This window comes from Corvus moneduloides, chromosome 5 (assembly GCF_009650955.1).
Source record: "Corvus moneduloides isolate bCorMon1 chromosome 5, bCorMon1.pri, whole genome shotgun sequence".
Taxonomy (NCBI): domain Eukaryota; kingdom Metazoa; phylum Chordata; class Aves; order Passeriformes; family Corvidae; genus Corvus; species Corvus moneduloides.
Window position 1 is genome coordinate 35,959,028 of NC_045480.1, and position 144,179 is coordinate 36,103,206.

Below are 144,179 nucleotides of genomic sequence, written 5' to 3' on the forward strand. Positions count from 1 at the left end.
CAATTACTCCCACTGCTGCGCAAACATGAAGCTGACTGATGAAATGAGTCTTCTTAATTATGAACTTTGATATTGTATATTTAGAGTAAGCTTTTGAAAACTCACTGAGTTGGATCCCAGCTCTTTTTGACCTTGACTGAGAGTAAATTGAACTCAAAATTGTTTTATTCCTACTGGCACTCAGCATTATTATTTAACAAGGGATATGCTACACAGTTTAACTAAACAATAGCTCACACAATGTGCAGAAAATCCTTTGAAACTACTGTATATCTAGACTTTGAAGTTCTGTTTAAAAAAAAAGGGAATACACTTTTCTCACATCGTTTTAAAAAACAAATGACTTTTCAAGATCTCCTAAGAATATTAACAGCCTTGCTGTGAATATCACTACACGAATACATCTCTTTCTCATTTGAGTCTTACACCTTTTGGTATAGATGATCAACATATGTGGATAAGGTCAAGAAAAAGAATAGGGACTTAGAAAATCAGATGTGATTTGAAAGAAAGCTATTACAATGTAAAAGGATATTATTACAATTAATTATGGCTCCTAATTCCCTCTGGTTGCCTTAAAGATTTCAGTGCAAAACTGGGCTATAAACATTAGCCTGTCAGGTGAATAGCTTCAGAATTGTGTGGAGACAAACATTCCTTTGGACTGTTTTGATTTTGATACAGTTTTACCAACTAGAATGCTAGAACTCTAGAGATCCACTAATAAACACCTATTTCATTATAAAGTATTAGAAGCTTGCTAGGAGTAGCCCAAGAACAAAAAGGGTGTGGTGAAGCCATCTACCATCTGCAATGCTTTGGAAGCAGAAAAATGCTTTTAAAACTATAGCATGACTTGTCTCATCTCTTTTGTGTCTGTCTTCGTAGTCTCAGCAGCAGCACCATGTAGTTAGGGCTCTCTGAGCTTCACCAGGTTACTTACCTGACATGGCCAGTTCTCAGAAAAAAAATCCTGTCTCTCTTGTTTCTTCTCTTTTCTGTATCTGAGCTTATGGGCTTGGAGAGGTTGTCCTTGACTAGTCCATAAAAGAGATTAAAGTTAACATCAGGTTGTCTGACAGTCCGACCTCCTCTGCAGCTCCTCAGCTGGGGCAACCCAGAACCCGGTACCACACTGGCATGTTCCCTCATCCCACAGCCCTTCCACAGTAGCAGGGCTGCCCCTGACTGGTCACATCTCAAGGGAGCCGAAAAATAAGATGGAAGGATGACCACCTCTACCCTGCTTAAGTGAGATATCTGATGGCCATACAGTTACATAAAAGGTAATTTTTAACCACTCAGAATTATAAGGCAGAAAAAGTAAGCAAAGGTAATGTCTGTGCATCTCTAAAAATTATTTTAATGTAATAATCCATGGTTGGGAACATATCTTTTTTTTTTTTTTTTTAATAAAATATTTGCAATTTTTAGCTTTTTTAAATTTACATGCTTGGCTCTCTACCTCCTCCTTCTCTCTCCAGATCAGCTGGTTACCCTGGGAAGATGCCATCACTGCAGGGAGTCTTACTAAGAAGCTGGGGTTAGTTTTAGTTTTGAATACACTCGGGCTTATATTCATTATCAATAGAGAAGATTAGGTTGAGTTCCACAGTTGGAACCTGCTCCTGAAAGTGGTCTGTTGATCCACCCTTTGCACTTAAGAATTTTATGCTGGGACAGATTAGTTGAAGAGTCCCTGTGGAGTATAGCTGTAGGTTCATGATGGGATAGGAATTCAAAAAATAGATTAGGCCCAGCATGCTACCTGCTTTTTAGGTCAGTAGTAGCTGCTTAAATTCAAGTTAGAAAGAGACAAGCTACCAGAAGCACTATGGCTGTGCTCTACTGCAGCCTGCTTTGCCCAGTGTACCATGTTGCATGCATCAGTTGCCTAGTTTAGCCTGAGGTGTTGAACACCAAGACACTGCAGAGACAGATTAACAGGTTGTACTGAAAATAAGAAGCAGTCAAGAGATGGTCTAAGCGTGTCTCTTATTACATAAATTCATTAATGATAATGGGGGGAATTAGCATGGCATACACTCTATCACAGGGAACTAGGACCTCTGCCACCCAGTGTTGAGTGTATAGGAAAATGAAATTTTCTGGCAAGACAGTGAAGGAAGGAATTATTTGTGGCCTCTGATGCAATCTCCATATCAGTGTATCTTTGTTCTTTAATTTGTTTTCATTGCTTTTTTTTGTTTGTTTGTTTCTTATCAGCTTTTGAAAAGTGAAAAGTCAGGGATTGAACTTTGAATTCTTAGAGGTGGTGTTTCCTCATCCTTCTAGGTCTGTGTCCAGGATGTATCCTGAGGTCTGATAGCAACAATAACACTCTTGATTCAGCACAAAACATACAACTTTTTGAAGGGAACATGTTAATGGGTTTTATTAACCATTTGTTTAACAGAGAACAAAACCTTTTTAGTAACCAAGTTAAGCATGCTGCAAATTCAAAATGTTAGTAATGGTAACTTCCTGACTGGAAGTTGGTATGCAAGTTTCTTGTTTTGCTTTGTCTTATTTATTGTTTAAAAAAACCCCAAACAACCCAAAAGAGATAAAATATCTGAAACTGCTGCATTATTGTTTTTCTGTGAGATGTAGCCAAAAAGCTGATACATGGGGTTTGGTTCAGGTTTTTTGCACTCTTTATTCATTTCATTGAAAATTATAAAGACTATTTTACACATTTGATTTCCTGTGTACTTCCTTTCAGCCATATCTGTTGGACTGACTTTTGGTGAAATAATGATGTGCAAAAAAAGTATTTTTGTTATGACTAAGTATAGTGGTCTGAACATGAGACTATAAGACAAGAATAAACTTACTCTGTGGTTTGGACCTGAATCAGTGAGAAATTGATTCAGTTTCCCTCAAAAAATAAGATATGTCCTATTGGCTCAGACAAACCATCTGTCTAGACTGTTTATCTATTTTTTTTGTCTCCACCAGTTGCAACTGAATATGCTATTTACGGAGAGCACACAGAGTGTCTGCTACTGCAGTCCATTTTCTTCACACTTTTCCAGCATCTGTATTCATTGAATAAAGTATCTGACATTGGACTACTCCTATATTTCACCCCTCCAACTCTCTTTTATTTAAAAAATCATTTTATGGTCCTGCTCCCCAGAACTATGTCTGATCCATTTTTAGACCTCACAGTTTAAACCTCTTGTAACAACAAATTCCAGAGGTTCACTACCTGGTGTATCAAGGAAAAAAACAAAACCCCAACAAACCCAAACCAGGACTCAACCCAAACCACAAATCTCTTTCATAATTTTTAAATTTATCTCCCAACTATTTTCAGCTATGTGAAAAATGAAGTTTGACCTAAGCAAGAACCTCAGACCTAAAGTTTCCCCCATTTTTGAATTCTGAATCAGTATGATGGGCTGAAGCAAACCCTGCAGTCTGGATCAGCAAGTCAGGAGGGAATTTTCAATCTTTAACTAAACTTTGTAATAGATCAATAATACCATTCTGACCACAAGTAAGCAAGGGCAGCACAGGTGCAATACAACTCTACTTTGTTATATGTACAGATGAGACCTAGGGAACAAGGACAGCAAAGACAGATAGACTTAAAATTGGAAATAACTTTCATAAAGTGAAAAAATTACTAGAAAAAAATAAATAATGGACACCTTTCTCTTGGGAAATGCGAGTATTCCACTTAAGTTGGAAGAGTCAGATCTACAGGAAAGGGAACGTCTGGCTGGATAGAGAATCCTCAAAAATATACAGGAATTACACCCTATTGCAAACTTAAAATTAATCTGCCTAAAAGGCAAATACCACATGGGGATGTACATGCAGAAGAATGGGTTGGGGTATTTTCCTCTGCACAACACAGGTCAGTTTTGAGGTACCCTTTTTCAGTGTTGAGCATCATCTTTCAATGAACCCCTGAATAAATGTTATTCAAATTATAGTTGCACTTATAACTTTGCAAAACAAAAATTTATAAAGACTTTGAAAACACTGATCTTATTTAGCTTAAAACAAGAAGATTAAGTAAGGAAGGGTAAGTGTTTAAATACGTAAAAGGCCATTTGAAGTAGGAGAAAAGAATTTACTTTGGCAAAGAAAACTTATTAAGAAAAAATGAAGATCATTGCAATAATGCATTTACACTAATCTGGGTTTGGAAGTGAATTTGTCTCAATACTGTTTGACCATTTTTTTAAGGTTTTAATACTTCATCATTTTATATTTGTAGGGTTAACATACTCCTAATTTCTAAAATAGGCAAAATATTGAACAGAAAGTTTGAAGCACTGAAGAGAAGGAATGCAGCAGACAGAGAGAGGAGGTATGCAGGAGCAAAGTTAGGGAAAAACTGCATTTCTTTAAAGAAATAATTATTTCTGCCATGGTTTTAGCAATTACATAGAAATGTCTCTTGGATTGATTTGGAACTATTTCGCCCTGTTATATTACCAAATTTTGTAAGTATAACTGGGGAAAAAAAGACTTTTAATATGCTATCTCATAGCTTGTCACTTGGAAAACTACTGCAGGAAGATGGTAAGTGTTTGTATATTTTGTGGTCATGTGCTGTTAGCTCCTAATATTTTTTTGTTGAATCTAAGATTGTTTATTTAGTGACATGGCTTCAGCTAAACACAGTTTAGATTGTGCACAGCTTTCAGTTAAGAGGCAGCATAAATTTGCAATCAGTCATTTTATTGTTTATAGTCAGAGGTTATAACGATGAACAACACCAGTTTACAGGATGTTAAATTAACATGATAACTATGCATACCTGTTGTTTTGTGAGACCTTACATCACAAGAGGGAAGAAAAACTACAGTAAAGAGAAGAATCCTCATGTAAGTCAGCTGAATAAAATGTGTGCTAGGGTTTTCTCCATCCTAAGTTTAGGACAACTTTAGAGATATGTAATTTACTTTGGGTAATACAAACACTTTTCTTGAGATGCAGCCTGGTGCTGTCCATTTTTACATCATACTAACTCCTTATTTTAGCAAATTGGAAGGATTTTACATTATTGCAGTCATTTAGTCTGTAGCACAGAGAAATTCTAATGTTAGACGCCAATGGTTTTGATTTTAACAGTTTAAAAAGGGAATCCCTGAGAACAAAGAAATCCCAATAATCCTGTAATCCTTGAATATCAAGTGGTGTCAAAAAGCTGAATTCTAAGGATTCTTGTCCTGTTAATTAATTTTCAAAAGGGACCAACTTTTATACTAAACAAAAGAGAAATTTCTAGATAGAAAAGTGCAGGCTGCTAGGTCAAGCATTGCAGAAAATGATTTTGCAGCAATGATGTCTTTCTCATTGAACTGAAGTTATTTGTCCTGGCAATAATGCAAATGAATGGATAAAACTACATTTCAGGAGTCCTAGCTGGAAGTTTGGTGCAGAACACTTTCCCATGGGGTAAGTTTTACCTGATCAAAGTCAAGGAAAATATTTCAGTGGCTATTGATGATCTCCAAGCCACCATGCTTAGATCTTTTTCTAGGATTATAAAAGGAAATACTAAATGAGGGCCCGTACCAAGAAAAAGATAGGTTTTTAAATGTGCTTTCAATGAGTGAGGAAGGACATTACTCTCATAATCAGTAAAACTTGCAGTACTCCTAATTATTGCCGTGAAATTATGTTTCATAAAAATAAGAAATTTAGAGAAGTGGACTACAGCCTCAAACCCACTGTACCCCCCTTTTTCAGTAGCTAAATATTTTGTAAATAAGCAATATGATAAGAAATGTGTAATAAAACTTTAGATTGAATGATTCAATGGCAGAAAATGCATCAGCGAGCTGTTCTGTTTGACACTGAATCTGAATTACCTTTTCTTTTTATTTTCGTTTTTTCCCTAAACATTTACAGTTAATTTGTGATATCTACACCAGACATTGATATTTTAGACATTGATCAATACCCAATTTATATTTTTTAAGCCTGAGAGGAAGTATGATAGAGTCCTATCTGTAAAGGAACTAAGGAAACTTGCTTAGTGCCTTCATCTTTTGGGATGACTCCAGAATGGCACTTCCACAGTCTTTTGAGTTGCTGCACAGAAGGAGCAGAGTTTTCTACCTTTGAGATTTACATTAAACATAAGTTCCACTGAAATTTACCAGTAAGACTATGCATTTTAAAACAAAACCAAACTATGGTATCCGATTTTAACTCTTGGGTATGCCTCTGTCTGTTTAATAGGAGAATGAAAAGGACATTGCTTTGAACCAAGCACAATAATTTAAATATAAAGAGAATGGAAATTACATTCTGTGAAAAGAAAACATTTGTTAGCATTTAATTCTTCATTAAGCAAGTAGACCTCATTACAAAAGAATGTTGCAGATTTTTCTTGCTGCTTTTAACTCTCTTCTATTTCCAAGTCTCAGCTCACATTTCTTGTAGTGAGTTTTCATACTGCTAACAAATGGATAGGAAAGAGGCACTGAAATGCATCAGTGTTTCAGAAGCAGAATGTATCTGAAAGAAAGACTTCAGGTATGTCTACATACAGGAGAGGAGTGTGCTTGGCAGATGTATGTTACACCAACTTGAACAAGGAATTGGGGCCTGTATTTTTAAAACTCATTCCTAAAACAATATCAAAAGAATTCATTTGGAGGAATCTTCTGGCATAAAAAAAAATTCTTCATTTTTCAACAGTAGCTATTGTTGTCATGGAAGCACATAGCACAGTAAGACCCAGACCTGTGTCTTTACACTATTAGGATATCTCTTTAGTCATTTGTGTAAGGTCAGCTCACTGTTAGTGTACTCAGTGTCACTTAGAATTTTAAATTAATTGTCCTGTAGGCTGATTTCTACTTAATTTGAAGAAAAGAGGAGAAATATTAGCCATTAAGTGGTGTAGAAAGGACAAAAATATATTTCAATTTGTAAACCTTTAAATTAGCCATCTTTTATGGGATAGAGAGAAGTACAGTCTAGATTGAGGAAAACTTTGGTGTCCCAGAGCCAATGGAATATTTATATGTTTGTGCTCAGAACATATAAAGTATCATAGATTTCAACCACTTTCTTTTTAGAACTTTCTGGTTAGACTGAGGCTTGAGCCACCATGGCTATGATTACTAGCTTTCAATTATGATGCTTTAAACTTGCTATACAGGGCAGTTGGTGGAAATGCTCTATTCCATAAAAGCCTTTGATCCCATGATGGATGTTCTATGAATTGTGGGGGAAAGAATGAAAGTGCAGGAGAACTGGGAAAATAAATAATGAAGCCAGCTGATATTATGATGGCACAGCGGGAGTCGTATGTTTCATCCTGTTTTGTGATTTAGTTACGCAGCTTCTCCTTGCATGGCACTCGGTTATTGAAATAATATTATCTGTGCATGATTAGACTGGGAGGTTTTAATAAAGGGCTGCAAAAGATCTTTCTTTCTATACCAGTCTCTGGTACTTTTGAGAGATTTTAATATGTTTAAACTGAAACTGGTAATGCTGTATTTCTATTTAGATGGATTTTGCATCCTGGACTATGCTCTCTTTAGGCTTTAATCCTATGCTTTGATCTGGAGCGCTGTAAGGGTCCAGTGAAGAACAATGGGCTTTTTAATTTATGAATGCTATTTTGTATCTTCATAGCTGTTCTACTTAACTTCTACCCCATCTTAATTTCATTGCTTTACTCCATTGTGAAGGTATTTAAAAAATTAGTTCTTCAGTAATTTTCTAATTACTATACAACCTCTTAAAATACAGCTCTATTTAAACTTTAGATTTCATTCTGATTGCAAATTAAGTGATTACTTTTTAGAATCAAAATATTTGTGTGCATGCTGAAATACCATCTTGGAAATAATAAAAAATAAATTAAAAATAAAACCCCAAACCAAAACAAACGAAAAAACCCCGACAGAGTTACCTGAGAGCCTGCTAGAGACACCTTTATGTATGACTCCCAGAATAGTAACATAATGGGATTCCCAAAGAATAAGAGCAGGGTAAAATGAGCAGACTACCAGCATCCAGTCAAGGCAGTCAGGGATCTGCCCCCACAGTTGGTTCTTATACAGTCTGATTACCAAAAGATGTACACAAGTGATGCAGAAGGCAAATTAAAAGCTTTTAAAATATTTACATAAGATTCAATAATCAAGAAAAAAATAAGAGTATAGAGAATATAACATTTTCCTTTTGCATAGCTGAGATTTGAGCAGGCTGTAATGTGTTACTTTGATAGCAATGTACATTTTTAAAAAACTTTTAATCACAGTGTAGCTGCAACACAGGATCTGTGCTCAGTTTTATTTAGGACTCTGAATGGGGTGTTACTTCTCTTCGAAGACAGCTCCAAGATGTGCTTGATAGGAAGGCTACAAATAATTATGGTGCTCTTTGGATTACTGTTTCTAACATGGCAAAATCTTTTTTTCTCCTGCCAAAAATAACTGCATACTGTCTTAAGTGAAGCTGCCAACGCTGCTCAACAAGTAACTGATTAGGATTCACAAACATTTTCTTGCATGATTTCTCTGTGTGAGTTTTACAGAACTTCACCCCTTGGCTTCCGAGCCAAATGAAACGAGCCGGACACTTTGCTTTGTCCCCGGGGCTGGAACCTACCGCGGGCTTCATCTTCCCGGAGCCGAAGCTCGGGGCCGGACGCGGCCAGCTCTGCGGGACCGGGAGCGCTAGCCGCCCCTTCCCGGCAGAGCCGTGCCGCGCCCCGGGCGGCCTCTTGCCCGCGGTGCGGGGCGCTCGCTGCCCGGGGCGCCAGCGGCCGGCGGCGCCGCCGGGGTGCAGAAGCGGCTGGAGGAGGAGGCAGCGCCGGTGGAGGAGGAGGAGGAAGGCGGCCGCCGGCCCCTCTCGGCGCGCAGAGGCGCAGGCAGAGGGCGCTTTCGCCATGCGCGGCCGCCGCCGCCGCGCAGCCCCAGGCGCCGCGCACCCCCCGGCCGCGCCGCCGCTGACAGGCGTCCGCACAGCGCGGCGGGCGGAGCGCAGCGCAGCGCAGCGGAGAGGGGCCCCTCGGCACCGAGCCCCCGGCCCGGCCCGGCCCGGCCCGCGTGAAAGGATCTCCCCGGGAGCGACCGGCCGCTCGGTCCCGCTCTGCTGCTCCCTGGCTCTCTCCCTCCTTCCCTTCCCTTCCCTTCCCTCCTCCTCCTCTCTGAGCTTTCCACCTCCCCTGATCCTGAGTGAGCGCAGCCTCGGATGTCCGGTTTCCTGGTGGGTTTTTTACCTGGCAAACTCTGGATAACTTTGGTGAGAATTTGCAAAGCGCCTGGGAAAGTCGGGAACTCCCCTGCAGGCGCATAGGAGCTGCTGCTACCGCATCTTTTCCATCCCACGGATTTTACTGCCTTGGATATTGTGAGGGGAGGGAGGGGGGGAGAGGACAGCGAAAGAAGGGAGGGAGAGGAAAAGAAGGAGCCTCATAATTTCGGCTGCATTCCTCCGACTGCCCAGCCGTCCCGCTCCGCGCCCGCTCTGCCATCCCTGCGCCATGCACTTGCTGGAGGTGCTCTCCCTGAGCTGCTGCCTGGCTGCCGGTGCCGTGCTCCTGGGACCCCGGCAGCCGGCAGCTGCCGCCGCCTACGAGTCCGGCCAGGGCTACTACGAGGAGGAGCCCGACGCGGGGGAGGCAAAGGTAAGCCCATGCCCCCGCTGTAGATGCCAGTTCGCTCCTCTGGGCATGTGGCTGCGAGTCCTTTTGAACGGACAGCTTGGGGATTCCACCAAGGAAGAGATGTGGGAGAAGCCTTTTGAAAAGGGGGGTTCCTTAAAAGTGGGGGAAGGAATTTTTTTAAGTGTCTTAAGAGTTTTCAGGGTTGCTGGAGGGCGGGTTGCACGGGGGACAACTGCATTTACAGAGAGACGCGAAACACCTGATGAGCAGAGGCAGCCCACGGGCTGCGCTCCTGCCGTGGAGCGGGGACCGCCCGGCGGGAAGCGGTCCCGGCTCCGGCTCAGCCGCTGGAGCGGCGCTGGGACGGGGCAGCGGCCCTTGGGCCGCGGCTGATGCCGGCTCTGGCGGCGGGGGCGCGCCCCGCAGGAGCCTCCGAACGGGGTCCTGCTCTGGGGAGCGCGGACGGGGGGCGGGCTGAGAAACGCTCAGGGAAGCAGCTGGGCACAGGAACGAAGCGGCGAGGGAGGCGTGGGGGGACGATGACAAAAAAACCCTAGACTTTGCATTTGTTGAAAAGTCTCTCGGAGTTACGCTTTGGGTGAGCTGCTGCTGCGTGACAGAGTTGACGGGAGATGTAAGGTGACACTCCAGTCTGAAAATCTTAGTTCTGCCCAGACGCATGGTGAAGGTTGGGCTTAAACTCTCGAGTTCCAGACACAAATACTTACAGTTCTCGGTTAATTTTTGTTTGCATATGAAGTTTCGTAACATAAAACTCAAGTACCTTTGGTACTTTGGTACTTGTGGTTATGCAGTTCCTGGTAAGCTGATGCATAAAAAAGATGCATAGTATGTGGTTGTATAAGCATGTGGCATTGTTAGAAAGACCTTTGATGTCTGCCTTACCCTCATCTCATTGTTTTGAAGATTTCTGACATACTTATTGAAAGCAATCATGACCTAGCTCATTCATTATTCATTTCAGTATGGGGCAGGGAGGGAATCGTGTGGATTAAAATTTAAACTAATATTCTGATTTTTTTTTTTTCCCCTATGCTGTTTACTTTACTGATTAAAAGTTGGGGAGATTTTACTGTAACTACATGGGAAGTTAAGTTTTGATAGTATACATTAGCTGCACTTCAGGTATTCAAACTCTTGTAGACCATACATTGTACACAGAAGTCATACTTTTCAAATAATAATCTGCATGGAAAAGTTTACTGATTATACTGTAGTCTCTCTTAAAATATGTTGACTACAGCTGAATGCCTACATTGCAATATTCTGAGTGCTAGTATGCTATCAGTGATCATAAAGAGTTTTTCACGCTTAAGTATGTAAAAGTAGGAACGTAAAATCAATTCAGCGAGCCACTCTTGCCACTTAGACTATTTATAAAAATTAAAAAAAAATCAAAACTTAGTGGAGGGTAAAAATACCTCAACTCCTTCCAACCCATGACTGTAAGTCAGTTATTTACTGGGTGAAACTGGCATTTGAGTTGTAAAGTCTCCGAATAGCTTATGCTGGAAAGGTAGAAAGAATCCAAACTGGAGCGCAGCACGTATTTAGTATACTTAAACTGCTGAGGTAGAACAGCTGATAGTGAAGGTACTCTCCTCAGTGATACTTTGTGTTCCCATTAATATGGTGTGGAAAGTTACTCTGTTTCTTGAAGAAACCTCCATGTCTTTGGGAGCTGCCGCTGTAGCGCACAGTGTGTAAGCGCAAGTGCTCCCTGGAAAAAGAGGAACTGTCAGTAAACCAAAGGAAGGAAAGGTCAAGAGACCGGGAAGTGAGCGGGATAGCATGTGTTCAGCGATTACGTTAATAGGAAAACATTTTTGTGCCTGACTACTGCTGAGTAGTAAGTAGGGAAAGATTCTGGATCCAAGCAGACTTAGTCATGCTGGAAGGCTTTAGCTGTGAGTTGCTTTTGCTGGAACTGTTTGAGTGAGTACAGCACGTGTTTGTTTCTGTGAATGTTGAGATGAATATCTGAAGTAATTATGAAAGGATTAAATAAGTAAACTGCAAATAATTGTTTCAAGGAAAATATGATTGTGTTGTCAGTATAAAGTCATCTGCCTGAACTTTGTTAACTTCAAAGAAGTTCATAGATGTTATGTTTTTACTTCCCATCAAGATGCCATGCTGCTGCATGTTAAACTGATGTCTAAGTACAGGTCATACAGGCCTTTGGGTCAACTCTTTACGCAATATATTTCTTTCTCTCCACTCCAATTTTAAGAGCTTTAGCTTTAGAAAACACTTTAAAAAGTGTGAATGAAGTTGAAATTCCTCCAACATAAGAGGAAGAACTGGCCAGAAAATAAGGGTATTGTGTTTCTAAGCAGGTAATTTTCACGTATTAAACTTATCTAGTGATTTGCAGCAACTTGAAAGTGTTACAGATATAAATAGTATTAGTTCTTCATACACAGCTCTTGCAAGGGCATGCTCTGCAGCAAGTGGGCACTGATAAGCTTGTGCAACACTGCCTCATCCCCCTCCTAGCCCCCACCCCTGCCTTTTTTTCTGGTTGTTTTTGGTTGTTTTTGGTTTTTTTTGGGTTTTTTTTGTTTTTTTGGTTTTGTTTTTTTTTTTTTTTTTTTTTTTTTTTTTTTTTTTTTTTTTTTTTTTTTTTTTGGTTTTTTTGGTTTTGTTTAGTTTAGGGTTTTTTTTTTTTTCGGCCTAAGGGTAAAGTTCGTTATTTAACTAGCTTTCAGGGCTCAGAATAATACTTTTCAAGCTGAACTGTCAGCTCAGTGGGATGGGAATGAACCCTGCCCGTAAATCACCTCTTGCGGATTTCCTGCAGCACAGGGGGTTGTCCCGACGAGCTGACCCCCTCGCAGCCACACCCCGCCCCTCCCGGCGGGGCAGGAGGGCGGCCCTGGCCCCCTCTCTCCTGGGGTGGCTTGCTGCGAAAGGCAACCTGGTGCTTCAGTTCCCTCTCTGCTCAGGGCGGGCCCGGGGGAATCAGCCCTCCTGCCCCAAATTTCACGCCGTATGACAGGGACCCGCCGCCCCGCAGGGATGCTCGGAGCAGCTGCAGCAAGGGGAGGGTGAGCTGTTTAGCCACGCCGGTGGCTTGAAACTTTAGCTCCTTGTACTGTCTTTGAGTGTTTTATTAACTCTTATAACGTGTTTAGTCTCTGGATTTTGTTCTTTAGGTAATTTTGAATAGGAAAATGGAGTGAGTATACACTGTCTATCTGGGAGAGTGCTATGTATAGAAATAAATAGCTCTTTATTGTTTGTTTGCTGAAAGTTTAAAAATGAACTGAAGGAACTACATGGGCATTCTGTGCAGGAATGAAACTTCTTAGATTATTGAAATGAAGGTGCAGCATGTACCTGGACTTCATTAATGGCAATGAGGTAACGATAGCAGGAATAGTTTATTACGGTAACAGTAACTGGAACGAAACCACACAGCTGTGAGGGTTTGCCATAGCTGCACCATCATTTTGTTGTGTAGTTTAACCTTTAGAGTTATGTGTCTATGCAAAAGCAATATCGGTCAATTGTCCCATGTAGTTTGAAAAGGTTTGAAACTATATCTATGCAAAGGTTCTTAGTTTTGTGTTAAAACGGGAATAGCAAATGAAAATGTATTTGCCTGTTCTAAAGCTTATCCCTGAAAATTTTATTGGGGCCTCTTTACACAGACAGCAATAAAGTACAGAACAGTTTGTGCTGTGATTCTGTGATTTGTGTTTTTTGCAATGAAAATACATGTGCATACTTGAGCTGCATTTTTCTTGGATGCTACCTGAGATACACCTATTTAGTTTTATTATTATAAAATTATTTAAAATCTGACCTAATTGTACAGTGCCACCCATTGACGGCTAACAGAGTTTAAATACTGTTAGCTAGTGGGAGGTAAAGCAGTGTGTCAGTTTCCAGGGTTTCCTGCTGTCACTGTATCTCCATGGGCTAACCTCAAACCCATCAGTTTCATGGTCACCCATAAGTTTATGAAGTGCCTTACTCTATGTTACATGCACAGGTGAGAGGTGAGGCTGCATTGTCTGTTCTGAAAACAAGCTTACACCTCACTCCCAATACTTAAGCAGTGCTAAATCGAGCATGTAGGGAGAATGTTATTTTTTCCTGCTGCTGTTTAGTCTGCTGCAAATTTTCTTTTATGTGTGTGTGTGCGTAGCCACTCTCTTTCCAGACACATGCACACAAAAAGATGCTGGCTTTTTTTAGAAGCATGATTTGTAGCAGAGGGAATGGGATGAACACTGCTGGTAGGACCTGTTTTAAAGACTAAGCAATGCTTCTGCAAACGTAGATATTAAACCTTGGTCTAGCCTTTTGCGTGAGTACAGTACTAGCTCGAAGAGCCCACTGCGCTTTCTAGTGCTTGAAGTGCATTCCTGGGTGTCTAGTGTAAGCATGCTGGTGGGCCTGGGAGGGACTTCAGCTGTTTGTCAGCAGCAATCCCATGCATTTATGAAGGCCATAAAAAAAGCTTTGGAGGTCATTTTAACTGCAGTGTTTAGAGGCATACAGAAGCATTCCATCAAAAACATTATTTTTATGCTCACATAGGTTCTGTGTGTATTCAAACTCTTGCCTGTTTTTCAAGGGTGTGTGTCCACTTATTTTAGTAGAAATAAACCAGGGCTTATACTTCAGACCATTGTAGCTGAGGGTGATGGCAATAATACCCTCCCATTGGTACCCTGCATCCAGGATAGAAAGTCTGTCGAGAACCTTGTGTTCAGCTGCTGCTTTTTTGAATGTGGCCAGTGATTCATTAAAAGAAAATCCTTGGAACAAAGGGAATCCAACTAAAGTCACACTGGTTTCCTATCAAATGTAATATCCTGTTTAATGTAAAAAAAAAATACGTTACAGCTGTTTGTAGAATGAGTTATAAGAAATTCCAAGCAAGATTGTCACTTGAAAGTTGCAAGGTCCTCCAAAATCTAAGTCATGTCTTAAGAGTTTTGTTTGGTAAAGTACTGAATTTTGCTTAGTGAGTAGGATAGGTATGATTGCTTTCCTTATATATTATAAATATTCATTACATTTAAATTTCACCTTGCTTCTATTCAGAATGATAATGTAATACCAAATTCCCCTCCATGTAAATGTGTATCCACTTTAAAGACACTAATGGCTGCATGAAGTGCACCAGAATTTTAATTTAAAACATTGATAACTTACGAGAGCACGGACAATTGTTTTTTGAATTCCTATTATGTATCAATTTGTCAACTTGTTTGTCTTGTTTTGTGTTTATCTATCTCCAGAAGTTCTTTTGGTGACAGTTTTTGTGTTGCTCTCCCTCTTTGTTGCATTTCTAACTTTGTTGCATTTTCCTAACTTTAGTTAGGAAATAGCTACACTGTAAGTCATGTATTCTTCTCTTCTTCCACTCTAATCATCATAAATCAATCCCTTTAGCTCTGTAGTACTTTGTGGGTGGTTTTTTTTTGACATTTCTTGACTTGTCTAAGACAGCTATAACTCTTAACAAGTATTTAGAGACAGCAGTTGCCAGTGGAAGGAGTCAATACTATGGTAAGAAGCTCCTTTTTAGCAAAGTAACCAAGAGAATGGTGTTTTTTGGGGGAGGAGGAGAAAACACAGGGTAAAACTTGTGATAAGGAGAAGGAAAAAAATAGCAGTTGGTGTATTTTGACTATATTGTAGTCTTTACTGAGTATAGACGAGCATGTAATCCTCTTACATGTAGTTACTAAGGCCATATATCTGCAGCAAACCTTTGGGATCATAATTACGGTTAACTTCAATGAAAAATGATTGGTTGCTTGGGGAAGTTAATAGCATTAGTTACCTGATACTGCTGTCACCCTGAACTCTGTAGTACTCCATACTGTTCGCATAATGACTTCACCTACTCAGTGATAGTTTTCCGATAGCTTGACCTTGAGAATGCATCTTAAAAACTGTGGAAGGCATTTTATATCCTGCTCATTACTGAATTAAGCAGGAGTTTTTATATTGGACAAGGGAAAATTCTGGCAAAGAAATGGACAGTTCTTGGAAGAAGATGCCAGAAGGCTGCTGGGGAACAAATGGCACATGAATTTCTGTCTAGTGTCAAGTGTGACATCACCTGTGTTGCTCCTCCTACCTTCTTGTGGCAGCACTGAGAAATAAGTCATTTCAGGAATCATATAGAACAAAATCCTTTACACCATTATATGGTTTAATTCTTTGACTTTCCTTACTTAATAATTGTATTCTCTTGAGAAAGAGAGGAGAGGAATTCAGCAGAAGGGTTAACTTCTCACAGAACAGATGCAACAATTGGCTGTTTCCTAATATTTTTCCCCAAAGGTGACCCACAGTAACTCCTCCAACACCCCACATAGATGTGTGAAAATTTCTAGTATTTCTAAAGATTTTTAGAAACAGTAGGTACCGTGCTCTCCTGCTGTATTTAGCGTTGTGGTGGCCTCACCCTGAGTTCTGTGTGCAGTTCTGAACCCCAGAATTCAAGAAGGATGTGAAGGTCCCTGGATGCAGCCAGAGGAGGGCAACAAAGCTGGTGACAGGGCTGAAAGGAATGCCCTATGAAGAGCAGCTCAGGACTCTGTCCATCTAGCTTGCAGAGAAGAAGTCTTGAGGGGTAACTTCACTCCTCGCTCCTGCTTTCTGGGGAGAGGAAGTGGAGAGAGACGTGCTGATCTCTTCTCCCTCAGGTCCAGTGGTTGGATGCATGGGAGCAGTTAAAACTGCACAAGTGGAACTTTAGACTGGACATTAAGGAGCATTTCTTTACTGAGAGGATGATCAAACACTGGAACAATCTTCTTAGAGGGGTGGTTGATGCCCCAAGCCTGTCAATATTTTGGAGGCATTTGGACAATGCCTGTTAACAACGTGCTCTAGGTTTTGGTCAGCCCTGAAGTGGTCAGGCAGCTGGACGAGATGATTGGTGGAGGTCTCTTCAAACCAAAATATTATGTTCTATTTGAGATTGTTTAAAAGAAGCAAAACTACTATTGTTGTCCTTCAACTTACTTCAACTGCCAAATTCAGCTGGCCAAATGTATTTGTGGTGAACTGCTCCAGCTGTCCAGAATGTACTTGTGGCATCCGTTACAATATTTAGAGCCAAGAGAAAAACTGGCCAAGCAAAGCTTTGCACCTTATCTGCTCTTGACTTATTCATGTTTGTGTAGACAAAGAAATGTTTGGAGGGCTAGTAAGTTTGTTTCATGGGTGTATTTTTTTCAGAGGGGGAAAGAGAAGGTTACAGCTGGTGAATAAACTCTCCAGTCTGCTTAAGGAAAAGTCCCTTTGGTTTTGTTTGTTCCCTAAGAAGAAAGAGAAGGGAAAGCATTTCTTGCCTCAAGTGTTGGAATTCATCCTGAGAGGGTTTTCATTTTATTGTTTTGGTTTTTTTTTTTGTTTGTTTTTGTTTTTTGGGTTTTTTTAAATAATCTATTTTCTTTGAAAGTGTTGCCTTTGGAGCCCTGTGAATTTACCAGTCTTGACCTGTCATTCTTCTTGACTAACAGCTGCTAGGTGTTGCAGATTATGTGACAGCTTTGCGACTGCTGTGAATTGGAGACTATGGGAATACCGTAATAGTAGGTTTCACTGGAGGTCAAAGACAGTGCTTGTATTTTTTACCTCTAAAAGGATCACTCTTCATTTGGTGTGCTGCTGAGGAGAGAATCTCTGCTTAGTTGCACACTCACTATTACTTAGAATACACCCCTCCTATTTCTTCTTAGAAATAAGGAACTTCAGTCATTCCAGTTCTATGTATTTGTAACTGCCCACAGATACTCTTGATAGAAACATAATTTGCATGTAAAAGTAATAGTATCGAGAGTCTTGGTGGAGATAATTGTATAATGTTTATAGAATTGCTACTTATGGTTGGATCAGCAGTGCAATTAACCATGAAAAGGAAATACAAAATAAGCTTGAGATGATGCCTTATTGATGTTTTTCCCTTCCCTAGGGAGACAGATGTTTCCAAATTAAAACAGAGCCTAGGACTTCCTCTTCACCCCACCCCACGCTCCAGCACATCTTGCATAATGGGGAGAGTGCTGCTGCAGTACAAATATGAGCATTTACTTTGTTTCATTTGATTTATAAATGTCAAAATATTCATGTTAAGTGTTCAGTATCTCTTTGCCAAAAGTATATTTTTTTAATTTTACTTCCTTTAAATCATTAGTACTGAAATATTCTGTGATTTGGAGGAAATGAGATGATCTTGATAATAAGCAGGCTTGCACAGTAGGTTCAGTAAATATGGAGAATTGTTTTTTCCAGGAAGGACAATTACTTTGAGTTTCCAGTTGGATGTTTTTCTGGCTGGTTAGAGAAGGGCAAAATATTGGTTCGTTTAAAAATACCAAGAATCCTGTTGTGCAGCCCACAGGGCACAGTTTCAGGAGAACATTAACAGCCGCTAGAAGTCTCACTGATGTGAGGCTCAATATAGTGGGTATTGGCCTGTCTCCTTTGTAAAGCTGCATGGCAGCTTCATCTGAAGTGCCAGACAACAGAAGCAAGAGCCCAGACTCAAAATCAAATTCTCCGAGGGTTTCCTTGCTTGCTGGAGTGTCAGTGATGCTGAGTTTGTGCCTTCTGCCTTGTGTTTCCAGGCACACCCTGAGGAATGAGAACCTACTTTTTTGAACACATGGTTTGGAGTGGTCTGGGCTGCTTTTGTGGCTCAGCAGAGCCCAGCAGGTGGGCAGCTCCTGGTTACCTCCGTGCAATTTGTTTCAGTTGCCAGGAATGCCACGTTAATAGTACTGGATACGTGAGAATGTCCCCTCTTAGGAGGGGTTCAATGTGTGTGTGCTGAGAGAGGTAGTTTAAATGAACAGCTGGACTCAGACTGAGATCAGACCACCTTAGAGTGGCAAATGAGTTGATAAAGGGCTGTCTATGGTTACAGTTCCCTCTAAGATTGTGGTGCTCAAGTCAGATGAAAGGCAGCCTGTACAGCTAAAAGTTGTAAAGTGTTTTGTGATAAAAAGTTTTATTTTTCTTATCCAAGAAGAGCTGCTGAATTCTCTCTGATTATCATCTATGAAAATGATGAAGATCTTTAATGATTTTTTTTTTTTTCCTCCATGTGGCTGGGCCAGCAGGTGATCAAATCACTAAAAAAAAAATAAAGGAGTAAAAATCTGTAGGGGAGCTCTGAAGTACTTTCCTTTTTGAAATGTCTGTGGATGGGCTGTAAAGCAGTAAAAGCACAATGAACCATGAGTTTGGAACAGGAAGTAGGGTAAGGAGCAGAGGAGAATTTTCAGAGCGCAGGCCATGCTTCAAAGGAAGGAAAAATTAGGCTGCTCTATTGCATCAGGTAGAACTAAAGATTTAGGCAAACTCTGAATTGAACAGTCACTACTAATCTGGATTAACAGCATAAAAAGGCTCTTTGTAGTAATGAAACTCTTTGAATATCTTAGCTAGCAGTTTCAGAAAATTAATGAAATTTTCAAATCCTCATCTCATATGACAGATGGATGATCTCTATTTTTCCTTTGAGCCTGTAAGTTGTTGCTTTACTCCATGATTGGTTGGCTTATGCTATATATATATGGAGTGTTGAGGTCATGTAAGAGTAGAAGAATATCTGTAGTTGGTCAGATAAAATGTTTGATTAGCCCTATATGCCATTCTCAACAATCTCATTGGAGAGCCCCTGCTGCATAGCCACTGAACCTGCACCCTGTGCTCCACTGATGCAGCAGAGGATGATTGGAGAGTGATGTTGGAAACCTCATGCACAGTACACGACGAGAAATGATCTATCACATCTTCCCCCTGATACCCCTTTTTCTCCAGTTCCTTCCAGGTGAAATCTGCCCTTTGGCCATGGCCATGCCTATTCCTGCAAGAAGACAGTACCCAAAAAGTTTCTCTTTTTATCCTTGATCATGTGAGCTGCCCTGATTGATTCACCTGTAGGGAGCTTGTTGCACAACATCCAGCTGATTTGTCCTCAAAACACCTAATGGAGATGGCTTGGGAGATTTCTATTCTGCTTTGTTCTTTCACCTTTGCATTCCACAGACCATACTCAGGAGAAATCCTGATAATCTGGTATGTCAACATGCTGCTTGCCCCTTGGCCAGCTGGGGACTTCAGTTAGAAAACCCAGCAGTAGGCACTTGCAGGATCCCCAGACTCATCATGTTTGTGCAAGGGCAACCATGGCAACATGCACCTGGCTACAGGCACTCTTCTGGTCTTCCAGTACCTCTTAGTTTTTTGTGGCTGGCCTTCTTTTCTTTTTATTTATGCCCTCACCATCCAAGGCTCTGCCAAATTACAGGACCTATTTGACAACCTCCTTCTGAGCAAAGAAATGGAAAGTGTCACTACAAGCTGACAGGCTGTTGGCAGCAGCTTGTGAACTTCCTTGCCTTAAATGATGGTGTGTGTGTGTTATTTCGTTTCCTTTAATAGCTTTCAGTAGACTTTTCTCCAGGTGCTTATTGAGCCCAATAATTGAGAAGCTTGCCACATCAACACTTCTCTGTATCAACAAGTATGCCTTAAAGTGGATGTTCTGTTTACTATACATAATAGTAAATTAAAAAAAAAAAACAAACAACAAAGGCTCGAGACAAGTAAAAGGAATTGTTCTGACACCTGCTGACTAACTATGAAACTTCCAGAGTTCCTGCTCTGGACAAGGCAGGGAGCAATTCTGTCCATGCCACTTGTGATTTTATTGAGCTCCCCTCTCCACTGTTCTTTTTCAGGCTAAAAATCTTTCACTTGTGTAACCTGCTTTTTGAAATGAAACTGTTCTTTACCTTTGATCAGCTGACCTCATACCTTTCTTAATCCTCTTTAAGAGTGCAGAACAAGGAGAGGGGAGAGCCGTGAGTGCACACAAGATTCCATATGTGGAACACGACAGATGTGTGTAGGGACACAATGATGTTTTGTTCTCTTTCCTAAGAATTCCACTTGTGTATGTGTTTTAAAAGTGTGTCTTGATATGCCAGTGTTTTGTAACATGTCAGACATGAGTATGATTAAAATGCCTCCTTTAAAGAACTACCCATATTTATACTGAAGAACAGGATGGGGAAGGCATTTCATAGTTATTACTACTTCCTCAAAATTCACATAAAAGCTGTTCTTAGGCGTCTGTTTCAAGATGATGGATGATTATTTAAACTTTTGTGTTCATTATGCTTTTAATGTGTTTTTCTGCCTGCCACATGTGCACAGTGAGAGATTTAAAGTAACTAGCTATCTTTTGAGTTATAAACCATGAGCCATATATATAATGTCCTTAATGATTTTTATTTAAAAATGAGTTGTGGTCTCAGTGTGAGAGAGACATATTCTGTGAAATATGTCAGCAGTCTTGCAAAGGCTGTTTCTGCCTGCTAACCACAAGATGTTACTGTCAGGCAAGACTTGCAAGGGCTTGGTTATGTGCACTAACTAGGTGCATATGACCAAGCAATTTTAAAACCTCCCCATGCTTGCAAATTTTTAGATACGTGTCAAGCCTAGCCTAAAGCATAAAAATATAGAAAACACCCCACTGGAGCAAACTAATGGTTTGCCTAGGTAAGTGGCCTCTGTCATGTCAGCAGCTTGTGCTCTTCTGCTTAAGGAGAATATTTAGACTTAATCAGTTTCTGCAGTTCCCTCCCCTCATACCCACCTAACATCCTCAGTTGTTGGACTGAGGATATTAGAGGATATGGCTCTGCCTCTTTAGTATCTCTTTAAAGATGTCTTGTCCATGGGTTTGGTCTGTTTTCATACTGAAGATGCTATGAGCAGGTAGTAGATTCTGAGCTACTTCATACCAGAAGGTTTGGGGGCAGTGGAGTTTCTTTGATTTTGTTGACTTGCAATATGTGTAAAGACTTATTCTAAAGTTAATGTTAATGTTATTAACATTTATAATTTGAACCTTTTGTGTTACATAGGTACAAAGGTTATTTTCAGCACTTGGGGAAAAAAAAAAGTCATTTAATTCAAGGATCTGGGACATTTGTCCTTAAATTTTTGAAGACCAACCTAAAGAAAAAAAATAAATGTGTCATTTAATTATATTATTCTGTATTTCAATCAAATACAAATTTGATTGGTTTTTATATTTTGGCCAGTCAGAGTGACTGGGTGCATTGTCAGATTTCCCCCACCCTCTTGGTTAAGAAGCTGATTTTATTTTCATCTTTAGACCTTTATTACATTCATGGTGTCTCTTTAGTTGCTGTCTGCCTCTGACTTTGCCAGCTTGGAGAAATATTTTCCCTCTAGGTCAGAATTAAAATCTGTAGCTCTTTTGAGGTGTTTATGGTGCCTGAGACCCTTATTATGGATGTATTCGTAGGAAATTCCATCTTCCAAATGCCATTTGATGAACAGTAGTGCAGTGCTGAGTACAGGGGCAGTCCAGGCGATCCTTTCTTGCACTTGATGCCCTACTCTGTAGAAAAGCACAGGAACAGTTGCAAGGATATTTAGAGAAAGGTGGTGGGGTTGGGTCACAAATTTCCCTTAATTCCCTATTCTCCTCTTCTAGGAGGAGGGAGAAGATAAGGGAATTAAGGAAAGCCCTTCAGATAAGGATTATGTAATGTGAGCTTTAGCAGACATGGAGTGTTAGCCCCTTAGAAACATCTGTAGTCTTCTGAAGAAGACTATGACATCTAGGGTTACGATTTTTTTTTTTTAATCCTTGCATTGGCTGTTCCTTCTGCTTTGTGGTATTTGGACATTTTTTCTTCTCCCTCACTAGGAAAGTACCATGTGCTGCTGTATTTGAGGAATTTATGCATCTTGCCAATATGCCATTGAGGTATATTTGTTTAAATACTTTTTGTTATAATAGAGATATTATCTAACAAGTATATATTGAATAAAATTGAAGTTCTTTTGGATAATCATAACATTTCTAAATTCTAAAAATTTTTTTTATATTTGTGCCAACCTATTGATTTATTGTATTGTTCTGCATATTTTTTATTACAATTGTGGAAACAATTACATTTGTATTTAACTTCAATTTTGTTCTTTCCTTCCTCAAAATCCTTGGTACATGCATTATCATAAAGCCCCTAACTTAGACTATTTAACATGTGTTCTTGTGAAGACTTAAATTTTTGTCATCACTATACACATATTTTTTGACCTTCAAACTGCCTATTCTGAGTCAGAGAGGGTTGTGTTCATTAGCTAATTAGTTTAATCAGAATGGGAATTTCCTTTTCACTTTGAGTTAGTGCAGTATTGAAGAATTTAAAGTAAATGCAAAGTCTTACTAAGATGTGAAATTAATTCCTTATCTTAGAAAACTTGCACTGATACCTCAGTAGCAATCTTAAAAGAAAAATTGAATTAATAAATGAAAGAGAAATTGAATTAGTGATTTTGGTAATCATTAAAGTAGCTGAATTTCATGCAGAACTGCTCGAATCCACTGCTTACCAATTTTCCCATCTCCTTTCTTAAAATCAGAATTAGCTTGCAACTAGCATCCTGATGCTGTGGTATGTAAGCGCTTTAGCTGGGCTGCAGTATTGGCATCAAAGTCTTCTAGGAAATTGAAAGAAAACAAAGAAGAAAGCCTCCCAACCTCTCTGACTCTACTTAGTGAAGAACACAACAGTTTGAAAAGTTTCTACCACCCTCTTCAAGATCACTATATTCCATTCCAAGCTCTGACAGAGCTGTACCTGGGAAGGACAATTTTTTTAATTTAAAATGGTTTTATTTAATTTTTTTTTTTCTGAGTTTCCAGTGTTTTTACTTGATTTATCTGAAATACATTAATTTTCTAGTATAATTACGCTCTGTAAGCAAAACTGATAGAAAGTTGTAATACTTGTCTGGATCCAGCCCTAGTAGTTGAAGAAGGGTAACAAGTAACTGTTGCACCTGGGTTATGGTAAATAAGACTGTACTTAATTTGATAGTAAAATTCTTTTGGTAGCAGCATAAATTTATGCTGGATTTACAGTAACTGGGCAACAGTTTACTTAAGAGTACTTCATGTAAATAACTTCTAGTGGCTGACCTTGTTTTACTGTGTAGCAAAATTGAGTAAGAGTAGTCATGTACTTGGATTCAGTGGTTCATAAGCACAACCTCATGAACAGATTGAACAGATGTGTGTGAACAGATTATTCTAATAAAATTATCTTTTTAATTTAATCTTTACCGGTAATAAGGTTCTTATTAACCAAACCAATTTTGCTTTTTTGGCTTTTTTTTTTTTTTTTCCCTTACATACACATAAGATTCAGCAATGTTAAAGTGGAGGGCTACTAATACTGGACCACATTGCCAATTTAACAAGTCAGCTATGCTTCCTGCCGAACATAGCTCAGGATCAACTATTAAGCTCCAACTCATTTTTCTTTGTGATTAGATATTACTGTGGGTGTGTTCTGTGTAGTGAGAAAGTGATCTGGTTAATGCCATATTTGTAAACAGGTTAATTTTGCAACAAATTCCATGTAGTTCATGAGCAACTAAACTTGCACTGACCAGTTGCAAGACTGTCCATTGGTGAACGTAGTTGTCCAAAATTATTTCTGTAGAAATAACTAAACTACTAGAAGGACGTATAAATATTGTTTATCTTCTGCTTTGTACTTGGACTTTCAGTGACACAAGTTTGGTGTCTGGAAATCTTGCTCTTGCCATTTAATTGAAGATTTATTATCAATGCCTTGCTGTCATTCCACATAAGTAATATGTTAGCTTAGAGCCAAGATAAATCTAGTAGCGCTGACAAGCATTGCAACCACGGATGTATAAAGTATATGAGTATATACACTAGTGCTTGTTACTTCAGCAAAATTAAAACATTCAGAAGTTGCACAATGTTAGTGTTAAAAACTTACTTTTTTTCAGATGTTCTTCTGATATTCTGCAGAGTTACCTGATGTTTAGGGACTTCAAAAAGATAAACAAAAATGCCTACAGCTGTATTGTCCAAATCTAGAGAACAGCCTACAGTACTTTACAGAATGGGGCTGGGTATGGGGAGCTGGGAAGCAGCCCCAGCCTAAGTGCTTCCACTTGCCTTGTGTACTGCAGCCTGTGAATTACATGCTGAACCTAATTCGAGGACTGTAGATTGATACATAAACTCATGCAGCTGAGGAGATAGAAGCCTGCATGTCTTAAGACCTTTCCGTGTTTTTTGCTCGTTCAAGGCTGCTCTGTGTGAATAGTAAAATAGCCGAGGGGGCAGCAGGCTTCTGTCCTTTAGGCTTCTGCTTCACCCGGATTCTTGAGCAGTTCCTGTGTTTTAAATCTGTCTCTAGTTTCTCACTGTGTTTTCTCTAGACCTTGTTTCTCTTCTTCATCAAACTGATCTCTCCCGTCCCGTCTTTGTGTCCACTATCATAATTTTTTGTTGCCCTTTCTCATGTGAATAAATGGCAACGAGGTTGCACCAGGCTGTCACAGATCTTTGATTCCTTTTCCACTTTTTCTCTGCACAGGAAATTACTGCCAAACCAGGTCCCTCTTCAGTGTGTGTCTCTTCCCCATCTCCCTCACTAGCTTCAGATCACAGCTTTCTTTCTTTTCCTGTTACCGCCATTCTCTTCTCTGAGATCCAGGTTTCATCTGCAGACTCCAGATCTCTTCCCTCTCTGTGTCCTTTCTTTTCCCATTTTATTCTCAGGGCAGACTGAGCCCTTTTCTGCTTTGTGTTTCTTTACACTGAAGTTTATTCTTCTCACTGCTGTTGCTTCATGACCTGCTGCAGACCAAAGCTGTACCTGCACAGCAGGTCTTGTTCAGCAGCTGCAGGGAACATATACTGATTGTTCCTTAAACGTTTTAGTGTTTTAGCAGAGCAATCTGCCAAAGTCTACTGGAAATTCATAAGTTGTGGTGCTTATTTGTTAGCTAAGTTTTGCTGGAGATGTTAAAAATATGCCCCTGAGGCACCCTCTGTTTTTTCTTTCTCTTCTCATGACTCGAAATCGTATGTCCCTGCCAGTTCTGCAAATCTTTGGTGAGGAGGCTGCATTATATTAATGTGGACAAGAAACAGACATTAAGACAGTTCCTCAGTGGAAAATCAAGCTTCAGGTTAGTCTGTCAAAACCTTTGAATAAACACCTAGAAACAAGGTCTTACAAGTGGAAAAACTGAAGAAGTTCCAGCTGAAGTTAACTGCCAGAGCCTGCACAGTTTGGTGCTGCTAGCCCAAATGGTATTCCCATTGCCCACTTGCTTGTTTGTCACCTGCATTGTCTCTTCATGAGTGTCAGCAGGGGTACATGGGGAACTGAATAGAGAACATGATTGGAGTGACAGCTTGCCTGGGGGGAAGGTGCGAGGGTTGAGAAGTACTCGGTTGAACTGATTTTTTTGGTCCGGTTTGGTTCTTCGCTTCACATGTGCCTGTTTTTACACAGGAGGCAAGAATTTGTGGGAGGGCATGAATAAGCAGTTGGGAATAGAAAGAGTGGATGTGGGGATTTTTTGTGACAGTCTAGGACATTTGTTGATCAGTAACTTCGATCACAGTGGTACTGTTAACCCAGCTGTGGGGACCTGTTTTCTTTTCACTTTGCAATGTCCTATGAAAAAGTAGCCTTAGAGTAGAATATGCCTTGAAGGAGGCAGGAATTCTTTGAAAAACATCTGTGATTGTTGCACCTTAACTGCTCAAAGTTTAAGCAGCTGAGTCACGCTGTCTGGTCTCTTGTTGTAGCTACGAGACAGAGACTGGCAGCTATGAGGAATGCATGGTGTGGCCTCATTAACCACAGTTTTAAGGTATATTCACAAATTTCAGTTTTCAAAAGTTACCTCATTTAAATAGCCAGGCTGCTTGAGGGGGAGTTAAGTGAAATAAGTGTGCACTTGCACATTTATCCTGTGTAACTAGAGCAACTCTATTCAGTTGCATTTGGTGTTTTCCATAGTCTCTGGTGAAATTGCTGAGGGATTTTTCCAAAGTATATGAAACTTTTGACCTCAGATCAAACTCAGGTTTCTGCAGTACTGAACCTTTGCTCAATGTTTTAATCCCATTGAGTGATGCTGTTTTAAGTAGGAAGTAGCTGAAGGTGAAAGGGATAAAGAAAAGCAGCAATGAAGAGATGGGAACCACTCTCCAATTTATTCCTACTGCTCCAGTAACATGTGTGCAGAAACTAAGGTTAGTAGGAACACTATATAACATACTTTATGCTGAGAGAGTCTAAAGCATATTTGAATTTTTTAAAAAATAAAACTGTGTACAGATCAATGCATCTGATACCTAGCACCAGCTGTTGTCTTGATTCCCATTCAGTGCTAGTACAGTGGAATTAAAGGAGAGATAATTTTAGTATGGAATTTCCTGAGATCATATAGTTTTATTTTAAGGTATTGTTCTGTATCCGGATGCTGTTGCTTAATTTAGGTCTAGCTATAGAATATAATCATGCTGTTTCCACCCTTTTATGTATAAACATACAAACACACACATGCACATTTGCAGTATGTGTCTATATCTATATATACACATAGGTTATTTAAATTACTTGAAATTAAGAATACGTATTTAAATGTGTATTTAAAACTGTCAGCTAACAATTCTGCTATAGCTGAAGTAAAATTACTCTAAGTTTTTCCATGAATTAATCTCTTCTAGTTTTATGGTTTTGTTTCCAGTAGGACAGTTGAAATTTGAAAATACAGAACCCAAGGGAAAACAAATTTAAAATGAAAATATTCTGAAAAAAAGGTAATTTTTTTCCAATTAAATTTAACTTCCAATTAAGAAAATTTTTAACTGCCTATTTTTACACAGTGCCTAACACTTTCATACTGATTTTCATGACTTAACCCCAGCTGCCAACTAATTACCACACAGCTACTTGCTCCCCACTGCCCCCAACTCCTGGTGGCATGGGGAGGAGAATCTGGAAAAAGAAAGGTAAAATTCATGGGTTGAGAAAAGAATAGTTTAATAGCTGAACCATAGTAAAAGATAATAATTATAATACCAACAATAATTTTAACGGAAAGGAGAAAGAAAGAGAGGACTAAAACCGAAGAGAAGCAAGTGATGCACAACACAGTTGCTTCCTGTCTGCTGCCTGATGCCCAGCCCATCCCCGAGCAGCGACTGGCTCCTCCCAGTTTCTATACTGTTTGTGACGTTTTCTGGTATGGAATATCCCTTTGGCCACTTTGAGTCAGCTCTTGGGGCTGTGCTCCCTCCCAGCCTCTTGTGCACCTGTTCCTGGCAGAGCAAGGGAAACTAGAAAGTCCTTGGCTTAGGCTAAGCATGGCCCAGCAACACAGTGTGTTTTCCATGTCGATCTCATACCAAATCTGAAACACAACCTTGTACCAGCTACTAAGGTGAAATGAACTCTGTCTCAGCTGAAAGTAGCATGCTGACTCTTAAATGAGAGGAGAGACTCAAATTGCAGATCAATAAGCTGGTTTTCAGGACCCGGTGGTTATACTTGTTGCAATCTTGGTGTATCTTACCTAGGTGTATGTTGAGACTCCAGGATATTTACTTCTTATGCTTGTCAATACTTTATTGTCAAAAGATTTGAAGTCTGTGTACTCATTGACAGCTGGAATTTCAGGGTAGTAGAATGCAGCAAATCTGCATTATCAGGAGAACTGTTTTTATTTAGAATTAAACATTTTTTTCAAGCCAAAACCACGTCTTTGTTTAGAAAAGATTTTGTAATTGTTAGCTGCCTGACAGCATACAGTTAAATAACAGTGTGCACACTCTCTGATGTGGATGAATAGAAAGCTGGCTGCTTTCACTTAAAGTATTGTATTGTATTCTGTATCACTTCATATAAAAGGTGATAAAGATATGCACAAGACAGAAGCAACTGATTTAATAACCTTCCTTTTATAAATGAGGTAATTTTAAGTAGTTTTCCAGGTCTTTATTCCCCGATCTGCATGGAGTGAGGCACATGCATGACTATAACTTATTTCATATCTAAATGTGACTGTCCACAAGCGTACCTTTAGATAAACTCAGAGGCCCTTGTGGCAGCGCCAATGAAACTGTTACCTGTGCTGTCAAATGCCAAAGGTGGGGTCTCTTTCACTCCTTCTCCTGCCTTCTTGCTTCATTTTCATCCTTTTTTATTAGTTTTATTCTTAGTGGGGAAGTGAGACTGAGTCACCTCTCTCACACTCATTTCATCTGAGTCAAAAGTGTTTCATAGTTACCTCATCTTTTTGTCATATTTGCCCCAAACTGTGAAGTGTAATATGCATGTAATATGCATCTCTCTGCTTTAAATAGAAAAAAAAAAGTTGCTTTTAGTAGACTGTGATTACAATAAAAAACCCCAGGTGATTTGTAGTTGAAGTGCAGTTCTTTGCCTCAGCACACCAGGTGATAGTTTCATAGAAAATATGACCGATGAGGAACACTGAATGCAGTTCACTGTATTTCCCATTCATGTTTTTACGGCAAAAGGCTGTTTGATTTCATTAGAAAGGAAAGTGAAAATGAATCAGTTAAAACCTTTACCTCAAATCCAGTGGAGTACCTTGATTTTTTTCAACTTGATAATCCTGTCCTGACCCTGTCAATCTCATATTTATGATTGCTAATGTGCACTGACAGGAAACAAAGCATTGGAGAAAATGTCTTCTTGAATGCCTGGAAACTGTAATTTGAAGAATGTTTCAACCGTCCTACCATGCTAGTTTAAATGGCCTTACTAATAAATTGCAAGTGTTTTATACGGTCTGTAAAATAACAACCTATAAAGGTAGGGAGTGCGATAAACAAATGCACATTACTGCTGCAGAAGTGCTTCCTATATCATTGTTATCTGCTGCACCACACAGTGAACCCTTTTCTACCTGCTGTAGTAAAGTGCCAGTACTCATTCCCAAATGTGAAAAATTGCAACGCCAGCAGAGCAAAATAATGAAACTTTAAACTTATAATAGTTGAAATAAAACTATCATAGGTTAATAAAACTATGTGATTTGTCTTCTAGTATTTAGGATTGAATATACTTGTAAGTATATTCGGGTACTGAACTACTGTACTGGGTTGGGGGAAAGAGATGTATAATAAAAGAGAGGGAAATAACTTCTATTAAGAGCTTAAAGAGTTTCAGATCAAAAGGCGACTGGGTAAACCATATAGAAGTCCTTGAAAAAGAGAAAATGTAGGATGGCAGAAGGCGTAAAACTGAAGCCAAAGACATTGGTATGGGGTTTTTTCTTCTGAACTGTGAGAATGACTAATCTTTAGAAAAAACTGTCAAGGGAAATGGTGAATTTAACATCCATTCTGGTCCTTAAGTTTATATGCTCTAAGATAGGAGTCTTTATGTTTCAAGACCTTTGATTCAGTGCTGAGGTAACACAGATGAAAATGTCCATTTCAAGCAAGAGGTTGGAGTAGACTTCCTTTGGTGTATCTGGCTCTCCAAGCAGAAGACCTTTGTACTAACATATATGTTATGGGTTATATATGTCAAAATTCTCCCTGGTATGATAAGTACAAAAAAGCCTTGGAAATACCATGATGACCAGTATTTCATCTGATTGTGATGTTAATACTGAAGGACAATATCTGAAGATGAACTTTTTCCAGTTTTATCCTTTGGCTTCCATCAGGCAGCAGATAAGGCCTGAGCCAGGGTAGTTAGCCCACCAAGTTTGTTATCCAGTTATACATACACACCCCCCCCAAGTCTGCTGAATTCCTTTGTTGCAGTTGCTTGTAGCTGTTGCCTCCAGAGCAATGAGTTTGTTGCATCATGTAATTGAGTCTTGGAAGGGAGGTGGAACTCTCCACTCCCTTTACTCTGTTATTTGATTGCTTTTCTAGATTTCAATCAGTTCTGGTTTTGGAATAAATAATATACAGTTATTTGTGTATTGCTATTATGATATTTTTATTTTACAGCTCTCATACAGCAACACCTTGGGGTTGTGCCTTGTTTTTCTTGTCTTTTACTGTCAGATCCTCCTTGCATTTTGAAGTGGGGTGATATGATTAGTGTGATTTGTGAAGGGAGAGTGGGCAGTTAATGAGATACGATCATACAAGACCAAAACATGGCCATTTCTTGTTGAAGCAGCCGGTAATAACATTCCATTTTATTCAAGTGATGCACCCGAATGTGATTTCATCCCTATCACGCTCATCAGTGAGTAACATATGGGTGTCTCTCTTCATTTTAATGATTATATATCTAATAATGTGATTGGAGATTGGGTGCTGCCTCTTACATGTCCTTTGTGTCCTTAGCTGTCCTCTTACAAGCACACATACTGCTTTTATGTGAGTGTACATTCATCCATCACAAATAAGCAAACCAGAGCAGGTATCATCATGGCATTCCTGTTTCTATTTAAGTGAAGAGAGAAGAGCTGTGATCTTTCCATAAATGTTATGACAGGGAGTAATTCATGCAGCCCCAGCTTGCCCTTATTTACATCTTGAAGTATCTGAAAAAGAGCACTGGATGGATGAAGCTGTAGCTACGTGCCGAAGGAATTATTCTAGTGAGCCAAATACAGTCAGTAATTTTGGGCATCTCAGTCCAAATGACCCCTCTGGCTTTGGAAGAAATATTTAATTTTTTAGGGTTTCTTGTCATTGCTGGGTTTTGTATAGAAACATATGTGAAAGTTTGAATTGTGCCTCCAGAAGCTTAAATAAAACAGTAAGAGTTGGGTTTGAAGATGGAAATAAGATTTGGCAATATTGCTAACAGGAAAAGAAACACTTTCAAGCAGTGTATTTAGGGAACAAAGATAATTAATTTTATAATTAAATATAAATGCACTTTTCCTCAGATGAGCATGCTAAAAAACCTGGAATACACTTTGCATATCAATAATATGTGGCTGTTCTGATTTGTTAAGGAGTTTAAAAGTCATAAACTAAAGAAGTTAAATCTATAAATCTAAGAGTTATTTTGGCTTAAGTTCTCTTATTTACTCAGTTTTATATCCCAAGTAAATGTTTTAAGTCAATAGTTACTCTGGGCTTGCACTTATGTGGAAACAGAATGCAATCCATGTTTTTGTCCCAATCTGCAGACTTATGTCAGATCCACACGTAGAAAGAAACAAAATATGGAGCCAACATCTCCAGTACAAACCTCGAGTGTTTACTCTTGGTTATACTTTTGGGTAAAAGATCAAGGATCTGATCTTTGTGGCAACAAAGTGGGGGAAAAGGGCAACAAGCTGCTAAGGGCCAGATCCTGTGATCCAGCGTGCCTGCACTCAGGGTGTCCATGGCTGGCCTCTTGGCACTGAGATGCTGGGTGGCAGCCCAGTGTGAAGCAAGACACCCTGATGAATTGGGTGGCTTTTAAGACTCGCTGGGTGGCTTTGAACTTCTGATATAAACTATACTGAGATAATAGATCCCCATTTCCAAGGAAAGCGTTCAGGATACCAGACCATACGTAGAGAGTGGTCACTGACTCTCTCTACTAAGTGCGTTTTTTAGATGGAAGCACCTGTTACACTTTGCACAAAACTCAAGCTTGTGAAATGCTTTCAGAGTGTGCCAAAGAGATCAGCTTCCTGGGGAGATTCTCAATGGTGACCCTCCTTTGTGAGTCCCAAATAAGTACCTGTGTGCTGTGGTGCTTGGACATGCTTTTGTTTCAAATTGGTAAGCAGGTGTGGGTAAGTGTGGTGAAAAGCCCTAGGGTACTGAGCATGGCTAGACAGAACTTGCAGCTTCAGTTTATTTTGTTGTCCCTGTAAGTGTAGCCAGATGGAATGCTGTTTTGTGTGGCATGTAACAGAATGTGTAAGGTGCATCTTTCATGTACATTGTTTTCTGTCATAGGCCAGAAGAAAACTCTTAGGAGAGATTTTTAGTTTTCATCTTCTGCGAAGCACAGAGATGGTGTAGGTGGGTGCAGGGTAATGGCCAGCTTTAAGACCCTCTACCTCTAATTCACTCTACCACACTGCGCAGCAGCCTGCTGAGTAAATTAGAGCTGCTTCAGAATTTCAGGACACAGTAACTGAGGCATGGAAGTTCTTTTGTGGGCATTTGTCCTCTTCATTTCATTCCCTCACTAAGAGGCTCTACTTAGAAAAACCTGTAGCACTTCATATAAAACACTTCTGCTCAAGAAAATGCTCCTCAGAGCCACTGAGTCCCCTTCCCAGCCTGTGAATGCAGCTGCAGTGTCATGTACAGAGGGCAGACCAGGTCAGACTAATTCCCTCTTTGGGAAACATGGGCACCAGCCAGAGACTTGAAATATGCAAGAAGTTAGTTTTGGAGAAGTCATGGACATGGTAGTGAGAGTTGGTGTAATTCTCTTCTTATTTATGGAAAACAAACAAAAAACCACAAACCCCAGAACTGCTGCATTGCTCAATGTGTATATATAAAGCCATAATAATTGCTACAGAAAGTGGAGACACAAAGAAACTCCTTTTGTTTTGCTTCTGTAATTTCCAGCGTTTTAGTTAAGGATCACAGTGGGAAGGGAAGTTTAGAAAGCAATATCTTGAATTTATCAGAGGACACCTGTTCTTGAACCTCTGTTTAAGATAACTAATGGGTTATTTCTAGGCTTGTAGCTGGAGCAGGATGGATCTCTGGGAGAGCCTGCATGAAGTTTCTTGGAAGGATTTTATCCGTGCTTAGTTCTGTGTTGCAACAGCCACTTTGCTGTTAGTGCTTCACCTGTTGGTGCCTTCACTAAGTAACTAATTTTCTGTTAACTCGTGCACCATCACAAACTACCTTCATTTTCTGTTTGAACTTAAGTTCTGTGATTGAATGTGTGGTAGGTACCATGAAGATAGTGACAGGCTGCCTTAATTCTCACTACTGGTTTGAAGACCTACTTTGGATATTCAGGCATTGAAGAACAGCTGTAGTATATGTTTGGAATTCTAGTTCCAAAAAAAAATTTAGCATAAATGCAGAAGTATACTTCTTATCTCTGTGTATGTAGCCTTGGTTATGAAAACTGCAAACTGGCAATTTCAGTTTTTTTCTGCTATCAGTTGTAATTTTGAGACCTATATCCCCACTTTGAGTTCACTAGCTACATTTCTGTGTTGAATATTTTTTGAACTGATGTCCCTGCACATGAAGATTATGAGCTCTCTGATAGTTATGAGGTTCAGGATTTGATTCAGAGTTTCTAACGTTGGCAAAAGACAATGGATTTAGTAGGCTGTGAGTTAGTCCTAGTGTGCCTAAATAGTTATTTTAGTGAGAATAAAGTGTGTACTTCAAGATCTTATAAAAATTAAAAATTATTGTCAAGAAGTTCTTTTGCCATTACTTACAAGACCCAATTAAAGATTGAAATACATTTATATTATTAGACAACTACACAGGGATATGTGAAAGTATATTAAGTTACTTGTTTTCTTTTTAGTATCTTTTTTTTAGAAGGCACTGTAGAATAATTTCAAGTGAGTGGTGTCAACTTTTTTTCCACAGTCTAAAAAAACTCAGTAATCTTTGGAAAATGAGGGATTTTCAAGTTTGTGAGCAAAGGAGTAGTTATTACCATTTGAGGATTGCAGTGCGCTTGTTAACTGAATTGCATTTTGAGCACAGTCCAGCATCTATGGGCATTTAGCCATGTGCTGTATTAGAAACTTGGTCACCCAAAGCTGTTGTGAGAGATCAGGGAGCTTCAAAGGATAAACCCATGCAAATTCTAAATTAGCCCCTGGAAGTTCTCTCTGCATGAACTAAGGCATTGGGAAATTTGAGATTACTTAGTGACTGAAGTGGAATATATGTATATGTTGGATTTTTTTTTTCTTCTGAAACTCGTTACAAAATGTTCCTTTCTATGATAATAAAGATCAAGTTTATTTCATACATTGTTTCTATTGAGGCAGATTTAAAAATATTGACCTTTTTGGTTCATGACTTGAATCAGTTTTTCATTTGTTTGGGTTTCCAGAGGTTTGGAGGTTTTTTATTTTTTGTTTAAGAATGCCCTACTCATGGATTTGATGCGCCTGGATTTCACTAGGATGAGTCTGCATAGGTTTCTATTAATCAAGGTAGGCTGAAGAAACACTGTATCTTGCCATGGTGTATCTCTCATCTCTTAGAGCAGGACTTTGAGACATTCTGGGCATCCAGTAGCTTAAACATCTGCTTTCACGGGGGTTTCTTCACTTGACCTGAGATCAATGAGTCAATGAACAACTTGGGGCTTTACAGAGGTTTCTAAGACCTTTGGGTTCCAAACAAAAAAAAGATAAGTTGAAGCACTGTTAGAGAGCACTCACCATGTTCTTTTCTGCTTTAGCTCTTCCCTACCACACAAGTTTTAGAGGGCAGCCAAGAGTTCTCTGCTTCCAGGTGGCTGCTGAGATGGAAGTTCCTTCTTCCTCGAGTGGAGCTGTAGTTGTCTAAAAACCGTTCTGCTATGAAACTATGTTCCTTCACTCTTCTCTGTTCCTTGATGACATCCTGAGAAGTGGGTAAACCAGACTGCAATATGGACTTATCACGCTATATCTAATGCAACCATTCATTTAACCTTAGTATTTCACTAAACCAGCTTTAGGTAATGTGTTTTATCAGATTTTTATCCATATATTTGTTTCTGTGATTTTGATCGCTATTCTTTTGAGGTTTTTTTTTTTTTTGTAGATAGCTAGCTGATCCAGCTGCATTTTATGTTCTTTGAAATTCTCATATCTCTACTTTTTTAAAAAAGAAGGCTTTAGAAGATTAAAACTTCTGAGAGCTCATCGCCCCTACAATCTCAGTCATACCATATCGTGAGTTATGTAACAAATTTCAGCTTCTCCAAAATAAAAACAATAATATCAGAGATTAGTTTAAAAATTAGTATGTATGCCAAGTAAATGTCCACAAACAACTGATGTACATCGCACATTTTAATTGACTTAAATTTCTTCTCTTTCTAACAAAGCTTTCTTTTCTGCTAGTCAAAACTTAGGTAGGTTTTTATGAGTGGAATTAATAGAAAGGAAAATAGCTGTTGCTCAGCTGTTGGAGTATGCACCTTTAAAGAATACGAGTTTGATACTTTTTGCAGTGGAATCTTTCACATGAAGAAAATAAGATTAGTCTTTGGAGCTTCATCTTTTAATTTATTTAGAAATTAGCTAGAGTTAAGATTCAATATGGAGCTATTTCAGAGATAATTTAAAATTGTGTCTAAGAGTTCAAGGTGTTAAAAATTTTTGGCAATTGCTTTGAATTAAAATTAGATTGTTTTTAAAGTGGGACCAATAGTAATTTTCTTTTTTATTCTCCCTAAAACTATGTAGTTTAAAACAAAAACATTTGAGCTGAGTTACATAAATAACCTCAACCAGAGATGCAGTCCTAATGCCTTTATTATAGGGGGAAATGCTTTCTGAAAAACCAAATGTTGCAGCTTTTTATGACTTCATGATTATAAAAGGTTCTTACTGTAAATTGTCACGCAATTCAAATAGACTGATTTGATTTCCATAGCCCTGCTTTAGATTAAAGCCATAATATGGTACTGAGTAGGTTTTGGTGGGATTCATTCATGCTCATATAATTTTTAGAACTTTAAAGCCATTTTTCTGATTAGAAAATTATGGTTTAAAAAAAGCGTCTTATTTAAATGCAGTGTTTAGTTTTTTGTCTGATTCACTTTTCAACTCTTGAGATACAAGTGGACTGTTTCTGATATTATGGTTTAAACCACTGATGTAGTTAAATGTTAAGTTGCTTAAAAAATTATTTTGAATGAAAGCTTTACAGTTCCCACTGATGTCTTTCTCATAATTAGCAATCTAAAATTAGCACTCTGTTTTCAAATTACTAAAATAGTTAATTTTTAAGAATTTTTACCAATCTTACAATTGGTGTTTATCTTGGTTTTGGTTACATTTTTTGCTTACAGTGATGACATGTAAGAAAGAAAAATTGTAGCCACAAACATATGCTAAGTGTCAATACCAATTATCACTACATTATGGGCTTCTAAACAACTCAGGTCTATACAAAAGACTCGTTTGAGTGCTCCTGTAAACGGCCTTGAGGAGATGACTAACTCTGGATTTGGCTGCATGAATTATTGCAAATGGCAGCAAGGCTGAAGGAGTTTGGTTAATACTCCTTGTGTTATTTCCTCTTCTTCTATCTTCCACTTCAGATAGTTTTCTGTATAAACAGCAAGATGGACAATATTGGAGGATGGTAAGTCAGGAAGGCAGCAGTCATGTTTACTATGCTTACTCAAATCTAGTTCTGTAGATTTAGGCATCCCTTATATGTGTGGTTATTGTCCACCAAAAATTGGTGGATATTTCGTTATTGATTTCAGGGGGGTTGGACCAAGATTCTGCATTAGCACAGTAATCTCTTTCCTTGAAAATTGGTCTCTTTTTACTTATAAGCTTTACTTGTATAAGTATGGTTTGTGAGCTTCTGCATTGTTTAGAGTGAGATACCAACTTTATGGGTTTTTGGTTTTCAGAGGAGGAGATGCGCTTTCTGTTTTTTTGTGCCTTAAACTACCTTAGTTTGTGTGAAAACAAAATGTAATTTTATATTACATCAGTGAAATACAAAGTAAATTATTATATAAACTAATAAAATCCACATTTTTCGTTGCTTCAGTATAGCTCATTATCATAGAATATTTTATTAAACAAAATGGAAAAATAATTTTTAAAATAATGCCATAAGTTCTTTCTATCTGTTTAGTAAGTTATCGTAATTCTAAATTCAAATCTTCAACTTAAGAATGATCCCCAGGGTTATATATATGAGACTTAGAAAAGTTGATGTTGGGGTGCATATGTTATTTCAAGACTACATTTTTTTCTCCTTCTGAACAAACTTAAAAAACCCAAAAGTCTTAAGATCTTTGCAGTGGATCAATAAATCGACCATGTCAAGTAAATCAAGTGTCTCTTACACAAAGAACTGGCTTCTGGTGAATGTCTGCATGATACAACCTAGAAAGGAGGGTCATTTTGTACCTAAACTATAGATCCATTTTTATGTAGATCCAGTGCAGGGATGGGTGGTTTATATCTGAATTCATGAATGGGAAAGGTAGTGAGCAATGTCAGTGTGTTCTGCTCATTGAAAGATTACATTTCACTGCTGTGGCTCCCCTTTTGTTTTGTCTTCTTAAACCTAATTAGATTTTTGCCTTTTTTATGTTTGCTTTTATATATGTTTATATATGTGGCCTTATAAGATTGAAGTGTATTTTGTCTGAAAGTCATCATAAGTTTTGCACAGCTACTGAGGAAACAAAAGAAAAAAGAAAGACCTCCTAAAATTCAAATTGTTTGGAACTGATCCATTAGTCAGAAAAAGATATGATTTTACTCCCTTCCTCTCCCCCATCCTCTTAAAGTACTGGGTGGCAGTATGCTAGAGAGAGCCCTGATTTTGGAACAGGTGTCCAAACAACATTTGTTAGGCTGTTTTGTAACTGCAACACAAGGTAATAGTTTAGAAGTACTTTATGTATTTCTACAAGCCGATTTTTTTGGCTGGTTAACATCTTTAAGGAAAAATCAGTCTACTGGATTATTTCTTGGGCATTTTTAACCAACTGTGCTTTCCTTCTAATATATATAATTATAAAAAAAGGACATTTTTCTTGGAATCAGATTCACACGTAGAGCTCCACATGTTGTGAAGGAGTTATTTGATCCACTCAATCCAGCAGAAACTTCACAGTAAAAGAAATTTCGAACCAACATGTCCTTATTTTGTTGCATATACTTGGAATATTTACAACAATTTCTAATAAGATATGCTCATCTGCTTCCTTTAGAGAAGTTTGTCTGGATTGCTTTCTCTGACTTCAGCTGTGGCAGTACTGTTTTATGACAAAACTGGCAGAAAGCAAGATGGTAGCTAGATTCAAAGTAAACAAAAAAGCCTCAATAAATGTTTGTGTGGCTCAGCAAAGGGAGACCATTAACAGACAAAAGGGGAAGTTGGTTAATATAGTTTCCCATATAGATCTCTAGAAAAAAGAAGTTGATTCAACAGAATTCTTTTTCCTAATATCCAGTGTAAATAGCATGTCCTGTAAATATAAATCTATTACTCTTTGTCCAAGATAATGTGGATATAGAACATTACTTATTTCCTCCTTCCTTGTATTTAGCTCTTAACTTCCCTTAAGCTCCTCTTCTTTAGACTAAATACTGGTCTCTTCAGTGTATTCTTTTTAGTTTTTAGCTCAAGTTCAACTTGTGACTCATAGATGGCTTTACTGGAGAGCTGCTACAAAGTTAGGACTTCTTCAATTGTGTTTGTCCAGTTGAGTATTCTTGCTTGAAGGACAGAATTTAAAAGATTCTGAAGAGTAGCCGTGTCCTAACAAAATCTCATAATCTTTCTTTTTTACCTGTGAGTATTTCTCATATTGACAAAGTTTCTTTTGAAATCTGTTCCTGTCATCCAAACTTTTTACAGCCTAAAAAGTCTAAACAGCTTTTTACAGCCTAAAAGTCTTTTACAGACTAAGCAGTCAGAAGTGTATTTTGGTAAGCATGTCCCTCTTCAGCCTCCCAAATCCAGAAAGAGTTTCTACTGCGCAGCAACAAGTGTGTTAACTTTGACAGTGAACACAGCTGTGTTCACTTTGACAGTGAAACATTGACAAACAATGTAGGGTACAGTTTTCCGGCAGTTTTGCTTCCCCCTTTGTAGTAACTTCCTCTAGGCCATATTTCCTGCATCTTAGAATATCAAGGAAAAAGCCTTACTAAAGTCAAAATAAATTACAGAGTGGACAAGATGAGGCTTGTAATTCACACTGAGGTCACAAGCTTTCCAAGAAAACTGAGCTGGCAGAAAAAATTACACAGATTTTTTTCTCAAGAATAATTATAAGAGGAAGTGCAGCTCCATGACAACTGTTTGCGTTTCTTGTAGTCCTTAACCAGTCCAACACATTGGAAAAAGGGCCAAGTTTGCTAATCAGTATCTTTTAGTGGGTCCCTTTGACCACAGAATCTCACAAAATCATTCATGGGGCAGGAACATGGGGGCAGGGGTTGGGGAAGCTGTTACACAAATATCACGTGCAGCTGTATCAGGTTTTGGTTTCCGACTTTATTTAGGCTGCAGAAATAGTGAGTTTCAAAGTACGTATGATCTGTCTTGAAGCAGAGGCTATCTGGATCTGACTTGTGGCTGCATTGCACGCAGAGATGGTGCAAGGTTGGGAGAAGGGTGTTGGGAGCAGTGAGGCTGGGTCTCAGGCAAGCAGAGAGAAAGCATGGCTCTACCCCATGTGACAATGCTACAATGCTGCTTATTGCCATGTAGAAGGCTTATCCTAACTCATCTAATCCATATTGCTCCTTCCTTATCAGAAAACCATTTCTCTGCCATAACAGGAAAAGATAATGATACTAATTTGACATGACTGGTGTGTTACACACAGCTGTAACAGATGTTTACAATCTCTTGGGGGGTAAAGGATAAGGATGATTCTTCATTTTCCTCCCTAAGAACTTGCAAATAGGTTGTTTGTTTATCAATTACTCTAGTGTTTGTGCAATTGGAATTGAGCCTGGGGTAGGAACTCTGGTTTTCTTTTCTAGTCTCCCAAAACCACCCGTTGTCCAGACTTGTCCTCAAAGATGGCAAGTAATAGCTCTGTCAATCCTTCTGTCAAAAACTACTTTCTCCTTCACAGGAGGATTAAGTCCTCCTATGTAGTTTGAGTAGACTTTAGAAGTGCTTGCTCTCTAGTGGTTTGCTCTATGCTCTGCACTGAAAATTGTGATAAGCACTTAACAGAAGCTTGCTGGACAATCTGTTCTGCTTCATTCTTTCATCATCAGATCATCAGATGGAAAAGTTAAAGCACGTTCCTTTCTCAGTACTGATGTCCCATACATTGGGTGGTCGGATCATGAGAGGCCAGGTCCTACTCATCTTTCTGTGGTTAATGTTCTTTCCACTGCCTTTATTATTTTTATTCTTGTCACTATCCATTTGCAGTACATTGTCTGTTTAAAAACAGCACATACTGTAGCAGAGATAATGATGCACAAATTGGCATCTATTGCAGATAGAGCTTTGACAAAAACCCCAACAGTACTTGCCGATACTCTGATTTACTGGTACTGTGTCGTATGTAAGAGTGTTCTGTGTGGAAGTCAATCACTTGGTTAAAAAAAAGAAACAAACAAAACCCCCATAAAACAACAACAACAACAAGACCAAAATCCACCCCCATCTGTAAAAGCTAAGCTACAGAAATTTGTGTCTGGTACATTACTTGAACTGATTAGGACATAGAGGGCTGGATTTAAATGCTGTACCATTTTACATAAGCTAACAATCTGGTCTAGGAAAGGAAAAACAGCTTTATATTTATAAGGACATAAGGTAGATTTATTGGAGTTTGTGTTTTTGGTGATTGATGTAGTACATAGACATAATACATGCCAGCTGGTACTCCTCCGTAAATCACAAACAATAATATTTCCTTTTATTTCAGTGTGAACTCTCTGACTTGCTTGAATTCCTTTTTAATTCAAAATACTTTGTATTTGCAGTTACAAATTAGAAATATATCTGCACGAACAAATTAGAAACATTGCACAATGTTACTATAGTGGAACCTGAGAGTATTATCCAAAATGTGTATTGTCAGGGTTTATTATCCTTCATGAGCTAGATCAAAAGCATTTTTCCATTTCTGCCCATGTTTCAGAATACGTATTTCTGTCTTTCTCCATTAAAACTGATGTGTTTTTGGCTGCACATCATTTGGTACTCTAGCTGTATATGGAAGCATCATGTTTTGTTAATGGATCACAAACAGATTTGACTATTCTATTCCTTTTTATCTCCACTTTGAAAGTTCTTCCTTGCTTTGTTAGCAACTGTAAAATAACAGATTTACATATTTGGCATGAAAAAAATCAGAATTTTGATGTACTGTAGGATAAATCTAGTGACCTACATGCTACAAGTAGTCTTAAACTCACGATTTATCTGGTCTCTTTAGCCTTTAAGGAGACTGCATCTCCGTACTCTTTCTTTTCAGTTTTCTGTAACTAATTGACCTGTTGATAAATGTAATGTGTGATGTAACAGGATCTAAATATAAAATGTTGTGTTTTCAGAGTGTAAAGGGTTGTGAACTATGCAAAATGGAAGAAAGTAAAGTTGCAACAAAACAATTGTTCAATATGCATAGTCATGTAATGCAACAAGCACATTCCTGCAGCTTGCTAATAAATTCAATAAATGGGAGTTATCAACGGTTGGTATCTGCCTTTGTTGTTATCCAAATGAACAAATGGTCCATGGTGACCTTTGATAGTTTATTTTAATTATATTTTAGTGGCTGTTTAGGGCTCTCAGACAGGTTTAGTCAATAAAAAAATATATTCTCCCTGGCATTCTTACAGATAATGAGTGTCTTATAGTGTTTCTCAACCTTCAAGTTACATAACTTTAGCCTTTTTAAACGAAACCATGCTGCTGCTTGTAAAAGAAGACACTGCTACTCAGTTCATGTGTATGAAAAGTGGCATCAGTTTCCTTAAACAGCTCGCTCTTGTCCACTGACATTTAATGTTTAGGCCCACTCCTGCTAACTTGTGTGTGCTTCATATGGTGGAAGTTTTACTGAACCTTAAACTCCAGATGAGGAATGGTTACAGATAGTACAAAGTAGACAATACTTACTTTTTGTTTGCATCTGAATTCTTCTTTTTTAGAATATATGAAAAAAAAATCGTACTTTTGTGTTTATTTGTATCTTCATGCTGTTCTGAATTTTAAATAGAAATTAACTAAAGCATTTTTGTTTCTGGAAACACACAAAACTACCATTTGCTTTTAAATATGACATTCTATCATTTCAGATGTATTTTATTTTGTCATTTGCATCTGTTCACTCTTTAAAAAGATTATTAGAAGTCAAAATACAGAGGTGCTACCACTTAGAAATGTGAGCTGAAGATTTGTTATTCCAGGACCTGTGCTTTTCAGAAATATGTTTCCCTAATTTGACCCTCAGTAACCCTTGAAAGACCCAAGCACAAGTTACAAACTAATTACATGAATTGCTTTACTGGAACTTGTTAGGCATTTTCTGTTTATACATTAATGTAATATAAATATATCTCAGGCAACAAAAGCCCTTGGGGCAAATTTATGTCCCGAGTAACCCTGTTCTAGTGACCTCAACAGAATTATTCAAAGTCAAGACAGAATTTAAATTGGAAGACCAGATCTTCAGCTGCTGTTAATAGTCTCAACTCCACTACAGTCAGTGTAGCTCTGTTCACAACAGCCAGAAAGACAGAATGCCTCCTTCAAGTATGTTTTTTTGATTTGCAGGCACTTCTAGCAAAGGGGTTGGGCTGCCTTTTCTTTCCAGGTTTAAAAATGAGCAGAACTTATCTATAGAAACAATTTTGATTATAATCTAGCAATTTTATAATGTATACAACCTTCTTTTGTCTTCATTTTGAAAAAAGGCTTCATGGAATAGTGAGGAGTCCTACATCTTTGGGTTTTCTATGCCATTTTCTGTGCTATGATCTAGCTTCTAAAAAAATTTCTCTAACCAAGCAATATATAGGAAGTTATACTTAACAGTTATATGGTGTTGCCTAAGAGTCTGTATAAATATAGGAATAGTCACCTAGGAATAGACAGTCTTTGTTTGTGTTTTATAACAGCTTTTTTCAAAAATAAATTTAAAATTAAGGCTAATCTGTGTTCCATCCCTACAGACGTGTATATCACTTTATTTTTACCTTGGGGATTATCTCCTTGGTTTAATTCAAAAAAGATGTGCCCAGAAATAAGTCTGGATGAGAGAAGTTTCTCAATTGGAAATGTGGATTGTGAGTATTTTGTTTAGGAGGAGCTGCTAGTGATCTGCAATCTTTTACAATATTATAGCAATAACCCATCAGTGAGAGTTGTTTGATAGAGTTTTCATTCAGTAGTCAACATTAACATTTTTTTTTCCAGCACATTGAAATGTGTGTCTATTCCTCTTCTTAGAGGTTTTTTGAACTAACTATAGGGGTCAATACCATCTTTTTTTTTTTTATGTGACCTCTATTTGCTAAACAAGTATTAAGTTACCATCAGTAACTTAATAAGTAAGTAAGCAGTCAGCTGACATGCTGGAAGAGAAACTGCATAAACTCTTATAAATGGTAGCCTGTAATGAGCCTGTATTATTGTTCTCTAAAGCTCCTCTGCAGGCTTAGCCAAGGAAGTGGAATTGTAGTTCAAGATGCGAGGCCGGCGATCCTCACTGTTGATTAATGTTTCAATGTCTTGCTGGTCAATATCCTCAGCAGAACTGAGGCCCTGCTGATTTTTTCTGGCTTAGGAAATGTTTTCTGTCAAGGCCTCTTGTCCATCAAGAGAGTCAACTGCACCTCCCAGCTAGGGAGCCTGTGTTCTGATCCAGAGTGTATCCTGTGCCAAGTGAAATCAAGTCCGGCTATCTCAGTACTGCAATCTGTAGATATTCCTAGGTTAACTTTTAAAGGAGGTGGCTGGAATACCAGTGCAGGATAGCTATACTTATGTGGCTGTTTGGTAAGTTCCAGATAATATTTTCAGTATTTGGCTCTGGTCTTTAAATCTCATCACTGTGTTAGATGAGATTTTATCCTTGCTTGGCTGGGATAAAACCTTTCCTTCTATTGCCTACATATGTGATACTAATTGAACATGTTATTGCATAGACTTCTACAGGTTTTCATAATTTTAATTTAAAATTTTAATTTTAAGCAGTCCAGCTTCTCCCAAAGTAGCAGTGCTAATTTGAAAGTGTGATAGCTGACAGACAAACTTTGTGAGATTGTCTGTACATGCTTTTTAATTAATGTTTTGTTACTGGAGTCGAGAGGGATGGAAACAGATTTTAAAGAGAAGGAAAAAAAAATTGTTGGAAGAAAAGAATCAATATTTCTATGACAGACAGAAAGGTAGTATCAGCAGATGGTCAAATCTGAGGAAGAACAACTCCAAAGCAAAACATAAATCTTCTGGTTTATAGACTGTCAGGGAAGAATTGCCTGCAGAGAGATGCACACAACCTAGGAATCAATCAGGAGGAGACTGACCTCTGCATCCAGACCCATCAATAAGGCCTTGTTGGAACAACTATGATGGATGGATGTAGGAAGACTGGCAGGGAAGAAAGGGGTGGGAGTTTTCCTTTACAAGAAGAAGCAGTTTGAGTGGGCAGGTTTCTTGTTGATTAGGATCAGAGGAGGGGCTGGCATGGGTGACATAACGGTGAGTGTATTTTAGGGATCACTTGCTTAGTCTGAGAATAGGACATCATCATATTTAAGCAACTCTTGAGACCCTTGTTCTTGGGATAGACTTTATCTTCCCTCCTGCCTGCTGGAAAAGCAATGCATAAAAGCAGCCCAGGATGTTTCTGGAGACTGTCAAAAGGACACTGATGAGGGTGCTATATATCTGAGTAAGAGAGTCCTCACAAATAAAGAGCTGGCCAAGAAGGCAGTAATCAAAGACAGCCTTGGCTGGTAGCAACCATGAATTACTGAAGCTCATGTGAGGAATTCAAGTAGCAGAGTATCATCCTGCCCTTGAAAAGAGCCAACTTTGTGTTTAATTAGAGAACCCATAAATGGGATATTTTTGAAGTCAGATGGTGAATGCCAAGGGTAAATCATGCTCGACTGATCTGATCACAGTCTCTGATGAAATTACTAGGTTTGTGGATGAGAGCCCTCTCCTGGGATTTGTCCTGTTTTGCTACAGTCACAGATTCATCTGTTATTCTGCGTTGGAAGGGACCCACAAGGATTGTTGTGTCCAACTTTTAAGTGAATGACCCATACAGGGATCAAATCCACAACTTTGGTGTTACTGTTCCCTAACCACCTTTTTTATATCTTTGAGAGTTACAGGAGAAGAGGGTACATGGTGGTGAGACAGAGAACACCTTCATGGCTTTTGGATAGCAACAAACTGCACGTGTGGAGGCAGTGAAGCTGATAGACTTCCTTGCGGGTTTACCATTCAAAGGTACACTGGAGAAATGGACTGACTGGAATCTGATGAGTTTCAATAGAGATTAATGCAGTCTTTAACCTGGGATGGAAGAGCTCCTTGCAATGATAGAGGCTGAGGCTCAGTGGCTGGGGAGCAGCTATGTGGAAAAGCACTTAGGGGTCCTGGCAGATGGTTAAGATGAACATGAGCCAGTATTATGCCCTGCCAGCCATGCAGACTGACAGCATCCTGGGCTCTGTCAAGAGGAGCATGGCTGGTAAATTGAGCAATGCGGTTGTCCTCTGCTTGACTGTTAAACCACATGTGGAGTACTGTGCTTGGTTTTCAGGAAAAAGGAAAAAAAATACAAGAAAGATGTTAAACTTGACTGAGTCGAGCTGTGGGCCACCAAGATGGATTGAAACATCTGCCCTATGAGAAGAGTCTGAGAGGACTGGACCAAATAGTGGTCTTCCACTTTGAGGTTACTTCAAATATAGAACCAGGCTTTTCACTGAGGTGCACAGGCTTAGAACAAGACACAAGGATAATGTGCTGAAACAGGAGAGGCCTCCAAAGGATATAACGGGGAAAATATATTTTCTTTGGGGATAACTAAGCATTAGAACTAGTTTTGTGAACATTTTGTCTTTGGAAATTTTATTGGGATGTTGGACTAGATAGCTATTGGGGACCTTTCCAATCTGTTATTCTAGGAGAATTAGAAAGTAATAAGTTCTAGTTGTCCATAAGCAAGCAAACAAAACAAGAAGAAGAGAAAAAAACCCCAAAACCAAAACCCCCACACACTCCCCTCTCCTAACCAGGCTCATAAATCTGCATTTGGGAGATTCTTTTCATGAAAATTATATTTCAAAGTTCTTTAACTCTTCCATTACTTATCAAAAATATTACCATGTGACCAGCTAATATATCTGAAATAATGAAAATGGGACTCACTAGTATATCTGTGATAAATCTGAAGTCATGAAAGAGCACATATATAACTATATATTAATTTATGCCATTTATACCATTGCTGGATTTGACTATACTACGTTTTCTATTTAGATTTTGTTTGAAAAAATCATAAGCAAGCTATTTTTTAGAATAATGTGCCATATTTTCTGATTGACAATGTATTTTCTGACATCTGTTTTTATCTAGAACAGCTCATGCTTTCTGAAAACCAGATAAAGTATAAAACCTGAGGCAATCACTTTGAATATAATGGCAAATCAACATCTTGTTGATATACAAGATCAATTCTGATTCAGGATATGGTACCAAGTGCAACTTCTACCTTTTATTAGCAGATGTCAGGCCTTTTGTCAGGAATATTGGTATAGTCAAAGACCACTTTCTGTTGGTTTTTCTCATAAGTTCTGTGGCTTTAAATTTAGAGCTACCACTAAATAGGTATATTTTTGCCCGCTAGTGATGTCTACCTGACATGACCATCTCAGTCAATTGATATGTGGTTTTAGTGTGTGTGGTCTTTTGTACTGACAGTGGGTAAAGCTGTAGGAACTGAAGACACCGAGTATTGCTCTCTTTCCCATCTATTTCCTGCAGTTACTATGTGATTTTGTACTAATGTGATTACTGTGCGATTTTTTACCACGAGAGAGCATCATGAAATATTGTTGCTCATATAAGGAATGTCTGCGTGCTCTTCAAAAATGCCTTCAAGTGTGTTTAGCCCTAAGACGGGTTACTTAGCTTTACCCCAAAAAGGGTGCTGAGTTTGGCAGCACTGGTCTATCTGTGGGCAGAATCAATAAGCAGAAGAAGCTTTGTTGTATCAACAGTAGGAGCTGGGAGACTTCAATGCACATGTCGTTTAATCTCAAAGACGGTGGTGAGGAGTTTTAGGCAAGTCATGTAAGGTATGCTCTGAGGAAATGTTGGCATTGAGCTCAGGAAGCCAACCACATGTGGTTGCAGGGAACGGGGATCCATCCTTAAATGCCAGGTATTTATTGAAAGTCTGAAAAAGGCTGAGAATGGAAAGTATGTATCTGGACACTTCAGAGAATTATTTTCTGTTCTGAGTGCAGGCTGCAAAGTACCATGGCTTAGTGCAGGCTTTACTGAAAGAAAGTCAAAATAAGACACACAAGAATATCAATTCACAGAAAAAAACAAGGTTTTGAGTTCAGTTTAAAACCATGTGCTTTTTGGCAGAGCTAGTTGCCTTCCAAAATTTGGATTGTCCAGGTCTAATTCATACTCTCCATGTGTGTGCTTCATGTTGCTTACAGAGAGGATAGTGAGATAACAAGCCTTTCATTTAAATTACAGTAGTCTAGAGTTTGAATTTCATCAGACTGCTGGTTCTGTTATCCAACCTCCCTTATTTGATGGGACAGAGTACCACGACACTGAAGGAGACTAAGAGCTCCTTATGCAAAGCCCAGACAAGCATGTACTGATCTGTACCTCATCTGGCAATCAGCTGTGCTCCTTACTGAGACTGTATATGCCGGGGCGAAAAGAGTATGATGGTCAGGCTGGTGCTTGAGCCCCAAAAGTTAACTACTGTTTCTGCATATTGTCTAATAAGTACTGTCTAGAAGCTGTTTACTGTAGCCTTGTAGCAGTGTCCTAAACTTACCGAGTTTGCATCCCTTTTTTATCAGTGGGAGTTAAGTGCTCTTTTGCATTTAAAGTAAATAGCTGATAAAATCTTCTGACTAGCATGTGCCTTTCAAGCATGAAAAATACCAGTTTGTATGTCATGTGGCAGTGACTCTTTCGAACTCTACTGGAACAAAAGGTAACCTTGAAAGTGGACCCCATTAAATAGTATTCTTATCACTCACATAGTGATGTCACAGAAACTGCAAACCTTGAGCAGCAATTATATATTTGCTGCTGCTTGCCACTCACTAGAGAGTTTTTAACTGAATATGCTTTACCCAGTGTGTCACTTCAGTTTATGCTTCTGATCCTCATGTAAGCAATTCTTCATCTTTTATCTGCTGCTCAAGAAATTTTGTTCAAATTGCAGTAAAATGCTATTAAAAACAGTTGACGAGTTGCTCACAAGTCAGAAATTAATAGTTAGAATTGAGGCTAACAGAAACATTTGAAGTTACCCAAAGACCCACATGAGCTAAAGACCACAGGCCTGGGTAGAAACAAAATCTATAAGGTTTAAAAATCTAAATGTTTAACATAATCAAAATGTTGAGTGCTCACCAGCGCATCTTTCTAATCAATAGAAAAAAGAAGTTAAACTTTTCTTGACAATGCCTTAAGGAGGCATGTATTCCTCTAACATAAGATTTTATTTTTCTACATCTCTATCAAAAGTATTGTGCTACAAAAATGGAGAAGATATCACTGAGAACAAAAGTATAGATAGTGTGACCTGAGGTAGGATGACAAGTGTGAGGGAGTTCAGGGGGTGTGGGACACTCAAGTAATGGTTTCCTGTGCTTGGCTTTCTACCTGGACAGCTTTGTTTGGGTTATTTCTGGTATTTTGCTTGAAATGTTTGAAATAGCAGAGGCTACGTTAGTGATGTATAAAGTCTTCCAGCATTAATGCTTTTCTGTTTAATCCAGCAGACAGTTTAGAATACAGGGGTCAGAGAGCTTGAGGCAGTTACATTTTCACAAAGACCTTGCTTGGGGAGTGAGCGTGGAGAAAAGCCCATTTCCTAAAAAAATTATCTGGTAAATATAGAAATACAATGGGGATTTAATATGTGCCAATAAAGTTGATTAGACTAAACTGTAGCACCCTGGAGGTGCTTGGCTTCCTTGTGATACAACTTGCATGGGGAGTTACTGTGTTGTAAATTACATGTGCTGTCCTGTAGTTTCACTGCTCTGTTTTCACTTTCCAGGGAGTCCATGTGCCAGGCTTTACTTTGGGAGGTGTTAGGAGCTAATCAAGATTTTGACAAGAATTGCACCAAATGTGTCTCGTGTTCATGCCATTTCTTAAAGAAAGAAAGACTCCATCCAGGTGGGCTTTGTGCGCTGTAGTAGAGAGCAAACTCAAGCTCTCAGGCCCCTTGGTTATAGGCCCACCGAATGTCAATGCTGCCCAGAGCAGGATGAGAACACGCACTTGACAGAGCATTGTGTCAGTACCCTCAGTTCCCATTTAATGTCTCTGAGGCATAATTACTGGTTTTGTTGCTTTGGAGGGTCCATTAGTTCAGAGGAATTTGGTTTTGTTGGGGTTTTTGAGTACATTTTGGATTTTAAATAGTCAAAGTATGTGTTTTAGCCCCTTGGAAAGGTGTTAGCGTAGTGTGATACTGCAGGTGCCTGTTGCACGCCCTGGGAGGTGACAAAGGGGGTTTTTTGTTGCTAGAGCAGCTGCAATGTGCTGGGGACAAGCTCATGGAGTTTTGTTTTCTGCTGTTAGAATCAGGCGCTTGAGTGAACTGTCTTGTCAGCTGTGTCTGGGTTTCCTCATGTGTTCAGTTTGGATGAGGAAGAGACCAACAGGCCTGAACTGACAACATAGAAACACCCTTGTCTTTGAGTTGTACGGCTGGTCTGATAAAAAATGATGGCGTGCACTCTGTCTAGATTGTAGTGTTTGCATAATGATGAAAAAAATATTTCATGAACATATGTTGTGTGGTAAACTAGGAAGACTGCAGGAAATCTGATGTAAACACGTAAAAAAATGGAATTGAGAATTAATCATACAAACATGCTGTGCCAAGCAAAAATGTTTAGAGAAGTCAACAAAAGCTATTATGGGCATTGGTAAGACCATGTAAAAATCACCAGATTGCTTTAATAAGGACCTGAAATGTAACCAAGAATTTAAGAGAAATACTTTGGAGTAGGAAACTTACTGTCTTTGTGTTTTAATGGCTGATGTAGTAGTTAGGTCAGTAGGTTTAGAAAGCAAATTAACATGCCTGAAATGAGAAGTATAGCAGCAGTAAGAGAAATATGGGCTTCCAGGTAACTATTTTTTAAAGTCTCCATGGAAGAGACAGAGAAAGAAAAGGATAGAAAAAGGAAACTGCATTTTAAGGCTTTGGGATAATACAAGTCTTAAAAAGCTCAACATGATATTTAGGGCTAGTAAAACTACTGATACTGTAACTGTAGGGACTGGAACATATTACACACAGTGATGTATAGATGCAGTAGTTAAGCTAGGAGGCTGAATCCTGTAATCCTCACTAAACAAAAATCCCATTGAAGTCAGTAGAAGATTTGCGTGAACGAGGAATGCATAACCGGGCAATTAGAGACAAAGTTGCAGCCTGACCTTGACTGGGCCTTTGTGCCTGTGATTAGCTGTACCCAGAGCATCTGGGTACATTTGTTTAAAGGCACAGTCAATTTTAATGACATCTCAAAAAAGAAATACAATTATGCCATAGTTTAAGTTCTAATGGATCCAAATGACAAATGCAAATAATTGCAAAGAAACATATTAAGGCAACACTTCTATAAAGTTAGTCTTTTGAAATAGCAAATTCTGTGTTCTTTATTCTTTTCCTTCTCAGGAAAAACAGGAGTTTAATAGATACTGTTCAAGTTTTGCCACTTGTAATTGAGAGTGGCAACTATCTGACTTTTCTTAAATGTAAGAGAGCATGGGAAATTATTGCGAGGTGTCAGAAATAGCCTCTAGTTAAACTAATAAAAATATGTCGTAGCATCTGCTATACACATTTATAAAGCTAAATAAATAATTGCTCTCCAAATTGTTTTAGAACTATTCCAATATGAAACAAAATGTCCTTAAAAATAATTCATTTATGTTTTTCCTTCTTTTGCAATCGTGCAAATAAATTTGAAAATAAACAAAACACTTTCTTTTGAAGCAAAATTTAATTCAGCATACCAGAAATGTCATTCTCACTGCCAGTTACTCTAATGAGACATGCGCTTCTTGTGTCTGAATCTTTGTTTGAAAAGAGCTGCTGTTAAAGCATTGAGGAAATAGCAGTTCTCTGTAAAAGAAATGTTAGAAACATGCAAGAACAAACAGAAGTTGTTTCATGGTCTGGTCCTGTAAATGGTGACCTCAGTGATTATAATGGGCTCTTGCTATTACTGTGTGTGTGTCCAAAATTCCTTTGTCCAGGACTGCAATCTTGTAAAGACATATGTGTGCTTTGTGGTACCTGCAATAATCTACTGGGGAAAATAATAAAAGGAATCCTTCTACTGCATTGTTTCTGTGTGCATATAACTCCATCACGGTTTTATATGAAAACCATTATGAGTAATCTTTCCAGATTGTCTTTAGGAAGAGGTTTCCTATGGCTGGAAAAGCACTTCCTGAGAGGTTGCCAGCTGGAGAATTTGAAATTTCTCTCTGCATAAATTCTCCTGTTTTGACACTTTGTCCTGCTAAAACCCAAGAAAACTTCTAGAACCTTTGATTTTGAAGATGATGATGAAAATAACAGGATCTATTTTTTTTTCAGAAAGTTGAGAGCCTTTTGTTGTTTTTTTTTTTCTTCTTCTTCTTTTTGTATTAGAATCTGTCATCTCAAGATGTGTACCTTTACTGCTGAAGAATAAAATCTCCTGGTTGGAGACTGGGCATTGCATAGTCATAGTACTAACCCACTTTTACTCCCTTATCTCTTCTCCCATTCCTGTTTTCATGTCACAAACCTGACTGGGTTTCTTTACCTAAAGTTCTGTTCAAGACTCTGTGACCAAGTGACTACAAAATGCAATGATACAAACCCATTTTTTACTTCTAAGAGCAGATAAAAAGCTTAACATGAGTAAATATTTCAATGTAACAGTAAGGTTTATGCCTATGCTTAGCTTAATTTTAAGTGTATTCCTTACATCTCTCCACAGACTTGGAATAACTAGACCTCTTTCTCCCTTTCACCTGCTCTCTGTATGTCTCCTTTTAATTTATATAATCCATATAAGTCTGGTTTTTTTTTCATTAGTTTCTGGGCCTGGATAAGAATGGAGGCAGCTCAGCAAGGTGGTATAGGACAAGTTTCAACAACTAATGGTAATTATAATCTATTTCAAGATGTAATGTTGTATCTTCTGTCAGGGGTCATATGGGTTCTTGCCATTCAGTGGAAGCACATACCTCAGGGCTGCTTCTTGCAGTAACTTCATTCTGCAGTCAAACCTTATTCAAAAACTCTTCTGATAGCATACTGTGTTCAGCATTGGATTACTCTGTCCTGTCAGTGTAAATTAGCATCTATTTTAATACTGCTGATGTTCCCTGATCCTTTCTAAGTAACATTGCTGTACAATACGCTATTCAGAATAATTTAAGCCAAAAATAATGGGCAACATACATTTCTCCTGATTTAGTTGCATGAAAGGGAGTTGTGACCAAGTCTCAATTTAGTTCTTGGATTTGCCATTCTTAAGGTTTCATTTGCCTTTCCCTATCTCTCATGGCTTGCTGGCAAATCTCTTAATACCTGTCAGGTTTTACATGGTACAATAAGCTTTCTCCTTTAGTGATACACAAGCATTATTTCTTGTTTTGTGATCAAAGACCCTCATTTTTTTATCATTTTTTGCTCCTCATAGTTCAGAACAAATGTGACAGCTCCACAGAACTACTGATCTTTTATACTGCAGTTTGCAATGAAGTTAGCCAATCATGGAAAGCAAAAATGAAAAAAAAAAAAGTATTACAGGCTGAATGTCTAAACAAATGGATTTTTCTCTGTATAACTTATCTGTAACAGGTGTCGAACTGTGGTCCAGAGGATGTTCCACACAGAATTCAGAGTGGAACAAATTTCCACCATAAATTATCAGGACAGGCACAAGCAGGTTGTGGGTAGCAGGTCCTCTTAATTGTATATCTACTGAGGATAAAAATTCAGATGACCTCTTTCTTTTGCCTGGATTAGCAAAGATCCTTTACATAAAATATTTAAGTAGTAGCTTGATAACAAAAATAAAAGCTTCTTCTGGTACTTTTTTCATTAATGAAATATCACAATTTAATACCTTAGTTTCCAAAACCTGTCTGATCTGTTAGTCTGGTGTTTTACTTTGGCTTATTAAATAGACTTGTGTCAAATAAACTGAAAAAATATGATGCCAAATAACATAAACCAATAATAATGTAATTTTAATGGCATATACTTAGAAACCCTAAAATTTAATAAAATGCACAGGTTTCTGAGGACCTTTAAGTGTTTCCTCTTTCATATATAAAAAACTTGTTTGTAATAATTTAAAACTAAGAGTTTTCAACTAAAATTGCTGTGTTATAACTTACTCATTACTCTTTAGTTTTTGTTGAATTTTAAATAGTGTGTTGTGTTTATGGCTGGAATATTTTTTGAAATAGTGACAAAGTAGGTGGTCTAGTAATTAATATTTCTGTACAGATCTGTAAACTGTGCAAGATTTGTTTAAAAAAACAGAAATCATGTCCTTTTAGATTAAGACATTTGTTTAGGAATAAAGTTCAAGTTTGTCTTTGAAATTCAATGATCTAGTTTCACAGCCTGTGAAATTATTTGTTTTATGAACCATTTTAAAAGTATAATTAATTCAAGAAGTTTCTGTGACCTGTTGCTAAATATTTAGACCATAGATTAACTATATTTGTTCAGTGTTTCAAATAGTGATTTTAAAAACTTGGTGAAAAGGAAAGTTACTTAGTAGTGAGGGAAATTATTCAACAATGATACGATACAACGTGTTCATGTAATCTTTCTCTCTTATAAATGACTTCATTTTCAAAAATTCAAGAATAAGCAAAAGTGTTGAATTGAGAACTGAATACTCTCATCACAGTGAGAACCTATGTGTTCAGTATAACTCAGAAATGTTCTTACAAATGCGAAATTTATTATTCCTACTCTTACTGAAACCTCTTTTTACCAACAATTGACCTGTAAATAGAAAACATGACGTAAAAACTACCTACTGCCTTCTTGAAGCCACTCACTTGATAGGAAGCCAGAACTCCTACTCACTGACTGATTAGGGTCTGGGATACATTCGTGTAGCTCAGGTACTGTGCTCAAGCAGTGTCTCAGAATTGAAATCAAAATGAAGGAGCTGCCCCTTACCTCTCCACTCAGTAACTGCCAACTTGATACTGAGAAAGTTTTTAATTCTCACTGCCTGTGTTACACTTGCTCAAGTGATGACAGTTCATTGCAGTGCTATGTTAATAATTTTCTTCAGAAAAAGACTATATTTGTCTGATTTTTTTCTGACAAAGCTAAGGGTAGTTGTTAATAATGGTAATGCCAATGAAAGCTAAGCAAAGATTGAGAATAAGCAATCTTATTTGAAAGTCCTGATAGTTTATTCTTTTGTGCTGATTTTGATAGGATACATGTGACTGCTGAAAGGAAAACAAGAGGTTGCAGGGTATTTTGAAAAAACAGCCATATTCAGACCATATTAAGTAAAAAGCCTAACTGGCATTTTATCCTTTTCTGAGAGAGTAAAGTCTTATAATGAGGAGGATTTCTAGTAGGACTGCAAGTTTTTCTTTTCAGAATTGTGTGGTTTGCTTTTGTCAGTGTTAATTAAAAGTTGCTTAAAAGTATTCAAAATGAACGTATTGTTTTTATAATGTGTCAAATTCTACAGAACTGCCATGTGGCCTCAACCCAGATGTCTTGTAGATGGAGTGCATGCAGTCAGCACCAGAACCTTGCTGGCTGTGGTGGCTGCATTGCAGAGGGCACTGGCATTCTCATTCCGTTAGCTGTCTCCTTTCTGCCGGGATTCTGTGCCTGTTAATCACCTTGACATCTCAGCAGTTATCACAGTGTTGTCCTTTATTTTCACTTTACAAATGTTTTTTACTTACAAGGGGTTTTCCCTTTCTTCTAGTCATGCATCTGGTCATGCATGGCGATCCACACATTTGTCACCACTGGTAACTGGAGCTGCTGATGACCAACAAAATAATACACAAATCTCATCTGGTACAGATTGCACTGCCTGATGTCTTCAAGATTTAATCAGATGTAAGCTTTTCAGCAGCAATAATCCAAATCCTTATTGATTCCAAGTCTGTCTGTAATGCTAGCTGGAAGCTTCAGTACAAGGCTTTGAACATTAAACAATCCAGATGCAGCTGCACTTAGCAAATGGTTATCCCACATATTTGCAGCCTTTGACCTTTTTGTGGGCTTACCTAGTGAAAGCTCCTGAATAGTGAATTAAGCCTATTGATAATGGGTTTGATTTCTGTATTTTATTTTTCAATTACAATTTGCTGTACTCCTAGAAACACTCTGCATGGGTTTAGGAATACAGGTTGAACATGGCTGCTTTGGAACAACACAGATTTTTAAAGATCAGGCCGAAGTGTGTGAGAACAAAACCTTTCCTGTTACTATAATCTAGTTGTGAAATTGCTTCCCAAAAGAGTCTAGCTAAGGTGCCACAAATCCTCTTTCTCAAAACTGCTCTCTGTTATAGTCAGGAATGGTATTAATTGCCCAAGTTTGTAGAAACCTGTGAGAACTGGCTGTCCAAACTGAGTTTTTAAAGCAATTAGGCAGCAGACTACAGAGTTGCTTTAGAAAGTAACTAAATTTTTTTTTTCTCTCTGTTTCCCAGGGAATTCAAAATCAGATTAAAAAAAAAAAAGTATTTTCATAACTAATTCCCGTTGAATATATGAAAGTACTGGCATTTTTTTAGTGAAGGTTGAGAACCACTGAGGAAGGCAGGTACTTGAAGAATAAGTACCAGCCAAGAGCTATGTTTCAGAACCTCAGCAGGAGCTAAATATTTCACTAAAGGACTTAATGCTAAGTACCTTTGCGCAAATCTATGAACTTAGATATATTTTCCAGCACTGTCTAACAATATCTAAGTAAAATATCACCCTAAAAATGCTGGCATGCAAAAAATTAAATTTCCCTTAACATGGGAATTTTACATTACCTACCTCAGCTCAAATACTTGTACTTATAAACAGGAGGAGCAATATTAAATAGTATAAACCTAGGATGATTTTCTTGCAGTTTATGCATCTTGCTCTCAAAAAATGGCCCAAACAAGAGAAAAAAGATGTGATATGTAATATAGAAGTGAAACTTCTGTATTCTTAAGCTTATCCTTATAGTCAATGTCTTTTTCTTCCTTAGCAAATTCTCTTTTGAATTTCTTCCCAAATAATTTATTTTTCCTTGCCTATCTACTTTGTACATTCTCTCCCCTCACTCCTGCCATTTATTTGTTTTCTTTCCCTGATGTTATCCTTAGTATTTAAAATGCCATGGTGAATAGAAGTCACTTAAAGCATAATATAGTTCAGACTGTTTCATTTATTTATTTTGTACTTTGATTCTTACTTTTTAGGTTTGTCTGATGTGCTTTGTAGGCTCTTTGGATCAGAGACTGATTCTAATCTCTCGGCCGTTCTCATGATGTTTTGATTTGGTTCATATTAACTGCAGTGGTCTTTCTACTTATTTGAAGTGATGTGAAATAAAATTTATGTTCACTGTTTGGCTTCTGTAAAGCACTGTTTTGTTGCTGTATTGAATGGTAACTTTAGTTTGAACTGCAGTCATCCAAGTTTGCTGGTGGCAAATGGGTGCATGGGAGATCGAAATCAGGGCTTTTCTAGTAAGACCATAGAAGTGGGCATAAAAGTTGAATTTAATTCTTAACTATAATTTCAATTTTCAATTAGAATTTTTTTTTACTGGCATCAACTTCCAAAAAACCTAGCACTGAAATACATGAAAATTGCAATAAATTATTATGCAAGTGAAGTGTTTACAAATACTCCTCTCTTGCAATATTTCCATTTGCTTACAAATCATTTCAACATTCAGATTTAAATACTTGATTTTTAATCCATTTCAGTCAATCAATAAATACAGATTATAAGTATCTTAAAATGGAGGGGGTTGTAGACAGCATTTTCCTATTAAGAATTGTCAACAAAATCCTTGAAAATGAAATGAGCTGACAATTGTAGTCAGAGCAGATACATAAAGTACCATTATAGCATATTGCACCATCAATTATGTGTCAAGCACGCTGCCAAATATTAAGTGTTCTGACCTTTGTTATTAATAATAGAGGCAAACACTGGGGACATATGAAAGATAAGTAATGTAATGCATGGAAAATCTACTATATGTTTGACTTTGTCAATGGCTATAGAGCCTATTTGGTATCCTGCCCTTTCCCTTGCAAGCCATAATTTTATGAAAAACTGGACATACCATGTAATGGAAAGCCACATGGTGAAAAAATACTTTGATAGAACAAAATGCTCTGAAGTTAAATAAGTTAATAAGCAAGAGATCGTGTGTCATCAAGCTTTACTCCTTTATTTATATGTATTTGTCATTTCCCCTGCCCTTCATGAAAAATGTGAAATTAATGAAATGGAGAAGTGTATCTTTTTTGTATTCTCCATTCTTTCTCGTATTTTTAGGTTGTTATTTTGCTTAATACCACCTATCATCTTGTAGAGTTTGGCTAGTTGAAGGTTTAATCAGTGTCTTTCATTAGAATATACCTGCTAGTGATTTTAGGTGTTCATGCAGGACAACACTGATAATAGGTAAAAATGACAAAAATAGTAGAATGGTCAACCAAAGGATGGAGATAAACACTTATGAAGGGAGTGGTGGTGATTAAAAAAAAAAAGAAAGTTCAAACCCCAATCTCTTAACTGACTTGAAAACGCAAAGAAAATAGAAAGCACAGGATAGAGAAAACTCCTTCCTGTGCAATCACTCTTGACACTATTTCCTGCTTCCTTCTTAATGTATAAGATAAATTCCAGAATGCATTACCAGTAAAACATTAAGCAGTTGGTCCACGATTCCATCAGGAGCGCTCTGTAATTATATGAAAATCAACTGACTGTTTACATTTATCAAAAAGCTTTCTTCTGTCCTAGAAGTCACAGAATATCTCTTCTTACAACCGATGTTAATGTTCTATTATTTTTTTTTCCTCCCTTTGAACTTAACATTTGGGAATAACTAGCTTGGTGACAGTAATTACAGCTACAAACCATATTTCTTTCTGAACTTCACTAATCTGCACTTGCATAAGACTGAAAAATGAGAGCTTCTCTGATCTCTAGGACATTTTTGTTGATGTTGCTTTGTCTCATTGTATATTCTAAATAGGCATTTAAGTCTCAAAATTGTTTTGCAATGTAAATCCAGTGTCCTACACTACAAGCCAATGCATAATTAAGAAAGAGCAAAGAATAAAAGATTTGGACCAAGACAGTATATTTTTGTGAGCTTACCAAAGTTTTCACAAAATCAAAAATGTTGCCAGACTAATATTATATTTACAGAAGCAGATTCATTCTTCTCTTAAAAATTAGGAAACTCTTTCTAATGATCCTTAATGATCTGATGCTTATCCTATATGCAGGACACACTCTTGTAATCATCCAGAACTTAAGATTTCGTTTGATGTTCATGTCAACAAGATGTTTGGCTGTTCTACAAAATTAAATCACAAGTTCCTTAAACAAATGTTCCTCTAAACAATTTTTCATACATGAGAGTAATTTGCTGCAGTTAAAAAATACATAGATGTACAGGAAGAGATCATTGATCTTTGTGTCAAGGTAACACTGTAAGCATGTTGAAAAATCAACATATATTTTCTATGCTTTTTTTTGTTCCCTACCTCTGGATGCTAGGTGTAGTGTATTTAGTACAGATATATGTATTTCCTTCTCTTTTCTTTCTAAATTGGAAGAGGGAGAGAACAAAAGTTTTCCATGGTGTAAATTTCAATGGAAGCCATCTTTACAAACAAATAACTTTATTAAAATAAGCAGAAAATAATTCAGATGCAATAACGATGATTTTTTAAAAGTAATTTTATATATCTACTCCAGAAATTGTTTTCCTTTTGTTCACATTAAATGAGTACTTCAGAGAATCATAGAATAAGCTGAGTTGGAAAGGATCCTCAAGGATCATCAAGTCCAACTCCTGGCTCTGCACAGGACAGCCCCAAGAGTCACACCACGTGCCTGAGAGTACTGTCCAAACAGTCCTTGGACTCAGAAAGGGTTAGTGCTGTGACCACTTCCCTGGGGAGCCTGTTCCAGTGCCCAACCATCCCCTGGGTGAAGAACCTATTCCTGAGATCCAACCTAAACCTCCCCTGACACAGCTTCACGCCATTTCCTCAAATCCTGTCACTGGTCTCGTGATGAGATCAATGTCTGCCCCTCTGCTTCCCCTTGTGAGGATGTTGAAGACCACAGTGAGGTCTCCCCTCAGTCTCCTTTAGGCTGAACAAACCAAGTATCCTCACTCACTTCAGAACCTTCCCCAACCTCATGGCTCTCCTTCGGACACTCTCTAATAGCTTGATGTATTTTTTATATTGTGGCACCCATAACTTCTCACAGCACTTGAGGTGAGGGTGCCCCACTGCAGAGTGGGACAATCCCTCCCTTGCCCAGCTGGCAATGCTGTGCTGATGCACTTCAGGACAGCACTGCTGGCTCATGTTCAGCTTGCCATTGACCAGGACGCCCAGGTCCCTTTCCTCAGTGCTGCTCTGCAGCCTCTCCTTCCTTAATCTCACAACCCAGGCTGCCATGTCTCAGGTTGTAGGCACATGGCACTATGGCCCATGGAATATGAGTAAAACAATTCTATATTACGTTTGATAAAATGCTTAATTAAAGCCATTAATTTCTTCATATTTTGAGTTTTATTCATGCATATTTAATGTGTATAACAAATTCCATCTCCAGCTGAAAATACATGAGTTGGTTGCCTGACTAAAGAGGAATTCATCGACATACTTTATTTCTAACAATTTTACTCTTTCCTGCTCCATGCCCAGCCTACCAACAAAGTAATATTGAGTTTCATTACTTATTTTCCTGATGCTCTAGGCCTGTACTTTGAATGTCTGCAACAGCAATAGCCAACATTTTGTCTACTGTAGTCTGCACTACAGACTTTTAAGGATTCATCAAAGGTGGCAAAGTTTTGATTGAATTCTCTTTCCATGTTATCCCCATGATCTGCTAGGACTTCCTAGGATCAACTACTGGATGGCTAACCACAGGTTTTTTTCCTGTGCCTTTTGCATAATAGACTGGCTCCCAGCCTTGTGACAGTATATACACGCTGTGCCATGCATATTCCCATCACGTGGCAGACATGCATTTGCAACGCTGGCATTGTGCTGGTGCAGCAACTTGTTTCCCATTACTCAAGGGCCATGTGCTGCAGCACCCTCAGGAAACATTCTGGCAGGAGTGAGGCTGCTCAAACCCTGCACTTCTCACTTCTCAGGAGCTGCAAGCAGTGAGTAGCCAAATTAGTTGTTTGTTAAGCTCGGATTTTGGTCTCTGACCCACTGATTGGGACTCTGAGTGGCATTCTGCAAGGAGAGCAGGGGTGATGGGGAGAGAAATTCTCTGTGTTACCAGTAAATTTGAAGGACAAGCCCCCAGAAACTGATGATGCATGGCTTGGGTCAGGAATGGCCATTCCTGTGGTGGCAAGGAAAGAGATGAAGACCTGCATGGGCACATTTTTGAGACAATAGCTTGGTTGTTGAAACCTCCCAGGACAAAGTCATCTGCGAGGACACTGTGGTTAGCAAGGCTTCAGTGAAAACATTTTTTTTTAATTTCATAACACTTCATCATATAAAATGAATTTAAAATTGGTATTAGAATCCTAGAATCACAGAATGGCCTGAGTTGGGAGGGACCTTAAAGATCATCTAACTCCAGCTCCCCTGCCATGGACAGGTACACCTTTCACTACACCAGGTTGCTCAGAGCTACATCCAGCCTGCCCTTGAACAATTCCAGGGATGGGACATCCATAACTTCTCTGGGTGACCTATTCCAATGCCTCACCACCTTACAGTTCTGTACATAAGTGTGTTTACAGAAATGAGTTCTGTGAATTTCCCTTATCCTGAGGTGTTTCAGCTGTATTTGACACTGGATAAGGAAGTAGATGCAACCATACATGCCATTTTGTACCCTGGTAGTTGTTTGTGAGACAAGGAACAGTTTTGACTCGGGTGAGCTAGTTCTGACTAAGTGTTTTACTCACATAATGTTCAAAATCATTGAACTGAAAGGGGTTTTTTTGTTAGTTGGGGAGTCAGATAAGAATTTGTCAATTTCAGTTTATATAGTTTTGTATTTCTGCATTTAAGCATGTTTTACACTCTTACAGCCTGGTGGTTTTTTGACTAGAGCAACAGTTTTGTACTAAACTAGAGTCTCCAGCCAGTTGATGCATTTTGGACAAAGTGTACCTCTATATTTTGTGTCTCATACTGCCATCTAAGGGCCGTGTAGGCTGAGAAGGTAGCTAAAGGTTCTTCAATACTCTTTTTTCTCCATACTGCCTTTCTCGTTGGGAAGTCAGCAATTCATGAATGAGAAAGGTGGGCAGGGGATAACACCAGTCCTTTGATGCAATATGTTTCATCTGAGAGAAACAGAGGAATCTTCCTGATAAGTGATAAATTGGAATGTAAATTTCAGTCATTTGGAAAACTGTAATTGCAATAACTTTGTGTAAAGGCCAGCAATACAAGAAAGCAAGATTACAGGATTTGAGGCTACTCCTGAAACAGCAAGGGAGTGTGAGGTTTAGATTCTTCAGGGTACCAAAGTCCTCGTGTCCTACTGATTTAAAGAGTAGTGCTTTATAATAGAATTTGCTTATTAAGATTCTAGTACCCTAGAAAGATATTAAATAACAGTAATTAGTTTCTTGGTTTGGTGTTTTTTGGGTTTTTTTTTAACTGGTTTTGCATTTCTGGGTGTTTTGACTTTCCGTGACTAAGGGAACATGGGAAAAACTTGGTGTTACTGTAAGAGTATGTGATATTAAATAACATGAACATCATTTAAATGTTTTGAGGTTTAAGCATTCAAAATTTTATCACAAAAACTTATCTTTCCAGGATAAAAAAATAAAAAAGTTTGTTTTTTTTTTTTTTTATAATCTGCAAGCTGTGTTTGTATAGACTTAATTCTATAGATCCTTTCTCACACAGATGTTTTGAACTACAAGGGTGATAAAGAAGCGGTGGAAGAAGCAAAAGGTTTATTTGTCAATATACTACTGTTGGCACTGACTGACAGAAGCAGTTTTTATAATGAGGACCCCTTTGAGCACAACTTTATTTTACAATGTATGAGTTGCTTTTCAGGCTAGTTTCCAGCAAACCTTGTGTACTAGAGAAAGTAATTAATCTTGCATGTTACTTTGACAGGCTCATGCAAGCAAAGACCTGGAAGAGCAGTTGCGGTCTGTGTCCAGTGTGGATGAACTCATGACAGTACTTTATCCAGAATACTGGAAAATGTTCAAATGTCAGTTAAGGAGAGGAGGTTGGCAACACAACAGGGAACACTCCAGCTTTGACACAAGATCAGATGATTCCCTGAAATTTGCCGCAGCACACTATAATGCAGAGATCCTGAAAAGTAAGTACAGGACACAATCCACGTTCCAACACACAATAAATTAAAATCTGAAGGCTTTTCAGTTGTGTCAAAAATATTTTAAAAGCTAAGCATTGTCAGTAAACCAACCTCAGCAGTTTGATAGGATGTGTTGTCTATAATATAAAATCTTTGATAGTCAGCCTTTCAATGGAACAAATCACTGAGCAGACATATTCTAGGTATGTCCATTGTAAGAAAGTTGCTTTCTCAGCTCAGTAAATAGGGAAAGTGAAGTGCTTGTCTTCAAGTATAAGGAATCCTACTTTGTAGAGGCTGTAACAATTTTGCAGAAAGAAAAGAGGATGCTAATAGTTGGACTCATTGAACTGTTTCTTCTCATTTTCTGCCATTGCATCATGGCTGGTAATGCTTTCTTCTCTTATGAATTATGGCTCTGGAATGCCAAATAATCCACTTGTAACTTTTTCCTGTTACAAGAGGATAGTTGTAATGGTGTTATGATAAAACAAGCAAAACAGCTTTCAAACCAATGTGTTTGAATACCTTTCAGTGTTTCAGATAACTTGGGCAAAAATATATTAGCTTACAATTTAAGCAAATTCTTGTAGGCAGAGAAATGCAGGATTTATAGCAGGAGGTGTATTTTTTGACATGATATTGGAAATTGTGTGCCTTAATGGAGACTTCAAAGTACACATAGGGCAGGATTTCCATTTTTGTTGAATAGCCTACCAAATTCTAGTGCCAAAAGGGAATAAAGGGACCTGTACAGCCACAAGTCCCAGGGCTGTTTAGCTCAATATTATATTTGGTAAGAGGCTGTATAACATGATACAAAGTCTTTGGCCCAATTTATGTGGATAACCTGGGCACAAAAATCATCCATCAGATTAAATAACATGCTGTACATAATTGCTAAATAGTAATCTTTTCTGTTAAATTATACCCTTCTAGTTAACAAACTTAACATGTATTCAAATGAATTTCACAGTAAGTGTATAAAATCTAACATTTCTAATATATCACATCCAAGTGAAGTACTTTGTAGGGCTGGTTAAAATAACTTTGCAGAGGTGTGCAGTACTAAAGTGCAGACTTTACTCACGATAGGACTTGCCCCAGGCAAAGGAGAAAGGTAATAATTTTAAACTAAAGAAAATAGATTCACAACAGATAAAAGGAAGAAATTTTTTACTATAAGCATGGTGAACTACTGGAACAGGTTGCCCAGTAAGGTGGCAGATGCTCCATCCCTGGAAACATTCAAGGTCCTTCAAGTTTGAGTGGGGCTCTGAGCAGCCTGATCTGGTTGAAGATGTCCTTGCTCATTACAAGGGGGTTGGACTAGATGACAGGTGAACTTTAAAGGTCCTTTCCAACACAAGCCAGGCTATGATTCTGTACTCTGAGGTCTCCCCCTGCCTGTTAGGTTCCATTTTAGCTCCACTGTGACTTTTCCTCTGCTCCATAACAGTATGTCATGTCCCTATGAAGAAGAAAATTCAGCTAGAAGGTAACATAGAGAGATGTGTATTTCACTGACTGAAGGGTGTGACTCTAGCAGTTCATATTCTGGTTTTGAAGTTTAAAAAGGAATCCTAATTTACTGCAGGACAGTTTTGGTTTTAAACAGTTACTTTATAACATATGAAATTCCCTGTAACTTGGCAGGTATTGATACTGAATGGAGAAAAACTCAGTGCATGCCACGTGAAGTGTGTGTGGATGTGGGAAAAGAGTTTGGAGCAACTACAAACACCTTCTTTAAACCCCCATGTGTATCAATCTACAGATGTGGAGGTTGCTGCAATAGTGAAGGACTTCAGTGTATGAATATCAGCACAAATTACATCAGCAAGACAGTAAGTTCTCACTCTTTTATTACAGTTAACATCCTCCTTGCAAATACATTTGTGTTCATGCATATTTTAAACCTTCTTATTGCTACTGTGACAAAGGAAATAGTTGATTCCAGAATACATGGGTAAAACAGATGAAGAGACTACTGCCTGGAAAAAATGTATTTAGCACTCTTTCCCCCAGAATAATTTTATTTTTTAGGGAAGAAAAACGGGACATTATTATGTCCCATTCTCAGTTTTGACATTATCCATGAAACTTAATTCCCTCTCTTTTTTTTTCATCTACCATATGCCTGTATGAGGCAAGTACTTTATGGAAAAGTAGCCTGTAATCTTGTTGGTGTAGACTGCTGTAGGACATGTGCAGGAAGGTTGCATGTTTTAAATAAAGTCTTTTAGGAACTGCATTTTAGTATATTAAGAGATATTAGCATTATGTAACCATTTGTTTTGTTGTAATGCATCTTCTTCAAGTCCAGGGCTAGTGATCAGGTAGGAGTGTGCAGAGATCATGCATTGAGCCTGTGAGCTGCCTTCAAAGAAGCATATGCTGCATTATTCTAAGAAGATACAGGAATTCTCACAACTGTCTTTCAACATTTCCCTCAAAAGTCCTGTAAAAATAGTCATACTTACAAGAATTTCCTAGGGTATTTTCCTATTATAGTATTTGGTAGGTTTTTTTTTTTTTTCATTGGGGGCTTTTTCACTTTTTAGTGTAAATTTTGCTTCCTTTTTCAACAGGATGCATCTAGCTGAAGATGCAGTACATATTTATAATGAAGACCAAAACTGCATAGCCAGTTATAAAATTGTAGCCCTTAGAAATGTCACTCCTTTATCATAAAACTTCTTAGTGCTCTGAGCCTTTTTAGGGGGGAATTAGGAAAAGGGAATGTAAAGAAAACAGCAAAACCCACTAATTTTTAGAGTGCATTTAGAATTCTGCCCTCATTTCTCAACAGATCTGTCTATCCGAAATGGTATATCCTTCCAAGAGTTTTCAAAAATAAATTTAGTCTAGTGGTAGACAAGCACACAGCACAGGGGTAATGTAACTCAAATAGCTTAAATGAGGACAAGTACAACACTGACTTTGTTAAAGCCCTATTGTTTTTCTCATTATTAGGTGAAACCATTGTCTCAACTCCAGTTGCTTGAAAGATGCAAATATCATTTTCATTTTAAAACCCAAGAAATAAAACTTTTTTTTTTCACATGTATTGGTAAAGCTTAGCTTACCGAAATAAAGGATTGTCTAGTCACAGAGAGAGTTGTTCCATGTAACACAGATTTCCTAGTTTTTGAGTGCTATGTCAGTTTGGAGTAAATCATATCTTTCTTTTCATCTTAGTGTTCACATCCATTGGGTGAAGTAATTTTTTTACCCAGTAGAAAATGTTTAGCACTGAGTTTCCTTTTGGAGTTCTTGGTGTTATTGGTGATGATATGACGTAAGAGTAGTTAAAAATTTGAGAGACTCTGAAAAGGAAAATCTTAAAGGTCTTCTTAAAAGGAAAAAGGAAGCAATGACACTGCTTTATTTTCTTACTTATTCTGTAAAAGCAAGCAATTTTATCTCTGAGTTTTGTCTTGCTTCTGCTTTCCAGTTTTATCTGGTCCTTGACAGAATGCAGTTTTAAAAAACCCTTAATAAAGGAACAGACTTATAGCTATATCTCTTCATCTGTCACTATCTCAAATTTTTTAAAATTATGTGACCACAGTATACCCCATATCAAATGAGAATTAGGAAGAAAAAAAAGTATTGGATTCAAGACCTTCTGTGGCATTTAGGTACCCTACACATCTATTTTCACCACAGTTTCTTTATTTTCTGAAGGAAATGAGAACAAACAGGTTTTTTTCATAATTCACCAATTTTTAGCTTTATTTTTTGTGGATAAACTCCGTAAGATAACTTCATACTGTTCACCCTGCAGAAAAAGTGCTTAATGGGAAACTAATTTTTCAGCTGGAGTTCTTACTGTGAGGGCAAGCTCTAGCATTGGTTCCAGACATTAAAATATAAAGAAAGCTGATATCAGCTTTCATCAAAATTAATTAAAAATAAAAGAACTCAGCACAAAAATTATTTTTATAGGGGGAAATCATTGATTTCTAGGAGGAGGGACTAGGTCAGATGTTCCCAGATTGCTTTGTGGAACGCAGTGGTGGTCCAGAACGAGGTCAATAGTTCTCTAGTTCAGGCTGTGTTCATCCTTTCTAGGTACTAAACTTTATTGAGAGAAAAGTAGAAAAGTATTCTGCTTTGTTTTTGATACAATTTTTTCCCCAAAACTTGTTTTTGTAGTTGCTAAGGGATGTTTATACAACCAGGATTGAGATCTGAGACAACTTCTTAATTAAGATACAGTACAAGGTCTATGACTTTGAAGACTCCCTAGGCTAATTCACAAACTGCAGTAGATCTCCTCCTGAGTGCAGTAGCCAAGTCTGTAGGTGGTGACTTGTCTAGTGAGGATCTGTGGGAAATGTGGCTGGTTGGCTTTTTGTTTTGTGGTGTGGTTGTGTTGGGTTTTTTCTCTAATTCGTTATTAAACAGCTGTTCTCTGTTTCCATGGCACAAATAATTCAACAGTGGTTACAAAGATTATGGAACCACCTGGTGCTGCTCTAGCCTGTCCCTGAGCAGCACTTTTTTATGCCCCACCTATAGCCACTTGCTTATAGGTTGAAGGGAAGTAGAAAGCAGATGTCAAAGAGCTCTCATCCCATTCTCCCTCTTGGCTGTCAGAAAGGACATTTTTTTGGCTTCTTTCAGATCACTTGTTGTAAAGGTCCTAAATCATCTTTTTTCACAGTTACAGTTACAGTCCCTCAAGGGAAAACATCTATCCAAGCAGATCAAAATTAGATTTAGAGGAGATTTTCTCACAGGAAACAAGTTAACAGCTTGAAATTTGCCCAGTTTGGGATGTGCATGGTGTTCTTTTTCACAATTCAGAGATATGCCACAAGAATATTCAGTTGTTTTGAACATTACCATTTCTACCTTTTCCCATGCATTTTTCTGTTAGACTGATTATTGTAGTGATATAGTAGGTACTATTAATAGTGGGAGATACATAAGTTCCAAATGTTTTTTGTTAATATTTCTGGGAAAAGAAAGGGATTAAAATAGAAAAAAATAGAAAAAGGAACACAAGCAGATTAAATAAATATGAATTTATTATATCAAATACCTGTTGTTATATCCCACGTAAGCTTTGAAAGTTAGATAGTAAAATAATGATGATGTTCCATTTCTCAAATAGTTTATTTTCATTCTTTTCAATATAGGATGTTTAGTTTTAAAATCAGTCTCATGTTCTTAGCTTAAAAACCTCTCTAGACACACTGTACTCTGTTACACTGGTTATATTTGGCTGGCCTTACTGGCACTTTCTAAAGTGCAAAGATCACAAGTGATGGAAACTTAGACTCAATCAATTTAAGGGAAACATGCCAAAATAAACCACAGTCCATCAGAAGAACATAGTGTAGTTAATGTAAATCTTGGGAAAAAAACATACATAAATCCTGCATTTGAAAAGTATCTAGAATGATGGCCTTCCCACGTAACAACAGTTTTGATATATTTCAGAAGTCAGTGAGCATAATAATAATTTTATGTGTGCTGATACAATGGATACTGGCACATATGGTGACAGTGCTGAATAAATTAATTTAGCCACTGAAGCAAATAAATCCTCTGTATAAAAATCTGCAGTTTTCTGGAAAGTATGGCATGAGGTCCTTCTAGTATAAAGAAGAAGCTATCAATGCCACGGATCTAAATTACATGCCTTTTGGGGCTTAAAGTGACCTGGTCTAGGGAAAGGTGTCCCTGCCTGTGGCAGAGGGGTTCTACTTAAATGATCTCTAAGGTCCTTTCCAACCCAAACAATTCTATGATTCTAAGGATCAGTGAGAAGGAATATATGGAAAATTGCATTTTCAGGAGTTCTGATAGTGCTTTTTGTCAACACATTCAGAGATACCCATGTTCTGTCAGATTTTTTATTTTTTTTATTTTTTTTAAAGTTTAAAAACATACTAAGTTGTAGGTTGTGGACAGTACTTGAAAGAGAAATCCTAGAAAGGGTGAGAAAGACTGGAAGACCTGCCATCTGGCTTTCTATGACAAAACAGCCTTAGACTGGCTGAATGGAAGGTGTTGAATTCTTATTCAATGCATTATTTATTTATGGCTTTCAACTGTTCTTCATCTACACAGAGCTTCTGTTAGTATGTTTTGCACTCTGTTCAGTAACAGTGTGTTACTGATTTATGTTTACAGTTAGCAGCTTCTCTGGAGGAGGACAGAGCTTTGTGATTTTGTATGGGTTTTTTGGTTTTTTCTTATATATAATACTCTTTAGTTATACAATCACTTATTGCTTCTGTTGTTACTTTCCACTGTTTTCCTGACAATGCAGTGTTGGTGGCAGAAAGGTACAGAACAGCAAGTTGAATTTATTTTTTTATTTGCCTCTGACTGGAGTAATACTCATTTAATGTATTTTAATTTGCTGTTTCATTTATTATAATAGCATTTTTCAGAACAATAAAAGCTCTACACTTTGAAAAACTGCTCTAATCCCTACTGCTATCAGATCTTATGTTCTTCTGGGGACTGAAGCTCATTCTTTGTAGTCTTTGGGACTAGATGTCTGTCTTTAGGCATCGGTACGTGAAGGAAATGGCTTTTCCCTTTTGCCTGTAGAGTGAATTAGTCTGTTTTTTATTATAATTTAAAGTTGGAAAGGAAGAGAAGATTTGGGCTTCTAAGAATGCAGTAAAACCAATCTTTTAGAGAATGAGGGATCAAACAGAAATATAAGCCATTTGGTCTCCAGGAAGCGTTACCCATTTGGGCCATGTGGGTACCAGCAACAGTAGCCATAGTAGCCAGAATGTTGCCAGAAAAAGAATTGAGAACCAACCTCGTACTGGTTATGAGGCGTTTTTCACAGACATATCCTTTCTAGGTACTGACATTTGGCTGTTAAATGTTGCCAAACATGCCCCATAGTGAAAGCAGATGTTGAGCTTATTGTTCTGTTGGATGAGGAAGGTGAGCAAAAAAAAATTGTAGATGTTATCAAAACCATAAAGCATTGTTTATGGTCAGGTTTTACCTAATCTGAAATGCTTTCTTTAGATGACGATTCAAACACAACTGTTGCGTGTTAAGAGTTTATACTTAAATAGCTTCATTGAATTTAGAGATGCTGCTATCACATCTGAGAGCAGAATATAGATTTTCTTTAGGATGAGTCTTATTTTCAACTGATAGAGATAACTTAAACTGAACTATTTGCAGCCCTAAATACCTTTTCTGTAACAGACTACTTTTCAATAATTTGAAACCTCTTGTGAAACCTCTTTATATACTTCCGTTATTGGAAGAGAGGAATAAATATTCATATAGTATCCCAACAACATGTGCTGGCAAAAGTGAAGGAAGAACAAATCAATAATTCCAACACCAGTATTTAAATTCCAGCACTTCCATTAATGAAGATGGGTCTGTTTTCTATTCTTTTTCAAAATGTTAGTTCATGTCTTGTCTTAAGCACTTTACAAGAGTGGGGACTAGGAATATAACACTATGTATAATATAATCTCTAATACAAATAGTTGAGTTATAAATATAATGTATATAGATAAAAATACAATAGTTGGCTTAGTTTTTTTGACTTTATGTATCAACAATAGCAACTCTCAGGTGATGTAAAATACATTATTATTAAGAGAATTTATTTGAACAACTGAAGGTAATTCAATGAGGTCAAGGAAGCTACCTTTACATTGTTTAACTAGACCTTTTTCTCATTGTACCACTGAAGTGTTGATGGGAATAGTTGTTAGCAATATTTGTCTCCAAACCTTTCACAGTTTTAATGGAAGGATAACTGTAAATTAAGATTAATTCATGTTCACCATCACTTCCACCCGTGATTGATCCATCTCAGCTGTTTTTGTGAAATTTCCCTCAGTGATCTCCTGAAGCTGAACAGGACAGTTGGGCAGGGACCTACCTCTTTTAGGTGGTTTGGAAATGTAGCAATAGTCCTATGCTGCCATCTTCAGTGGTCTGGAGTCTGCTATGCTTTGCAGCATAGCAAACTGGCCTACTGCAAGAATAGACAAAGAACATGCACTTGTTTTCCAGCTGCAGTTAGGCTCATTCAAAGACTCATGCTTATGCTATTTTCTAAGATTTATCAGTTCTTGCTGCAGTGGATTTTTGTTTCAGCTTCAGAAAAGCAAGTTCATACTGTTGTGAGAGAACAGAAAACAGGATTTTCTTTACATGTGTAATATTGTAATTAAGTTCATACTCTTTGTTCTGTCCATCAATTCATATATATCTTCTAAGAATCAGCTTTCTAAGCAGGTATTTAAGATAGTAAAAGCTTGTCCATTTGTAGGTTTCTGGCTGTCCAGGTTGTCAGAGGTCTCAACAGCAGTGCAGAAAAGTACAACTTGTTAAAAAAAAAAAAAAAAGTCTTGCATATGTAGGTGAGTTTTGTCCTCTGTTTAAAGATCAGTAGTAAAAAACATATTCAAAGAACTCAAGCATGTATTTGTCTTAAGTATATACTGTATGCAGAAATTAAAGCTATTTTCATAAACACAGTCCTTTTTGTCTTTATCTACAACACCACCTTCCTCCTCTCCAATTTCCTAGCTTGTGCATTATAATTTATGATGGCCTTCAAATAGATGGATATTTTTAAAAGAAATAAGTACATAAAGCAATTGTCATATATCAGTACAAAAATGAAACCTCTGTGTTATGATTATTGCTCTTCTTGCCAGAGGCATCTCAGCGTTTTGTGATTAATTTAAAGGGAATTTTATAATACATCAGGGAAATGGAGCCACATTGGTGTAAAAGGCAAAAGGGATTGTAAGTATAATCAAAAAGTTGATTAGAAAGTCTCTTTCCAGAAGACTGTGTTGAACTTAGTGAAAACTCAGTAGATATGCCTGGTGGCAATTAGGCATTAATTTTTTCGGTTACCCCAGGACAGTACCAAACTTCAAACTAGACATGGACTTGTGGCCTTATCATATTAATGACTCAAGACCAAAATTTTAAGAAGTGCTACTTGTTTTGCAGCTGGAACAAGAATCCAAAACAAAAAATCTGAACTTAAACTCGCGATAGGTTTTTCGTATGTCCTTATATTTTGCTTAGTTGGACCATTAGTGATCTTTGTAAGAAGATTCTTGCTTTGCCTTTTGTAGCTGTTTGAGATCACGGTGCCTCTGTCTCACGGCCCCAAGCCCGTCACAGTCAGTTTTGCCAACCACACGTCCTGCCGGTGCATGTCCAAGCTGGATGTTTACAGACAAGTCCACTCTATCATAAGACGTTCCTTGCCAGCAGCACAAACTCAGTAAGTATAAGCTTGTCTTTCCTTTCACGTTATGAGCAAGCCTATATAATCAGATTTAAAATACTGCTGGGCAGGTTACACAGTTAGGATAGGTGATCTATACATAGCAGTAGCAGAACGCATTCTGCAAGGGAGCTGCCATTATTTTACACAAAGAGAATGTTACTAAATTACCTTTTTACCCATTAGATAAACTGAAGTGAGATGATTTAAAACTGAAGAACAATGTGTGTGGGATTTTCTTGATGTATAAATATTTAGGAGGTCAAAAATACATAATAGATTAACAGTTGCTTTAAGGAAGAATCAATAACTAGAAGCTGGACTGGAATTAATTGTTGACATTTTTAATAAGGTGAGTGAATAGAGCAAATTTCTCTGAGGTGTTAAGCATTTTCCTCAGTGGTTTCATTCAGTTTAAGTCTGGATGTTTTCTGACACATAGATTATATTCTATTTGAGTTCAACTGATTTAATTTGTTTGTCAAAGCATGGATCATAAACAGTGGCTTGGAAGTAAATCTATTGATAATTAGTTTAATTACATAATTAACAGATTATAAAGAGTCAATAAAAACCCAAGAGTTAATAATAAAGTCAAAGGATGTTGGCTCTCTCTAGCTTCTCAGTATTTCTAGACTAAGAGCTGTTGTAATGACCAGGGCAAGAGTTTCTTCTAGCCAGGAAACAGCTACCTGTAGTTGAGGGAGGTGAGAGTACAGACACCAGACTTGAACCAGCATTCACAGGTCGCTGTTTCTCCTGTGACTAAGGAATCATGCTTCAACAAAGGTAAGACAACACAGATCAGAATATATAAAGGTCTCCTCTACTGTTACATACTGTCTTTAAGTTCAGAATCTATGGCTTTGTACAATAAAACAGGCAGGAGGCTTTGGTTTGTTGTTGTCTGGCTTGACTTGGTTGGTTTGGGTTTTTTTAACAGAACACAATAATATGTCTGTAAATTATCCATACTATTTCTCAAACAGAATCAGGAGGCAGGCTAAAGGAAACATATGCCAAGTGAGGCAGCAAGAGTGAGACCATTAGTGGAATGAAATCAGGAAACACAAGTTTGATAAAACATGAGGGGAAGCAGGGTGATGTTAAACTACAGCAGTCTGTACAAGCAGAGTGATTTAGTGTGCTGAAGGGGAGGGGTGTACTTGAATGATGATCATGGAAGAATGTCCCAGCACCTGCATTTTTGAATGTGTGAGTAATGGTGCTCAGGGGAATGAAAAGTGCATCAAATGAGTAATGTAGGTGTTGTCTTAACAGATTAGTAGGATTTTAGAAATACTACAGAAACAATGAATAAATGACACAGCCCGGATACAAGAAGTTAGGCTTGACTTGTTCAAAGATGTAATGTCAGCTGTGGTGATAAAGAAATTGCAAGAGATGAAGATGAGATAATACACATAAATATTCTATCAGTGATTCACCAGATAGCTCAGTTCACTCATTCTTTAAAAAGGCAACAGCTGCTGCCTTTGGATTTTTTTGCTTTCTTTGGTTTCCACTACCTTGGCTACAAACTGTAGCAGAAAAAGAGGACTAAAGTGTTAACTTGTTTATTGCCTTTATTTTTAAAGGCAGCGCTGCTAAAGTTCAAATCTTTAGGTTCAAGAAAGCTCACCAGAATCTGAGTGACTAATGAGAAAGTGTCAGCTAATGGCACATAAATTTCACATAAACTGGAATGGAATCTGATAAACTGATTTTTTTTTTTTTTGTCTACAGCATTCATTATAAAATTTATCTGCTGTCTTTTGATATCCTAAGTTTGAAAACATTTTTGTACTTAAAACAACACATAAAATGATGCGTTACATGCAGTATTTGGCATGCAAAAATGTTTTATACTCCTGTTTTCTACCTGAGGCTTATGTTCTAGGGCTGTTTCCAAACTACATTAGCAAAGTACAAATATAAGTTTCTAGAAGTTAGAGCTGAAACTTGAAATGTGAGAAAGTTTCTTCAATAAATGGTTGAAAATCTCTGTAGTGGGGAGAACCTTTAGTAACAGATTTGACAGGAATAAAAAAAAAGATTATGAATGAACTGACATTCTTAGAAAGATATTTGCAATGGAGAGAAACTAAAGCAATCAACAGCTAGAATTGATTTATTTTTTTTCTCCTTGAGTTCTTATGGTAGTAAATCAACAGCATTTTTTAATTTCACAGGTGTCATGTGGCAAACAAGACCTGTCCAAAAAATCATATTTGGAATAATCAAATTTGCAGATGTTTGTCACAGCATGATTTTGGTTTCTCTTCTCACCTTGGAGATTCTGGTAAGCAGTTTTTCTTAAAGGATTTAGTGTAGTTCTAGGTTTAGATTCACCTAAAGACAAAGAAGTAGTAGCAATTATTTGTGTCTTTTTCTGTATCAATACTACTACTGGTTGTTGCCTGTCTTTTTACATATGCTTGTTTTTGAAACACCGTAAAAGGTATGGATTTGCTCATTTCTTCCCATAAAAATAGGTGTGAGAGTAGACACAAAATTCTGGTAATAGTGTGATTTCTCTGCTGCTTTTGTAGACACATCTGAAGGATTCCATATTTGTGGACCAAATAAAGAGCTGGATGAAGAAACCTGTCAATGTGTCTGCAAAGGAGGCGTGCGGCCCTCGAGCTGTGGACCTCACAAAGAATTGGACAGATCATCATGTCAGTGCACGTGCAAAAACAAACTTATCCCTGCTTCCTGTGGGCCCAACAAGGAATTTGATGAAGAAAAGTGCCAGTGTGTATGTAAAAAGAGCTGTCCTAGACATCAGCCACTAAATCCTGCAAAATGCGTCTGTGAATGTATAGAATCTCCCAATAAATGCTTCTTGAAAGGAAAAAGGTTCCATCACCAGACATGCAGGTAAAACCTCAGTTCTAATTTCTTTTAGTGTGTTCAAGGCATAAAATTTTGGGTTGTGACATTAGCTGTCTTGTTGAATTGCTTTGTAACAGTCTTAAGTAAACAGTAAGTCTGTCTTCAGTTTTATCTTCTGCGACGTCGATAATCTCTAAGAGGAAGCTACTAGGCATAATAAGTATTTAAACCATGTTTAGTTTTTAGTACTCTTACTACTACTTCATGGGACTTATTCCCTTTTGGTGAAAATGAACCCTAAGTTCAATCTCCCTATATCTTATGGTATTTAAAATCCTACTCTATTTGTCCCCATGAACTGAATATTGCAATTCAAGTAACTCAAATATTCAAATAACTCAAATATTCCTAATTAGATTTCAGGGTGTAATTCTGGAGATAACATCATTCATTTCCACTTCCTAAATTTTGGAGTCACCTAGCTCTGGGTGATTTTTGTGAAAAGTAGACACGTATAACTATAAAACAGACTTCCCAGATCACCATTTAAAATAAAACTTAGGAAGAAAAGTCTGCAGTTTCTTTATATACCCTAGGGCCTTTTCTTTCCATACACCCATAGCATTAGCAGTCTATATACATAAATGTGAATGACTTTAGGTTCTGAGAAACAACCAGCATTATTTCTGCTTTGTATATTATGTGAGGAAAGTTTTCCTGTAAAATTCTCTTGTAAATTTCTTAAATTCATTAATTAAATTAATTTAAAAAATACTTAAGCAATGCCATTTGGAGAAGAAGGATCACTTATTTCTAGTATAGGGGAATTATTTCTATTACATGAATGACAACAATTCATGCACTGCAAATGGAAAATAGCAAATTAGGACATTTAAATGTCTGTAGTAACCTGATGCTTTATCAAAAATAACACTTATTTAATTTAACATGTAATTATTTGGGATAAATATATTTCTAGATATATAGACATCATTTCATCTTTATAATGAAAAAATGTCACATATAAGTAGTGACATTTCCATTGAAGCCTTTGAAATGGTGGAAAAGATGACTGGCATTACTTGTTTTCCAATATTTGGCCTTTGAAGTGAAATAGAAGAGCTGTTAAAAACATCAGAAACTAATTTTTCTCTATAATTCAACTCACATCATTTCAATTTTATGTTTGCAGAGGAAAAGAAACCAGCCTGGTTACATAAGCTCTACATATCACAAAGCCTTTACACTGCAGGTGTCACTTCCAGCAGTGCTACAAATATAAACCACGTACATTTTAAAATAACATGCACAACTGGAGAAGCTAAGAAATGTCATAATAAATATCCAATGTTGATTTCAATGTCTCTGTTGATTTAAAGACTTAGTATTTGAAGGAGGAAATTGAGTTCAGCCTTTCTCTGTTGTGGTTGAATACAGTAAAAAGTTTGAATCACTTTCTCACTTCCAAGGACAGTATGATATAGGGTGCTTCTACCTTTTTCTCTTTTCTGAGCTGTTTTTCTTTTGATTTTGTGTGCGGAAAACCTTTATACCTCTGGAACCAATAGTCCTGTAGATTTTAGCACTGCCAAGGAAAATAGAGGGAGCAACCTCTTCTCCTTAAGAAAAGACTTAGTGTAGGTTTCTCACATTTTGTCTCTGTCCAGCACAAGCTGTTTCTAAAAGGAAAAAATCCCTGCAACACCCTTTTTATCTCTGAAAGATCTCTTGCTGGTTTGTAACAGCATCAATTATAAAATCGAATTTATATAATATATATATGAATTTTATACATTTATAAAACATAAATAAATTTATAAAACAACTCTGCCTAGCTTTGTGCTAGATGTGTGAGCCCTAGACATGAACATAATCCTGTTGTCATGTCCTAGACAGCTCCCTGTGGAGACAAGTAATCCTTGTAGCTTCTGGTTTTGAAGCACTAATATCTTTATGCACTGTACCTAAAATGCCTCTACCTCTAGTGTTACACCCTGCTTCAGATGAAAGTAATACAAAATCATTTACAAAGCAGAGGATGGGATGGAAAAAAAAAACCCTCAGGATACTGGCTTTTCAGGTGATTTATGCTGTTTATCAGCCCAAGACTTGTTTCATCTGTGGCCTTGCTAGGCTGCCCACAGTGACTATATGGGCATTCTGCAGCAAAAAATCACAATTATTGACCATAATGAGAAAGTTGCTTCTGATTTGCCCAGCACTAGGACTAGTGAGGGAACATCTGTCTGAGCTCCGGCGTGCTCAGATTATGGTCATTGAAACAGATCTCTGTCACATGAAAACACTCCATAAACAGCATTCAGACCAAATCTTTTGAAAGACCTTGTCTATTGTTCAGCAGTTTCCTAAGGAAACCACGTTTATGTAGTTACAATGAGTGCTGCTATTCACCCTGTGCTACCAGCTCTAAAATTTATTTTGGTCAGTTTTGGCTGGGCCAGATTACTAGGAACTTCATCTGCTAAGCACTTTAGAGGAGGAGAGGGACTTTCTTGCTCTTTTGAAATGTCCCAAATTAGGATAAGACTGAAGTAACCTGAGCTTGACTGCTGCTGGACACAAACTCACGTGGGAGAGGTGCTGCATAGCAATCTCAGCTGCAAGTTGAAGTTCACAAGGAGGCATGAATCCTAAACAAAGTGAGCTCCTCATGCTTAGTGTTTACATGACTGCTTTTCATTGTGTACAGTCATAGGTGTGTGGAAGAGTTTAGCTTTGCATCTTTTTCTTCTTATTTCATTTTACTGTCATTCAGTACCTGAAATGGTCTGAACTTTCATGGCAGGGACAGCAAAAAGGTGAGTTCAGTGTTTCATCCACTGAATCTCTGTGGAGTACCTTTTGCCCAGAACAGACCTACTGCTGGTTGCCTATTCACTCACAAACCTTTTTGTTGCCTTTTACCACCGTGTCCAAACTTTAGGGGGAAAAGACAAGTCGGACTTTGAGAGATTCCCATGAGCTGCTACACTGATTTCAAATATCTATTAAGTGGCACAAAATAATGTTACTCCCTTAATTACAGAGATCACAGTGGTGAACTAATCAATGATAAATGACATTGAAAACACTGAACAAGATGTGACACTAGTTAATAAATGTCACATTTGCAGTCTTCCTCATTCCTTGTTGCTTTCCTCATAGCCAGATTCATTGGCTGAACTAGATGGTGTGAATTAGTGTAACTGTAGTGCAGACCTCATATCATAAATTATTGCAAAATAGTAACTTAGTATCCAAAACAAGCACACTACATACTAACTTATTTGCAACAACAGTAAGAGTAGCCACAAGCCTGAAATAAGAATTACCTAGGGCAGAGGAGAGTGACATTGTGCAATTTAGCGTGCTGTATATATGTTAGTAACAGTTATCGTAACAGACCATAATATCAGTGCTTCAAAAACAGGTGCACATTATTTAAGTGCACATTATACAAGTTTTAAGTATAACTATGGTGAAATTTAAGACATACACTTTTGTCTTTTGACTCCTTGCCAGTGTCTGAAAAAAATCCCAGACTTGTACTTTGTCTCCATTATACACCAGAAAGTATTTAGCATTGTTATTGTAAGGTTATTTTGGGTCAAGTTCTTGTTTTAATAGAAAAATTAAATAGGAAAAGGAAGGGTTCAGGGACAACCAGAGATATTATCTTTGTATAAGTTGTATTTTTCAGTCAAGGAATTGGTGAGGAAAAATTCTGGTGCTGCATAGGTAGATGTGATTTGTGGTTCAATGCTGTATTTCTGCAAAACTTATTTTAATCAGGTAGGCACTAATTCTGTCCTTTTTCCATTAAGTTTTATCAGAAACATGATAAATAGGCTCTGATTTTTCTTCAGAATGCACGCAGATGCAATATGAATGTAGATATATTCCCACTGGCCTCAGAGACTGGCTGTGGGAATCTGCAACTTGAAAGGAAGTATGTTCTCATTTTCAAGACCAGAGTCACAGTGTAACATATGTAGACAAACCTCTCTCAGGCTTATTGCAGTAACCAATAAGGTGAGAAACAGTCCTGGGTAGGAGGATGATAGATTTGATTATCACCTAATTCTAGATTACCACCTCCAATTTGCAGCATGCAGTAGGTTATAACAAGCCAATTTGAGTACAGAAATATATCCTATTTTCAAAACAAAATTTAAAAACATATTACTCAAGATTAGAATGTGGCTGTAACCAACAGTGTGGTAAAAAAGATCCATGTGTATCCATTGCAATAGAATAATTTCTCTTCAGTATAATTAATTATTATTTCATTGTATTTTGTGAAGATTAGTCTGACTAAAATTGTTGCAAGAACATAAAAAGTTAAAACATATATACTTGTAGGAATTAAATATCCCATTGAGAAATGGCAAAGTGAAGGCACACGGATTTCTGCCCCAGGTAAATATAAATGATTGTGTTATATTAATGTCCACTTTTTGTTTTCCTTTCTTTAGTTGTTACAGACCTCCATGTACAGTGCGAACGAAACGCTGCGATGCTGGATTTTACTTCAGTGAAGAAGTGTGCCGCTGTGTACCTACATATTGGAAAAGACCACTTATGAATTAGTGAAGAGAGCACTACTTGCTATGTTGGTGTACATTTTTCCATTAGAACAAAAGAACAACAGAAACTTTGATAATATTTGGAATTAAATGTTCACCAGAGACCCTGTGGGGCTTTCAGAGACAGACTTGTGCTTTTCTCAAGATGTGGAAAGCAAATGTAGAAAACAACTGGGGTTCGTGTTTTGTAAAGAACTCAATAAGGACTTATTTTCTGTCAATGACCAAACAGCCTAGGTTCTCCTTCTTGTGATTTTTTTTTTTTAAGAGATAATGACTATATAATTTATTTCCACTAAAACCATCGTGCAGCATTTCTGTTTATAGCAGTAACAATTGTTAAAGCTCACTGTGATCAATATTTTTATATCATGCAAAGTATGTTTAAAATAAAATGGAAATTGTATTATATAATGGTGAGAATGTTTAATCATCTGCCTAAAAAGGAACTCAGATTCAACTCTATTTTCAGGGTTCTTAACAGGGGAAAAAGGCAATAAGGAGAAAGCACTTTTATGAGGGAAGACTGCAGACATTTTCTCATACCTGTTGTGTTTTCCATTTGGAATAGAGTTGTACGGAGGGTTTTGTGAGCCAGTGGTATTTCTGGCTCTAGAATGACAGTAGCAAAGAAGGTATAATTAATGACAGTGGGAACATTGGAGATTCTGTACATTGCCCAAGTATAAGGACTATGTTTGAAGCACAGTAGCAACTACTCACATTCCAATATATTCATCTCCTATTTTATTTCTTAGCAGCACTCCCAAGGAAAAGTATAAAATAATGTCTATTCAAGGTTATTGGTATGAAAGTGGAAATTCCAACACTGCTTTTTATTTAGTGTTATAGGCTACGTTATAAATTTTACAGTTAAATCATTCAAAATGCTTTGATGAGCTTAACTGAGTCAATCAGATCTCTTCATCAATGTATACAGATGCAAATATATTTTGAAGGCGAAAAAGTATGTATTCCAATGGGGACATGAAAGGACCAGTCTGCTGTGGATTGACACAGTCTCTACATTAAAAAAGTCTCTTTCAGAAAATGTGAGATCAAACACCTACAATTTTAAAAAAAGGTAAGATTTTTAACTTGGATGGGAAGAGCAATCTATTCAAAATTAAAATGTATCAGAAGTTGGAAGGAATTTCTTTACTTACGGAAACTTTACTGGGTGCAGAAGTGGAACAAGCAAAGCTGCAAAGCAAGATTTTTGTGACAGGAATGGTCAGATCTGTAAAAATAATTGTAGACATCAGTGCTGGATCTAAGCAGCTGTTCTTTAAAGAGTTATTAATGAAATATCATAGAAAGTTTGCCAGGAGGGGTTGCTTTTCTAGATTTTTTGTGTTTCATATTTCCTAAAACTGAGTGAAAATTCCTGTTGATTACTCCATCCCCATCATGGGTTGATGCAGTCTAACAGGAGGAGAGATACTTTGAGACTTCACACTTTCCACTGTATGCCTGCTATGCTCAGTGTTCTTCCAAGAGGCCAGATATTTATTATCCAAATAGGATAACAGGGTAAAGTTTAGGTATGCAAATACTGAACAATGTCTTTATTACTATATTGCTTCAGCAATCAAATGTAGGTAGACATTTGGACAACAGTTTAACATTGATGCACAACTATAACAACTCACACTTCCCATCCAGTGGCATTATGTCATGCAAATTATGTCCAGTCATGCAAGTCATCAGTGTCTAAATTGGCAATGTCAACATAATAGCAAGAGGCTAATGATCAAACTTAATTCAGCATTCAAAAAAATCCAAACATCCTCTTCTGTAATTTAACTGCTTAAAGGAACTGTAGGTGAAGATTTTAAATTTCTATCCCAGCCCAATACAGAAGAGAGTCAGTGAAGAGAAGACAAACCAAATCTGGTACCAGGAACAGAGCCTAAGTAAGCAGGTATCTAACAGATAAAAAATATACTTGTGGTTACAAAGGAGGAGGGCATGAGTGAAGGCAGAAGAAAACCTACTTTCCATCAAATAATTCCATGTAGATTATAAAAAGTGCATGTTAAAATACTATGCAAATTAAAAAACCCAAACCTTATTAAACTGAGCAATGATCACATGTCTAAATTTTTTTAAAGGATTCATGAAAACAGCTAATAAACCCACTGTGGCTACTTGCATTTCTACAGAATGAGCATACCACACTCCAAGATGGTAAAACCCATCTGAGTAGGGAAGGGCAGACAGGAAGCTCGAAAATGAGACCAATGAACAAGGAGCTTCAACTTTATCACAAACATCAGCATTTAATAAGACTTACTTTCTTGAATGCATGCTTTTTCTGTTTCTTAACTTTCCAAGCATTGAGACTTTTGGGCATAAATTATGCTAATCTCTAAGTAAAACTTAGATTTATAGAGAGCAAATTCCTGACTTGTAAAAGTAGCCACAAATCAGGTTTATGTCTGAGCAAAGTGACTAGTTAACCATTCTCAAAATTATGTTGAAAATATGCATAGAATAATACATACAAGCAGTTGGTAGCATTTTCTGATAATCAGGCTCTCCATTTCTACATTCCATGAGAATAGAGCTATAAAAATGCATTATAAACTGTGGAGGGCTGGGAGCCCTTGGCACAAGAGCCCTCTGCACTGCCTTGGAGGAGAGAGGTCTGAGGGCAAAAAGACTTTTTCCGGAGATAAGCAACCTTCCTCTGGGTCATGGTGACAAAGTGAACCACCCCCAGCGTGCCTTGTTTCTATATGGTAATAGCCTGGACCCAGTTGGCTAATAGGTTTCTACCCCACCCCCTGCCTTTCCCATAAAAAGCCCATTTCTGTCCCTGATCAGGGGGCCTTTGTCCCTGGCCTCCCCTTCACAGGAGCTGCTGGACAATAAAAGCTGCCTCTGTGGAACAGCCAGATGAGGCTCCTGTCTCTCTATCCCCGAGTCCACCTTGGGTGGTTTCACAAAGAGCTGAATCATAGGAGCTGGAATCACTTGTAGCTGAGAAGTTGCTACACTTGCTGGAATCCCCTGCTGCCCAGGGAGGCCTGCCACCACCCCTGGAAGAGTTATTCTTTGCAGGACGCTCTCTCTAGGAACGTCGCCGCACACCGGTGCTGGCCAGCATCAGACCCCCTGCGATAATAAACAAGAGCACAGACATCAGAATTATTATCATTAGTATTGGATATAGACTCTACAGATTCTATGTGATATAATGTGATTCCCTTTATCTCCATACTGTCATGAAATAATCTGTAGAGTAGGTCCTTCTTGCATCTATTGCATAAAGAAGCTTATAGGTCTACATCATTGTCAGTTTTGAAGAGATATTTGATAATGATCTCCTTGAAATTTTCATCTTCACTTCAAATCTTAATGTTCTTTAAAAAATATAAAAATAAAAGAGATTTGAAAAGATAGATGATAATTCTATATGCGAGTTATTCTGCACTAAGTCCAAATAAAAAGCTTTTATTGTTATTTGTCTAAAATCCCTGTACCTTGTGCAAAAATTACAAGGTGGTTGGGAGAGGGAGAGTGCATGTAACTGCACTAAATCACATTTAATAGTAAACAGATTTATGCTTGCATTTCATCAGGGATTTACAGCACTTTCTGTACTCTTTAAATACTCTCTAGGGAGACCATAAATTATGCAGAGTAAGCCCTCTTTACCTGCACTACCAGAGGGACATGCTATTTACAGTATGAGCACTGTTGGTCAGCTGACAGGGTTGTTTAATTCATGCTGAACAAGTTGATAGTAAATCAGTTCTCTCAGTTCTATTTGAAAGACCAGCGTGAAATCTTACATATGTACTGTATCATCTTGAAAGGCTTAGCATTAGGATTGCTTCCAGTATGCTCATTTTCAGTCTTTAGATCTCAGTTACAACTCCAGATGCCCTTGAATTTTAACATATCTCCTATTTTTTTGAAGCATAACCAGCAATCACATCCATGCCAAAAGACAGGAATGGAATAATTTATGCAGTCAGTAAGCTCATCAACAGATTAGCCTGAAGAATAGACTATATTCTTTTAAATATTATTTATTATATATTTAATTTAAGGATATATTCTTAAAATACTGTGATTTAAAAATAGAATGGATTTTGTATTATTTGGAGGTACAAAAGGTTGCTGTCAGGTAGAAAAGTTTAAAAGTGGTCAATTCAGAATTTTAAGAATTTTTTTATTTAGAAAATATGATATAGTAATAATTCTTTATATTATAAGAATTTTGCTTCCTTGAAAAAATGAAAACAATAGTTGATAATTTATTTAATAGCTTCTTTTTGTTCTCTCTTTTCATTTTGCATTGCAGATAAAACTAATGGGAAAGAACACAGAACAACCTTCTAATTGAGTAATGAAATAATAAGATGAAATGAACCAGGTATTTAATTTTTTTAAGTAATTCATATCAATTGCTAATAAGAACTGAAAAAATTAGGCCACTTAAATACAGGTTTAAGACTCCGCAATATAGTAGAGGTCTTAAAAGCTCTGGAGAGATGAAAACCTTTTTATAGAACACATATCTGGATTCATTTTATCTATACTTTCTTGTCCAAATGTTGTAATGGAATGTGGACAGTAGAAAGCATTAGGAGATCACCAATTTTGCAATCACAAGTTCTAAAATTTCAGTAATTTATCATTAAAAAATTATATTTTACCTATAGTCTGAATCTATGAATCAGGGGACTTTATTTCAGCTTGAGAATATACTGAATTACAAAGAATAGAACACACCAGGAAAACTAATAAAATCCTAAAACACAGTGCTTTGCTCTTTTGTACAAATGTTTCTACTTCTGGCAAACAACTGCAGAAACCTCTAATAATTGTGTATCACCATTTTATTCCCTTTTCTTCTCAGCAAAACCCTGTCATGAAAATAACATCTTTTAGATTCAAGTATTTCTCCTGTTCCTGGGTAAGGATATTATATCCATTCCTGACAGACACTGACCTTTCAGCTGAGTTTCAGCAAACTCTTTATCCCTTTTCTACAGTTATAATCAGACGTATGCGGTCACTGAACTCTTCCCCTTTGCCCCCATTCTCAAATTACTTCTCTTAGATTTCTGGGCCATATCTCGGTCTCCCCGTAAGAATATCTGTATTTCCTTGTCAGCCTTTTTCACATATCACTGCTAACTCTAACCTTCTATTTCCCTTTTATATCCAATCTCTCACTAAAAATAGCATTGCTTTTTTCTCTATTATCATTAAGACCTCTTTCTTCTCTCTCCGTTAAATAATCAGACCAACATGGGGATTAATCTCATTTTAGCTACCTAGAGTTATTCTTCACTACACATACGTGAAAGCAAGTGTTAAAGAGAAGCCTGAAACTTCACATTCCAAGTTCGCAAATCCAATCTGTCCAAGCAAATAATAATAATAATTACAGTTGAGAGCGCCCCTAAGTAAACTTGTAAAAAAAAAATCAGATGCATTGACCATCCTAGCAGATACCACTTGAGACATAAAGGACAATTTATAAACAAAACCAAAATTTATAATATCACTCTTCCTGTAAAAAAAATTCAAGCTTTAATTCTGCTGTATTCTGCATGCTACCCCTGCAGTCTAACAGTGCACTCACCCAGTCCTCAAAGTCCAGTGCAGCATTCTGGAACTTAATTCAGCCTTGTAATTGAGTTTATGTTCACATCTCATTCATGCTGGGAGGGAAAAAAATCTTGGGTTTAAGGGCAGGTAAGGAGACTTCTCATATATACCACAAAAACTCTGAGGTCTGTGCTCTTCCTTAGCACAGATATGCCCACCACCTGCTTTACAGTGCTGTGTAGACAGAAAAAATGGGGTTAGGGGATCCTTCCCAGAAGGATGATGCCATTTTTAAAGACAGATACTATTTGTAAGCTCAAATCTTATACCCTATGGATGTACTTTTCACTAGCCTGCACCCTGTCCAGTAATTTGGATGTAGAGAGCTGCCAAGTCACAGAACACTTGTGGCTCAATGTAGTCCATGGGTTACCATAAGGGTAGATTCTACTGGTTTCAGCTAATCCAATCAGTTTTTGTAAACCATTTAAGAGATACTTATTTTAATATACAGAAAATAACCTCTAACTGAACCACAAAAATACTTTGGACTTGTATTGCTATCAGAAAAAAAAAAAATCTAATCATATGTGCAGACACACTGCCTGGAAGCTTAGCTCAAAATAAACTCAAGCAAAATTAAGTTGAAAAAAACAAACATTGAAATATATTTCTGACTCTAAGTCAAGTCAGTTACATCCACTAGAGAAAGAGCTAGTACTAACATTTAATTTCATTTCCAAACTATGAACAAAAAACAAATATATGCTTTATGTAGAGATAAAGCTTTTATCAAATGTAATTTCCAAAAATAAGAGAGTGAGTTTTCAAATACATATTGGTGTCATCTGTGAGGAAACTAGAAAGCTGTCTGGCAGCACGCTCATATTTATTTCAAAGAACAGTCTGTGCAGCAATGAGATGTTTGATATTGCTGCAAGTATATATATAAAAGATCAGTATTCTTTTGAAAGATTAATAATAGTAGGTTATGCTTTAGAGAATCCAAGCAGTAGAAGTTTATCTGTTCATTTAGTACATTACTGTGTTAAGTTTAAAAGCATTCAGCTCTCATAATCATAAGTCTTTATGCTTCAAAGATCTAGGAGTTAACATTTCCTTTTATTATGTCATTGTTCTTTGAAACTTGTAAGAAGTATGTCTTATATTTTTAACTGTAAGTTAATTTGAAAAACAGTTCTAAAATAACTATTTTTATTTTAGTAACTCTAACAATGATAAACAACCAGTGGGTGAATAAAACTTCACCTTTCCCAGCCTACAGCCCCAGTTCAGTTATTTGCTCTATGTCCAGTCAGGGTCCTGCAGAACTGTGCACATGGATTCCTAAACCAGCATCCTCTCTCTGAGTGGTTTAAAATCAGGAATGCAGTTGCAGCCACCAGCGCCGACAGATTCTGGCTTCTTCTGTGACTTACCCATCAGACGGCTTCTAAGACCAGCTTGGAATGAAGATCATCTGTATTAGGGGGTTCCTCAGACTCCCAGCAAGAAAAATCGATACTCCAAAAAGTAAAAATAAATTAATTACTGAATAAATACATAATAATCTTGACCCCTGAGAAGGCTATCAAGAAGAGGTTAGCTCAAGGCAAGGCAATACCATACATCTGCAGGAAGAGGCTTGTTGCTGACATCGCTGATTCTTCTGATTTAAATGGTATTATTCATAATTAATGGCATCACTGTAAGACTGTGATCAGTCTTCAGAGCAGCAAGGCCTGGTAAATGTCATCAAGCACTCTTGTTCTTTACAGGTTGTTCTAACATCATTGATTACTGAAGAAGGGAAGAAATGCATATACTCAGAAGTATTTTACCTGAAAACTCCAGGTTTCACGGATAGATAACTATAGCTGTTACAACTCCTTAGCTTAAGAAAACATCATCCATAAGTTTTGTTTCTGTTTTCATGCTAAATGAAGCAGCAGATATTTACTAGATTTCTTGTTAGCTCTCCCAGAGAGCCAACAACACTGTGAAGCTCAAAGCATGCCTCGTGGAAAAAGGACTGAAAAAATAAGACAGAGAAAACTGAAAATCTCACCATTTATGAAGTGTTAATTAAGATTAAGAGCATTTGAAACAACTTCCACTGACAGCAAAACCATTTATATAAGGTTTGGGAAGTTGTGAAACAGGCAGCTTAAATGAAATTGCATTGTTCCTGCTACAAGAGTTTACAACACAGTGAAATGCTACACCAAAACACAGCTAAACTTTAAGCATACTCACCAGTCAGTGCTTAAAATTTCCTTCTCACTGAAGAATCTGTAAAGAGTACGATGAAAGGATACATAAAGGAAAAATATACAAGGGATTAGATCCACAACTGATTATATAATCACTGTGACTGATACCTAAATCGTAAATTTACACCAAAATAATTCCTCATTAATTTACTCCCAATTTGTAGGAAGCAATTTCCGAAGAAATTTCCCTAACCTGAAGATGCACTTTGGCAAATGCCTAGAATGCTGTATATATCCCTAAACTCTATCAAGGCATGTACACTGATAACTTCTCTATTTAATCCGTGAAGTAAAACTCAGTAGATATTCATAAATTTCAAACAGCTTTATGCCCAAAACTTAAATGAAAGGTCTTCTTCCTTCTGTTTAAGTTATTATACTTTGTATGATATAAGTAAGTAAGATTCAAGTCAGAAATGGAGAACATAATGTTGTTCTAAACTACTGTGGGTGACTTGACCACGATTCCAGTACTATTTGTTTGGCTATTATGTTCTTGTAACAGAACACTAGATGATAGAGAAGGGACAGAACTGTCCTGGATGTTACCACCTGCTATAAGCCAGTAGTTCTGGAAATTTGACAAGTATGGGAATAATTTCCTTCCATCTAGTTCCTGTGACTATTTCCCATTTTTCACTTTTGTCATGCTTCTTTTCTGTAGAATATGACATGCTTTGGGTAAGTGAGATGCAATGGTTCTTCAATGTACAAAGAAACTCCACCTCTTTTTGTATTTTTGCTGTGATTTCATTAATTTGTAGAGTAAATTGACACAGTTAAAACTTGTTTATATTTGAGTTTCCAGCTGCCTTTCCAGGTGTGCACTTTATTATTTTGGAGTATTTCTTAGTTTACAATGCTTATTTAATACTTTATATACCTCGATGAAAGCAATACATTTCCATTTCCTAAGCTGTCATCTTCATGTGTAGTGGGGTACAACCACTAAGTGGAGAAGAATTCAGAAAAGAAAACCATTTTGGATAAAAAAGCCTCTTTACATGTACTTCAATGGTTTAAAATCTGTTAAAGATGTGAATAAGACAGTAGTAATTCAACTTATGTCAGTAATAAAAGCCTGATTTTTTTTTCCTTCAAACAATCCAGGAAAATCAGAGATCTGAAAGGCAAAATACTACATTATTTATATACATGAACAGTCTGTCAAGCATTCATTCCAAGACTATCAGGAATTTCATGGCAAAGACTTGGGGCTAAAGTCAGGGCAAGAAGTTCCAATTTGCCATGAGCAGAGTAGCACATCTTCCCCTGATTGTGATAACCTGCCCCTGAGTCCTGCAGGCCCCTGCACTCCCTGCAGCAAAACTGCTTCGAGCCCCTGCAGAACTCAGGGCTGCAGCTGCCGTACTTGGGGCGTTTTGGCCAACTCACACGGTGAGCTCTGTATCTCCCACTCATGTTACAAAGGATGCCTTCTTGAAACGACTTCCTTAAGGGTTTATAGATGCTCATGCAAACCAAGAACACATTTTTGTGTAGTGCTTGGTATGAAAGAATGAAACACCCTTGTGTGTTCACAGTGCTTAGCAGCGATACCAGGTCATTGACACATCACATTCTGCTGGGATGATTTGAGGTGATGAATGTTTAACCTGTTTTCAGATGTGAGAAAAAAAGCTGGAAACCCCATATTTTTACTTCTCATCACACACTTTGAATACCAAAGAAAATACAGGACACTAAGGAAAGGGCTGGATTCACAAATCTAGCAATTATCTTAGTGGGCTTCAAAAAAACCTGAATTTATGTGAGATATGAGAGATCTACACATCAACCATGAAACTATTTTACATCTTATTTGCATTGTTTCTGATGAAGCTATCTGCTAAATGAGAAAACTTTTAATTTGACATTTTCTTGCAGTAAACAACTGTCATGGAAGCAATTAGATAATGTTCTGCTTGCCTGTCTTCAAGGCCCAAATGTGTAAATTGATACTTAACACTCATATGTCCCAATTTATCTTAGCAGAAAAAAAAAAAAAAAAATGCCTTTCAAAGACAAAACCATTCAGAAATTGATGAGAGCTGATCTGTTCAACCTCTAAAGCCTTGAAAGTTTGCTTTTCCCCCTTGATACTGTTAATTTATCCTTATTACTTGCATTGCCTACATTTTCTTTTGTCTTTACACCAAAGAAAACAATAAATTGTCATCTGCTGAGTAGAAAACTATAATCAGAGATAGTTGCTCAGCTGGATCTTTCCACCTGCTGACACACACTGTGTATGAGAAAAGCATCAACTATGCCCTTAGTGCACTTCTAAAATAATGTTACAAAAGCAAGTTTCTTTCTTTAGTTAGAATTCTGACACATTCTCTTTTACTTCCAGATTACACACAACAGTATGCATTTCTAACAGATCTATTTTCCCTCACATGCCAAAATACAGAAAAAAAATGTTAAACATATTGCCTAGAAATGCTTAACTGCAAATAAGACACAGAGGACTGCAAGGTTTTCATATAACTCCATAAAATCATCATTCCAGTACCATTCATATGTTTCATGCATTTTCAATAGATGAAAAAATAGATTTAATGACACATGCATTGAAAAAATAAACACAATAGAAATTGCTTTCTCTTGCATAAGCCATTTCAGACCAGAATTAGACTGTTTTCTAAACAGTCTATAAACTGCAGACTAATTCCCATGACAAGATGCAAACAAGACATATCCTCTATTTCACTGCAAACTTCGATGAGAACTAAAAATGCTTGAAGTTCTGCACAACCAGGTACTAAAATCTGGTATCCAGCACTAGTGCAATAGGTTGTCTCACTATATCTAATTAATATACAATATGTGGTTTATATGTAATTTGATCCCCTATAATATTAGCAATACAATCACTGGCTAGCTTTTCTGATCCACTTCTATCCTTTTCCTGCAGCTACAGGTTCTGTGAGGAATGCCAGTATTTTCACAAGAGCAAAGCAACAATCTCCCTTCTGGCTCAGTTTGGTTCAGTTTGGTTCATGCATCCTTCTGTATGAAATCTCATAACCCCACGTCTACACACATCCTGCTAAGAAGCATCCAAAAAAATCTGTATAGTGGTCCAGAAAAGGGGAATTGTTGTCTTTGAAAGTCAGGATGAGAGACAGTGAGAAAAAATAATGCATAACAGTCCTGGATCTGTAGTAAAACCATCTGTTCCCATTCCCCCAAGGGTGCCAGAATTGTAGCTCAGTAAGGCTAAGTTATTTCTTCCCATTGCTTTCTATTGAAATCAATTATTTCAGTTAATTTGTACAGAGAAGTAGGTCTTGAATTCTAACATGCTTTAATTGGGAAGCACTTTCTAGGCAGAATTTGGCTACTAGCATCCAAGTCAAGCAAAAAGGTGCTTAAACTATAGCATAGTTCTTGGTGACCTCTCACAATTATGTCCTTTTTTTTAGTGAGAGGTAAAGAGGAATTATGTTCTTACTTATTGTTAAAAAAAAAAAAGATAAAAAAAGAAATGGAATATTCACTTCTAAGTATAGAATATAGCTGCTTTTTCTAAATATTAACAACAGTTGCTAGATTCCTACAGATATATTTAGATAACCAATAAAGCTTGTATAATATATCTCTATAGAAATAAGTATATATGCATAAATGCACATATATATATATATATATATAATATATATATATATATGAAGTGTATATACAGGTAACTACAGTAAAAACAAAAACAAAAAAAAAAACCCAGAGATTTGATTTTGAAGAGAAATCTGGGGGAAAACTCTTGTTTTGAACTCCTTTGTATTTTGCTAGATAAAATACCATTACAGGTACATAAAAAAAAGATTGCCAGGAATAGAAAATATCTCTTTCCATATATCATAATTTCCTTGCAGTAAGAATGACAACATCTTATCTGAACAAAGAAATGATCCCTCTGCTAGGTCTTAGAGCAAGACTAGTAATCTCAGATACTGCAGCAGTTTGCAAACCTTTTCAAGTGTGTCCCATGATACATCATCTCCTCAGTACATATTATGAATGACTTAGAGAAAATAGGGGGGTTTTACCTATTATTATACAATGGGTAAGAGCACATATGTTTAGCTTTTTGTAAGGAAGTTTACTTTAAGTAGTATTACTTGAAGTTAATTTTATGTAAAATGGTGCATCAAGGCTCTCTGAGTTTCTGTCACCTTTTACTTCACCACTTAATTTCTTGTGCAATCACTGTATAGGGATTTCTCTCTCACCATTGTTTCTGTAGTTTTTACTTGATTCCCTGTTCATCTCCCCACTTCCAAAATTGAGACCAGCTGCTGTTTACCCTTGGATCATACCACAGCCAGCCTCTCGGATAATTTTTCTGCCTACAATCATAGTAAGCTGTCATAAGAAAGGCCTGAATGTGGCATCACATAGTTTCTCTCCTAATAAAGCAGCTCAGACTCAAAATTGAGCACAGAGATTTTTAACTTCAGATATTTACATTGCAGGACATCTAGCATCTCCTCTAATGAGACTCACCTTCTCTTTGGTAAAATGTGGTAATGAAAATATCAGTCTTCCCACTATATTATATATAGCTTCTCCCACTTTGAATTAGTTAGTGAACAATGGAGATCAAACTCTCAGTTCTGGTCTCTGTAGGAATTTTCTAAATTTGTGCAGGTGGATAAGAAAAAGTACTCTGCTGAATGCAGTTTTACCTTTCCAATTTTATTTTAGGTACTAGCAGCACATTAGTTACAAATGAAGACTGCAAGTTATGTCACTGGGCATAAAATTCTGATTAAAATGGCATGATTGTCATGATTATATAAGGCATAGATACAGTGACAAATTAGTAGAGTAGTTTGGTTCTTTTAAGCAAATGCACAAATATTTCTGAGCTCATTTATTTCCCAAGTACAAACTTGTATAGTAGTTGCTTACACAAGGTATATAATTCCAGCTGTCTTTCCACAAAGCATGGCAAAACTGTAAAACTTGTGGATGAAAACAGGAAAAAATTATTGTTTTGGATCAAAGCCCTCCACGTTTTTTTCTGTGGTAGGATCATAGGAAAATTATGTGATGTTTTACTCCATTCATTAGTATCACGTTTGCCCAGCAGTCAAGTAACCACTTGTTCCTAAGTGGATGACTGTGCCAGCAGCATTTTTTTGACATAAATTAAATGCATATTTGACACTTAACTTCTGCATCACTTAGGATGCTTTCTAGAAATATTGTAAATAGTGAGTCTAAGAATGTTAATTATGCATCATTCAGCATTAGAAAACATATTTTTCAGCAATTACTGTCTTTAAATATTTAATCCAGAGTTACCCAATATTTGGAATAGGAAATAACTGAACAATCTCATTTTCAGCTTCAAAGTAGTGGCAAAAATGAATTTCTTAAAAAAGATGCCTATGACATCTTATAGGGCAATAGCAGTCCAACCCAGATATGTGCCAAATTGGCTCCAGAGGAACCTTCTAATTAGTAAAAGCACTTCAAAAGTCAATAGGAAATCCAAATGAGACATCCAAAAATTCATAAAAGATGATGGGATCAATAGCCTAATTGAAGAACATCTGCACCAATGCAGGCCAGCGACCAAGAGGAGTTGGAAGTCCTTGTGCATCTGGAAAACTGATACAGTTGCCATCACAGAAACAGTTCTGGGCCCCTCAGCACAAGTAAGACACTGAGGTGCTGGAGCAAGTCCAGAGAAGGGCAACAAAGCTGGTGAAGGGTCTGGAGAACAAGTTTTATGAGGAGTGGCTGAAGGAGCTGAGGGTGTTTAACCTGGAGAAAAGGAGACTTGGGGAGATGATCTAGCTCTCTACAACTGCCTAAAAGGTGTTTTAGTGAGGTGGGAATAGCTTTCTGAAGTTACAAGCTGAACTAACAGGCTGAGAGGAAATAGCCTCAAATTGAACCGAGGGAGGTCTAGATTGGATATTATGAAAAATTTCTTCACCAAAAGGGTTTTCAAGCCCTGGAACAGGATGACACAGGGAAGTGGTTGAGTTGCCATTGCTGGAGGTATTTAAAAGACATGTAGATGTGGCACTTGAGGACATGATTTGGTGATGGACTTGGCAGCACTAGCTTTAGTTTGGACCTGATGATTTTAGAGGTATTTTCCAACCTAAATGATTCTATGATTCCTTGATTACTTGGATGCAGACACCTTCCCAAACATTTCACACAGTTTGGCACAGAAGAGAAATTATACTCAACTATGGCCAAAAGTGCTTAAGAAAAACAGGTGGTATTAAATCTCAGATTCTTAACAATTCTGTTGAACTATCCAGAAGAAGTGATCTTATTCATGCTGTTTTATTAACTAAGGGACAATATTTTGTTACTTACCAAGATACACTAATACTATTGAATAGTTAGTAGAATATTAAAAGGTGATTTCTGAGACTAAACATAGCAAAAACCTTGTTTCAGACCCCAAGCACAGCTGCCACTTCAAGGCTGTCATAAATGGAAAGCCTAGAGAATACCAGGATTCACTGGATATTTAAGATGTCCCCAGACATCTCTCTCTCTAAGCATTTGGATTCAATGCTGAACTTTTACTTTCTCAGTTAATCGTTTTTATTACATTAATTTCTTTTCTTGTTTCTGTCTGAGATACTTAATTATTCAATTACACTACTTGGCTGATTTAAATATTATTAAAATTTTATAACGTTCTTATCCTAAGTGGATTCAATACATAGTTTTAATATTGTTTCATCTCCATAGTACTCGTTAAGCTTCCCAAATGCCAAGTAGTCTGTTCAACCATGTCAGTATTTTTATGCATATACAAGGCACTCCTTGTGAGAAACACTTATTCTAGGAATACTATCCTATACAACTGTCATATTAACAACCTTCTCTGCTACTGACTCTAATCCCACAAATAACATTTTGAATAGGTTCCATCATTGTCTGTGTCTCCTGTTACACCTGAGAAGGCATTTGATCTCATACAATACGTAGCACTTGCTATTGTTCCAAAAATTGCCACTATTGGCTTTTCTGTGTGAACGGTTTCTGAAAATTATGATGGTTGAATTTGTGGTCAAGTCAGTCATTCTGAGAAAGCTCATAAAATCCCAAGAGATTTGCAAAGAACAATCAAACCCTACATCAGGAAGCAAAAAGGAAGTGCCAACCCAGTGGAAATTTATTTATGACATGTTTGAAGTCTGTTGAAATAACAAAACACTGGACTTAACAGTCAAACAGGGCATATACAAAGGCAATGAAATTAAATCTTATTTTCAACAAGGGAATGGTACTCAAGTAACTATTAAAAACTGATTTTTTTAAAGTTACTCCTGGAAAAGTTAAAACAAAAAGGTAAATTGATCATGTAAATTACATTAGGCATCAGTGAGAAACTTTCCTTGAACTACATCCTTGCAGGAAATTGGCTAAATGTAGCCCCTTGGCGCCAAGGAGGTCATGAGCCGTGCGTCAGCGCTAATTCATTTTTTCTGACCGCATTGTGTTGGGAAATCCTGATTCCCAGTGCTGAAGTGTAAAACAAGACTTTGAACTCTAAGGGATTATGCATATGATATGCCAAACGTTAACAAAATTTCATTTCCTTAAACGTGCAAGGAGTGTATTTTCACAGAAAATGTTCCACGTATCAGTAATTACCTTCTTTTGTAAAAGCTTCAGAGAATTTTCTCTTCCAAAATGAAAGTTGTATTTGGAATTAAAATACTTAACACAATGCAATTTTATCTTTTATTTTTTGATTAGCTCTGGAGACATAACCCAAATTAAAACATTCTTAAAGCAAAAATAGCCTATAACCACCTTTCAAGAATCTGTCAATGGCAAACATATTCACAAAAAAAACCCCAAAAAACTAATTCTTATTTACAAGACCACAAAAATAATTAATCCAAGTGAGCACAGTACAGACCAAAACCACTGCACCAACAGGCTTTGCCTCCCAGTCAAACTTGCATTTGAGCCCTAGCTTTTGCTAAATAGAAGACAATCTGAAACGTAAATCCTTGGAAGGTGAAAAATGTAAAGAAACCTCAACAATTAAACACCACTGCTAAAAATCTGCAAATTGTATTATGCAGATAAATCAGTAGAAGAATAAAAGTGACAGGGCCTATGGTAAAATATTTTTGAAGATGAAGGTTCATCATGCTTACAGCACACACCCCTCAACAGACCATCTGCAGCACTCTACTAGCACTGGCTCTGAGTATGCCAAGCTTTAGGTTATACAGTGAATGCTGTGGCTGTGTTTAACAGAGTTAGATATAATTCTAATTTGGAGAGAAAAGATAATGCTCTTTTCACCCAATATGCAACTACAATGCATGTGTAGAAAATGGCTAGAATTCTGGACATTGTAAACTGCTTTACAGATTTTCAAATCTTTGCAGACCCTCCTTGAAGACTCCCAACAGTTTCACCTGCTCCATGCATCAGTGTTCATAGTTTGTCTAGAAAGAGCTGTGCTGAACTACTACTACTCTGTGCTCAGCTTCCTCTATAAAAGGAAATAGGAAGGACACGCCATGAGTAGCCCTAAACAAGTCACAAGAGTAATTTTTTCTCTGCACTGCAGGTAGTGAGCTTTGGAGAGTCACACCTGTAATGGCATACCAGGCATGCTTCTCCTGCATCCACTGCCACCCACAAAGAAGCCCTCTGAACTGACTCTTGCAGAATCTGGGAAAAAAAGATGTCTTAAGCAGCAGAACACAGAGATTTAGATAAGGCAGGTCTTTTCTTCTAAGATCTTTTAGTGCTAAAATGCCATGGCAGCTTGTGCAGTAGGACACACAGGAGTTCTAAGGGTTAGGACATATATCTATCACCAGCAAGGAGGAGGGCCAATCCCACCAAAACATATACAAACTGTAAAGTTATTCTAGGATGACAAAGTATATTTCTCCACAATGGCAAGAATTATAATTTTGGGTGATATTAGGGAACAAGTTGGCTGCTAATCACATAGGGGAGGTAGTCTCTTTCTCACCCTTGTGTGGCACTTCCACACTGACAGGCAGATAATTGTCAAAAAATAGAATCTAAAAATTTGCAGGCACCCCAGCCCTTGGTAAAAATATTATGAAAGCTTTTGTTGTCGAATTGTCTATCCTCTCCTTTTCTCTGAATACAGCCAGCCAACAGTAGCTAAAACCTCTTGGAAAAAAAAGGTCTCATAAAATTTGCCTCCAGTTTCTTGTGAAAAGGCAATAGTAGTTTAGAGCTGTTGGCTCTTTTCCACAGCGTCTTAAATTCTGCCTTTGGAAAGCAGATTTTCTCTAAGCTCTTTGGAGAACAATAGTTTCTCACTAAAGTCAGTGCAGTAACTTCTATTAATAACCAGTGTATATAATGCATTCATAACACAGCCTTTAAACCCCTTCCAGGCATCATTGCTTAGTTCTTGCAAGCAAGAAGCCATTTACTATTATTTTGTATCCATGAGTTATCCAAGAAGGACATTCAGGAAACATTGGGCCACAGTAGCAAAGGCAAGGCTAGCTGTTTACATATTTGTACACAGAATCATTTAGGTTGGAACACACTTCTAAGATCATGGAGTCCAACCATTGAACCAGCACTGTCACGTCCACTACTGAACCACATTCAGCACCAAGTGTACAAGTTTGTGAACACTTCCAAGGACAGGGACTCTTCCACTTCCCTGAGCATCCTGTTCCAATGCTTGACCACCTTTTCAGTAAAGAAATTTTTTCCTAATATCCAATATCTAAATCTCCCTTGGCACAATATGAGCTTGCCCTATTTCTTGTTACTTGGGACAAAAGATGGAGCCCCAGAGAAAAGTCCTAGAACATACATAGAACATGTCTTTTGGTCAGAGGAAAACAGAGAAGTTTGTGTAGCACCCTTTGCAAAGGAAGGGAAGTTCCCCTAATGGGAACTGCCTACTAGCATCAGCTTTCATTCCCAGAATCAAATTGACTCAGCAAAAAGAAGTCTGTGAGTCCATGGAACAAAAGTTTTAACTCCCTCAGCACAAATCAAGCCATAAAACACTCCACTACTCCCCAGCATGTTTAGTGTCTAATACAAAACACAAACCACAATGTCCACAGCTGGCATAGAAGACATATGCCTTATTCTTGAACTGAGTTAGGGACATCAAAAAAAAAACTTCTAATTCTGGTAATGTGATCAGGTATCTAATCTAAGCTTACATTACTTTAGGAAGATACACCATTGAAAAACATACATTGTACTTTATTCTACTTTTTTCCCCCTTTATTTTTCATCCCATTTTCTTAAATAGCTGCTACCAGATTGAAAAGGCAAAACTCTTGAGAGCATCTGTCCAATTTCCACCCATAATCCATTTAGCATATGTTACATACTGAGTTTACTTTACCTTCATTAGGGAGGTGGTTTCCATTGCCACATGTCCATAATCATTAGCTATCTGGCTTGAGCAGATTTTAGCATCACTATTTAAAAGTGACTCAAAATACTACTCTTATTTGGGGCCAGTACAGGTTACCTCGTGCAAACAGATCTTGTTCTCATCTTTATCTAAAGAATCTTTTTGTTTATTTGTTTTAATTTCCTTGCAAAGGTTGCTTCATCTCGACTTCTGGCAATTCTAACCTCTTCCTACTTTCTCTGACCTACAAGATAAAGCTTTCTTTCATGCTGTCCGTAGGGCAGGAGGGAAGAGGTTCTTTCTCAGGTCACTATTCATCCAGATAAGCTTGGAAACCTTTGTTTGAAGGGTGATGGGTTTGGAGTGTTTTACATTTTGACTTGCAATCCCTTTCTGCATTTGAGTCCTTGACCGATTTAGTTCAAGGTAATTAAATCAGTATATTGGAAATTTTTTCTTAAAACACCATTTTGGTTTTTTTGTATTTACATTTTCTACCAATATTTTTGTCTGTTTTAGCATCTGGAAATATTTTTTAAAAACACATACTTAGTAATTCTTATAGTTTCTCACTATACACTGAATATATATGTATCTAAGCCAAATAAATATGTTATAAATGTGGGCATTTTTAGACATATCAACATCCCCACACTGAAGAAATAACATATGCCCACACATTTTATAAGGGGCATTTAAGCGCAAAACAGTATTGCAATGCAGCTCTCCACAAATTCAGTGTTTGTTTTGGTCCCCCACACTTACAGTAGAATGTTTATTCTCCTTTAAGTGGTATATACAATTTGAGACCTAAGCATAATGTCCCTCTTCAAGTTAATGACTATGCACAAGGGCTGCCACTCACGCATCTTGTAGGTCAGACAAAACGCACATTAGGTGTTGTCCCACATCCCGAGGATGTTATTTGATGTGTCAACATTACAGTTTTTCTTTTTATTAGTCCCAGGAGTTGCACTAATTTTGACAGCTGCTAAACTCGTTTTCCTGCATTTTAAATGTTCTAAGACAATCATGATAAAGGGACAAATCCTGCTTGGCTTTGCGAAGGAGAAAGGCTTTGCGCAAGCCTTTTAAAATGTGATGAAAGCAAAACGATTGTTAAGACTTTATGGTTTGTTTGGGTTTTTCTTTCCATTCAAAGCAAGGCAAAGTACCCAAGCAGTGATCTTTGTTCCTCTTTTTCCCTCCCCACAACTCTAAGAAGGAAACTACCTAAGTGCTGACCTTTAAAAGTACATATTCTGACAGTTTCTAAACTAAGGATAACCTAATAAGCATTTGTTTAATTAAACAACTTCTGAAGACAGTACAGAATCAAATCACTAATGTAAGTATTTAAGCAAATCTCTTCTGAAGCAATCTCTTTCCCTCAAGATTTAATTTATAACTAAAGTGAATATAAGTATGTTTTTAATTGATATAGGAGCCATGTTTTTGCTCCTGCTTCTCCAGAAATTTCATCATCTTGGTTTTTTCATATATCTCATACACACTATGTGAGAGATGTTGGAAAAGCCTCCAAAAGAATACAAAAACACGGTAGTAGACCTTCTGTTTTGAAAGTGAATAAAATGGGAAGAGAAGGAAGAATTATCTCAAAGGATGCTGCCACTGCAAGAAAAGGAGCAGCACATTTAGCCAAGGAGATCTGTGATTTCAAAGGATGAACTGAAGATGTTCGTCCTTCAAGAAGATATACCATCCTTTCAGATAAAGCAGCAAGTAGAGAACATGGTTTAAAATGTGGTTAATGAAATTAAGCATCTGAACTACTACCATAAGCTGAGCTCTACACTGCATTCATTTCTTGCAGGTAAAGGATTCTTTTGAATTATTATCCAAAAGCAAGTCTAGAAGTGAGATTTAAAGGCCAGAATCTAAAGACATTGCATATGCTGCCAGAGATCTTACTTCTCCTCTCATTTTCACCCCATGGAACTATTCAAAATACTGATATTCACATGTGAACCCAACCAACAGGCTGGTTTCACAAAAATTAACAATCCTACTTATGACCAGTCCTATATATTTTATTTCTCATTATCCTAATCTGATTTGATTGGTAATGAATTAAACTAATTTCCCCAAGTCAAGTCTGTTTTGCTCATGATGGTACCTGCTGAATTATCTCAGCCCAAAAGCTTTTTCTTATATTTTCTCTCTCCTCTCCAGTTGAGAAAGGGAGTGATAAGGTGGCTTTGGTGGGCATCTGGCATCCAGCCAAGGTCAGCCAAGCACACATATTTATTTGCAGTAAGTGAAACTTCATATGCCTTCTAAACTGTAAGAAATACATCAAGTTCCCTTCTTTGCCTTTGGCAATCTGTTCTTTGAGAAGCAAAGAAAGACTCTCAAAAAGCTACTCAGAGGGGAGAAATGAAATACTATAAATCTCCCAAACCTTTCCTTGTACATATTCTACTGAGTAAAGACAGTAAGTGCAATTATTATTAAAAGCTTCACAGTAGAGAGGAGAAAGGAGTAACAAAAAGTATGGTCAAAAGGTTATGGGTGGCAATACTGATTGCACACAGTGTGATGAGAAATGCTGTTGAGTTCTGCTAAAAGCTGGGGGGTTTTTAAATTAATTGAAGATACTTTTAAAAACTTGCATAAATTATCATTTTGCCTATGAACTAAATTATGTTTTCAGTTACATACTGATACATTGTGATGACATCAACATAGTGTCACTAAATAGCGGTGAGAAGTTATCTGCAGGGGACACAGACTCCTGCCAACAGCTGGATGGGGTTAACAGGAGTAGATGCCTACTAAGTGGGTTGCTCTGTCTAAGCATATTTCTTACCCCATAGCTGACTTCTTTTGAAACCAAGTCTCAAGGCAAACACTTGATTTTATTTCAGCTATTGGGACCCATAGTAAAATGGACTAGGATTTTCCTCTTCCTGTCTATGACGTCATGAAGAAGTAGTTCATCTCCCTTGCAATCTGAAGTTACACCATAGCCTTATTCAACATTCCCACACAAAGCCCCCCAAGACCACCATTAAGAGCCATGTCCTGAGATACTGTCATGTGGTGGCAGAGCTGAAGGCAGAGTCAAAAAAGACTTAAAGTCTATTTTAAAAAGCTTTTCTTTAACAGTTGCCTTAAAGGCATTTCCTTCCATTGTCTTTTGAAAGCTATGTCAACTGTCCATTGTTCTTCATGGTCTGAGCTGACAGCATAATTTTTATATGTGCCTAAATTTCAGTGTTATTTTCCATTTTCAATGACATTTAACTTCCAAACTGTTCAAATGCATAACTTTCAGGACTGGGATTTCAACACTTGCATGACTTTGAAACTGGTTTTATGGAGTGCTACATGGCTACAAATCATAAGCCAGCACTGAAGAACACCTGTTTTCCAAGGGTCAGCAACCTTGAGCAGCATTTTAGTGGGTTCAGGTCATTTTTCTCAGCTCCACAGTACATCTCCATGCACATGTATTTTTCACAACAAATACTTAATCTCTTCAATACTTGTATTGAGCTAGACCAGCATCTTTGCAAATTTGGATTATTTCCCCATAGTTTCTAATTAAATAAATGTATTTCAGCTTCAGTACTTTTACTAACCTTTTCCTTCTATGACATATTTCTGAAATACTTTCATGTATTTTTAAAAAACATTCTAATCTCTCATCCTCTCTACTTTATGGCTTCCTTCTAGGTCACTGTTACCTGAAAATATGCTAGATATTCTTTTTATTCTGTTATTCAAGATATAATTAATATCAAGTAGTACCAGATTTAAGTTAGATGATTGAGGAATACCAATTAATACATCCCCATTTCATCAGTAACCTATTTCATCTCATAAAGCAGGGAAATCCAAATACTGATTTTAATATTAACTTTCTTTTTTTATTATTTTTTTAAATTTTTTGCTCCTCACTACATATTTTTTATATAAAATCCATGATTCCAAGTGATCACAAGTATTAAATCTGAGACAATATGCCATGATTCTGAAAACAAATGCTAAAATTGCATATATCTGCCATTATTCATTAGTTATTTCCTTCTTTATATTTTAAGATTTAAATTTCTATTATGTACCCTGCAAGAAGAAGAGGCTATGGAAATTTGAAGAATCACCACAGATACACAGCCTGAAACAGCAAACACACTGAAAGAATGACTATGATCCTTATGGGTCACTTTTAACTCAAGATATTCCATGATAATTATACTGTATGTTGTAAAAGTAATTTGCCTTCATTGCTCAGGTCCAAGGTATAAGGACAATAAAGACCAAAATTTTTAAATGAGATTATAGATTTATCACATTTTTTCACGCAGTTAAATGTATCTCAAAAAAGCTATCCAACAACAGAGATGTTCCAAAGCTCTTCACACACAGAGAAATTTTAAAATTTTAATACAGAACATTAGAGTACCAGAATCCTCTAAAACACTTTTCTCACAACATATAAAATTGTGTGCCTTTATTCTACAGTTCTGACCTAATATTACTGTTAGGTTCTTTCAAATAAAATTTGAGAGGCTTATCCTCTAGCTTACAGGTATTTGAAAGTAGTAGTTTCCTCCTTTTAGGTCCATATTTTATTGAAGTTACTTAGAAACTTGCATTAGTAATGCAGGACTGTGGTAATTTTTTTATATGTCTTTAAAAGTTTTCCAATTTCTTTAGCAGTTCTCAGGTTTTGGAAAACTAGAACTAGCCTGTCTTCTCCACCTCAAAGCGTCTAGTTTCCTCAGCAGATTCCATCAGAGATGGAATAACAAACAAGTAATGCATGTGTACTTTGATTTTCACTTTTTCATTTCCTTAATTAATATAAAGACTAAATTTCAGTTCAGTGAAACCAGGGGAAAAAATTCATATTATCAAGGATGTAAGAGTTAGGCATTTCGTACAATGCAATGCATTAATTCAACATATTTGTTTTACAAAAGGAGGATTTTTCGTGACAATCCATACCCCTTCTACTTGATCCTGCAGGAGAAAGTACAGACTTTTTTTTATGGTCAAATCTGTGAAGGAGGAGGAGTGTACTCTCCTGAATTTATCATTGGGGGAGACAATTTTGCTGCAGGAATGCATGAGATGACATATCAGGAGAAGTCAGCTCTGGTATCATGCCACAGAATTGTGAACTGATGCATAAACTTAAGAGAAAAAAAAATACAGTCAAGTGAAGAATTGTTTTTTAAGGAGTAAAATGTATCATTAGACTTGTAGGATTATATTTCAGAACAATCTAAGAAAAAAACAAACTACTACAATTGATTCTTATGGATCATGGGGTAAAAGTGGTCAAAAAATGTGTGCTTCTGTCACCTTCTTGTTTACTGAGGATCTTCCAACAATGCTAGATCCCACTAACTGCACATGGTAAAATATAAAAAGTAATCCTGGAATGGCCCCACTCAGGTAATTTTTGGGATCCAAAACTGAAGTAGGTGAGAACAAATCTAAAACCTTTTTAAATGCCCAGAAGATAATTCCTCTAGAAAGGCACATGCTTTCTTCCAAACTAAGCTCTAAAACCAAGTGAAACAGAGGCCTAAATAAACTGTTCCCCCTTTTCATGGAAGTCCAAAAAAAAAAAAAAAATCAAATGCAGTCAGAAATCGTGTGCACAACTTTGTTGAAAGCAGACCACTGCTAAGTAAACCTTCAGAGCCAATTTGTAAACAGCCAGGAACATCCAGTCAGTTTTCTGTAAACAGCTAAGTCACGCACCAGCAGAAGACAGCAGCCTTCTGTGGAAGGCTTGGGTTGATGTTTAACAGGGTTACATTTCAAACCAACGAGTAGTCACAGCTATTATCATTGCAGTTTGATTGCACAAACCAGAAAATGCTCCAAAAAATGGGCCACAGCCTATTCTGCTTTGGTGATACTGTTAGGGAATAAATCAAAGTGAAAATCAATAGATCTCCTAAAATATGACAGGCTGATTTATGCAAGGTCCATTCTTAATCTTCATGAATAAGCAAAAAAGTTTTAGTTCACCTTGAGTTTACAAATTTCAACTCAGTGGAACAGGCATATATACAAGTATTTATTCCATCCTTGTTTGCTTCTTTCTACTTATGCTTACACCCCCTTAACATATTTGGAGATGGAATTCAACTGATCATGTGAATTATTTCCTGACTTTCAGAGCTTGAAATATTTAAGATTTGTATTTATTCAAAGCATTTTTACATGCTTTATTCAAATAAATCCTCCTCTTAGTTTTAGTGATCCTTCTTAGTTTTCTTTATAAAGTGAAAGCATAAGCATCACTCCCACAGAAATAAAATTTAGTTTGACAGCTTAAGTCTTTTCATCCTGTCTCTTTTATGGTACCTTAAAATAAACTAAATTACTGTAAAACACTCAAAGTGTCACAACAATGAAGATATGGCAAATTGACCACAACTCAGATCTAAACTGCTCTTACAAATTGCTTTGTGAAAGTTTTAAACTTCCTACCTCTTTTAGGTTGAAAGACGATGTGCAAATGAAAATTGTTAAGAGAATATTTGCATATTTCCTGTACATTATATGTTTTCTGCAGAAATAAATTCTCTAGGCCCAGTTCTCCATCTCACTGATATAAACGAAAAGCAACATTGTAGGACTTCTACACTAAGGGCTTTTGAACTTCATTTTTAGTCTCTACAGATGTAAGAGCAATAAATATTATATAGCCTGATTATCCATTGTTATTTTGCAGTAATGATGACTATTTTTGAAAGTGTATATAGCCTAGCCAAATGCTGAGTTTAAATAATCACCAAAATTCTTTTCCTTTTTAAAGAATTCAAGGTGGTTCTAGTTTTTCAAAACCTGAGAACTTCTAAAGAAATTGGAAAACTTTTAAATACATACAAAAAAATTACCACAGTGCTGCATTACTAGTGCAAGCTTCTAAGTAACTTGAATAAAGTATGGACTTAAAGGAGGAAACTACTACTTTTAAATACCTGTAAGCTAGAGGATAAGCCTGACTAATGTATTTAGGGCACTTTGATATCTGTAATTAGCATGCAAAATATGTTAGGAATTTTGTTGTGGCATGGGTGCTGAACACAGTTTCCCAACCCTAAATTCAACAGATTTCTATAGAGCTGCAGATTTTTTGTCAGAGTTGTCTGCTTTTTTTTTAATCTTACTATTATCTTATAATAAGTCTAAATTGAAAAGAGGCAATGTCAGCAGGCATCTTGACAAAAATCCCTGAACAGATTAGGTAATTAAAAACTATTCTCAGACGGAAATATTACTATTTGCATATCTGGATTGTTACTAGTCAATCTAACAATTGATTTGTTACAGAATCAGAGAATCACAGAATATACTGAGTTGAAAGGGACCCACAAAGATCATCTAAGTCCAGCTCCTGGCTCTGCACAGGACATTCCCGAGGGTCACACCATGTGCCACTGTCCAAAAACTTCTTTGTCATATTTGATGCTGTGACCACTGCCCTGGGGAGCCTGTCCCAGTGCCCAACCATCCTCTGGGTGGCCAAACACCCTTTTCCTGATATCCAACCTAAACCTCCCCTGAAACAGCATCAGGTCGTTTCTTTGCGTCCTGTCACTGTCACCACAGAGAGAGATCAGTGCCTGCCCCTCCTCTTCCCCTTGTGAGGAAGTTGTAACTGCAGTGAGGTCTCCCCTCAGTCTCCTCTTTTTCAGGCTGAACAGACCAAGTGACCTCAGCCACTCCTCATACAGCTTCCCCTGCCAAAGACAGGCCCTTCACTGTCTTCGTAGACTGTCCCTGAATGCCCTCTAACAGCTTGATATATTTTTATATTAGAGTGCCCAAAACTGCCCCCAGCACTCGAGGTGAGGCCACCCCCGAGCAGAGCAGAGCAGAACAATCCCCTCCCTTGCCCAGCTGGTGATGCTGTGCCTGATGCATCCCAGGACACAGCTGTCCCTCCTGGCTGCCAGGGCACTGCTGACTCAGATTCAACTTGTCATCAACAAGGGCCCCCAGGTCCCTTTCTGCAGCACTGCTCTCCAGCACTTCATTTCCCAGTCTGTAGGTAGGTACATCCAGGGTTTCCCCATCCCAGGTGCAGAATCTGGCGCTTGTTGTTCTTAAGCTTCCTACAGGTGGTGATTGCCAGACCATTGGTTTGTTTAGTTCGAGTTTTTGTTTAGTTTATGCTAAGTTATGAGTTACAAGTAGTGCCCTAATGTTTTTATTTGCTTTAAAAGGCAGCATTAGAAGAACATAATTAATCTAAAAACTTCTCCTTACCTGAGCATTTGAAAAATCTTTTTTGTCTTAGAGTCACAAAAGTCATCTTTGTTTTTATCTTATACAATCCTGGGGAAAGGGGCAGAGGCAGACAGAGGAGGTGAAAAATAGACTGCACCTTATTTCTCTGGTTTTGCTTCCTTGCACCCTTAGCAGGTTTTCCTTGATGTATGCTAAGGAAATAAACAAAAGCACATGTGGTTGTTTTTACTGAAGGTTAGCAATAACTGAATATCATAATCTTTTACACAAAGAATTCCATAAATTTAGTGAAACTCCTCTAAACATTAGGTATTCCCAAGCCTTACTGTATTGGCATTGATTTGTTTCTAGTGGAATATTAGTATCATGAGAGATAGCAAAGGGAGATGCACAGAACAGAATGAAGTCTGAAGGACCCTACAGATGAAGCCTTTGACCGGAGGTGACATCTGCTTATGACAGTCTGTGTTCAGCCTTTGCTTTAAAGATAAAATGTAAGAGAAAAACCCTATAGCAGCTGAGCTCTTGTCCTGTCTGGATTCAAAAGGAGCATACGTATGGATGTGTTTTACTTCTTAAGCCAAGAGAAAGAACTTTGACCTTTTGTCAACTCAGTGAAAACAACATAGAGGACATGAAACTAAAGCTAAAAAGGTTTTGGCAAAAATTTGCAGGAACAGTTATGGAACAAGGAAGGATGCAATATGAACTTTTCCAAAGTTCTTACAGAGGTTTTTTAAATGTTTTTTCATTTAGGTGTTAGAAGTGTATCAGTAAAAGGTACTATCTACAAGATACTGTTTTATCTTTAATGATATTTATTGTGTAATCATATAATTATGAGATATGATGAGCTTTTGTCTACATAAGCTGATAGCATCTTTCTCATCTCAAAATAGGTGTTCATTGTTTTAACTTCCTATGGGGAAATGGCATTTCCTTACCTTGGCATGCTATATTTCATGATGCAACAATCCATCTCGTTCCACTTATTACAAGTTATCTAATTTTCCTCATCTACTGAAATTAGCCTGAAGATGTGATAAAAAACCGAAACTTTCATGGATACTACTTAGTGAGCCACAGAGCTCACATAGCCTAGAGGAGGAACCTGGCAGACAGACATAGAGAAAGCAAGAGATACATGATCTCAACTCTCATGGAGTACCACAGTACTTTAAGGAACCAGATTTTAGGCTGATGCAAAAAGAATGACATTAGGTTTTTGTGGGACACTGAAAGTAAGTATTTTGCTTCAGAGATACTGATGTAAAGATTTTAGTTTCAAGCAGAAGCAGCTTTGCGGGTAGGAGAGAGCATGCTGCGAAAAACATTTATTTTCTATTGATTCATTAATAGAGAATTTTATATATATATATATATCTTCTCTCTTCCTCTGTAGAAGGAAAAAATGATAGGCCCTGACACATTGCTGAAACTCTTAAAAAAAATAGTGGAACTCAGTATGCTTAGATTCTAAAGACTGGGGGTCTCATGGTTAGATGCTCAGGTGTCTAGTGAGTTGAGCCTTTTCCTACAGATGAATCTACTCATGGGTGTCACTAAAATTATACCACAGCATTTTACTCAGGAATCATCACCCATACCCAAGTTTCAGGTTCATTTTCACAAACCTGTATGGACTTAATAGTCTTGAGACTTCTATTAGTCTTTCAAAATCAGTTGAAGTAAGCCAACTGATACAAAAAGTTTCAGAAAAAGAGAGCATGCTTGACTGGATTTTTTTTTTTTTATGTGGATCTTGAAATAACAGAAAAGATGATACTGCATGATTACTTTCTGATTAAAATGAAAACAATAATAACATGGGATGCATTGCTCCATTTTTAGTACCGTTTTGAAAGTAGACACATTTTAAACTGTGTATAATTTTGCATTTCAAACATAGAAAACCTTATTTTTCTCCAGAAATTAAAGAATTTAGAAGCTGAAAGCACCATTAGAAAGGTGAATTGAAATGCCCCTTAATATATAAGGTTAATAAATAAAACACTGGATAAAACAAGTTTTTGGACAGAAAACTGAAAGGCAGAAGTAGGAGCGAAGAATTTCCTAACATGGAAGTTGACATGTTTTGTGTTTTAACCAATTTAGAAAACTCAAAAATAATCAGTGCTGGCATCATGCAAAGTATTTTTAAAAGTATTCTCCTAAATCTTCACTATTTTTAGTTTTAATTAAGCTGAGATAGTTTCTGCAATATTTGCTTACCCAAAGCAAAGTCCTCCTGACCTGATAGGAAATATCTGATGGAATCTTTCCTTCTTAATGAATGTCAGCATGTAGCTGCAGTTTAATACAGGACACTTGACAAGAGAAGGGCTCTATTTAAATAACCTGAACAAACTCTGATACAGTAAAGTAATAAATGACTCGTGTAGAACTAAAAATTATATATGTCTTTTGATTTGTTCCTAGGGTATGGGTTGAAACTGTCTAAAATTGTTAATCTAAATGTTGAACTGGAAGGTTCTCACATCTTCCCACATGATTCCTAACTCACATCAAGGCTGGAGAGTATTTCCAGCTGTTATTGATACGTTAATAGGACCACTGTGAATGCATATCATTTTTTAAACCCATGCATGTAAAAAGAAGTATGGGTAATATTTCCAAGATAATTTCATCCAGCCCTGCAGTGACTTTTTTTTGCTTTGGAAGTTGTACTCAATTTTCATTCTTCTTACTAACAGTGAAATTAGTCACGTTAGGTATGCCAATAGCCTACTAATATTTGCTTAAATACGCACACTTGGAGTGCAGAAGGGTGAGAAAGTGCTATGGAAGAGTTGTTAATCATCTGTAGACATACATAGCAGGTATGAAGCCTTAATCACTCATCCTGACACTTAAAATCATTTTATCTTCTTTCCCTGGCTCATGCAATGATCTCCAAGAGGGGGAAGTAAAACATAGTGCTGCCAAAATGCTGGAGATGTTGCTTCCAGATCACAATCTAAGCTGCCCATCAGGTTGTTGAGCTACAACTTGCACAGTTTGCATGGGATAAAAAAAAACATCTTACAGGTTAAAAACTCTTTTTTTGGAAATCTCAAATCATAACTGTCTAACAACAGAATTATTATTAGCCCAGGTTATTACAAGGAGAAAAATAAATAGAATGATAAAAGAAAAATATTATAGAAAAATATTCCAAAAAAATAGTTTAAATTGAGTCCACTCAGTTACTAGTATCTACACCTTATTTTTGGCATAATCACACACTTCCTCTGGGAAAAGACAAAGGCTTACAGTGTAAATTGATGACTGCTTTCTTGTCTTCTAAGGAGAAGAGTGATGTTTCTTTTCTTCCTCCCGTCTAAGGCCTGTAATGCACTATTTTGATGCACGTTCTAACATGCTCTACATGTTGCTCATGCCTCTAGTTTACAATTCCACAGTACAACCAAATTCCCTATACATAGCATATTTTAACATATGGGATACTTCTCCCCTGTTCTCCTTGCAATCCCTAACACTGGTTTTGACCAGTCCCAAGGCTACATTTCTGTGGTGACCAGTGACTGACCGCATGGAGTGGTTTATAGCAATGGGGCCTCTAGTATAATTTAAAAGGCTTTACTGTCATTCCCTGTCCCCTCTACCCTACATTTTTTTCCAGGGTCAAACACAGTTCATTCTATATATAATAGCTTTATTATATTATTGCCTATTATTAGGCATTTTATGTAACAATAAGCACCATACCACAAAATTGCACAAAACAAAGCAAAAGATAGAACAAGCCATTCATGGCCATCTTCTCATTAGGTAACTGCTGTAGCAGCTAAACAAGCTAAAACAAACTTGCAGGAAGACCGAGACAAGGCCTAGTCAGAGATAAACCTGAAGCTGTGCTGTCAGCTTAACACAAAGACCAGAGGCATTTTTCTAGTAATGGCAACTCCTGTGTAGGGGGCCACAAGGCTACATAACTGTAACATGGGTGGTAGTGGGAATCTAAATCCAAAATGTTCTCCTGCACTTCTGACAGACCTACTCCAGACTTTGTGCTGTGTTATTCACTGCTACTGATGTCGGTAAAGCAGTGGGACCAATGCAGGCACAGATTATGACATTCTCCAGTAGAATTTTTTGATCATAACCTCCAGATTTTTCCCAAGAATATTCAACAGAAGGAAAACCCGTGTCTGAAACCTCAGTCCTAAGTACAATAAGGATCAAAAATCTTTGGACTTTATTTCACCGTACCAAAAAATGAAAAAACACAAACCATTAAAGGATTCAGTGTTGTTCCCACCAAATAAAAGGTCATCTTAAAAGTACACTGCAAACATTTAAGATTTAAAAATTATTAGAAGTCTATGAAAAGCTCACTGCAACAAGTTATACTTTTACAGGAAAGCAGAAGGAATAAAACACATTCAGCAATTGCTGTTGGAATTACAGCACCACCTAGTGTGCTCTGGAAATGCTCCTGAGGGATGCCTTTTTAATTTTGAGTTTATGTTTGCCTTTGGAAATGAAATCAAGTCATTATCACTTTGGTTCTCATAATTCTTGCCATTATTATTTTTTTTTAATTACAGTCTGAGGTTCATTCAATTCATTGATTTTGACTCTATCAAAACATCACCAGAGGAAGTGTTACATAATATTAGACCAATTCCCACTTCAGATGCCAAAAAATTACTTATTTCATTTCCTAATTAAAAGATCTAAAAGACCTTTTCCTCTAACCCTCCTTTTAAGGAAATGAACATAGTTCTTCAGGCATGGAAGGAGCCTGTCTGCAGAAAATAAGATACCCAGCAGTAGGACTGAGTACCCTCATAAACACCCAAATGTGGGCTCTCCATCCAGGTTTTCAGACTTTTTAAGAAGTGAAAGGACACCCTCTTCTTTCTACTTATCCTGGACATTGTGAGAGACTATGGAATAAACCCTGCACCAAGCAATGAGCTGTTGAGGTTTTTTTCTCCCCTGCAGAACAGAATATTTCTAGTTAACCCTGGACACAATTTGATAATCATACTTGATAATGATAATCATACTTGATAATGATAAATTACCTGTCATAGTCTTTTTCTCTGATTGCTGTGCACATAAAGGGGAGAACAGTGAAAGGTGGGGATAGGGAAGGTAGGTTATTTATTCACATACTTGTCAAGACAGAAAAACAGTGCTAGAATTAAATAGGAAGAACAGACACAGTGATTGAGCAAGTATCTGAATTTTCACATATTTTTGAGATCACAGCTCACTTTTACCACCTGATTACTTTTAAATTTCAAATGAAGTTGGTGGGGGCTTCTTGTCTGCTTTCCATGAGAATGATCAGAAGGACTGGAAAACCTCAGCCTTTTCAAGAATTCCATAACATATTTGTTTATGTACTATTTAAATATATTTAAAAATTTGGAAGTTGAAAACACCTACTAAAATCTAATATGCAAAAGCAAATTTGAAGTAGTCTAGACTAATCTATGCCATTGCTAAAACGAGTAGGCATATGCCTGCATGAGACATTGCACTACTCTCATCCAGTGAACTTATGGCTGAACATAACTGCTGTTAAAAAAAGACTGTAAGAAGAAAGAGTCATTATGTAAAGCTTTGCTGTTTCTGTACATTGTTCAAACCCAAAGCTCAAGACAAAGGTAGTCAGGTTTCTAGATTAAGGGGTTTGCCTTGAAGAAGCACAAAACCAGTTGCAAACAGTAGGAACGCCCTATTTTTGTGCAATCATCTTCTGATAAGAGCACCTGTCCAGGAAACAACATATCCCCATAACTGATAAGCTATGAGTGGGCTATAAAGGGACCAGTCTCCTTCCCCTCTCTGGTAAATGCATATCTATGCTGAAAAGATTCAAATATTTAATGCACAAGTGACAGCCTGATTGTGTGACCTAACAAGAAAGACATTTCCCATGGGAAGCTCTGAGGTCTTGTTTTTGTTCACTGTGTCCCTTGTGCACTCATTTTCAATGCCTCTGAGTAAATTGCTCCCAAGAATGGTTTATGAAGGAATCAGAAATGCAGTCTCCTCTGTCCAATGGAATTTACTTCATCACAAAGCTGAAGATCTTCAACTTTCTCAAGAATAAACATACCTTATTTATTAAATCTTAAATAAATAAAGACCAAAGACAGCTCAAATATATAAGGGGGAAATTGCAAACCTGACTGTAATTGCATTCATCACAATCAGCTTTACCTAAATTACTATTTTTCATCACCACTCATAAATTTCTGGAGCAACAGTATTCCACCACACTGTTAGATGCTTTAATAACTTCATAAGATGCTTTAAGAACTTCATAACCTAGCAGGAACACAGAATGAGAATTATAATAGCACTTGTAATTCAAATTTAAGAAAGGATTCTAAGGAGTTCATAAAGAGGTTTGAGGTTTTTTTGCTCTTGAGGTTTTTTATTGGGCAAGAAGTCCAGCAGGTCAAAAAGATACAATAAAATATAAAACCAAAATCTAATTAAATTTTATTCTTAGCAAAAAAATAGAACCATGTATTATATATGAAGAGTAGTGTATACTCACATCTGGCTTCAATCACACACAGTACTTATGGGAGCTGACTGGAGAAGTCTCCCAACCCTGTAGACAGTGAGATGACCACTTGGCTTTACCTGAGCTACCTCTGTGTCCCTTCACAGACAATGGAGAACACTGAAAGTGTGTGTTTTGTCTTATCCATTTTACAATGAGATTAGTGGTGCCACAGAATGTCTATTTCTCTATATTCTGCCTATAAATGAACCTTGATGATTAATTCTGATTATGATATTTGTACTACGTCAGTCAATATCTGGTCAGTTATATGGCAAACCAATTGTCTTTACTCAGAGTAAAGTACCATTCTTATGGCAAAAATTACAATTTTTATATCTTCAATATATGCGTGACAACATCTGTGACTTGGGAGAGAAATATCATAACCATAACTTTTACCTTATACATTATTAGTGTGACTTAGAAATACCAGCTTGAATCTGTAGTGGCAACTGACAATAACAGTATTACTTCTACAGACTTTTTTTTTTCTAAGTATGGATCTCTAGAAACTCTATACAGCATGCTGTGCTGACAATCTTATTGGTGTGTTCCGATTGTGCTATCATGGTTCACTGAAAGGATCACAGGACAAATTAAACAGCAGTATCTTGCTGTCATTAAAAGATAACTGAATTGCCCAGTTTTGTTTAAAAATATATGTATAAAAGTTAGGAGATCAATTGACTTCGAGGGTGTGTCAGTACTGAATCTTTGCGTCTCCAAATATTTTTAAAACTAATGTGTTCAAACATGGGGGAATACTGGAATATTCTTCCACGGCAAGAAAACCAAAGAAAAAAAAAAGAAAAAACACACCCCAACAACATCAAGTCAACACATTTTGGGAAATGAAATGAAAATCTTCTGCATGTTTAAAATATGACAAATACAGTGGTTCAGAAGAGCAATATTTCAAATACAGTCATGTTTAGGAAAAATGGCTTGGGAGATAGAAATTATATTAAATATTTTAAGACATAATTTTTATTTTATCTGCATTGATATCCAAATTTCACTTCAATTCAGGATTTGGAGAAAAGAAATTGTATGAAGTACTAAGTAGGTGAAGAAGGCCAGTTGTTCAGAAGCTGATAGGCAACAATTCATAAATAATAAGAAAATATATTTTACTGAATACATGAAGTAGGATTTGTTGAGGTGTAGGGAGAATGGAGCAATAATAAAAAAAATACAGTTATACCCATTTGGAAATAGTTATTTAAATTAACCTGTCTGGAGAATATGCAATGGTATAAAAGGGTGGAACAAGACCATAGGCTAACCATATACTAGCACTTTTGGTTGGTATTTTTTTCAGTTACACTAATATTTGACTCTTGTCAAAGAACCAAATAAAGAAAAGCAATCAAAGGAAATTGAAGTAAAGACTGAAAATAGTTGTACAATCAAAATTAAATCTAACAACAATTTTTATTATGCATAAATGAGATGCATACAGACAATGCCCCCTGGAGAACATATTCATCAGAAAAGACAGAAGACAAAAACAAAGAAACAGACGTGAAGTGTGAGATAACATTTAGAATTATTTGTGATGATAAAATATTCTCTCAAGTTAAAAGCAAATTATATCCTCCAAGGAAACAGGCCTTCCTATTTATATGTCATCATATGGCATGAAATCAATTTTTTTTCCATGGAGCCACGAGTACAAAGACCACTTGACAGTTCAGAAACTTGGCAATATTCAACAGCAGTGTAGTATAGTGGTATATTTTAAGAACAGCTAAGGCCCCAATTTTTTTAAAATTTTATTCATTAAAGATAAATTAACTATGAAGTGTAATTTAAAAACCCCTTTCTATGAACCTTTTTCCACCAGAAGATGTGCCTAACCTTTGAATTTCATCTAAACTTTTCTAGGGGAACAAATAAAGTTTCAAGAGAGACTATTAAAAATACCTGAAATAAAAACTTAACTTCTTCTCTTAAACTATTCTTCAGTTCCTCACAGATTTGAGAACCAGGAATGTAACCTTCTTGAACAGAAAGAGGATAGACTGAATTGCACTGAAATACAATTATTACATTGCAACAGCGTTCATTGCCAAAAACTGCTTTGTTTGTCCAGTCATTATTCAATGATTTTCCTAATAATTGCTAAAATTATTGACATAGCTTTCTCAGTTCCCACAGAAAATTCAGTATGTGAAATTCTTAGAGTTGTTTAATAGAGAAGTTTAATAACACATTTTCCTGATGGCACAGATTGCTGCAGGAAATTTGCATCAAGACAACCTCACCTAGTCTGTAAATTTACCATCCTCCAATTTACCAGCACACAACAACTCAGAAAATAGTTTTTCTTTGAAGACAACATGAATAACATAACATCAAAATTCCAAACAGTAGAATAGGTTAAAACTTGAAATTCTTCCTCCTCATTTTCTCTTCTAGCAGAAAATGCTGAGAGAAGCTGCCTGATGTAAATGCCTACTACAAATGCCCTTATTTTGCATATATGTGATAAAGCAAAATCAGCAAAGTAAAACTATGAGCAAAAATTAAATTCTAAATGAACTCCTGTCAAACAATTATTTACTCATAGTGAATGGACCATTGTTAAAAAAGAGGCCTTAAAATTGCAATACATTAGTTGTTCACCTAACACCCTTTCCATCTTAGCACCAGGTTTTTGCTGATGTCTTTGAACTTTCAGATTTTTCCAGTTAAACACCATGACATTTTCTGTAGGTACTGCTTGCTCTCTCTTGATTCGACCTCCTAGCGATCTCAATCAAATTCTGAGAGCTTTAAGTTACCCAGTATAGTGTATTTAAAATGCCTGCTCCATTTCATGTTCCATCCTTTGCATACCTTTCTGTAGAATCATTTGATAAACTCTTCACTCTTATGGCTAGTGTATTCATCCAGGTCAGATCTACAAGAATGGACCCCACAATTAAGTAAGGAGAATCAGACAGTAGCACAGGAATGAAAAGTCTGTGGGTAGTATTTAAATTCCTTACAGATGTCTCTTTTTCTAGTGTAACCATATGTATGTCTTATGACTTCCTCTCTCAGAAGACAAAAAGCCAGCCTGGTTGCCTTAGAGACAGCTTAGGTACAGTGTCAACTAAAATGGAACATGCTACAGGGAACTTACAGGAAAAACGCACTTAATAAAAGAGTTCATTGCCAATAGCCCACCCAGTATAAACATATGCTGGCAACTGAAGATGTAATTGTCTTTACAATATAACCTATTTTTAACCTGAAGCCCTCTTTTTTTAAACTGTTTAGCTGCATTGCTGAAAGATAGATCATCTGTGAAGACGTGCTAAGTACCTGCTGAAACATATTTTTACTTGACATTGTGGTCACCATTGTGTAAAAGAATAGAAGCCTGAAAATGTATCAGTGGGAGGTGTATTTGACCTTCTGGAAATGTGAACTGCTGTGAAAAGTTTCCCTATGGCATATGACAGTTTCACAGAAAACAAGAAAACTTAAAAATTCAACAGTACTATTGCAATCAAGACCAACACTCAATTCCAACTTACTAAAAATGACTACAATCAAGAAGCAGCAAAAAACCCAAACCAAAATAATAAAACAAAACAGCAATACAATAATGAATCAAAACTGAGTGGATTCCTATGAAACACTAACGTCATAAATATGAGGAACATATCTTTCTTCCCAAGACCTTGAGTTAATTCTTCAAGGGATGCTATTTACCAAATGATTTATTCTTTAGAATAAATACATCAAGAAGTTAATTACTTATCTAGTGGTTGATTGCCCACAAAAATTTTTCAGAGAACTGACCTAAGGCATCACTCTTTCAGCCACTTATTAATTAGGAGTGGAAAAACACTATAGGACTTAAAAGCTTTATCGTGAGTAAGAAGAAAATATGACACTGAAAATGGTCAACTACTGTGAGACAATTTCACCAGCTTGCAGGAAGACTCTCAGCTGAGGGAGAAGCTACAGATTATGTCATTTGCTCAAAAGATTCTGCCTTGTCAAACTCATCTGGGTTGCAACTAAGTCAGAAAGCCTTAGTATATGGCTTGTAATCAGCCAAATGTAAAGGAAGGCAACAGTTCCAGCTGGAGAAATAAAGTAAACTTCAGAAATACTAATGACAACCTACAGTAATATTAGCCCATATCCACCCATAGATCCACTGTAGTAATTGAAAAGAAAATATTTTTAAAAAGCAGATGAAAAGTAAACAAAAAGCCCCAGTGGAACAAATTATGTCTGTTTTTCTGAGTATTTCAGAGGTTATGGCTTTTGAAAGGCAAAAAGCAACTGCCTATAAACCATCTTCTGCAATGTCTCAAAGAAGAATGAATGGAACTCTGTTACAGTCCTTCCTTCCATACCACAACTGAAAATCGCAGTGAGAGGTGTTTTTGGCTAGTAAGATTGACATAAGCGAGAAAACACCTTCCACCTCTAAAAATGCTGACTGGGAGGAGAGGAACGAGGAGGAGAATGTATTCTAATCTACCCGAAATATTTAGCTTAATTCAAGATGTAACATATCAATGCAATTTTTGTTTAAATTTAATTTTTTCCCTTTTCTCCCTTTATTTTTAACATTAGTTGACTTCTAAATTGGAAATGGACATTTCAAAATGAAAAAGACTACTGTTTCATCCCAACAATAAATAAAAAGAAACATTTGCATTTTTTATTTTACTCCCTTTCTTTAAAACAGTCACATAACTTGCTTAAAATTCTCTGCACAAAATGTTAAAGAGCAACACTTTTTAGATAGTTCTACATGCTACAGAGTCTAGTTCTTTTTTCAGATGCCTTAAGGAGACAGGAAAATGACCACTGCAAATTAAATGCTGTTGCAAATTTAAATAGATTTAATTTTGCTCTAAATATTTAATTCCTTTTGACATTAAATAAAGTCTAGTTATTAAACAATACCTGATACAATACCTGATATTTATCAGTAACCTCCTGGACTTACTTAAGAACGTTTGCTGTTTAATTTTCCCCTCAGGAAAATATCTATACTTGATGGAAAGAATGGGTCCAGCTATTTTTCATAAGCCACATAAGGGATGAAAGCTGATTAATATTTGGTAACACCCATTTTTACAAAGAGGATCTAGAACTTTCAACAATCAAGGAAGTTTTCTGCTGTTTCCTTCTACTCTGAAAAACTACCAGAGGTTTCATTTCAGATTATACCCACATACTTACCTGTCAAGTAGACTCAGGCATACTGTTATCTTAAAAAATATCAGAAAAAAAATTTTAAAAAGTGGAAGTACATCTTAGATTCATACCCCTGCTTCAGAAAAGTAGAAAGAGTGCTTCTGAAAGTCTTGCAGATCACTTTTCATTAATTCTAATCCCACAAAATCAATGGATATTTTTCACAAAGTTCAATTTCTTCCTGAACACTACTATTATGCAAGCTCAATTTGCAGGCCTAAGTGCATCTGATATTTCAGTTGTAAGAAAAAAAATGCTTTTTAAAATACTTTCTGTAGCTCAGAAGGAAGTAACATGATAAAAAACCCCAAATCTGTCTTTGAAAACTTTTGCTTAAAATTGTTTATAATTTATTTATAGCTTTATGATCCATAAAGCCTTTTTTTCCATGACAATTTTTCTCAATTTGAAGTTTAGACTATACCCTTACTTCTGATCTGTGCTTAACCCCCCAGCCTCTCTCTGTCAGCCTTACATATTTATCTACTGAGCCATCATTTGCTTTATCTCTTCTTCAAATAAGTTTCAGTGCCAGACTCCCAAACAACCCCGAGAGAATCTCTCCATTCCACATGGAGATAGCAACAACATTGACATTCCAGGCTAGAGCTGGGTAGAATGTCTTCGTTGCTGTAAGAAGCATCAGTAATGGAAAGCATCACTTTGCACCAAGTAACCCTTTAGTTTCTTGATTCATGTACCTTTCCAAAGTGTAAATATCTGCTCGTGGGTGTGCTGTGAAAAGGTTAACAGAAGTTCACTTCTGTCTACTGTTAAATGAAGAAGTTAATGAGAGACTGTCCCAAGTGTTACTACCACTGATACACATCTATTAAAGTGGAGGGCACATTACACCCTGCAAGATCAAGATCTTAGGGGAAAATGTCAAGTCACGCATGAAGTATTTAGTATTTCCCCATAACTGTACTCATCTAGTCAATCCATTGCAAACATCCAAGTGTAGAAAAGCCTCAACTCACCAGCCTGGGCTTACAATTGACAGAGGAACACCACACCCATTTCCTTTCTTATTTATTTATTTTTGAAGCACTAAACACCCCACCCTCTAACTCCCAGAAAAAGAATTTGACAATAGACTTTCAAACTCCATAGAAGTTTTACAGATATATAGAGCCAGAAGTGTGCATTTATCATTACCTATAATTTCTCAGTTTATTTATGGATAAAGTTGGTTAACACCCTGATGGGTATGGAGCAGCCCAATTCAAATGTCACAATAGCCAGAGTGAGCTGCCAAGTTCCAATACAGTATTCCAGAGCCAAGATTATTCTGAAATTATTTTCTACTATAGTGTAACTAATTAGAGAGATATACTAACTATATCCAATTTCAATGTAAAAATCAATATATTTCCTGAATATGAAGCTTTTAAATTCCTTGAGTATTTGAATCAAGTCAATATAAAGAAAAAAATCTTTTTTTTTTTTTTCTATTGTCATTCAGCTGCCTCTGTGAGGGTTCGATCCCCATAAGGGTCATTCATGTAAGAGTTGGATTCAAAGAAACTTCTGAGTCCCTTGTAACTCAGAATATTCTGTAACTTCTGTTATTTATGGCAGGTTTTGTCTATTAAATAATTTTTTAATCATCTCTGTTGAAAAATCTTCTGAAGCAACACACAATAATTCAGCATTGTAATGCTTTATAATTATTATATTATTATTAAAGAAAAAACATTAGTTGAACAGAACAAGTAGTGCTCAATTTACTTTTCTTGCTCAGTCATGAGGATATGCATAAGAATAGCAAGCAGTGCTTTTGTCAATCAGAAGTACTTTTCTTGTCTCTGATTAGATGTTTCATAAAAAAAGAGGACATAAGTATGACTTTTTGTTGAGACTCAAGAAAGAAGAAGAAATGCTGACTAAAACTGAGCATCAAAACACAAGCTTGCATTTGGGAGTTCTGCTTTGACACTGTTGATAAGGAGATACATGTGTACCTGTGTTTAAGATGTGTGAGGAAGAGAACCAGTCCTTCAGCTTTAGGCTGACAGCCCCTCAAACCCTGAGAGACGTCCACGCAAAGAGTGCTTTATCAGTACATCTGGAAGTGTCCAGGAAGTACCAGCCCACTGGAGCTCCACCTATTACTTGTTTGACAGCTGTGGGTTAATGTATGAGCAAGCAGACAATGGGCAAACATGATGGGGTCATCCTTATTGCAGATAAACGAAATCTGATAAAACACAGGATTTTACAAGGCTGCTAATGAAGGCTCTCAGGAAGCAATGGAAGGAAGACATGCACTATACAGTGTTCTTTCTCTAATTTAAAATGTCTTGCAACAGGACTTGAAATTTTAGGCCAAACAATTTGCAGGTGAACTCCCTTCAGCCACTGAGGACAAGAGAATGTGACATCCCATTTCCTTCTACTCATACAAGTAGAATCCACAGCTCAGTTCCTGAGGGTAGAGCTCTAGAGGGATACACAGGAAATGAAAGGAGATCTCAGCCAATTTAGGTATTAAGTCTTAGTTTTCCTTAGAATTATGCTTAATACCATCAGTTAACCAGTGCAGTATTCTCTTGAATTTATTCAGAAACACAGCCTTAAAAACCCAGTCAGAACCCTCCCCTGCCCAACACACAAAACGCCTGACCAAACCAAAATAAAACATGGAATCCATCCAAACCCAACCAACCAACCCCCCAATCCCACAAAACTCTTTACTTTCTCATTGTTTCAGGAGCCATAATGTGACCAGATTATTTTGTCTAACTTCAGTGACAACTGACTTTAAGAAGCTGCTCCAGTATTGTCCAGTGGCAAAAGGCAACAAAAAATTGTCAGGAAAAAAATAAATTGTTCAATAAATCACTTATAAAAACCCAGGATGAAGGGCATTTAGTTACCTGCATACATACTAATCAAAGAATACTTGGCATGCAAGTTAGACTTCTATGTATTTCAAGAAAAGATTATAAGCCAGTCAAGTGTTATCAAGGGTTTCTAATGATACCAAAATGTTCTACAGCACCAGTATTTTGGTGTGAGCTTTTTTTCTGTGATAAGAATAGTGTATAGAAGATAAATAAAATAATAAAAAAACCCAAAGCAGAGCAAAACCTGACTAAGAATTCGTCTATCTAATAAGTCACAGATACCAGCACAGGATAGATTTTATATATATTTGAGATGGGATAAAAAATATTGTAGAATACACAGAATACACATAAGGAGTATTTACACGTATGTTAATATACATAGAGTAATATGTACTATACACACATTTATTATATGCATGTAATTACATATACTCAATGAATTTTGATTGTTTTAATAGAACTTTTGTTTTGCTTTTACATTTGTAAAACGAAAATAATTGGAGAAATTAGACATTATCAACTACTTCAGTATATTGAAGTATACATATTGAAGATACAGTGAAAGACCCTAATGAAATAAAGGAGACCAAGCTGAATCTGAACTAAAATTAGAAATTAGTTACTGTAGTTAACATCTCTTTATTGGCTACTATATATGCTATGAAAACCTACAAGGTAAGAAAATAGTAACAGAAAAATTAGAATTTTTTCAGTTTTAACACCATATAAATATGGTGTTAAAATGCATCAGCCTAAGTACACAATGCTATGTGTTGCACATATAAAATATTGTATATAGTGTATGTATAGTATAGCAATTTCAGAATGGGTGCAAATAATGTAGAGAGAAAGCATGGATAAGGGTCCACTAAATAATGAAAAGCCCAACTTTTTTAGAGCAAAATTAAGCTTGGAAGACTATAATGCACCAATCTGAACTCACAACTTCATGTCTGTTGAACAAGTGAAGTCTGAATCAACACTTAGTCAACATTACATATAGGTATTTCTGTTCGATGCAATTTCCAGATTTTTTTTCCCAAAATTCATTGCTTTCCTTGTGATCTGTCATTTCATAATTGTTTTATTGATATCCTTTTATTTTAATTTATATACAATTGACTATTTTTCTTTGTTAACCTAGGAAAACAACAAATTACATGCCATTTTGGAGCTGTAACTGATTAAATATTTATTTTCTCTAGAAAAATTTTGAAGACTGAGTTTTATTTTAATCTGACATATCCTTGCAAACATGCATGTACTCTTTTAGAGTGTTTGAATTTTCTGTACATTCATATTTGATTATATTCAAGTTTTAGCTTTCATCTATTAGTCTCTGATCAGGCATTAGGAGACACAGCTGGTTTTGATTAAACGGGTACTTAAAAAAACAAACCTGATTTATACTGAAACTTTATAGAAACTTATTGCTTTCATATTTTACGTAATACATTCAGCCTTGATAAATGCCAACCCACAGCTGGTTGTTAAACAGAAACATCAAGTCAGAATATATATATATGTGTGTGTGTGTGTGTGTGTGTGTGTGTAATATATATATGTCTTATAAAAATATTAGGGGTGGGGTTGTGTGGGAAGATGTCTTTCTTTTAAACAAATGTGTAAAATTTCTGTGAAAATTAGTAGTTTTTCTCACAAATATTATTTAAAAAAAACCCAACAAACAAACAACTTAATTTCTATAGAAATAAGCCAGAGTGGGAAAAAAAGTCAAAGTTAAAAAAACTTTCATATGATTAAAATATGAAAACATCTGCAAGGATACATCTGAACATTCAAACATGATTTATCCTTCTACCAACCCTCTACTTTTTCTGCTCCTTTATTAAAAGAAGTGACTGACCAAGAAAATCTTTCTTCTGTAGAAAGCCACAAGAAAAATGCGCAGTAACTGATGCTGCCAACTGAGAAGTACCAGTGGTGTTCTCAAATAAAATGAGGTTTCTCTATTAAAAATATAAGCCACGAAATTATTCAGACCATTGCTGGAACCTTTCTAGAACAGACTGATGAACTTGGCCTTCCAGCTGCCCCCACCATTACTTTGCTGCCAATGGCATGACAGTTACTGAGTGCCCTTTTGCAAAGTAATTCTTTAGTAATTTCCAGGTTACTCAGAACTTCAGCAGCAATGCTAGAGATGACCTTGGGTAAGGGACAACATGGAAAAAAAGTAACCAAAATAAAAGAGGAGAAAAAAAACCCCAACACACTACATGAAGAAAAAGACTGCAGTTTTCAAAGGAGAATGAGAGGGAATACCAAAGCTAATGTATTGAGACAAAACATTTCCAGAAAATAACTCTCAGTCCAAGTCCTTTGACAAGTTCAATTATCTTCAGTTTCATAATATTATTCTTAAGCACTGGTAAGAATCTCGGTATTGAGTCCAAATAAAATAAAAGTTAGATATCGAAATAGATATCTAAGCTACCAAGGAAGTGGTGTTTTATTGCTGTTGTAGATGACAAGTGTTTTTCAGGTACATATGAAAATATTGCATAAAAATTTGGGGTTTAAAATTGTCTTCACCAGTTTGCCTTAAAAGCTGTGTTGGACCAATATTTTTACTTCACTGCTTTTAGAAAGAAAAAAAATCTTTCTGTGTTCTGAGAGTGCAGTATATTAATGATTATCTCCATTCATCTTTTCAGAACTACTCAGATATTTCCTAAGTTTAGCTAAGTTAATTAGCTAACTAGCTCAGCCAATTAATCTTTTTATTTCTTAAGGCCACTAGGACAAGGAAATAAATTGTACTATTACTGTTAATTCATTCTGCTATTAGCATAGAATTATATTTTTCCAGTTTGGAAACTTCAACCCCACATTTATCAGTTTTGGGGCTCCTGCATTCAAGAGCATTCTTCTACATCTCTGTGAGCAATTCTCTACTCTTCTCTGGTCTATTCACAGTTTATGCTGTCCTCCCCAAATGCAGGTGCTAGCTGCAGATGGGGAACAGAAGACAATACCAATACAATACTGCACTATTGCTCAGGTATTATTAGTCTCTGTAAAAAGGATATGTAGAGCAACAAACAATTAAAGTATTCATTCAGGCAGGCATTGCTCTCTGTTGGAACTAGTCTCTGCTTTGTTGCTGAGGCACTGCCAACTACACAGTGTCCAGGAAACACGACACAGGTTCTGAGTGTCTCCATGCTAATCTGGGGAGTGGTGAGATCTTAAACTCCACAGATGTTTCTGAGCACTTTTGCCATTCTCTGCACTGCACTTCACAATCGAGAGAAGCTCCAGTTAATTTCAGCCAACTTTCTCATCCGTGAGCATAGAAGCCTAGGAGGAACTCTAGACCCTCTATCTCATAAATAAGGGTTTAATGTCACAGGCTGCCATCAAGTGCTCTGGAAGTCTATTTGAGTTGAGATCACAAAAAGACTAGCATAGCTATAATGCATATATGGAGCAGATAGACAAGACTTCCAGATTTCTATATGCAGTTAGGACTAATTAGACCAAGAGTTGGAAAAAACTAGAGAAAGCCTTTTTCAATTTCATTATGATTCAAATCACTAAATCTAAGAAAAACGTCTATGTACAATAATTCAGACACTCCTCTTCAATCTAGCTAGGCCTTTACAATACAGACAAACTATAGGATAGCATAAAGGATTTTAGACAGCATAAAGAGTACTAATAGCTTAGGTTGTTGTTTGCACAAGGGAAAAAAAAAGTGCACACAAAATGTTGATTAGAGCTCATAATTATAGAGGAAAAATTTATGATGATTAGGATATCCTGCCTCCACCCTATCACGTAACTCTGCTTGCCTACCTAAACAAATAGTGTTGTATGATTTACAGTTCTTGATGCTAATTAGCTTTCTCTTCATGTTTCATTTCAAACACTAAAAACTGTTTTGAAAGGTTTTTAAATGTTCATTATTATTTGATTTTTTAGAGACACAAAGTGAAACAACACTGTGTAGACTTTGGAAGCAGGAAAATGTGTCAATGATTTAAACTGCTATATCAGCCAGAGACGTTGAATATTCAAATATTTTTTTAAGAGTATAGACCAATGTTTCATACAAACCGTGCTGAAATATCTACAAGTGACATCTCATCTAATCAAAATACAATGAAAAACATTTGTATGGGTGTGTGTGCGAGGGAGAGTTATAAAAATGCAGTTCTTAAATAAATAATATTTTAATTGATGTGAATTTGGCAATACTTAATATGCCTATGACAGTTTAAAAATTATTAATTGGTCTGATTTAAGATCAGATTCCCATACTTTCTAGGTTGTGAGGCATCCACCTAGAGAAGAAAACCAATTACTTTAAGATGAAGCTTTAGGGATGAGTGTTGATAAAGAAGTTTCCCTGCAGTAATTGGTGTTTCTGGCTTTATTACCAGCTGCCTCAAAAGCCAGATTTTAAGAAGCAGGTCAAAGAGCTAGGTTTTTTGCAACATGATATTATGCTTTAAAAGTTTCTCAAAATTATTTTCTTGGTAACTAGACACAACATGGGCTTGTAATATGCATTCACCAAAGTATCACCCCTTCTTTTTGTTAATGGTGAGTTGGTTGCAAATTCTCTGTAAAACAACATTTAGTTGCTCCCCAGGATGTATAAAGTTGGCACCTATTCCTGCATAATAGAGAAAGAAATTCCTCAGAAAACCCATGAAATTTTCACTTTATTAAACAGATTCCTGTCTCTTACAAAAAATTAGTTATTTGGAAAGGTTAAGGTCAGAAGCAAATCAAATCAATTGAAAAATTTAACCTTGTCTAGAGATTTTGCTGTTCTCTTCACAATTATTTTGGTCATTTGCTACACAGGTTCAGTGTGTAGAGAAGATTTAACAGACTCAACTCCCCCCACCATCAAATTTAGACTATACAGTATCATGGTTTCCAAACTACTGTTTGGATGTAAAAGAAAGGAAGGTGATTTTCAGCATCTATTCAAGTGCAAGACATCGGCACATTTCAGTGCTAGGTAGATGGACATCAGTGAAGGACTTCATGAGTATCCTGATGTCCTGACAAAAAAACATCTTTCAAACAGCACTTCTTAGCCTGAATAGCAGAGTATTTCATACAGAAGTTTTAGTTCTCAGATACAGAAGATATAAATCTTTATCTTTACAAGCTCCAGTTCAATTTCAGACTGTCAAAAACACCCAGCTGTAATTGCTGCAGTGATTTTTACATTGCATAATTTTTTAATTCCTGAAAGAATCTCCTGTGAACCCAAACACTCTTAATCCAGTAACATACTAGCTCAATTTTTATACTTGTAGGTAGTTTAACTTGATATTCTAGAGCTGCTAAATTTAGATCCAGTTTCTGAAGTTAAAATTTCAAATTAAAGCCTTATATTTAATCACCTAATAGAAACTTTGAACATTCTAGGTTTTTTCCTCATTTGAAATAACAAACTGTCCTAGAAATACATCCAGTTTCAACAGTGCAAAATAATAGAAGATTAATCTTTCTGTGTCTCAAAAAACACCTGTCGTTATTATATTTTGGAAGAGGATAGCAGTGTCTTTCTGGGTATGCTATAAAAACCAATCTAACATTTTACATGCATTGCCTCTAGTATCATTATATATGCTTGTGAAATTTTCAAAGAGCAGTATTGCTTCATGCAAATTGGTTTTTTACTTCTACACTAATAAGGTTTTTGGTCTGTTATCTGACTGAGAAAGAGCTAACTAGATGAATATCAAAACGTACCTACTACTTCATAACCTGCAAAGATGGCTGATTACAATCATCTTATGCATAAACCAAAGCTAATCACTGGATTGAATATTTAAGAAAACAACTACTGTAGTGTAATGAACTAGAAATAAGACTTAGGTCTTCCTGTGTTTTGATCTTTATGGCTATGCAAGTCATCATTTAACCAGGATACTGCTAAAGCATTTAATAGTGCAGGTACATCCTAATCAAAGACACTATGAATGCAACACTAAAAGAGATTAAAATTATTTAATCAGTAAAATGGGAGTTTCTGTCCAATAGAGGAATGTAGATGTTTCAGGTCTGGTGATTCAATTAGCTTTACTGTCTTTCTGGCCTTAATTCAAAAATGTATTATCTCAATATCAGATGAAATAAATCTGAAGGGGAATAGACACACTCTTCCACTAAGTTTGTTTTGGCATAATATTCAATAAAAGACTTTAATTTACGTATCACGTGATTTGTTAAAACAAGTTGCAATTACTGCACAAAACATCAATCCCACTCATTAAATCCAGGCAATAATTTTTGCTTTTCATAAACCCACAGATTCTTTTCCTCCCCTGTGAATTTTCTTCCTAATCATTTATTTATTAATAAAAATACAATTATTATAGAAACCACAGTTTCTGAAAACCTGTAATTTATCATATATTAGGCATTTTATTTTATAAAAAACAGGAAGAGGATTTTAGTTCAGTCTGTTTTTAGAGGTAAAAAAATAAAGCTAGTTACAGGAAAAATGCATTTTACAGGGCTATAATATAGTTAGCTAATAGTTAAAAAAATACTTATTTCAAACAACAGTACAAAACCATTTAATTTAGGTATAATCTAGGAGATCTAATAAAATAAATACTTTAAGATGAAGGGCTGAACATGACTGTGACTGGTAGATAACGACCTACAAAAACAAGTGCGAGTGACATGGTTTTCCGAAACTTTACTAATAAAACTACTGCTAAATGAAGTTATGGAACATCTTACTACAAAGAACACATGAGATACCTTTCTGTCCACCTGGCTGTTGATGCAAAAGGAGAATACAGGGCAAAAAAAATGCTTTGTTTCTACTATTTTATCCAAACAATAAATTTGGCTACTTTTTCCCTTTGGAAAACAGATTCTTAGCTAAGAATGTTAAGAACTTTACAGGATCTCATCCTTTAGTACAGTAGTCTGATAGATAGCATGTTTTCCAGTGTCCTGATTTCATAATAACCCTTATTGTTTAAATCCATAGACTTATTCTATCTGAAGCCCTACCAGTCTTACCAAGCATTGCTGTCATGGCTAAGTGGAAAATTTAATGCCATAAAGAGCAAACCACTTTTCCGCTTCCAACACTACTGATACCAATAAGATTCTTTTTTAAAAAAAATCAGTCTTCTTCCAGACTCTCTGCATTAATTAACGCTTTTAAAATATTTCACTTGTGTGGAACAATGAACAGGAACAGCCAATCTTGTAGGTTTTATGGATTGGCACCATTTAGCCTGTGTTCCTCTCACTAGCAGCAAGAAGGATGAGAGTGAAAACACTGTAAACCAAAACTGAAAGAACTAAAATTCATGGAAACGAGCTGAAACAAGAAGCATTGTTCAGTCAACATAGTGTTCTTCTAATACATCAAAGAAAATGTCTTTGAGATTTTTTGTTATAAAATTTGGATGATCCTAGGGTAGACAAATAAATTGCAATGTCATTTTTCATAAGATTGTACAGAAGTGATAAGTCAACAAGACTTCAGTTTCAAAAAGGTGGTTTCTAGAAGTATGAAGAGCAAAACTCTAGAACAAACTGTCTATGGATGCTGGAGTTCTGTTCCCAGATGGATCTTAGATATTTGTCAGGGAAGACATATGAATGACACTTTGGGGTAAGAGAACACAAACTGTTAACATGCTTTGAAGGCCTAATTTCTACATCTTTCTATGATTTTTGTTAGAGGACAAAAATCCTTTGAAAATTAAAAATAAAGACTCCTTCTGGCTCAGTTGAAAGAAGCAGAAAAACAAGTTTTACTGCTCACTAAAGAAATAAATCTACTTTTCTGCTGTAAAATTTATTTGGGTTCAGTCCTGGAAGTTAATTTCTCAGATTCTTTTCCTAGATATTTGTATCATGTGTCCATCTGCACCATTTCTAAAACAAACTCCATAGGACAATACTATTTGCTGTGAGGGCCTTTAAGTCTGGCAATATTTACATATATCTTCTGTTACCTTCTGGAGAATATAGTCAAGAAAAAAAGAAGTATCAAAGCATCTTCTCTCTATATAGACTCCTGCTGTTAATAGATGAGCTCCCTTTCCCTCTGGTCAGACAAGGTTCAAGACATTACTTTTAATATACTTTCATTTATTTTAATGTATTCTATGAAACAAGATTTCACTGACAAAAAATATTCAAACCAAATGATTTATTTTACATCTCTTAATTACTGACTGCCAATTTAAACAGCACTAAAAAATACAGCAACTCTGCAATTATTTAAAAGAGTCAACACAGATTCTTTTGTGGAGGAACGTGAAGTTTAACAGTGTGCATCAACAAAATGCAATTGCAAGAGGAATAAAAAACATTATATGGGTGTGAAATTACTTCCAAGTCTTATACTATAAAGCAAGAAAATTCAAAGTAAAATTTACCCTGAAAAGAAATCTAAGTACATAAAGGAAAAAAAAATATACAGTAGGGCATGAAATAACTTCTCGGATCATGTTCACACAACTGTTCCAAACTGCATTTAAATTACAGTGTTCTTTTACTTTAATTTCTATTGTCTAAATATATTTTCTGCTCTTTGTTTTACTTTCTTCTACTGAAAACTCCTAAGTGTCCATATATCTTACAGGATATATCATAAACCAATTTGACAAAGTCAAAAAGAGACTGAAAACAGCATTTGAATCCTATAGAAAACTATATCCAATAGTAGGGGGTAGTATTTATCTTTATAAACCCATATGTTGTTGAAAGAATAAGACCCTTCATATTACAGAAATAGAACCAGACATATGTACAGGCTAAATGCCATTGGAAGAACACAGTAAAGCTCAAAAAGAGCTAAGAATGGAGTTAACATTAATCTAAGTAAAAATATTATATATTACAAAAGACTATCCAAGTATTTCCACAAGTTTATATGGGATCAGAAATTCAGATTCAAACAATTATTACATGTGATCTACAAGAGCAAGAGTCTGTATTGACACCTATTTACAATATCATTCGATATGATATTTCATAATGAAAGATTAATATGAAATATATATACTATTGATATTAAGAGGTGTTATGTCTTTAAATTTTCCTACAGTTACCCTAGTTAATAAACTGTGGTTTTGGGTGTGCTGACTGGAGACTCATAGTTTCATTCAAGACTTATTAAAATCAGTGTCAAACTGTTCTTGGATTACCAATATATACAACAGGATTAGTTCCAAGATCCTCTTCCAAAATTTAAAATTAAGGCTTTAATTTTCTATCACTATCTTCAACCTTTACAACACCACAGATGGCTTTAAAGTATCTCTTACAAGATAAAACATAGAACATCTATTGAAAACACTTTGAGAACATGAAAGAAAACTATTTTTTCAAATTTTTTAATATAGAACAGGTTACCAAAAAAAAAAAACCAACCTTGAGAGATTTTCATAGGACCAAACTATACATTTTTCCCATGTTCAATACATGTTTTTTCCATTAAATCAGTGTTTGGTATTGTAATTTGTCTTTAAACAGTGCTTAGAGAGATAACATTAAAAGTTGCCATGTAACAAATGAGATTTCCTCTTATTGTGAGGAAGAAAACACTCCCTCTTAGTCACAGTTAATGGAGAAGGGGGGGGGAGCAGGGCTACAAGCCTGTTTCTTTATTTAGTTGTGATTGCCAAATTGGACCACATTCACATTCATCAAGTATTTCAAGCAAGTTCCTTTCTTAAATTGTTTCAAGTGTTTCATTTTTGAGTATAGTTTAATTACAAGAGAGGCAGATTAATGCTGAAAATTAATTGCGGCATTGGATTGAAAGCTCCACTTCAATGCAACATCAACATTTAAAAAAATTAAAAATAATCTGAAAACATGAAATTATATTAATTTAGAAATAAACTTTTAATGATGTACATAGTCTTAAAAGCTCATCCAGAAAACATAACATTTTAGTAATTTACACTGTATTTAGATACTCTAAAGAGAAACCCCAGTCACAGTCAATGTTACAAACCTTAGCACTGGAATGTTTCACTGGTTGAAGGCAATTTACAATGTAATATTGATTCAACTTACAAAAAAACAGCTTCAAATTCTCTGCTCTTTTCATCGAATTAGTCACAATTTTCATAAGGATAAAATAAAGAACCTAAAGTCATAGGACAGCAGCAAGACTACAGTTAGCTATAACCATCCACTTAAGAATTTGATAGAATCATGCTAAAAAGAAAAGTACTGAGGAAAATGAAACATTAGTGCTGTCTTCATGTAGTTGCTGAAACTTGCACTTTCACATTCACTTCTAATTGAAGCGATAAAAGTTGCTATTTCTGTTCTGCGTATTCTCACTGCCAAACAAAAACACCAGGCTTGTTAAGAAAAAATACAGTGCCCAGTACAAACCTCCTCATCTATCACCTCTTATTATTTACTCATTAATCTAAGCATTAACCTACCTGCAGCTGCTTTCAGAGGTAAGGTACCCCTTCCTGTTAAGAAGGCTCGCACACAGTCAAGACTATTTTCCCTCAGCTTGCCTGCAATTTCTGTGCTCTTAAATGGAAATTTGCAAACTCATGTTTGATTGTGACTAAAGAATTTTGTGCCAAAACATTGGGATAATGAAGTAGTAATTTTTATCAGTTGGAGTCATAAAGGCAGCAGCCTCTCTAAGTTCATATAACTCACATAGATGTGATGTTTTACTACTTCAACATATACATTTCTAAAACAGTCGACCAACATTTTCAGAAGGGATACCAACTGTCATTAAAACAACTGTCTTTATATTCCCAGAGCCAAATCACTTTTTGGCTTCCATTTGTAAATTACTTACTCTGTCTATTTTGGCCAGTAAGAAGTTGCAAGGCAGCACCATACATAAATATATAATGTATTACCAAAAGTGGCAAAACTCATTTGTCTGATAACCCAGCAGAGGGGGGGAAAAAAAAGAAAAAAAAAAAGGCTCATATATCTATTTGACTCAGATAAGCCAATGTTTTCAAAGCTTTGTTGTCCTTGTCTCCTGCCACGACTTCACTTTGAAGGGTCAGCTTTGACTTCTGGAGTACCATTAAAGAAAAGCCAAGCCTTGGGTAGAGGAAGGGGCTATAAACCTCTGGACATTCAAGATCAAAAGCTGACAAAGAAAACCTGATGAAAACAGCTTCCTTAGCTGCCTCCTTCATACAGTTCTGAAAAACACCTTCCTCCTCAAGTACTTGCATAGAACAATATCACATTAGGAATATTATTGTTAATGTTGTTGGAGAAAATTTTTAATGAAATCAACATATTATATATCTAACTATTCCATATGATCCACACAAAATTTAACTTACTCTACACCCAACACTGTGTATATTTTTATGCCTGAGTTTCAGTCATTTATTATTTCTAACAACCAGAAAGAACCCCTTCAAAGCTTTCATCAACTGGACAGCCTGCTGTTTTCTTTGGAATCAGATTCAAAGGACATCACTTGGCACGTAACCCATGACAAGCTCTGGCTAATCTGTCAACAAGGCAACACAAACGAAAATGAAGCCCTACTGTCCTCACCCCTGCACTATGACACCTGCAGTGTAGAACCTGAGGATGGTTCGTAACACTCTGTTCATCCACTTGCACATAATGAGAGGCTGCATCTGACTTAATTAAATATGTGAGGTGGGCAAAAAGCATATTTCTAAACCTTGGGAAGTACCAATTTTCTTTTAAATATGCTCACCATGTTGTATTGGTATACCATAATGGGATTTTATACAGTTACGGGTTTTTTTATTACTTAGATCAAACCCTATTCTGCTGGATCTATCTAGTATAAAAAAAATGCAAACGAGGATGCATGGTATTAAATCATGTACAAGTGCCAGGGAATCTTGTTCTGAAACTTGTGGGAGTGATTGGTATTATGTTACATATGCTTCATGATATGGATTTCGCACACTTCTAACCTTTTGTATGAGGAGGTCTAGGGAGAAAACCCGACATTGTTATCAGGAAAATCCAGCTTTTTTCTTCTTATCAGGTGAGCTGGGTTTGGCTTCTGAAACTTCAAGACAATGTTTTTTCAAAATTACATATATTTGTCAAGTGAGTTTTGTGTTCCAATTGCTAAACTTTAAAAATTCCTCTGTGTTCCAGAATGTATGCCCTAAACTGGAAAAAAAAAATAGACAAGATGAAGACCCTTCTAATATATAAAAAATCAACTTTATTTTACCGTAATCTTGATCTTAGTATATTAATATCCATTTATACACCAGCATAGAATAAATTCAGACATTTTTGCCCATGGTCAAGTAACTGAGGCCTATGCAGTAAGAATGACTAAGCCTTTCTAACAAAGAGCATTAGGTGTGTCAGGAGACACACAGGAGCACATTAAAGGTTTCATACACACAATGTGTAAATAGATGTGAACTATGTGCCATATGAAGAGAGCTCTTGTTCTACTAGTACCTCAGCCCTGCAAATGTGTCAGATTTAAAGACTATAGTAAGATTTTCCTAATTCCTTGAGCTAAACCATAGCAACACACATATTTATTGCTTTTAGTTATAAAAACCTTCCACGTTCACATTTTCTGAATATACCTCTATTCTATCCGCAAATTATTTGGATTTTTCCCTTCCTTTCTTCAATTTTGTTAAATATATTTTCTTTGCAATAGTTTTCTCAGAATGTCTCTCTTTCTAGTGCTGATAGTTAAACAAGTTATTTCAGTGGCAAGGTATCTGGCTAAGTTATCAGACTTGACAAGTTCTCACCCATTCACTCCTGTCCTGCTGCTTCTTCAGCTTTACCATCATAATTAGTGCAATTCAGCTCTAACACATAACTATTAAGTGCTCTGGTTAAAAGGACCTACCAAAAAGCAGGTAGGGGTAGAACCCAGCCAAGAGCAAGAAGAGATGGCAAGAAAAACAAAGAGATTGGATGTAACCTGCACAAACGAATCTTCTGGTAGAAAGTTGAATTAAATCTCAGAATTACAAAACTGATTCTATATCAGAAAATATCTTTTAAGCACCAAAACTGCAAACTTTACTTCTATAACCACAATAACCAGAGCAATGCACATTTTCTTCTGGTGGAAGGTATAAGCATCTGCACTCAAATATTTATCTTTCACTTTTTTTTGCATTGAAAAAGAAAGATCTTAAATGTGATTGAAGACAAACATTGATAACATTTTGCTTAAAGAAGTGACCAAAATAATGGCAGAAATAAAAAGTAACAAATCACAGTCTCAGACAACAGTTGATATGGCTCAGGTTATTATAAAAATTACCAGCATCAGAAAGAGATAGAAGAAAGGGAAAGAGAACAAAAGCAGCATATTGGTATCATTACTAAACCAGTGAAATTCAAGTACTTTGCATCCTCATGCTTAACATAATCTAAGTTTTGCCATATTCTCCTTCTGTTATATAAGAGCTAAAAATATATTTTGAGCTACAGCTGCAGATCATACCAGAGAAGAAAAAAAATATATATGACTTTAATAGATGTCTTGTAGTTCTTTTATCTTGAGAAGAACAGTAGATTTAAAAAAAAAAAAAAAAAGAAGAAGAAAACTATCTGGAAACTACCATCTCCCAGTCACTGGAAAGGAAAGGTATTTTATTTTAGCTCATTTTTTATGTACTTCAGGTGTCTGATCCTAGCTGAACAGTGTGCCTGCAGACAAGATTTCACAATGAATAACCTGAAGTGTAACAGTTCCAGGCACCACCTGTGAAGCTTTGTCTGATGCACATTTTTCACAGGCGAAATCATTCGATTGATTAAATCAATTTTCTTTTGCAAACAGTAAAAGTTTGATAGAGAATAAGCGCACCACCTCTGACTTTCTTTTATTTTTTGGGACAATTATACCAGATTTTTTTTTTTGTCTTTTAATTTCAAAAAGTTTACTTTTTGAAGAACCCCTCCTGTAAGTTACTTAGAAATACAGCCCAAGCCCCACTAATTAGTTTTATGTTTCTGGAATGTTAGCTTTTATCTCTTTGGTTTTAGTGTCTCTTGTTCTCACAGACCTCTTTACCATTTAATTTCCCCAGCAGTCTTTAATGAATGTATTTTGTAGTCTTAAATTCCCATTCAGGAGTTGATAAAACTCTTCCAGTAGTAGTAGCAGCAGCAGTTATGTTTGGAACAACTACCAGCGTTAGTAGCTGATACTCTTAACTTGCCATACTTCAATACATTTAAAGATAGATATACTTACTGCAGTTCAGAAGGTTCTGCTCTAAGCTGAATTCTTTGGAGGCCTCCCCAAAGCTACTGCATTTGCTTACCACTACAATGGCCCATTTTTCTTATCAAATTACATTTCCCTCTAAAATCACATTTCTTTCTGCAGCAGACAGATCAGGAACCAAGAATAAATTTGTACTAGTATTTCAAACACCTCTCATTCAAGATTATTTTGTTCCAAAGTTTGAAAGTGTTTGAACGCACATTATATAATGTGAAAGCGCAGTCACTGTGACTGTTTTGGTGCCCATGTTTGTTTTACATTAAATCCAAACCCACTGACAGAATTAATCTTGGCTTATGTGTATGCATATTCATTAAATAAGAGATAAAGTATACCCTATGTATATTTCAGTTGGAAAATAACAATTTTCACCTAAATATAGTGAAGTTTCTGTGGAGAACACCAATTTCTTCAAAAACTTTCAATGTTTTTGCAGCTGACACTACTTCTGTCTACCCACATAAAGAAATTTCCCATGTCAAGGGATTTCAGATTTGGCACAAGAAAAGAGGGCTTACATTAATTTCTATACTTGGGGTCTTTCTCCCTCTGTAAAAAGATCATAAATCTATAAATTTTAAGCTACAATGTAACATCAAAATTCTAGCATCTTTACAAAAACAGAATGCAGGAGCTTTTATTTGACACACACAGTGGTGGGTTGACCCCAGCCAGCAGCTGAACTCCCATCCAGTTGTTTGATTACTCGCTCCAGTGGGTTGGGGAGAGAGTTGGAAGAACAAAAGTGAGAAAAATTCATGAGTGAAGATAGTTTAAAAAGTAAAGAAAACAAAAACCTAATTTAAAAAAACCCCAAATGATGCAAAGGCAATCACTCTCCACCTCCCTCATGCAGACCCAATGCCCAGACAGTCCTACAGCAAAGGTTACCTTGGGAGAGCTATCTGCTACCAATTTCATTGCTGAGCATGATGTTATATGGCATGGAATAGCTCTTTGGCCAGTTCAAGTCACCTGTCCCCTCCCAGCTTCTTGCCCACTCTCAACCTACCCCCTGTGGGGACAAAGTGAGAAGCAGAGAAGGCCTTCTCGCTTTGCGCATGAATAAGCAATAGCAAAAATATCAGTGATATTGGCACAGTTTTCGTCACTAATCCAGAACATAGCGCCATATGGGCTGCAGGAAGGAAATTAATTCCATCTCATGAGACCCCACACAAATACTATGAATAAACAAAAGGTGTGTTTAACTGCAACAAGAAATAAAAAAGCATGAGTTTAGAAAATAGACTTGACAGTATGTTTGTCTGAATATTCATAGAATCAGTCATAGAATATTGGGCTAGAGGGGGACCTCCCACATTGTTTGAAATTTTGTTACAAGTTCTTTCAAAACTATTTAACTATTGATATACCTCCAAGAATAAGGTCATTTAAGAAAAACAGCTGTTCTAAAATTAACACATTTAAGTAGGCTCATCTAAGGCCTTTCTCAAGGCTGGCCTGGGAGCTATCATTTGGGTCTTGTTAATAGGAAAATTAGTTAAAATGGCAGTTAAGAGCTGTGATGCAAATGAATCAAGTCCCAACATAAAGCTACTCCAGCAGAATGTTTAATCTAAATCAGCCATAGGATTAGTTTACTTTGTTTCAAATGACATTTGTGCACTTCATCAAAGGAAGTGCTTATAATGTGCAATCATTTTTATTTTAAAATTTAAAGCCCATAAAAAGTAAATGACTGGCAGCAGGAAGAGAGGACACAATACAAACCTCCTGTCCCACCAGTGACCTCCATCATGAGTTACAACTACTACCTGCTGCAGATGTCAAAGAGAGTTTATTCTTCATGGTCTTTCATCCTAAAGCAGTGCCCAAATACATATGCAGAACAAAGGGGGGGAAAAAATGAGTAGTTGTACTCCAGGCATTGAAATCTGAAAGCCCCTGAGCCAGCTGAAACCAGCCATAATGCCATTCTGTTGAGACCTAACCCATTCTTTAACTTATAACAGGCTTGTGGAAAGAACATTGGCTTTGCCAAAGCAAGAAAAACATAGCTGTATCACAGTCAAAGTTTAAAGTTATGGTTCCTTGAAAAAAAAGGCAATTTGTCAATATAACTCATATTTTTCAGAAAAAAAAGTCTTGAAAGTAAACTCGTTTTGGCTACTACTGTCCTTAACGTTGCAAGCAACCATTTCTGATCAAGAGTGTGTCAGGTTTCTTCCTGTTTCCTAAATATAACAGAGAACATGTGCAAGCACAGCTGGCTCCTGACAGAAAACTGAGCAGGTTCTACATCAAACTGAGAAGGCAGATAGCATCAGGAAGCACACAATAATCTAGCCAAGCCAACAAAAAGGACTTATGTACATGCAGCCACTGTACATAACAGTGCTTTCATCACAACCAGAAACCATGACCACGGTTATGCAGAAATTTCAAATCCATGACAGCTACAAGACCACTACAATATGCTTTCTTTTTCCTTAGAGTTGAAAATCTTTAGAAAGTAAATAACTTTGGTTCAGCCTTGAAACTCTAAGTAATGAATACAGAATTGCATAATCGCTAGATGCTGATGCTCTTCTTTTATGTAGACCTGCTCTTTTCTTTCATGAGAAGATTTTGAATTAGATAAATTTGATACAACTAAACATACCAAATAAAGCTGGAAATTTGCTTACCAGCAAGGATGACTACTTATATACACACTAGAAAAACTTACAATATTTGCTATCAGGCTTCTAAAAAAAATAGAGTTGTAACAATTAAAATACCAAGCCATAAGTGCAAGCAGGCCTCCTTTCTCAGGTCAGCATGAAGGCTTTAACTGTCCTTAAGCTTTTCTGTCCTTAAGGTACTGCAGCTAACTCCAGGGCCTCTCACATAACTTAGAGATACCAAAAATCTTAAGTTATAACCCTTTCTGCTTAACAGCTTCAGTTTGCCTCCTAGCACAGAGTGCAACCCACAGGAAACAGGAGTGAGGCTCAGACGAGGTCAGTAGCAAGACCCCAGTGAGCTGAAACAAAACCAGAATTTCATGATTTCATCCTTTTTTGTTCCAGAAATCAGCCATGAGATTGTCATTCATTGCTTTTCTGTAGGTCTTTCCCCACAAGCAAATAAAGAAAAGGATTTTACTTTATTCAGTCATTATCTATAAATCGTGTATGTACCGATTTAGGGGATTAGGCTGTACCATTTCTGTTTAGCACTAGAAGTATCAGCCTCCTTAAAGCATACAAATAGACAACTTTTTTTGTTTAAATTTGAGCAGGAATAGATATGACAAAATGACATCCAAATAGAAATAATAATATTAGGGACAGAGATGGGTATAATGTATAACCTAGGGACTTTTTTTCCCAAATAGACTTGGATAGAAGAATCTATATCTCAACAGTTCTTATGGCATGCTTTTATGGAGCACTCTAAGTAAACAAATCAAGTAATTAAATCATACTGTGGCAACAGAATGTGCATTTCATTCATCTTCAGCTGGAGGTGGTTAAACCTCCTCACCCTCTCTATTCATTTCTTACTGGAAAGGAAACATCTCAGCCTCACTGGAATTCTTCTGTGATTATCTCTCATCTAGGTTTACTTAATTATCACGTAACATCTCGTCAGAAACAGCTCAGATAATTTTGCATTTCTCTGTATAGGTGATCAGTTATGTAACTTCATATGATCATCTTAGTTCTATCCAGTTTGTACTGTATTTTTTGCCTTTTTACAGAAAAATATCACCCATTTCATGGAAAAATAGAGGGGAGAAAGCATACATGCATTATCTGAATAAATATCTTCTTGAAAGGATATTAGAATACCATTATTGCAACAGAACTGATGTAGTAGGCTTTTATTTCATGCTTGTCAAGATCTAATAGTGCAGGTCCTTGTCTGAATCATCTTCTACAATTGCTTGAAAGCTACCTTACCTTTCCACTTTCAGAAGACAGACACTTGCACCTGGTGCCATCCCATTCAAACTCTTAATTATACTCATGGTGACTTTCTTGCCATTATTAGGGTCTATATGGAGCTGGAGCCACACAAATCTTAGTAGACCTCTCTGAGCTAGATCAGATATGTGAATGATTCCTCAATAGGCACATGCTTACTGAAAGAGGTTGTTATCAGACAGGAATAACATCTGTCAAGCACACAATAGCTGATAATTTTCACATAATAATAGTTCTTCTACTGCCAGCATGTCTTGCCTGGCATCTATAGGAAAAGGAAAATATTCTTTAACATCAGGATATTCCAGTGCAGGATGGTAATACAAAACACAGTTGCTCTGAATACATCTGGTGCCAGAAAGCGAGAAGTCTTCCAAAGGCTTGGTATGAAAAAAAAGGGTAGGAATTATTTTAAAAGTGGGGAAATAAACTCTTCTGCTTTTCTATAGAAATGATTCAATTTTGTTTATTTTTTCACTTTTTTCTCTAGCATTGTTACTAACAAGTAACCCTAAGCTCAACACTGTTAAGTTAACTTAATTAACACTGTAGTAGTTAATAAATAAAGAAAGAAAAAATTTAAAAGGTTTTTGTGAGAAAAAGAGGAGGGGAAAAACCAGACATCTTTACTCAGCAAAAGCCAAGAAGCAGCCTGTGCTAGCTGACTTCCAGCTGCTCTAATTTTGAATTGTCACTCAGAGCACTGATTTATTAGGACTAGATTTATTGCAAGCAACTATTTGAGACTGTATTTTCCACTTCAAATATGGCCCCAAACATTTACAGGAACACGCAGTCTACACAAGTGTTTATTCATCCACTTTTTTCAACATGCCATAAAAGAAGTGCTCTATTGTTTAACTTCCAGAGTCATAACATTTTCTGTTAAACTTGCAAAAGCAGACAGCTTCAGGCTGTAGACAAAAAAAAGCAGAACTCCTTGTTGGTTTACCTGACTTTCTTATCCAAGTTCATGAGAAAAAAAGGCATAGACGAAAGTAACGTCTAGTCAAACACCCCGTTTTCAGAATGAACAAAATGACTGGGAAAAGTAAGTAAGCAAAGCAAGTATACAATGATATTTCCCCTGAATACTCTCTCAATCTCCAGCCAACCTGAAACTTAGTGACTTCCTGAGCCAGAGGAAGCCATCTTTGCCTTTGGTTTTTCTTGAGTGAACTTAGTCAGCCTACCATTCAGGCTACACACATTTTTATAACAAAACCAGCTTACACATAGCTCAAAGGGTGAGGCATAACAAATCACAATTTTCTGCTGGTAATTTTTTAGTTTTGCTTTTGTTTTTAAACCTTAGTACTGATACAAGTATTACTATTGTTAGATTTCATGTTACTTACCACAAGTTGTATGACTTGTTACTACAAAAGTGCTATTTAATTAAAAAACAGTCATAGTATAGCAGCTGCAATGTATAATAATCTTTTTTAAACAAAAATAGTGGAATTAAGATGTTGGTTTAATTGCAGTACCTCCAGCTCTTGTTCATCAAGATGTCTTTGGCAAGAGCTCTTCTATATCTTACTTTACTCTCCCTCCTTCAAAACCTTTGGATGAAAACCCATCTACTTTCAAATAAAGTAATAAACCAGATAATTCAGCAGTAAAACACATGCATGCATGCAAACACATCAGAATTTTGATGCAGGACACACCACACTAAAATTATTTTTTTGTCTGCCTCTCCTACTTTCTAAAATTACTGACTGGAGCTTATATATATTCACTATTCAGTGCATGAAAAACAAGTGCAGACCATATTATTTTAAAGTGTGCCATCTTGCACAAGTGAAAAAGACTGTGAGCGTATATATATATATATATATATGCCTTTTATCAGTCACACAGCAAAGCACTTCTGTCAATGAAAAAACTGATCCCTCTTGAATGCCTTCCCCTTTCCAGCCCCTCTCTCTCCACAGCAGAGGGGAGCTATAAGAAGACACCTCTCCACCACTTCTAGCAACAGAAGAGCTTTTGAATACAGAACCACTGACATCATCAAACCAGGCCTCACAGCTAGCCTCTGGAAAAGGAAAACAACATTCTTACTCTGTAAACTGGACAACATTTATTTCTAAGAACAAAGCACACCCATTGTGAGTAAGAGAAAGAAAGGGCTTGCTTTCACAGTCAAAACCCTTGAAACAAAAACACAGCTGCACCTGCAAGTTTCCTTTACTGCAGCACAAGCATTGCCCTACACTTTCTTAAGGACTGCCAAGAAGCTGAAGGTGCAAAATGAGCTGAAATCTTGTGCCCTTGTGCATGAGGAAGAACAATACTGTCTTGTTTTTTTTTTTTTTTAAAGACAAAACCAATGTAAAGAATCCTGGGTGCTGTTGCTATCCCAATTTCTTTTGGTTCCAGTCAGGTAAAAAGCCACAGGCAACAGAAAAGGATCCTGACTAGAGTTGCTTAGAAATCATTACAAAAAGATTCTCTCTGCAAGAGAGTAAGAGGTGACTACAATACAGGCATGTCCCTCTGTGCTTTTGCTATAGCCATACTCCCTCCAGCATGCAGTCAGATCATGTACTTTCCCTACAAGCTTCTTGGCAAACCATCTGAAGTTGATTTAGATTCCTGCAGTCTCTGCAGGAGACTCAGCCACAAAGGTATAATGATGTAAAGGGTTCAAACTCTGCCTAGAGAAGGGAGTGACTTTATAAAGTCAAGCCAGACAAAAGAAAAAGAAAAAAGATCACACCAGATGTTGTAAACATTCGTGTCAAAATATCTGAGACTCCATGTTCAAGAAGTAGGTAAATTCAGAAAATATTGCTATATTCAGAAACTATTTCTGAACAATTTAAGCTGTAATGAAATTCCATTCTTTCCTGTCAGAACCCTTAAGGAAAGAAATAACACAGCTGAAATGCAGGAGGATCTTGCAAGTCTGAGCTCTCTTACACCAGCAAAGTTTAACCAAGTCAAATGCATGTCATGTATTCTAGATCAACATACAAACACAGCTGACAGGATGCATTTGAAGTCTGGAAACACGAAGTTTACACCTGCTCTTGCGTCTGCTTAAAACTTTTTGCTGCAGCTGCTTTATAGAATGATGCATTTCAAAGGCAGCCAGAATTTTAAGAAAAGGTTAGGCTCACTTGTCCTCCCCATGGGTGGTCCTCTTCCTCTTCAGGCTGACACAGCGTGCTAACACTCAGTAGATTGTGTGATTTCATTCTCCCACCTCCCCCCTCGAATGTTTTTCTTTTTTTCTGCCTCCTCCTCCTTTTCCCTCCATTCTCTCCTGCTCCAAAATCAGCTGTATCCACCTATAAACATGAATTCTTACAAACAGTGTACATTGCTCAGTGTATATTGTAAGCTCTCTGTGTTCCTACTGGCTGCTATTCCAAATGCAAGCCAAATAGCTTAATTTAAGAATTACAACATCTGCATTTGTATACTTAAGCACTTTCTAAAAAGATAAAGCAGGAGGCCAAATTCTGAGCTCACTGATGCCACTGAATAATTTCACTGATGCTAAAAAGGGTTAGTACAAACTTTCCTCCAGTATCACAGAGATCAGGATTTCACTATTTGCTTTAGTTATGTGCTGATATTTTCTTCAAACCGATGATGAGAAAAGGAAAATAATAGGTGCTGGCATTCCAAATATTTAATCCCTGTGAATGCTCAAGAGTGAATTCCATCTTTAGTGTGCCTTAATTTCTATGAAAAACTGCATTTTATTATTTCTCCATTCTCAAACCTACATCTTTAATAGATAGGAAATTGCATGAATATGTCCCTACACTGGCCTTTTCAATTTGCAAGAATAGTATTTACAATTCAAAAGAATAGCAGGAAATGTCTAATAGACTTAGCACTTGGTCTCTAGGAAACGAGAAATACCATGCTAATCACTTAAGGCTGCACCTTGACTATATTAAAGTGATTAAGCAAGCATGAGAGAGTGTACTTTTCTGTGGGCAGTAGTACTCTGAACAGAAAAACTACAGATATTAAAAGAAAAATATATCTGTAATATTTTTTCTTATCACTTGCAAGCATATGGTCAAATCATATTCTTCTGTTGCAGACATAAAAAGGATCAGTAAGCCTTGCTTGTTACAAAAATTTTTAGAACTCTCCTAGATGTCTTGAAGTTCTTTATGATTATTTTTTTAGGAAAGACTTTCCATATCAAATATATATTTTACAGGTAAAATAAAATTTAAAAAAATAAACTAACAAAAAGTTAATATGCCAGTACTGCAAAAGTTAGTAACATTAACTTTGTGAATTGTAAGCATCCAGAGAAATTGCCCTCCTCTGCTGCTTTTTCATTTGTTTTTTAAAAAGCAGGAAGCTTGATTTCCAGGGTGAAGATTCTGAAAATGATTTTAGAAATCCTAAAACAAAGACTTTTTTAAAGAATGATCATAATAACAAATACATTTAAAAGTAACTTAAAAGTAATATAGCAAAGAATATTAAACTTCAGCCCCACAAATCCAACTAGAAACTAAAGCCCTGATCAAATGCCATCATTTTCATGCACTTTTCCCAATACTAATGTGTATTTGATCAACTTAGCCCTGGAAATTTTCCTTTGCAGTCTAATTTTCTTCTGCTTGCTCTTAGTAGCACATACATGACAGCATTAGCCTTCTCCAGATGTAATGAGTTAGTATAAACAGGAAATATAATCATTCTGAATGAGAAAAGAAAACCTTTTTCATTTACTTGCTTTGGAAAAAAGGTAATAGTTTTTTATTCAAGGCACAAAAACTCACTGAAGAACAGGTGCATAGAGAAGACCCACCTAAAAACACAGGCATGCCATGTTTAGAGGGCCAAGCTACTTGATCATCAATTTTCCAGGTAAAATTATGGGAAAAAATTAGAAAATAATGCAAATTTACACTGATAGATAACATGTTCTAAAAGTAAATTGTTTAATACCAGAGATAACAACAACTGCAATCATAGTCTCTTCTGAAAGTTTTCCAGAAAATAATTCAAATGCATGGACAATGCATTTGATAATCATGTTGCAGACACCGATGACACAGGTGTCATCAGTATATTTCATGAATCTACAAACCAAAACGACATCTTTGCTCCTGCACAGATTCATGGCTGCATGAAATAAAGTATGTGGCAGAGAGGATTTTACAGTACTTTCACAGAAATCTCCTGATGTTGATATGTTTTCATACCTTCAGGTCTCTAAAAGTGAAACACAGACCACATCGTTTCCTTCATCAGTTGCTG

At 36.7% G+C, this 144,179-nt stretch overlaps 1 protein-coding gene across 1 annotated transcript; it reads left to right on the forward strand.

Moving 5' to 3' along the window:
- The first annotated feature begins 8,971 nt into the window (after positions 1-8,971).
- VEGFC (vascular endothelial growth factor C) lies at positions 8,972-80,063 on the forward strand. The gene is made up of 7 exons (XM_032109894.1): positions 8,972-9,622; positions 62,753-62,966; positions 64,620-64,810; positions 72,074-72,225; positions 74,421-74,530; positions 74,781-75,111; positions 79,542-80,063. Exons 1-7 carry the CDS (start codon positions 9,479-9,481, stop codon positions 79,654-79,656), a joined length of 1,257 nt encoding a protein of 418 aa, XP_031965785.1. The 5' UTR covers positions 8,972-9,478; the 3' UTR covers positions 79,657-80,063.
- The last annotated feature ends 64,116 nt before the right edge of the window (positions 80,064-144,179 follow it).

What these genes read in the sequence shown, in the direction of transcription:
- VEGFC (XM_032109894.1), top strand. Translation starts at nt 9,479, where the DNA reads ATGCACTTGCTGGAGGTGCTCTCCCTGAGCTGCTGCCTGGCTGCCGGT. An exon ending in TAATGCAGAGATCCTGAAAA is followed by an intron (nt 62,967 to 64,619) that starts GTAAGTACAGGA and finishes GTAACTTGGCAG; the next exon opens with GTATTGATACTGAATGGAGA. An exon ending in TTCCATCACCAGACATGCAG is followed by an intron (nt 75,112 to 79,541) that starts GTAAAACCTCAG and finishes TCCTTTCTTTAG; the next exon opens with TTGTTACAGACCTCCATGTA.